The sequence below is a fragment of the Brachionichthys hirsutus genome, chromosome 6 (assembly GCF_040956055.1).
Source record: "Brachionichthys hirsutus isolate HB-005 chromosome 6, CSIRO-AGI_Bhir_v1, whole genome shotgun sequence".
NCBI classification, from domain to species: Eukaryota; Metazoa; Chordata; class Actinopteri; order Lophiiformes; family Brachionichthyidae; genus Brachionichthys; species Brachionichthys hirsutus.
This window is the reverse complement of record NC_090902.1, coordinates 3597775-3732726: the sequence shown is the minus strand read 5'-3', so window position 1 is coordinate 3732726 and position 134952 is coordinate 3597775. Positions and strand designations below refer to the sequence as shown.

The 134952-nt window shown below is 46.0% G+C and overlaps 10 protein-coding genes, 1 long non-coding RNA gene and 1 other non-coding gene across 12 annotated transcripts; 2 read left to right on the top strand and 10 right to left on the bottom strand.

Annotated features, from left to right (window-relative positions):
- Positions 1-50625: 50625 nt before the first annotated feature.
- On the bottom strand, positions 50626-71519 carry rab28 (RAB28, member RAS oncogene family). The gene is made up of 7 exons (XM_068740433.1): positions 71445-71519; positions 67775-67871; positions 65675-65763; positions 63959-64088; positions 54327-54430; positions 54153-54230; positions 50626-51827 (listed from the first exon to the last, which is right to left on the bottom strand). The coding sequence occupies exons 1-7, from the start codon at positions 71517-71519 to the stop codon at positions 51735-51737; spliced, it is 666 nt and encodes a 221-aa protein (XP_068596534.1). The 3' UTR covers positions 50626-51734.
- A 5727-nt stretch (positions 71520-77246) lies between these two features.
- nkx3-2 (NK3 homeobox 2) lies at positions 77247-78630 on the bottom strand. Its single transcript, XM_068740551.1, has 2 exons — positions 78261-78630; positions 77247-77671 (listed from the first exon to the last, which is right to left on the bottom strand). The coding sequence occupies exons 1-2, from the start codon at positions 78628-78630 to the stop codon at positions 77247-77249; spliced, it is 795 nt and encodes a 264-aa protein (XP_068596652.1).
- Positions 78631-83114: 4484 nt separating this feature from the next.
- LOC137895106 (uncharacterized) lies at positions 83115-84785 on the bottom strand. The gene is made up of 3 exons (XR_011105530.1): positions 84655-84785; positions 84356-84427; positions 83115-83891 (listed from the first exon to the last, which is right to left on the bottom strand). It is a non-coding gene; the product is annotated as an uncharacterized lncRNA (long non-coding RNA).
- A 97-nt stretch (positions 84786-84882) lies between these two features.
- On the bottom strand, positions 84883-92841 carry bod1l1 (biorientation of chromosomes in cell division 1-like 1). The gene is made up of 26 exons (XM_068740666.1): positions 92712-92841; positions 92294-92418; positions 92004-92194; positions 91405-91920; positions 90935-91084; positions 90691-90848; positions 90474-90570; positions 90107-90233; positions 89970-90030; positions 88160-89885; positions 87958-88069; positions 87776-87887; positions 87404-87640; positions 87134-87185; positions 86985-87034; positions 86819-86900; positions 86677-86723; positions 86532-86598; positions 86313-86359; positions 86054-86222; positions 85739-85818; positions 85507-85639; positions 85337-85389; positions 85187-85250; positions 84963-85022; positions 84883-84887 (listed from the first exon to the last, which is right to left on the bottom strand). The coding sequence occupies exons 1-26, from the start codon at positions 92826-92828 to the stop codon at positions 84883-84885; spliced, it is 4638 nt and encodes a 1545-aa protein (XP_068596767.1). The 5' UTR covers positions 92829-92841.
- A 1644-nt stretch (positions 92842-94485) lies between these two features.
- On the bottom strand, positions 94486-94567 carry trnal-aag (transfer RNA leucine (anticodon AAG)). Its single transcript has one exon. It is a non-coding gene; the product is annotated as a tRNA-Leu (tRNA).
- A 454-nt stretch (positions 94568-95021) lies between these two features.
- On the bottom strand, positions 95022-97756 carry aurkb (aurora kinase B). The gene is made up of 9 exons (XM_068740665.1): positions 97751-97756; positions 97306-97344; positions 97086-97167; positions 96961-97006; positions 96658-96846; positions 96126-96264; positions 95726-95874; positions 95411-95585; positions 95022-95195 (listed from the first exon to the last, which is right to left on the bottom strand). Exons 1-9 carry the CDS (start codon positions 97754-97756, stop codon positions 95022-95024), a joined length of 999 nt encoding a protein of 332 aa, XP_068596766.1.
- Positions 97757-100152: 2396 nt separating this feature from the next.
- LOC137895346 (F-box/LRR-repeat protein 12-like) lies at positions 100153-101753 on the bottom strand. The gene is made up of 3 exons (XM_068740831.1): positions 101650-101753; positions 101439-101514; positions 100153-101193 (listed from the first exon to the last, which is right to left on the bottom strand). The coding sequence occupies exons 1-3, from the start codon at positions 101748-101750 to the stop codon at positions 100153-100155; spliced, it is 1218 nt and encodes a 405-aa protein (XP_068596932.1). The 5' UTR covers positions 101751-101753.
- Positions 101754-102071: 318 nt separating this feature from the next.
- cops6 (COP9 signalosome subunit 6) lies at positions 102072-104800 on the top strand. The gene is made up of 10 exons (XM_068740421.1): positions 102072-102114; positions 102775-102900; positions 102978-103109; positions 103191-103279; positions 103440-103502; positions 103603-103650; positions 103773-103887; positions 104036-104128; positions 104274-104374; positions 104488-104800. The coding sequence occupies exons 1-10, from the start codon at positions 102072-102074 to the stop codon at positions 104626-104628; spliced, it is 951 nt and encodes a 316-aa protein (XP_068596522.1). The 3' UTR covers positions 104629-104800.
- Positions 104801-105298: 498 nt separating this feature from the next.
- and3 (actinodin3) lies at positions 105299-107127 on the bottom strand. Its single transcript, XM_068740663.1, has 5 exons — positions 107110-107127; positions 106621-106675; positions 106480-106524; positions 106244-106404; positions 105299-106155 (listed from the first exon to the last, which is right to left on the bottom strand). The coding sequence occupies exons 1-5, from the start codon at positions 107125-107127 to the stop codon at positions 105400-105402; spliced, it is 1035 nt and encodes a 344-aa protein (XP_068596764.1). The 3' UTR covers positions 105299-105399.
- A 530-nt stretch (positions 107128-107657) lies between these two features.
- mcm7 (minichromosome maintenance complex component 7) lies at positions 107658-113891 on the bottom strand. The gene is made up of 15 exons (XM_068740459.1): positions 113784-113891; positions 111917-111996; positions 111407-111571; positions 111198-111322; positions 110942-111122; positions 110720-110857; positions 110493-110642; positions 110297-110411; positions 110092-110223; positions 109935-110018; positions 109623-109834; positions 109276-109541; positions 109007-109175; positions 108385-108494; positions 107658-108146 (listed from the first exon to the last, which is right to left on the bottom strand). The coding sequence occupies exons 1-15, from the start codon at positions 113812-113814 to the stop codon at positions 107921-107923; spliced, it is 2184 nt and encodes a 727-aa protein (XP_068596560.1). The 5' UTR covers positions 113815-113891; the 3' UTR covers positions 107658-107920.
- A 795-nt stretch (positions 113892-114686) lies between these two features.
- LOC137895178 (cohesin subunit SA-1-like) lies at positions 114687-124804 on the bottom strand. The gene is made up of 31 exons (XM_068740662.1): positions 124776-124804; positions 124375-124468; positions 123987-124220; positions 123135-123231; positions 122900-122976; positions 122501-122705; positions 122224-122375; positions 121769-121966; positions 121342-121440; positions 120833-120912; positions 120430-120537; positions 120231-120327; positions 119874-119976; positions 119631-119734; positions 119357-119449; positions 119030-119122; positions 118707-118907; positions 118452-118519; positions 118291-118378; positions 118100-118180; positions 117904-117996; positions 117643-117808; positions 117304-117440; positions 116927-117028; positions 116666-116799; positions 116434-116556; positions 116129-116304; positions 115676-115847; positions 115474-115575; positions 115296-115377; positions 114687-114995 (listed from the first exon to the last, which is right to left on the bottom strand). Exons 1-31 carry the CDS (start codon positions 124802-124804, stop codon positions 114945-114947), a joined length of 3639 nt encoding a protein of 1212 aa, XP_068596763.1. The 3' UTR covers positions 114687-114944.
- A 1422-nt stretch (positions 124805-126226) lies between these two features.
- On the top strand, positions 126227-133519 carry gpc2 (glypican 2). The gene is made up of 11 exons (XM_068740661.1): positions 126227-126404; positions 127985-128143; positions 128851-128985; positions 129964-130139; positions 130271-130351; positions 130441-130606; positions 131062-131192; positions 131514-131660; positions 132231-132367; positions 133003-133175; positions 133242-133519. Exons 1-11 carry the CDS (start codon positions 126227-126229, stop codon positions 133517-133519), a joined length of 1761 nt encoding a protein of 586 aa, XP_068596762.1.
- The last annotated feature ends 1433 nt before the right edge of the window (positions 133520-134952 follow it).

The following is a 134952-nucleotide window of genomic DNA, read 5'->3' as shown; positions in this document are numbered from 1 at the left end:
CCTTACTATGCATGACATTCCTCTCTCCTCCCCTCCTCATGCAGTTTGGGATTAGTTGCAGGTGGTGTGGGCATGTGACACATTCCAGCAGACAATTAGAGGATCAAAGTTTTGAGTAGGCGGGTGACAAAGATCCCAGCAGATTAGGAATTTAAGAGCTGGGGGGGGGGGGGGGGGTTGACTGTGATTCTTAAAAAAAATAAAAAAAATAAAGAAACTGCTGCATGATTTTGAGTGGGAAGAGCAGAACACAAGCAGGATGTTACATTCCGGTTTCTTCTAGACAGGGACTTGAGACGCGGAGCTCTTTAGTGATACATTAAAATGATAAATATCCCATAGGAATGAATGTGAGTGTCATTGGTTGTGCATCTTTCCTGTTGCCCTGAAATAAAATAGCAACCAGTACAGGGTGTAAACCCTCCAATGTTATCACACACCTTACTTTAAAACTTCAAGGAGAGCAATAAATGCTGAATTTAACACCGACATTAATCACTGATAAATAAGATCTTCAACAATTCGCAGTTCCAACACTGGAATCCTTCAGTGCAAAGAACGTCAAGACGAAAACAATTGCAGAAACGCTGGCTCCAAGTATTCCTAGCTGGCAGCAGCCAAGTCTGTGCTGCTGTTTACAAGTTAAATCCGAAGTTGTCGTCCTTGGCAAGAAACGGCAATCCTCCTTATGATTCAGCAAACAGCCAAATCCCTTCAGAGCCCCGGCAAGTCGCTGCGCTGTCAAGATCCGGTGGTGACAACAAGACTAATTACCCCATAATGGGAATCATCCCTCTCTTTCAACTGAACACAGGAGTCCTGGATTGCTGAGAGCAAGCCGGGTGATTACAATGTGGCCTCAAAAGGACCGGTCATACATACAGATTAACCACAGCCTGATCAATCAGCACAGAACCGGTTCAGCCCGGTGTGAGTTTGCATGCAGTTCCATAAAAATGGCCCTGTGGGCAATTTGGTCTGGTCTGACTTAGTTTTCTTGGGGGGGGGGGGTCTGTGGAACAAACAGAGACATATGGTGATACATATTCAACGGGCTTTAAATTGTCTGCAACCTAAAAATGAAATGAAAATGTTTCCGGGAGCCTTTACAGCTTGACGTGTTCATTCGCAGCTGCAGCAGGTTGTAGTCGATCTGCCGTCCTATCCAAAAGAAACGCGGGTTTTGGTTCAGCTGCATTAAAATGTTGAATGACATGCAAAAAGGAAATCAGGTTGAATTAGTGTGGCTGTAATGCAATATGCTTAAGGGAAAAATACATATTTAACTTTGAGGTGTGCAGATTGGAAAATTTCCATAAAAATCTGTGAGTGTAATAAATTGATCTTCTATTCCTTACTTAACATGCAGATCAATAAATAACTAAAAAAAGTGACGGCCGAAAATGACTTTTTATTCTGTGTGAATTAATTCCAGCACCAAACAGAAATAACACCAAACAAGACGCCTGAATACATTTATACGTTTGAGGTAATTTCAGCTGCAGGAGCTGTTAAGATGTCAGAATATCGTTGAATTACTCAACATTTCATTCAGTGAAGTGACACTCTGCTCCACATCCTTCCTGCTCTGGCCTTCAAGCCTTGGAGCAAAATCTCCAAAATCAATTTCTCCCTTCAGTAGATTTCTCCTGCAGAGTTGTTTTCATCGCATTTTAAAGCGCTTCGTGTATTACCTGATGTCGGCTGACGGCCGGCGTGAGGTGTAAACTGACATTTGAGTGTAGATAGACAGCCTCTGTCCGCGCTCGCGAGGGCGGGAGACAAATGTGACGAGCGGTGAGGCGTAGCGGGAAGCTGGCCCGTGATTGATACAGGTGCCACTGCGAGAGGTCAGAGCCATGCCTCAACAAAAAAAGGGCCATCGATTCTCCTGCCCTTTAAACAAACACAGGGACGTCTCGGCACCGAGCCGCCGGTGTGCCGTCATAGCCTCCGACTTTTGCCAGCCCCTCTGAAATAACTCCATCGGTTTAATTGCTCAGCAGTGATTTGGTTTTTATTGTATTTTTGCGTCGTCGGCGTGTTCCACGCACCGATAAAGCGCAGATTTTTTTGTTAAATGCACTTCCTGTCCCTTTCTTAATAGAGCGCCGGTGCGACTTGCTGAGGCATCGTCGAACTCTATTCCCCTCTGAATGAGGCAGAAATTTAGAGGCACTCATTAGTAATGGGAGAATTTTAAGAAACCCAGCATGCAGAGCAGCGCCGCCTTGATAACACAATAACACCCGCTGCCCTGCTTGAGGCGATAGAAACCACAGTAGTCCGGAATGAAAGGGAAGAAAAGGCCCTCGTATCATTTTAGTCTCTTTGTGGTGCAGTAAATGTGAAATGAGGCCACTTATTTATCGTGTGGTGGGATCTCAAACAGCCCTTGTGTGGAGACGGCCATGTTTGCGAGGTGATTATAAACAAGGAGAAAGCTGAGAGCGTGTTGAGCGGCTGGTGGCCTCCATTAAAGGTCAGGCTCTCCAGTATGCACACGGCCGTGTTTTACATCCACCTGTCCCTGTGGTTCCGCCGCCGTATGCTGCCACCGGATAGCCTCTAAATACACACAATACAATCATTGCTTTCATGCTTGCTGTTGACAGCTAGCTCCAAACGTTGCGTATCGGCCTTTGTTACCGCCACCTTCCTGCCATTGAAAGTACAGCCGGTCGTCAACGACGGCGCTGCGTTCCTTACGGTTCTATCTCTAAACGATTATATCATGGAAAGAAACCCCCGTTGGTTGGTCAAAAACTGTGTTTGTATTTGAATACGTATATAGGCCACCTCGTAACAGCGATGTCTTATCGCTAAACAATTTTATCATGAAAAGAAACCCCCATTCTATATCTTTTAGTTCTGTGTTTTCCCCTCCCTGTGTTTCAGCTGCGATCTGACTGGAGCTGCACCTGAGCCTCGTTCTCCCTCATCAGACTCGGCTACATAACTCCTGCCTTCCTGCCGCCGCCTTCCCACAAGATGAGGCTCTTTTTTTTTTCTCCTTCTCATTCCCTGGTTGCTCCGGACTTCAGCCAGTCCACCATTTGAAATCGTTGCAGATTATTGAAAAGCAGTCTAATCCTAATGCTGGCAAAACTTTGACACGATAGTGCTCTAATCTCTAAATGGTGGTTTGATCTGAGAACATTTGATTGACGGCCATTTGTTTTATGGCCACCCTGTGAAGCCAACGCTAATTCCCTTTTATTTATTTTACTGGACTGTTGTTTTTTTTTAATTAACTAAAAAAATCTCACAAAACCTTTAAGAAAGTGCAAAATGTAACTTGAATGAAGTAATTGTGTGTTCCGTGATTTACTACATCTCCAGTAAACGCAATTGTACCTGCTGCTTAAGGAAGGAATTAACAGGGTTTGATTAATAGTGCAGGCTAGCTTATTAGTTCTTTTAATCATTTTAGCAGGCCCTCCAAAGGGAGGTTGTTGATGGTTTAATTGCAAGTTTACAGAATAATAAATCAGTTTAACCCCAATTAACATCCCGCTATTAGCATTCGCTCGTACACAAGTCCCACATTTGCATGCAAGTGGAAACACACACTCTCTTCACCCCCCCCCCCCCCACCAAAACAACTAAGCAGGCAGAAAGCAACTTTGCTCTCGACCGGCCGGAGTGTCTGTCGGCGGGAGAGGAAGCGAGGAAGAAAGCCGTCAGTGGGAGAGCCATTCATCGCTCCGACACAGAAGCACATGTTTCCAATCAGCTAGTTTCCAATAATATTATGTTTGAAGAATTCCTCGGTCTCATCATTAACTCTATTGAAAGGCTAACGTTTTAGTTGTGAGACTTGGGGGGGGGGGGGGGGGGGTAAAACCACAGGGAACTGGAGTCATGAAGAGTAATTCTGTACATTCTTGCTGAGTGTTTCAGGCAGGTGGAATGCTCTTGGCTTTCATGCTCAAAAACCTGCTCGTGTTTCCTTCGGGCTGATCAAATATTCTAGTTTGAGCATCGCCCCGCAAAGGGAAGCCTTTCAGGGCAGGTTTTCATCCTCCCCTCGCCTACACGTCTCACTTTATAGCGTCCCTCCGGCCGGATCGGAACTCCCACCGACACCTCAGCCAACCACAACTGCAAGTCCAAACCATAAAAACTTAAAGGTGTATTTGTATCCGGCCCGACCTGCTGTGAAGCGCGCCGTTATTCTATCTACGCCATGCATCTCGCTGAACGCTGTCTGGATGCTCGCTCTGCACTCGGGAGCCAGCTTGGCACCGGTGCCATTCCCACTCCCTCGTCTCACGTAACTCCAGCCAGTAATTTGCTTGTACATCTTTGGGTACAGCTCACCCAGCCATAAATCCTGGCGCTGGAACAGGAACTCTGCCCGACAGGAGTTCAGTTTTATTTATTTTATTCTGTTTTGTTTTTGGAGCTCTTGTAAACCGGAGGAAGTGAAGCTCTTTCAGAGGGAATCTGCACTTCCAATGCGCCGGTCTCTGAGGTTAATGATTACAGTAGAGACAGTAATTTGCTCTTTGTATCGGTGCTTATCTCCCCTCACAGCTGGTGTGTTTTGCCGAGTGGACGGCCATTAATCAAACCTTTCTCCTGCAGGAAGTTGGACTATCCATCACCTCTCTCACTCTCTTCCTTTCGCTCTCTTTCCGTCCCCCCCCCCCTGTGCTCCCTTCCTGTCCCACCGGGCATTAAACCTTTGCATTTTACATGCCCAACTGTAGTCGTGACTATCATTCCTGCATATTCATGCGAGTGAATAATGTGCACAAATTCACAATTTCATAGGAAGCGGGTTTGATTGGTTGAAACGGGCTGTTTGTCCGTCACTCCGGAACACTGGGTACGGGATGCAATGATTTTACACTGAAATGCCTCTTTTCAGATGACGCAGTTTGTCACTGAGCTGTTAAGCTTTGCTGCAGTCTGCTCACAGGCCGTGAAGCAAAGCGCGTTGCTGTTGATTGTAGTCTGTTTGATTTTGACTGGGAATAGTGGGGGGGGGAATTATTTTCTGTTTTCCAGTGAGGTCAAAGGATGGCGTCAGCTGCAGGTTCATGCAGATAATATTAATTGCTTTTTAGTTATTCACTAAAAGCAGACTTTCAGTAACGGCGGTTTCTTCTGGATCTAGATCCATAGTCTCTTGGTAAAGGCCAGCAGAAACAGAACTTCCTTTGTGGAGGTAATGAGAGCTATATAATTGAAAGTGTCCGAAAACAAAATGATTTTGTTGTGAAAATTTACCCCGATTTCAACTGGATCTGTTTCTTCCGCTATTAAAGATAAAACAAACCCGCTGACCTGCTCCGATGTGGAATCAACTCAGCTATAAGATGACGCTTGTTATAAATCTCTATCTCTAATATGAAATGCACATGTCGGCCGAAACACAAGTGTCCCCCAATCTTTACAAAAATAAATCTCGATAATATCCGCAAACCAGATCCGTTCCGGATGAGATTCGGTGGGAAGATAGAGATCCCCACCCGACACGATTGTGCCGAATTTCAGTCAATAAACAATATCAAGATACTGTGGAACACATTATCTTGATATTCCAGAATCCAGGATCTCTTCTGAATCATCACCAAAATGTTATCACCTTTTTCTGGTAACGTTCCAAATCTGTCTATAACCTTTTGAGTTATCTTGCTGACAGACAAATGCAGGCAAAAACAAAACCTCTTAGGCTCAGGTAATTATAAAACAGGAAATAATACATAATGGTGTGTCTCTTACGTAAGCATACTAAACATACGTGAATAAATAAGTCTAAAAAGACCCACCAGCACTGTTTTCTTCCTGCTGCTACTGTAGCTGATTTCTCGCTCCCTGTCTCTCTCTCGCACTCGCGCGCGCGCGCACACACACACACAACCCAAGAATCCTCATTACGTTTCCACCCAGCTACATCATAAATAATCCAATCTCTTCAAAACAATAAGAGAAGGAACTCGTTTTTTCAGGCTGCATTTAAAAAAAAGCCTTGTTAAAAAAGATGTTGGGGGGGGAATAAATCACAGCTCATTTCATGGATGTTGTATTGACAGGATTTCAGCTACAAAGATGGGAAGCTGAGGGAGCGCCATGCGGAGCTCTTTTAGAGTTTTGTTCCTGGACTCTTGCTCTTGCCTCAAACCAAGAAGCACCTATATTCCATTTTCCTGTGTGAGCAGAAGCACATGGGCTCACACTGAGTAAAACAATGATTCAAGGTTGTGGGTGATAAATGAGCATGTCTGCTCTGATAGCAGAAGGTCGTGTGCATCGGCCCCCAGTGTGCATCTGCCATCTCAAACACAGCAAGGGTGCACCGTTGGTATGCCGTGACACGCCGGCGCTTCTTTCCAGCTTCGGCGATCGCCTTGGGTCAAATTCATTGTTTTGTGCAGAAAGCTTGAGGCGCGCTGAGGATGAGCTCAGGATGCAGGCAATTTAGCTTAACTTGCCCAACAGATGCTGCATTATTATATTTTTGGGCTTATGGAATGAAAGCAACACTGAGTGTGTGGCTTAAGGAGGAAAACTTTCTGAAGTCACTTTGCAAGCTGCAAGGATCAAACAAATGTTTATGGTAATGAAAACCCCTAAATGGTGGTAAGCACATTTACAAATTATAAGATTTCGGGGTGCCGGTCACACTGTCTCACTTTTTAATCCTGGATTGTGAGCAGCGCTGTTGAAGAATAGGCTCCTTAAATTGTTTAATTTAAATTTCGCTTTCAGAATTAAGCAAAATTATTGATGTAAATGCAACAACCCCCGAGAAATTCCACCTTAAAGCATTGATTTTGCAGCAGCAACAAGATTCGACTCTGTGAAAGAAGCTGGCGTCCGCGGACGGAACCCGCTCGGAACAGTCCCAGGTCCTCGGTGGATTTGCTGCACCTCCAGTGCACCATGTAAATTAAGTAATCATTATCATTGAACATGCTACCGGCAAAACTAACATTCCCCGTCAGTCCCTTCAGCATGTGTGTCTGTCTCGTGTCTCAAAATAGACTAATTAGCTCACAGTCTCCAATTGTAGTTGACGTTGCCATGGTGACAGCATCTGATCCCCCCCTCACTTTGGCTCGGAGAGGGACAAGAAAGCCTGGCCACCGAACAAATGAGTCTTTCGAGAAAACCGCTGGTCATATTGTTGAAATGGCCTCATTCTGGGCTTCATCATTATCGAAATCATAATTTTCCTCTTAAGAGTGTTGAGAGTGTCTGCTAATCCACTCGGATTGATCTATCTTTATATTGTTGGATAGAGTTACGTTTAACATTTAAAAATCGATTCCACTTGTAATTTTCTCCTGTGAATTTCTAAGGTAACACTGAATTATTATTTTTTTTACAAATTTGCTATGTTTTCTTCTAAATAGTTGTAAAAGTATGAGAATAGACGGCTTTCATGCAATCATTTTGGCTTTTTACTTCTTTTTCTTTACACCCTCAAGGAAAAAATGGTTCCATTGTGACAGACTGGCAGAGAGAATGGCAGCTACACACTCCTGCAGAGATAATGAAAAAGAAAAAGGGGAATTATCACCTAAAGCATTGCAAAGTGTTTCACAGGAGACAACTTATTTGATATAAATAGCTTCCGTCTCTGAGGTTTTTCCTTCTCTCCTTTCTCTCTATTCTCCCGTCTTCATTTTCATGCACACTTAATCTCTCCCTCTCTTCTCTTGGGTGCAGCTCTCTGTTTGACAAGTGCTTTACCCCTTCCTGCTTTCCTTCCACAAACAGGTCAGAGGAAGATCAATAACGTGTGCGGATAGGCTCTTATCTCTGGCCGAGGGAGGCCTTATCAGGCGCGCTTAAATGGTGTTTTGTAAAAATTCCTTGAAACTCAATCCTCCTGGAGAGAGAAGACAAAAGAAAAATGGCCCTCTATCAAAAATATTGAGTGTGTCAATGCAAATAAGTTTCACTTATCTGTTCACTGCAATATCACAACAACTGAAGCTCAGAGGAGGGGGGGGGCACTATCTCTGACAAATATCCACAAAGTCTGTGTTAATACACAAGAGTGTGTCGTGCAGAGTGGAAAGCTGCTGATAAGAGCTGTAGTCCAGGTAGAACAGGGCGAAGTGAAAAATCACAAACGCTCCATCCATGAACGCGATCATTCAAGAGCACTTTAGCCCCTTGAGCGTTTAACCGCGGGAACCCATCGGGTTGGTTTCTTCAACGCCATGTGCAAAATGCTGTGTGGGGTTGCAAGCGTCTGCAGGCCGAGTGTCTAAAAATCAGTCCATAAAATGCCTATCGCCAAACGGGCTCAGCCAGTGCCAATGCCAGAAAATCACTTCCCTCATCATAACAATGGAAGCTAATGGAAACGGTGTGTTCGTCCTCCTCCTGGAGGATTCATAGTAGCACGCCGTAAATCGTCGTTTCATTTCAGACGGCATAAGCCCAGCAGCCGCGTGTCAATAAGCACTCGGAGACTGTCTTTCAGGCCGGTCTCTCGCTAGAATAACAGTTGGGAGAGCATTTGGAGGGTTTGTGCTGCTTCTAGAGAGCATATCTTTATTATCTAAGACACTCCGGTGTGCAGTGTGCTCTGCCACGTAGTATTATCTGCTCACACTAAAATGCACCGAGTCCCTCCTCAGCCTTTTGCAGCACAATGAGCGGGGATAAGTCCTCTACTGCAGGATCAGCAATGCTGTGTTATGATGTGGTCTTCAAGAAGCAACATTTATTTAGTCATATCTCGTATCTGTTTTGTATGCAGAACGAGGACTTATGTCTGCTTGCACAAGGCAAATGTTAATTGGTACTTTAACATCACTCCTGGCAGCAAATAGGTTTTTAAATTACTGCCCTGACGTTTAGCTGATGCAACATTACAGTGCAAATGTCAGGAAGGGGGTGTTGATGACACGCAACACATTTTAAGAGTCAGATTTAATCATGTAGTAAAAACCGCTCTCTGATTTCTCTGTTTTTTAATCATCTCCAACTATTCTCTGGCGCCAGCTGTTCATCATCTCAGATAATGTACTAAATATATAACAATTCTGAGACGCGTGTTCTCTGCGTAGGTTTGAATTTTATGAGTAGTTTCATGTATTTATATCTCTGGATCTATAAATACCTGAGAGTAATTTTATTACTTCTATTTTGTTTTTTTGCTGATTGTGTTGATCAAAGGAATCTGCAAACCAATAAATGTATTAATGTAAAGGTATTCACACATAATTAACACATGGTTATCCAGCCAGAAGGACTCACAGCTGAAGAATGTTTTTGCTCTGATGTGCCACCCTAAAATCACTGCAAGATCCGACAATTAAGTGATGCAGAAGCTGCAGTGATGGCATTTCAAGGCATTGGGGTGGAATTATTGCAGCCGCTGTAGTAGCGGTAGCAGCAATAGTCAAATTAATGCATGTACTCTAGTACTCTGGTAGTAATTGTACCAATGAGATGTAACCAAAACACAAAACAGTTTAACCATGGACCAACAGAGACACTCTACAAGACAGATGCTGAACAGACATCAGTCATGCATTACAGCAACATTTCCAGGTGTGAAGAAAGATTCTGATTAAATTATAATTATATCCAAAATTCCAAAATCATGGACATCTTTTCAATATTGTACTTTGACGTTCAGCTGGTCCTCTGCTGTTAGCTGATGTCTCCCTCTACTGTTGGATCAATGAAGTCGATCCAACATTGACTACAACATATCTCATAATTATCATAGTTATATTATTTTGTTTATGCTATGCAAAATATTGCAAATCATAAGTCATGTCAATGTGATTGCTTTATTCAAAATGATCAGTACTTTGGCTTCTCATCATATCAGTTAATATGACTCAGTATTGCTCATAGTTTTAGTGTATCAGAATTACTGTTTCCTGTTTACATGGCCTCTTTACGGATAAATAAAGACTTCTACAATCTCATCTAATTAATAAGCATTCAATGACGGCTGATTGATATTGGTAACTACATATATGGCTGAGACCATAAGCAGAAAACTAACTTATAAAGCAGGGAAAGCAGTTTCCATGACGACACTTTATACAGCACATGAATAAAATATTTAAGTTATGTTTCATGTCAGAACCAGAGCTAATCTGTGCACTTTGGCGCCCTCTTGCGGCTGCATTAAGTTGTGTCGGTACTTTAGTCTCAAAGCCGAGAACACAATCTCCCTGTGGGTCAATATAGACTGTATGGATCTATATGGAGCTATAATTTTAGGATCAATCCTTAATGGCGAGAGTTTTCTTTAAAAAAAAAAAAAAACGTCTTATATTGTGTAGCGTCTGTCTGTGAATCCAGAGAGCTGAATTTCAGGGTAACGTCCCGTTGAAGTGACTAACAACGGGATGTTGTTGTCGACGTGAACAGCAGGGTGGCCACACTAAAGTTCTTAATGGAATTACAGTATAAAACCCAATTATGGAGAAAGCCATTAAGGAAATACCAACTTGTGCAATTTTCTCAATTCCCCTTCCAAAGTAATAAAAGTTAAATTCCCTGCACATTTCTGCCCAGTTAATGCTCCTATTATTATTTCATTTTTGGAAACTAAGGCCTTCAAAGACAAGCAGACATTAAAATGCACATTAAAATACTTGAGAGCATTTGACTCATAAAAAATAATTGAATGAGCAATCATAAACGTATTTACTGAAGTTCTTTCTGTACAGCGTTCTATTTATTACAGCCTGAACTACAGCCGTTAAAAGGGACATGATATTTCCACGTGTTATGTTCCTCATGATTTAACTCCCAAATACATTATTTACCTTTTGGTCCTATTCTTCAGGACAGATCCATGAATTTCAGAATCCACAATATTGAGGGCATTTTGATGATGCTTTTTGGAATTTAGAAAAGAGTTTAATTCAATTAAAAGGACCTTTTCAGCAGTTGTGCTCGTGAGTTCCCTTTTAAATTACAATTATTTTTTAATACCAAAACTCTCATGTAAAATATAGGTTGTGTTTTTAGAAGGGGGGTTATGTGTTGGGCCCCTTTATTACACTGACTAAACTAAGTCAACCAGGTTCTGGTGGAAGTTTCATATTTGACAGATGAGAAAAACAAGTGGGCATCCCAACATGTCAAACTATTTCTTTATATAGATAAAATTACTAGAAAATGTCTTTGAATGTTTGATTAACTGCTGGGAAAAGCCCTTTGTCCTCCTGTTGTTGACGACCGGCTCCCTCATAGACATAGTAAGAGTGAGCTATGTGCCTCTGGAGAACATTCCTTTCATTCATTAACTGCTGTATGGTTCGTTTTCCATCCTGTCACTCATACTAAAGTCTCCAGTTACAGCCTCTATTGTCTGGAGCTGCTGGTATTTATCCATGATGCACAGCGACACACCTTCATTGTTAATCAATCATCATCTATTAAAACTCTCCGTACTCACGCAGTCATCCGCGCTGCTGTTAGGTGCGTCCTCAGTCTCAGCAGAGTCATCAGCCACCACCTCCACCGGGGGGGGGGGTTGTGGGGGTGGTGCCGCTCGGGGCAGCGATTAAGCTGTCCCTGAAGAGTCCAAGTCTTTGATAGACTAATCTACTGGAATAAACAGTCGCTGTTACTTCACTCGCCTGTCTCTCCAGATATTTACATCACGGAGAGATTTCTAGACTGGTAAACATCTCCAGTGATTGTGACAAGGGGGGGATCAAAAATATTCTGAGCAGAAAAGTCTGTTGCGTCAGAGAAGGCAGTTGTACGACACGTCGCTCATCGTAACTGCCTGAAGCTGTTGCCACGACGGCTTCAGAGAAGCAAGACTTGTCTGTGAGGATTTTGATATCTTTGACAACCGGATTAGGAGCTCTGATCTCCGTCTGTTAGGAAGGCACGGCTGTGTGTGGTATTCACTATCCAGCTCTTAAATTCGTGGATCAGGTGCGCTGACTCCCGTTTCCTGTGGTATGTTTTACCTTAGTAACCCCTTAACTTCTCTGCAGCGTTTATCCCCCAGCTGCTGCTCTCACGGTTCCAGGGTTACTTAAATACGACCTGCTCGGGATGCTAAACTAACTCGACTGTTCAGTTCACCTCCTCCTTCTCAAGGAATTCACAAAGGAATCTGAAATACTCGCGTGTTTGTATGTCTGACCATCAGGGGGGCGCTTTTACGACAGACTATTATCCAACATGAGTCGCCATGCGTGTCCACAGACTAGATTCATTTTCCAGAAGTGCTTTGTAGCTAGCGTTTAAGTTTTGCTGCACCATGTTATGCAGTTAAGAAATTATCTTCTAAGCAAACAAAACAATGTTTTTGACGTTACAGATTTATTTATGCATTAACTTCATGCACTCATGTGTTTATAATCATCTACGGTCCTTTTTTATTCAATTTTAATTAACTGAGCGCTAAATTTTGCCAGATAATCTGGATGTTAATAACATATACGATTAGAAACAGTAAAAAAAAAAGTAATACATCCAACTCAAACAATAACTCTCTGATGGTATTAAGGTGTTGCTCCTGCCTGGTTGATTGAACTCCAAGTTCATATGGGAGGAATGTGAATGTGATTTATGTGACTGGATGATTTCGCAACCAGCTGAATATCTTGTTTTTCAGTTCCAGCTGGCTTCAGTTGGACAGCTGCACTGAAATTGATAGTAAAATGCGGGTTACGATTGAATTACAGCTGAGGCCGGGCTCTGACCCAGACCGTCTGCATCATCCAACCAGCAAAGCGGCCACTTTAGAGGATTCATGACCTTATTTCCAGTTGTGAGCTTCAGAAAACAAAAACAGAAAAAGAAAACACTTTCCTGGCAAACACGAAAACTTTGCAAAGTACTCGAGTGGCTTTGAGGTGAACGTTTTCCATTGACACTGCTCGGGGTTTATGTAACTTCAGGAGATCACATGCACTCTCGGGCCACGCTCGCTTTTATCCGTATGCGCCAAGCAGTAACGGAGGCCAGTAAATCACAGCTTGGTCTTTGTCTGCGTGTGGACAGAGCCGTCCACTGAGCCCACAGCCGCCATAGCCGCCTACTTAAAGACCTTATTTATGCTCTACGCCTCGCTGGACACTTTTCCCAACACGGACCATTAATCGGAAGAAGAACTGGAAGGAGCTGGTGCATAGGGGTGCATTATATGTCACAACTCTTCATCATCACTGGAATATTTAAAGGAAAGTTCACAACCCTTTAAACGGAATCCTCTATTTAGTATTCCTTATTTCAGCCTTTAACACTTTTCTGAATGTTAAATTCTGTCGGATTATTTCTGTTCCAGTTACCTCGTTTGTAACTGGAAACACACTCAGTTCCAGTTAAAGTATGACAAAGCATTTGAACAAATAAGCAAAGAAAATTGCAGACAGTGGCCAGTTTGGGGATTTTATTTGTCACCCGTGTTCGCCTCTCTTTTCCCGCCAGGCTTTATTTATTTTCAGCCGAGTGTCTCTCTGAACCATCTTTTACAGCTTTCCCGGATTTTATGGCACCACAGGAAAATACGCCACGTCTCGCTTCATCATCAGGCAGCCATTGGAGAGGAGCCATTTCTTTTGTGTGGTCCTCACTGCAGGTCTAAAAAAAAAAAAAACCTCCATCATCGAGGCTGGAAAACAGTCATCTCTCTGGCCGTCACACTTGAGCGACACTCTCCTCATCACAATGCTCCAGCACATCACATGTCTGGCTTTGGTGTTGGAAGCACCGGACTTTTGGTGGGGGGGGTCTCTGGGGTCAGCTGCCGGGTCATTTGACACCTTCATCAAGAGGCTCCAATCAGGATGCCTTTCATTTGGCGGAATGAATGAAAACATGGGGACCCTCTGAAGTAGAGAAATGTCCTTGTGCCTGTTGGAGTTTGAGATTTATTGGCAAAACCATCTGCAGGTGTGTTTCAGTAGCCTTTATGCTACAGGTGGAGGCGCTCCAGTCTGCATACCTCGCATGCCAAGTACACATTTATAACATACATGTATTTGCTGCACCAAAGAGTCAACATTTATCACACCAGCTACGATACGAGGACGGCCTGAACCACCATGCCTGCACGTACACCCAGAACAAATGAGCCCATTTTTGGGGGGTGCTAATACGGGTCCCGTATCCAGAACGCATCCATCCACTTCCAGACATGCCTGTTTTTTCACATTTCCTGGTGGAATGTCTTAAGATAGGGTTCCCTGTGTCTTCATGATGAATATGATTTGCATCTGCCCATCATCACCCTGTTCCCGCACAGCTCAGTCCTACTTTGATATCTATCTTGTTTGTACGGGGGGGGGGCAAAAGGCATTTGAGGAAAGCAGTTTTCACACTCTTGCACTAATTGGAAACCATTACCATAATGAATACCAGCGCTCATCCTGTTTCTTATTTCCACCATCCATTAATCGGCTGATGACCTTCTTGGCGAGTCGCTATGTTCGGCAGTGGTGTAAGAAACACTCTGTGTAATCTTTTACTCTTCAGTTTAGCTCAGGACAAGAGAGCGATTTGGTCTGGTTCAGGAGAGGGAGAGAATTATTCCACATTTTATTTTACATTTATATTTGGCATTTAAACAACCCAAAGTTTGTTTACATCAACTCACACCGTACATATGGACTCCCACACGCCAACAGGAGTGTGTGTGTGTGTGTGTGTGTGTGGCTGACTGTGACTGTGCATTAATACGATTTGTGCAGCAAGCAGACTCGTGCTGTATACACAAACACTGCAAGCATCCACTCAAGTGTGTGTTTCCTTTAGTCCCTGTGGAAAACGGAGCTGTGTTCATGTGGTCGGTGTGTTTGGATGGATGATGTATGTCAGACGTTTTTTGCATTTTGCTGATGCGCACCAAGTTTCCTACTGTTCCCCATGATGGATGTTTACCTACCGGGCCTTAACATGAAAAGGTCTGGGTTGGAGTACGCTTTGAGAAAATTAGAGGAACCTCTACTTTAGAAATAAAATCTTTAATCTGTTTGTAGCGCCGTTCACACTTAAAGTCAAAACATGGGGGGTGAAGCCTCTGGTCCCCTGCCAGGCCTCGCTGTCTCCAGCTCTTGTCTTAGCAGTCGCTCTCTGTAACTTGGAGGCATTGTTCTGATGTGAAGAGGCAGTTGTTGCTCCTCGCTGGCCAGCCTGGCGTCCCCCTGCCTCTCCCATACATCCCAGAGCTTTTCCCGGAGGCTGTTTATGTGTTGAGTGCAGCACTCCGTGGAGCTTAGGGCCTAAATGGAGTGTGAGAGAGGGGCCTGGTCTTCTTCAGCTTGTGTTCAGCTGTACAAACATGCTACCACACCGTGGCTCTTGCTATGTCTTGCTGTGCCTGGATCCCTATTTCATCTTTATTTCTATCTGTCTGTTTGAGCATCTGCTCCACCCACGAAATGTCAAATGAAAGGTCTGTGTGCCCGATCTTGTCTGTGCCGTTCCAGACACGTCATGACCTTTAGATATCACCTCTAAGTGATATTTATATGCGTTTATGAAGAATTGTTATTTACAGCAGCACTCGGCTGGTTGCTTAGCTGTCTGTCCATCTGTCTCATAGCATGTGTCTGTCAGCGCCAAAGAGACATTATTGAACGTAGTGGAACATTTAGCAGCTAAAGAGCCCTATTTTCCCCTCAGGGGTTGATTAGCGACATTGATTCTGTTGTATCCTGTATGACATCACATGTTTCGGCCGGTACAACAGCCGGTTTGTCAAGAAACGGTTTTCATCTGTAGTCAAAAAGGAATACATTGTTGTTCATAATTAAAGGAAGAGCAAGCTTAAAGACCTTAAAGTGTTAATGTGGAACTGTGAATTACAAATCTGCATGTGTCCTCCGTGTCCCGCGCTCTCTCTCCTCCCCCGAGACGGCATAAACGGGCTGTGCCATGATTAACCGTGGCACCGTCATTTACCACGCGTCGCCAAAACCCTGCTGACACGCGGCATTCCCAGAAGTCTGTCCTCTGGAGTGAGTGGAAATCTCCAAGGTTGTGGCTCACCGGTCTCCAAAGTACAAGCACCTGAAAAAATAAGCCAGCCTCCAAAGTGGAGGCACCGCAGAGTTAAATATAGATATAAAATCCCTCCCTCTCAGCTGAGTCCAAGCAAATTAAATCAGTCTTTCTTAGGGGAGTTATCGCACAAAAGAGGTGGGGGGGGGGGATATGCAAGCTGTGGCATGTCGGCAACGTTTGAAACAAAACCCTGGACTGTACTTTTATGATATTACTCTGAAGAGCGGCAGCTTGAAACCTCGTGGTCGTGGAACAGAAGTGCAGACTTCTTTAAATCAGTCGGTGGGTAACAGATGGAGCCGCACGTGGACAGAGTTCTAACTTTGACCTTCTTTAGATAAAAAGCTTCTTTTTTGGTGCCTAAAACTGGATCTGTGTTCAAAAGATGCTGCTTCATCCTGAAAAAACTAACTATTGTTGTTAAATTACAAATTACAAGTTCCACATTTTGGGAAAATAAACTATTTTGGCTTTCTTGATGACAGCATCAATACTGTATTGATTTCTGCATTTTTATGTGTGATGATTAGTGATGAATCGGGTCTGACAGCTCCTGAGAATATCTGCATAAGAAACAAACATTTGTAAAGCTCCAACTTGGTTTTCGGGAATTTATACAATCAGTGCTAATTTGTCGTCTTTAAAGGTGCTGGAAGGTCCATATTTAGCGTTAACTTACAGGCTAACCGATGCTGGCTGCAGCTCATGCAATAAGAGATCAATATTCTAACTGAGCTCAAAGTTCAAGAATGTATTCGTATATTTAACAAAGTTTGTTCATTTAAATTCATTAGTGTAGAAACTATTGCACATGTTTCCTAAATCTTAGCGTTAGCAGCTAAACACTTGCCCAGTGAAATTAAAATGTTCATCACAGCACCTAAACCTTTCAACAAAATTAAAGAAAAACATGAAGCCTTAAGTATGTGTAAATGTGGTCAACAAAACTGCAGTAAAACACCTGTCGGCTGATTTTTATTTGCCCAATCTTTTCTCCATATGTCCTTCCAACCGCAGCCAAAGGTTTTTTTAAAAGTGCTTCTGTCATAATTGCAGGACCAGCCGAGTGACCGAAGCGCATAGATTCCCTTCGCTGACAGATTCACTGCTCCAAAATGATGCATCGCAAAGAAAAACATGTTTGAAGTTTCATCGGTCCTCCGCGGGTGCCTGCGTCATTTAGAGAAACCTCCATCCAGGCATGTGCTTCGCTTCCAGCGCAGCTCATCGTGGAGCGGTTCCACAGGTCTCGCTGCATATTTTCCATTTTCCATGACACGTCCTTCTCTCAAAGTTCATTACAACGTCATTGACATGTTTCTGCCCGGCTGCGAATGAAACGGTAGGAGCTTAGAGTAATGATTTGTGAAATGAAACTTGATTCAGCGTGTCACTGCTTTAACACTGTTATGAGGTCATAAACAAGATCCAGACTGTGACAGATTGGAATAGACACTAAATACATTTAGGGAAATTTTATAGAAGTTGTTTTTATTTCAAATGCAATTTATTGTTTCTGGCACTCATGGACTGAATAAAAACAAAATAAATAACATGTATAGCGTTGGCTGATGAGGGTTGTTTTCACTGTTTGACAGCCGCCATTGCTGATTAAACTTCTTCTGATGTGACAAAGTATATAGGGAGGGTTTCTGGTTTCACCTTTTCTGAAAACTTACATTTCAGCAATTAAATCATTGATTGTCTGATCAGTAAAGGTCTTTAATTAGGACCCTGGAATGAAGACACCAGACGCTTCTGTTGTATTTTAGCTCTGATCCACTAGAGACAGGAGTCAATAATATGGTTAAAAAGCTATTAGTGTGATGTTAACCTTAATTATGAAAATAGCAGATACATTTTAGCCAAACTAAATGGATGTATGACACATTTCTTCTATTAAAGAAATAAGCAGATTGCCACTGTGACGTACTTTCTGTTTAGAATTATTTTATTCCTAAGATGCAAACTGCAACAATTTTCTCAATTTGAAATGTCACTCTCCTCCCAGTCAGAAGGAGTTGATCATTTTAGCTGATCACCTAATCTCATTGTGTATCCACTATGCAATGACAATAAAGGCTTTCTATTCTATTCTATCCACTCTGCAGGGCATGAAGTCCACCAAAAGAGGGCATCCTGTCTTTGCTTATGCTCCTTCAGCTTTAACAGTGCTCTCCTTCACCTTCACCTTCTGCTTCCCTCCTTCACCACCCCGACAAGAGCCCCTCAGTGTGACAAGTTTACATCAACCATCTGCGGAACTCCCTACCGCCATAAAAATACGAATCACGAGGTCATAAAATGTGACTCTAACGACACCCAGAATCAGACAAATTGCAGGCCAAGTAATGCAGCAGCATTTTGCTGTAGTTAAACTGAACTGTGCATATTGATGTAGTTTTTATATATCTATAGCAAATTAGCGGCATATTAGCATAAACATGATGTTTAGTAAAATGATGAACTCCAGGGTATTTCCGCAAAGGCCCTCTAGGTGCTGCAGCATCAAATGTTTCATTTTAGAATAATTGAGTTTTTCCCTTTCGTGACTGACGGACATGGGATCACTGCCAGGACAGCTGAAAGTGGCTCAGAGATATCAGCCATGTAGCTGCTACCATTAGCCATCATTCTGGTTACAACAGATCAATGTGAAAAAGTATATGAAAATCTACTGTATTCAAAAAGTTGTGTGTAAATGTAAATCATACATTCTGTACCAATGCCGCAAATATAAAACCCATCTAATATGGAAATTCCCTAAAGACTAAAGGGGAGTTTATTAATTGCACCCACAGTTTATAGTTTGCTAACATTAGCCAAAATAAGCTAACGATTACACCATATGGACTCGCTGAATCAAATCGAGCAAGAGTGCCTTTCAGTCCAAATGAATTCCACTTTTCATTTTTTTAAGATCAAGCCATAAGACTCATTCACTTAATAATCTGCGAAACCAGTGATACTCGAGATACGACTAATATTTATTTACAGTGTATAGCATGACCTCAGCGGACGACCGCTTCCTCACTCCTCCTTGACCTTTCAAAGGAGAAAAGCTGCCGGAGAGCCGTTGACGGACAGCCACCGCGGAGCCAGAATTTATTTCAACAACAAGCTGACACATTATGGGAAATCAAACTCGCTGGGATGTTATCACTGTGATTCACTGCACACCACCCACTTTGTTCCCATGCACAGCAGGAGAGGCTCAGAGAGCGAAAGGAATAGAGGGATGGAGAAGCTGACGGATTGCGTGGAAGGCAGGGGGTGCTCGGTTTATCGGCGGGCCCCGAGCTCAGCGGGACGATGAACGGGCACTTGTCATCTGGAGTGCGAGGCAGCTGGGGTTATCCTCAGAGACACGGTGAGGTGAAGTGGGTGACCGTGTTTGAGGTCTGCCAAGCTGTTATTGCCCCTAATATTCAACAGATGTCTGGGAGCTCGGCCGCTAAGTCCTCGCACATGCCAGAACAGGGAAATCAAAGGAAAGCCCCAGCAGACGTCTGACCACGGCTTAGACACACGCACACACACACACACATGCTGTTAGAGCGTGCACACAATCGGGCAGCTCTGTCATTAACCATTTAGTGAAATGATAGAAGCATTTAAGATCATTCTTGATTTTTTTAAAGTAGGATCAGTAAGTAGTGGTACTCTTTAACAAAACTCTCATCTTTTTTTTTTTTGTGGAAAATTGATTTGATTCTGAAGCGAGGCTGCATGACCTGCATGTCAGTCATTACATTATTAGAATAATGCAAAAAACATTCACCTTAAATATGTTTACGATATCAGTGACGCTCTAAAATATTTAGCTGGTTATTGTCCCGTTCGAAAACACATCAGGCCCGCCCTCGATCCCGAGAGAAACCCTACGATTTTAAGCATGCAAATGAAAATCAAGTCAAATAAAAAGCAGTACTGTGTTTAAACACATAATCCATGCAGAGGCTGTCATTTGAGGGCAAAAATGAGAAAGTGGAGCGTTGCTTTGCTCCAAGTGGTCACAAGGGGGTTGAGCGTTTCGAGCCTCAGCTCACGCTGCTCGCTTACTTTGGAGCGCACTTCAGGGAAGGCAACATTAGATATAATGAAACATTCACCGGCCAGCCCTCTTTCCAGCGTCCTCTCGCCTTCTCTTTCTTAGAGCTTATCCTGAGTGAAACCTTGTCTGTCGGAGAAAACATGGCAACGTGGCAAGACATAGAAAGATAAGAAAAATGCTCCAGTCATTCGCTCCTCTGTCGATTTTTTGCGTCCACGTGGAGGAGTGCATGTCCTCGTGGTTTGAAAATGTATTTGTGACTAAGATGATAAACATTCAAAGATGGAAGAACTCTTGTTTCTCCCACGTAATAGCCAAACCGTCGCCGCACTGGTAGCATTTCAAGTTTCAATTTGCTTTCTGATCCCCAGGAAAGAGGAAAAAACTGTGCGATAAATAAACTGAAGAAACAGTCAAGCATTAATTATAACAAACACCGACAAGGATGAAGTGAGTTGAAGTTGATTAAAAATTCACTAGAAGTATTTCACTCTGTTTTGGTGCTGCTGAGTTGGATAGTACTTGCTTCAATATGTTTTTGGATGGAAAGGGGGAAGTATAGAGTTTCATGATGCTGAATTACTGCTGGTCACATGTGACGTTCTTATCCCTTTTTTTTCCCCTCTCCTAAATTAATGCAGTTCCGCCGTTTTCTCCTTGTGGTGCCGCCTGCATCCACTTGACCACAGTGCTGGCTGTCAAGGCGCTCCCGAGTATATAAATTCAGTTTCTCGCTGTAAGACACATTGATTCGTACCCAAATACTCAGTCAAAAAATGATAGATCTCACAAATCAAGCCCCGTGGCTTATAACGAGCATTTCTTGCCATCTGAAGAATATATTCATGATTTGGGGACCTTTTTATGAGGAAAGTGATGGCAGATTGACACCAGATGTGTCATAAATTCTCAGAGAGATGCCAAGCCAAACAGTCCAAAATAAATATACATCACCTCCAAATACACCAGTCGCTTCAAATGCAAATACTGCTCGTCTGTGGGAGGCTATTTCAAACTACCATCTTTGAATAAGAGTGACAAATGCACATTTGGCCCATAAATAACATGGTAATTAGTTATTTGATATTACTACATAGTGTGTGGCTTTAAATCTGCTTTAAAATAATCAATAGTCAATCATTTCACCTGTGTAATGTTTAGCTCCATCTTAGGTTCAACAGACAAATAAAATATATGACCATAACAATATATGTTAAAGTGCATGAGAATATTGAAGTGGAAACAGTTTAGTTAATAATTGAGTGCGTAGCAGGAACAATTTTCAAAATCCTTTTTGACTAAATATGAAGACATTTTGTCTATTAATCCCAAATTGAAATTTTAATTTAAGATAAGTTAATTAGTTAATGACTATCGGGTTAAATATGAATTGACAGTGAAAGAGCTACTTTCTAACAGTCAAGCAGTCTTGGTACGACCTTGTCATTCACTTTGAATAATCCCTCTGACTGGCCCGTGAACAGTTTCTATGTGCGGCGGCGGCAGAAATGACGTCTCTCTGCAGGAACGTGTCCCCCTGGTTAAAGCGCCAGACACTGGGTAGTGTAAGTGAGTGTGAACGTAAATAAGCCCCATTATACCAGCCATCTCCTCGCCTCCTGTAACACACGCGAGGTAAACACAGAGCTTCCTGCAAAAAATACTTCTGCAATTAGATCTGCCCCGGCAGCCCTAAATCTGACCGGCTCCGCGGCAAAGATATCCAATCGCACGGCACCAGCTGCTCTGCAGTGAAACGGTTGGCTGGAAAAGTGTGTCTGGGATATTTGCTCGTAAGTACCAACAGAGTCACGCTGAGGGCAGATGTGAGCTGGGTAAGCAACTCGCAAAGTGGTCTGTGTGAACTAATGAAATGTGACAAACCGTTTCCACACAAACACTAATGTGTCCCCATTGACGGCGTTATTGACACGCATGGCAGCTGCATCAGTCAGCAGGGCAGGAGGGATCTGATTGGATGTTGGTCCACGTGAAAAGAAAATCTAAATACCGGTACAATAAATTCATGCTTTTGCAAATTAGTTCTCACCGCTACGGCCCTGTCTAATTCAAATAGTTTTTATTAATTTTTAATGCCATATTTCAGGGTGTGATGTTGTCCGGGGTGTCAAAGGTTATTTTGAAGCCCACTAGCCACCTTAAAGACCTCCAAATGTCCAAATGTCGTATTCATGCTAGCACAATTACATCAGCTGTGTTTCCCTGGTAATCAAATTGATTGAACATTGATTTTACATTTGCGATTTAAGTATAGTTCAAGTATTAATTCATTCATATGGATAAGTTTTGATGAGGTTAACCCAGCTCGGAATTAATAATGCAAATGAGTGAAAGGGTGAAACTCTGCGTTATCTGGTGTGTCGACTTCTACTTTGGTACTGTACTTAAAATTCTAGTTATTTATGTTTTATTATTTCATTGTAATTAATAAAAATAAAAAATAAAAAGATTACCGGTACTTCTGTCACATTTGGACTAAATCCAACCAAGAGGCATTTAATCCATGACGGAGCCAAACAATCGAAGACGGTCCTGACAATCGATTTAACGGTATAAACGATTTAACGAAGACAGCGGTTCTGACAGGACCACCAAGAACCTCTGTTTATTGTTTGAGAAAGTGTTTGGCGGGACAGAAGTCGGGCGCCGCTCTTAAACATGTCATGAGCAACCGATTGAGTCGGAGCGGAGGAGTGAAAGTGTGTGTCTTTGTCTGTGATAGGAGGAGAATGACTTTTAGGGGTTTTCAGGGATGGGTGGCGTTACAGGCCAAGAGGGCACGTGAGAGCCATGGCCCAAGGATGGATCCCAGCCGACCCCCTCCGAGGTGTCAATGTTATGACATGTGTACCGCTCTACTGTTTTCTCTCACAACAAGAGTACTTCATCTTCCAGGGTGGCCGAGCCTCATAAAAAAAAACAACGTGATTTACATGCTGGGGATCCGACCGTCCACCTTCTCCTCTTCCTGTTGCACTTACGCTTTGCTTCCTGTGGGCCAGGCCAGATCGTCAAGGGTGATAAATAACCACAGAATAGAGTGGGGAAAAGTTCAATTCCCACTCCAATATGAAATTAAACGACAGGAATGTCTTTCTTTCTTTCCTTCTTTCTTTCTGCTGGGCGTCATAAACGTTTCAGTGTTACACGGAGGGTTAATGTAGGAGATAATGAGCCGTCCTAGAGAACAATCGGAATGTTTTATCGGTTCTGCTTTGCTATATCGACCGTGACTGTTCCTCATATGCGAGTCAAGATGACTGCTTTGTTACTATAATGATGTAAGACGCTAAAAAGCGGCTCGCTTGATGTGGAATCAGACGTATGGAAAACATGATGGCAGTTAATAAATGTCACATGCCGTCCTCAGACTGAAGATGACTGCGGTTACCGGCTGGGCTTCAGGATTGTCATGTCTGAGTCATCGGAATTTATTTAGATTTTATCCGACTCGTATGCTTTTAGATTTTCAAAATGTGCCCTACATTTGATGTGATTAAATGAATGTCTGCCGGGCACAGACGACAGGAATACGATGCATATACTCATAACCGAACAATAAGAGCTTCCATTAATCCCTTCGGGTGAAACTGACTTGGTTATGGTTGGGATGAAGAACATCTACATGGTTGAAAGAAACCAATGTTGACTGCAGAACCGCAGTCCCGGCGTGTCATAGTCACACGTCCGGTATATGCTCCCCACTCAGCCACCTCGTCCAGACTTCTTGTGGCAACATACTGACGTCACGCCGCTTCCATGTTTGCTAATGAGAGGGGAAATCACTATTTGCTAAGTTAGAAGCAGACCAGAACATGGAATTAATCCGAAAAGGACTTTGTGTCTGAAACTCCTGTTTCCAAACATGAGATTCAACTTTGAAATTCAGCCAAAAATGCCCATCAATTGTGGAAACTTTTGTCAAAGCCCATGTGAATCATAAAGTAGACATGGCGGTAAACGGTCGATGATGATGTCTTACTTAAGGTTTGAAAATAAGGATTTCAATAATTTACATTGAATATCAAACAAACATGTATCTCTTTAAGTCAGGCTGATACGACGGGATACGAGAAGCGTTGGATGCGAATGTTATCCAACATGCTCGACACAATTCCTTTGCTCGGCATCGTTCTGCCAAACAATGCCAAAAAATGTCTGCCTTTCTAGGCAACATAACGTGCAGAGGTTCGACACTGATCGTGCACATTGATGAACGTCCCTCCTTTCCGCTGAATTCATCCACCTCTCGTTGTCTTCGACACTCGGCGCATTATTCAAACATGGCCGCTGTCTGCACGAACACAGCTCGTGCTTCTCGGAGCCAGCTGGCGCCAGTGGAAGACACGCCCTCTCATCTTGTGGCACGCATAGGGAAGCCCTTATGCCATGTTGCCATTGCCAATACATTCGAACCGTGATGTTGTTCCCACACAAACATTTCATGTCATACGACGTGCGCAGCATCCAGAGCTGCCTCGCGGCGTATGAATGGAAGCGGACGCCTGTGTTCTGTCACTCTTAAAAGCCAGGCGGCTTAAAGTAAACGAGAAAAAGTCTCCTGACGCGCCCCGCCATGAAGGTTAATGTTCTCAACACCGTTTCATGTTTGTGGAGTATTTCTTTACCAGGCTGTCCGCTCCTTCTCTTTTTCCTCCCAGAAACACAAACCCACTCCGAAGCAGTTGACCTCCCCCACCCCGCCCCCACAAAGATAATTAAAGTGTAAATTTTAATAGCCATTTCCATGTCATTAATTAAAGCAAACATTGCTTCAAGTGCCCCACAACATCCACAAGTGTTTCTTAAATATGTGTAATATATGCAGTGAAGCGTGTTATAAATGAGGTTTTCTTTGCTAAGTGTCCCGGCCTGTTTGCGTATGTCAAAGCAAATGATTGACTGCGCAGAAAAAGAAAACATCTTAATGCTTGTGATGGTCAAGAGTCGAGGCATTTATTTCAATTTGCCAATAATAGAAAAAAAAAAAAGCCTTTAATGTAACTTATTTTGGTCACCGAATATTTTGTACAAATATGCAAATGCCGAAGTGCATAATTTGAATGTCGGAGAAATGGCTTTAATTATTTACATGAGTTCCACTGCAGCTCCACTAATCAATGTTATTCCCACAGAAGGAACAGAAAAATATGTAGGAATAAAACACACTATTTAAATTAAATTTTTGACATTACAGAGATAACTTAGGATATAAAAATGTAATATTCATCACGGCAGGTGCAGGTAACTTGATAAATCTGTATTCTGTACATAATAAATAAATACAAATCACTTTTAATTATCATTAAGTCAGATAGCTAAAGATCTACGAGGAAATTCTCATTTGAAATCAAATCTATTCCGTGGTTTGTAGAGAACTTGGCACGAGATACAAGCATATTTATACATCACAGCTGTCTGGTCCAGCTCACAGCTGGGTGCATTTCTGTCTATCAAAAGCTCCCTTTATCCCACTTATTCAAGTTGATTTTCACATCGACAGTGCGTACATTCAGCGATACGCATTGGAAGAAACCATTACTGTAAATGACCATCAGATCGTGTTTTCATTCGACTCAAAAGTGGCGCAGTGAGGTTCGCGTTTGTCTTGTCAAAATATATGATGGATCAAAATTTCAAAACATTAACTGCGCATGTCAATATGTACTGTAATACAAACCGTGAAGTGACTACATGTAGCTGCTGGACAACAGCCCACTTTGAGAAAGTGGTCAAGAAGGGAAGGAATATTTCCATGTTTTCATTTTTAGGTTCGACTTCGAATCCTTGCAAAGCGAGGTTGCCCTGTGGCGATAACGAGATAACTCTGGCCTCGGGATTTAGCACCTACGCCTCATGTGAAACGTAAACCGAACACGCATGCAAAGATAAAAATAATCTCATGTTGACAATAATATATATATTCCAAACAATCTAGGTGACAATAATCTTACAAAAGACTCAGCCCTCCTTACTAAATGCTATTAAATGGAAGAAAAGGGGTGACCTCATGTCTGTTGGCTTGTCAGAGTGGAGCGGTGTGGGACGCCATGGCGGAGAATCATGGCTTCCCTCCCTGTTTTGACAGCGAGAGTTATGCCTCGCAGGCCCCAGATTCACCACCGAGCTTGTAGAGAGCATTTAGGGCGCCGCGGGGGCCTCTTGACCTAAGAGGAAGCCAGCAGTATTAAAGGTGACAAATTGGTTTGTAACCGAACAAAGACATCTGCAGACACCCCCATGCTGGAGCATAACTGATTACACAAACGCTCGCTGGCAAAAGCGAGAAGCTGTCAGGAAATACTTCATTTCTTTTGCGACTTTCTTTTAAAACCAGTGCCAACCGTTGGAGCTCTGCCACTCCAGTTACAGGAAATGTAAGAGCAGTAGGTCTCCCTGCACCAGCCTGTGATGAATGGAGCACTATGTGGGGGGAAAAACCAGCATGCTCGTTTTAGAGATGCAAAAACTGACCAAAAGTCTTTTTATAAGGCAGTAATTGAGATTGGGGGGTGGGGGGGGTGGTCAGATTTTGGTCTTTTTTGGTGTGAGGCAGCGAGAAGGGCTTGATTATGTGATGGTTCACGGCGTGGGGAGGGAGCAAATGCATGCGGTAAGAAGGAGTGGAGGTGGCGTATGCTCTTCTTGTCCATTCCTTCAACTCCTCACCACCCAATCCAGATCCTGAGGCCGAGGCTCTTAAAGCACCCTTGGGATGAATGAGCATGTGCCTGCCTTCTTGTAATTATAATCCCCCCCCCCCCCCCCAACCCAGATACTTTTTTCTCTGTCATCCATCACGGAGGTTGTTTCCCGACTTCTTTGCGCTCTTGACTCCGCTCCGCTTTTCCCCAACAAGTCTGCCTTTATACAATATTTAGCACCCCGACTCCAGCTCAGCTCCTTTTAGTACAGTGGGCACATTGAATGTAAATGGACGACCGCGTTCGGATGTCTCCACACACCTTCGCGCCGACCAGCAGAACAAACTTGAAAATAATGTCAAATGTGCCCCTTGTATCCTCCTTCACCCGGCACCCTCTCTGTTTTTCTGCCGCCGCGGCGTGAGGATAAGAATGCGGCCTGTCATTTCATCCACTGATCACCTCGGTGGTCTTTGGCAAAGGCCGCTGTCGGGGAGTCCCCCCCCCCCCCCCCCTCCACACACCCACACACACACACCAGTGTGGTGCTGACCTCTTCCTCCATCCTCTCCACTCATGTGCTGGAAGCCAGCCTCGGCCGGTCCTCCCGACTGATGAAACATGAGCAGGCTTCTCACTTTGAACTCTGAGGTCAGACAGGAAGCGGTGCCTTGTGTTAAATACATTACTGTGAAAAAAAGGTGCTTTGTCATGATGCTGCTGGTGTAGAATCTGCTGATTCGGATGTTATTATATCAAACAATTTCTATTTTGTCAAGGTTTATTGATAATTTTTCACCATCAGTCTTTTTATTTTTTTGTAACATCACATTGGGAATGCAACTACATTTTACTCTGAGATGTGTTTATTCTAACTGCAGAATCCCAAAGCTCAAAGTGGTATCTTTAAGTGTTTGTTTGTTTGTATTTATTAAAAAAAGTGTTTGTTTGTTTGTATTTATAAAAAAAAGTGTTTGTTTGTTTTTTATTTAAGAAGCTGTTAAGAAGTTTAAGTATTTTTTTTTATACTTAAAAAACCAAATCTGTCCCATATTAAAAGTGAAATTTCCTTTAAAGAAACCAACGCACACCAAACTTATTCACTGCCAAACAGGAACTAAACTGCAAAAGCAGAATCTTAACTTGGACATCTGAGGAAACAGACACAATTCAAAGTCGCACATTTTACTTTCACCGCATTTGAAAACTCTGGAAAAACCTCACTATGCTTATTGTTCCTTTTCAGTTCATAACTCGGTTTTAAATTCAGCCTTGACTGGAATATTATTTTTTTGGCAGCCACGGCGAAGAAAATGTTGCAATCAGGGCACAATTTGTTTTAGATTAGTGTAATATGAAATTCATGAGGAAATGAAAAAATAACATGTTCGGTTCAGGGGACGGGGCTATCTCTGAGGGCCGAGGTGCGAATCCAAGTCCGCGTTTTTTGGACTCTCTCTTCAGAAACTTGACATCAGAGAAAAATGCTGATGTATTTTCAGACATTAGTTGGTGTAAAAAAGTAGCTTATTTCTTACTTAAAGGCAGCGTGGAGTTCGACTTATTCCAAATACCTTATCTGAGAATATCCTCCTGTGTGTGTGTGTGTGTGTGTGTGTGTGTGTGTGAGGGAGAGAGAGAGAGGAGGAAAGAGAGAGAGCGATGGAGAGTAGCCAAGGGTCTGGCAGGTCATAAAGGCGGCTTTGTAAAGGAAGTTAATGAGTGTTTTGTGAATGTATCTCGATCCTCTGCAGCTCTGCAGCACATCAGCTTTCAGCTTGTGTAACTGCACGTGTGTGTTTGTGTGTATAGTACGTGTGAGTATTTATAACTATTTATGTCTTCTTTTAAGCGCTGATTTATAATGTTGCACACTGTTTAAGTTTTGTGGTTTTGACGCCGTAGGTGCTTGTCGGTGGGTGGCGGGTTTTCGACGTGATTTTTTTTTTTTATATGCAAAAGGTGAAATACTATTGGAAAGTTTAACAACGTCGATTCAAGCAGAGTGCACACAGTGCCTTTCATGCTGCCCATCTCTTCTACTCCTGTGGTCAAGTACCTTGTAGTTATTAGAGCTTATTTGTTCAAGTGGTGAGGAAATATTAAATATCACAAGTTCTTCGCTGAGACTGGGCAGTGATTATCAACAGATGTCTGCCAGCTGGGCAATGTGTGTGTGTGTGTGTGTGTGTGTGTGTGTGTGTGTGTGTGTGTGTGTGTGTGTGTGTGTGTGTGTGTGTGTGTGTGTGTGTGTGTGTGTGTGTGTGTGTGTGTGTGTGTGTGTGTGTGTGTGTGTGTGTGTGTGTGTGTGTGTGTGGTAGCCTGTTGGACAGTGACTGAGGGCCGTGAAAACGGCGAGGTTGTGTCATCGTGAAGCCGATTGAAGGCTCCCACTACGCCTGCTCATAAGAAGATAGAAAAAAGGAATAATAAGTAGGGTGGAAAGTTTGGCGCCAAGAGTGGCAGCCGTCAGACGCCTAATGCGACCAGTAGTTGGCAGTGTGACGTTAACGGCGCTGGTTTTTTTCCACTGGCCATTATCTTAACCCTTCTTGAATGACTGATGCGAACGCTCTGCCAGGGCAACGTGGATTCTCCTCCTCCAAATAAGACAGACAAACATTTGTGGGCACATAAAGATCAACTTAAGTCCGACGTAAGAGGATGTGTGACATTCATTATAGAAGGAACCTTCGGCAGCGCAGCATTATCTTGTTCCTCCTCTGCATAAATGACAGGACAAAGGAAATTATGTGCATCATCAAAAAGCGTCGTCAAAACCTTCTAAATGCGTCTTTTTTTTACTTTCTTTTCTGACCAGTAGAAATGGCCTCATCTTAAAGGTTCTGAAAACAAATTAATCGAATCAAAATGAATCATTTCTCGTTTGTGAATGTTGAACCGAGCCCCCCCCCCCCCCCCCCCCCCCTCTGTTGCTCATATGACATTCATGCCACTGCTCTGTAAAGCACATGGAGGTGTTGGTGTGTCTTGTGTGGAAGGTCAAAGGTCAGCTGGGGCTCAGATGAATGAGCGTTGAATGACAGGAAGATCCCCCACACCTTCTCCACACGTTCCACCCAAAACACTGACCTCTGTTGTCCCCCGTGGGTGCTCACCCACCAAAGGCATTAGCCACTTAAAGGAAACTCGACACCAAAAGAAGCACACAGCGCCATGTGCCAAATTACATTAAGAGGTGACACCGGTCCAAACGTGTCGATCCGCCGGCTCTGGCTTCGTCCTCTTTTATCTCATTTAATGCTACTCCCGGCCAACTGTATTAGTAGCTTCAAAGATGGACACATTGGTGCCACGCGCTTTACCTTCAGCTCATCTCTGAGCTCCTCCACTCTGGCCTGCAGATGCAGCACAAAGCTCGCTGTGTTGAACTTATCCACCGAGAAGCCCGTCTTGCTTTCTTAGCTGGAGAACATAAGTGTTGACCCCAAGACAGAACCCTTTCTCCCCTACTGTGAGTGACAGCCATGCTTGAAATGTGGACACAGGACCTTGTTGCCCCCGATGGGAGGTAAGGGGCAGTTTCCCCCCCCCCCCCCACCACACACACAAAACACTGCAGTCTGGGTGGGCTCAATCACGGAGAGCATCTTCCACCGGTGGTACAGTACGTGCAAACATCTCAAATGCGAAGCAGCATATTATGTTACGGTGAAGGAGCCCACCGTTCAGCCTGCAGGTTTTTGGTTGTGGGGGGGGGGGGGGGTTGGATTTAACCTTTGCCAATTGAAGGTCTTGTTTCTTTGCCCTGCATATTAAGTCGGCTTTGCAAAACGAGAAGATGAAATACCCAGGAGTTAATTTTGGCCCGCTGAAGAAGCGCTCCAAAGACAACTCCGCCAAATCCATAACATTGTATGAAACTGAAACTGACTCCACAAATGTCTGCCTTTTTAAAACAAGTTCCCTCTCAGGCCGAAATCATTAGTAAAGTAATCCGTCAGGCCAACCGGGACTCGCTGACCCAAACCACAATGTCAGCCAACACAGACGCAGCTATTCACTGTTCAAAGCCGAAACAGAACCGATCAGCCGGCGGCCGGCGGAGGATGAACTCTGACAGTGGATGCAGTCGGTCTTAGCGCCGCCACGTTCGCTCAAGCATAAAAATGAAGCTTCACCGTGGAATGGCAACATCTCGCAAAAGACTTGATCCCTTCCTGCTGCTTCTCCTCTCGGCTTTTGGGCGGGTTGAGGAAATGGCGGTTACACTAAACCGGATTTTCTTTGGCCAGCGGAGGAGAGGCTCGCGACACACTGACAGCTTATTGTACCAGAAGCCAGTTGTTGTTGCAGAGTTTGGGGAAACGTCTTCATACTATAGTTTTTAGTGTGTGTGTGTGTGTGTGTGTGTGTGTGTGCGTCCCGATCCATGTTGGCTTTACCAAACTACCGTACGGGGACACCCTTTGGTTTCACGGAGCTTTCGTTGAAGCTATTGTCGGCTAAGATAACACAAAACTTATCATGTGTGAGTTTCGACGATGGAAATAAGTAGTTTTATAACCCGCCATCGACATCAAGCATCAAGTTGCATACTGTGTCTATTGATAGCGGGAGGAAAAACTGGACTCTGACTCGCGCCAAGTGTGAAGCCGTGTGGTGTACAAACAAATAAGTCCAAACAAGTCCAAATAAAGCAAAGTACTTTGGCTCCATTTATGCAACTGGGCCTCTTACAGTTGGCTTGGCCTCCTCTCTTTGACTCCCTTTGATGCGTCCGGCCCTGCGTTGCAGTCGGATCCCATCAGACATGCAGACGTAGCGTAGGTACGGCGCACCTGAGCGACTGCAGTCACCACAGAGAGCAAGTGGGGAGATGCTCCGGCAGGCGGGGGGAAGGTCCGCTCGCCTCCAAGCACTTCAAAACTGCAGAGAGGGTTTTCTTGTGATTCTATCATCGTGTTTACTTCATCCCCAAAGCACCCACGAGGATGGGAGCCCCCCCTCTTCTCTGGAGAGGGGGGGGGGCGACTTCATCATGCTGATTAGCGCCCCGAGATCAATAGAGGGCAAGTACTCCCTGGCCATCCATGTGATGTTGCTCTTTAAAATACGGCGACTCACTTTGTTCAAAGCGGGAGGCCGGCCTCCGCGTCCTCTGGGTCCGGCGAGCTCGACAGCCCGTCAGCCAGCCGGACTCTTAAAGAGGCATTTAAATGTGCGCCTGCAGCAATGCGCTCACTCAATGACCTCTTTATTTGTTAAAATAGATTATTTTAAATAAATTACAGAGCACTTTCACTGAATAAACAGAGCCTTTGGGGCTGCGGCCTGCGTTACATACTTACCGCAGCCGCGGAGATCCTAAATGACTAGTGAGCTGTGTAATCGCCTTTGATTTCACTGATAGGATTCTTGGGGTAAAAGAGATGAAGCCATTGAGGAATCTGTAAGGCAACACCGCTAAATGAAGGAAAGGGAAAGTCTCATGTGGGGAATATGAACATGTTTCTAACCCCCGCCAGGTCGGCTGAGGAGCCCATTAGAAGGTACAGAGGGGAGCTTGAGGGAGTCCTGTCATTTCGAGTCTGAGAGTTTTAACACTCCTTCAGTCTGGGTCGGTGCCATGCCAGAGACGCCACAACGGGGAGGAAAAGGCTCCGGCTTCTCCTCTCGGGTTAAACCTTTTGTTTGTTCGGACCTTACATCAGAGGTTGGAGCTGCTCGGGCGAAGGGAGGCTTCCCCGCCGCCGCGCCAACCACAGAAACACAGCGTGAAGAGAAAATTGTTTTGTGTAATTCAAGGACGCCCCCCCCTTCTCCGCTCACTAATTTGCTAATTTCCCCTCTGCATTGCTTATATATGATGTCTTTTTTTCTTTTTTTCTCAAATGCAAAAGGTTGGAAATGCACCCCCGGCTCTGCTCTGTGTCTGTTTGCGGCTAATTTACTGTGGCAGAGTCAAGTTTAGCCTGGATTACTGCTGCCCAGAAAGAAATCTAGAAATAATAAAGTGACAGGGAATATTCTGGCAGACCAAAGAAGAGAAACCAAGAAGAAATTAGGTTTGATTAACCTTCTGAGTGCTTGTTTCAATTCTCACAGGTCTATTTATTTTTGAACATGTGGTGGACATTCCTACAGCGGCACATTTCCCGGCATGTCTATTACATCTAATCTGTAAGTGGATCCGGGAAAAAAAAAGAAGAGCTGCATGCATGTGCACGTGCGTCATACGGGCAATTTTGAAAATGGACATATGAAATGGTAATATACTCCTCAGAGGAGCGCAGACAGCAAAGAGAGCAAAGGCAGCAAAGAAATCTGCAATATGTCTTAATCGATGCAGAACATTTCGTATTTTTTGTAGTTGTAATCGGTCAACAGGGCCCCCGCTACAGCCTGTCAATATAGATTCGTGCGCTGGATATTTGTCTACTAATAATTATTTAGGCGACAATAGAAAGTCCTCAAGTCCAAAATTACATATTTGCAAGAAGCTTATTTTCTGTTCAATCAACTAAGCCAGTGATTTTCATGTTTTGTTTTATTGTTGTTGTTGTTGTTGTTTTTATGGGGGGGGGGTTCTAATATGGTATGTACAGTCGTTAACAAAAGCAAAGACTAATTACTTTCCAACCGTCAGATTTTTCAGAAGGACAACATTTGTGCATGAACGATTAAAAAAAACACACACAATAATAATACACACAAAACACACACAATAATAATAATTACCTGCTTCCCAGAGATAGCTCCCAGTTTCTCCTTATAAATAAGGCCTTCATAAAATGTCGTTTTTGCATCCTGAGGTTAGGAAAGGCAGCGATGTCGGGAGCCGGGATGGACGATTTAATATTCCACAGCTCTAATATGACACGTTAAAAGTCGAGACGAGATTTTTCCCTTCTCATGGAACTCTCATAGGAAAATGTTTCACACATTACAATTGTGCTTTCGCCCAGTGAAACGGTAAAAAAAACAAAAAATAGCCTCTCACCAATGACAACATGTTTTGCGCTATAATCTACCCTGGAAGACTCTAACCAGACGTCTTGAGAGCGACAACAGACTACTGTGCATGTTCTTCTTCTTCTTTCCTCCGTCTTCTGCACGCTTTATCCAAATGCGTGGCTGTTACGCTTCTAAAGTCAGTGAAAACAATTTCCTCCTTGTATTTTCTGCTCTATTCACTGGCTACAAATTGATAATAACTGATTTATATGCAACTTAGCGCCTTAGATGTTATCTCACGACGCCATTAGGCGGTCAAGCGCCACTCTTGGAACCACTGAACTAAAGTCTGCTAATTATTCCATCTTAAATCCTGACTATTAAACGATATTTGTTATAATAATAACATATAATGAGACTTGTCCAACAAGAAGCCCTGATAAGTCTGACAAGTTCTCCTCTGCGCTTCCACAAGCCAAATATGTGATTACCTTGAATTTATGATGAGGAATAATTAGAGGGGAAAACTTAATTCTTAAGCCATTAACTGTTATGAATAGCAATTGCTGTGACTAGCAGTGGCTCTTTAAGGCCACTCTGAATGCGGTGCACAGGGCCAGCTCAGTTCTCCCTCTTTCTGGCAGCTATAATTGAACCTAATAGCGGCAGCACAGACATAGGGAACCTCTTTGACACCTAGACCAAATGTTCTAATGAAACGATCAAATAAGCCTCATCCAGCGCCGGCATATCAAAGCCGCCGGCAGCTGGTGCCATGTCGTAGTCTGACATTTAGGCTTTATAAGCACTGCCAGGCCTGTTTCCCTCCATGTCCTCTGGCCTTGTATTAACACTAATAATAGGGAAAGGTCTACAAGGAGAGGAGATGCAGTGATGAATGGAGGAGACTTTTGCCAGCTGCCGAGGAGGAGACATTGGCTGATTGCATCTGTAATGGAGCATGACAAGTCGCAGTGTGTGTGTGTGTGTGTGTGTGTGTGTGTGTGTGTGTGATGGAGAGAGAGAGATACGAAAGGGGAGAGTGGAAAATTGAAGGCCATTTGAATTCCAGCTATTTGTTTTTGACACAATTTCTATATGCAGTGTATCGTAGTTTTGTTTGTCGGAAAATTTGCCGACTGTTTGGAGAATCACGCAGAAAGTACACATTTAAGTTCTTCTCCGAGGCGTTGGATGTTATGCTGGAAGTTTTTGACATTTCTTCCAACAGTTTGAGAGGTGAGAGCGACGACTGTAGATGAGCAGGCCTCTCGATGTTAAACACTTTCTCGTGCAGCATTAAACTGGATATTCTGGATTTTAGTTCAAAACGCTCAATTTAATTCCTTTTAACTGGAATTACTGCAATTAAATAAAAGAAAAATTAGCTTATGAAACATCAACAATAAACAGCCTTTGGTTGCCGTCGTACATCAAGGGAATAAAAATGAAAATGCATTTTGCATTTCACAATATGTGAAATCTCAAAAGGGTTTTAAAAGATGGTGGCTGATAAATCCACTGATAGAAGAAACAAAGACGAATAAGGCCAAAGTGTTCCTTTTCATAGATTTCACTGAAATGGGGGGTTTAAAAAAAACTGACAAATTTTTTTCGCCAGCTCCTCTTCCAAAGTTTGACATCGACGCTCCGGCAGGAATGCTCAAACCTTTTCTTCTATCCCCAGTGGATGTCGGGATGTCGTCAGGCCGACCACTGCTTATTTTTCATGCATCTATTGGGACCGAACGCATGCAGACCGGTGGCCACTTCGTCCCCCTTGCACTTGTTTGGTTACGTTTGACTTTCTGCCAGATATGAACCAGACTGAACTCTGGCAGAGACTGGCTGAGAGGACGCTAACAGAGGGTGGCTCAAAAGCGTCTTACAGGGGACGACTGTGTAGTCTGCTGTGTCTCTGCCGGCCTGCCCCTATAATGTTACCTTTCTAGTGCTTTGTCACAGGAGAGAGGGCGAAGCATTCTGGTTAGTTTCTCCTCTGGGCTCCCTCAAACAGCCTCGCTGTTGTTTTAAGTGCCTTATTTTAACGGGCGAGAGTGTGTGTGTGTGTGTGGGGGTGCAGAATTTCTCCAGTTCGCCACACACTGTTTATTTTTGGGATATTTTATGACACCTACTTACGCCATTATCATCCCTTTTTAGTTAACTCCCCAAGTGTTGCCTCTGAAGGAGACCACGCCACGTTTATTCAGATCGACTAGGACAGATGAGCCCATTATAGCCTCCTAAATCATAAGGAAATTCAATTCAAATTGGGTTGTTGTTTTTTTTACACATTTGTGTTTGGAAACATTTCCCTGGCAGATTTTTCCACTCCTAAAAGAATCCACAGCTGCCCGTTGTCGACGCCGCATTTGAGCATCCCAGTTTCATTTAGCAGAATGTATTTCGACTTGATTGATTCAACATTGAGCGCCTTGAATAGATTACAGAGGAGGGCATGTACTAAGAATATTTCCACTGTCATGACATCAGGAGGACTGAAAGTGAAGTTTGGCTCTCGTGTCATTTAAAAAAGGCCGTTTATTCATAGACTATAAATGATAACTGGAAAAACAGCCTCATTTGTAGACACTGACTCCGCTGTGGTCTATGTGCATTTGTAAAATTGATCTGGGGGGGAACTTCATCCTCTGGGATTGTAGATGGTCTGATTTTCATATTTAGTGGAGGGGCATGTAACAAAGTGATGCATTTATTTACAAAAACATGCAGATTAAAGCTCACAAAAGAGAGGTGGGCCGATTGAAGCCGCACTGCTTTGCAACCGTATAAATACGACCTGGACTATATCATCCCACTTGATTTTTCAAACATAATAAAAATCTGCAGCGGTGATTAAAACCAGCGACACTCTTTCAAAGACAGCAATGATCTTTCTCAGACCACGACACAACTGAGCATGTAATGTTAACTTCCTCGTTATGCAGAATAGATGCTTTTAGATTGTTAAAACCCACTGATGTGTTGATCTATATAACTATATTTTGATGTAACGCTGCAAGCATGATCATAAAGTCTCCACCTTCGTGAATATAGGACTTACGGAAGGACGGCTGTGTTACATTGCAGTACTTTTATTAGTAAGCATGGAATTACTTTATGTTGCGTGGTTGATTTCTGTAACTTTATTTAATCAGGATATTCCACTGCTGCTGTTTCAGCGCTGTTCCCCCGAAAGGCTTTTAAATCGATCCATTAAATGGATTGAAAGAATTGTCCGTGTCTGTGTGAAACACTTTTTTATCCAAACATTAAAAGTCAAATGCAGCTGTTCACGCCAAAGCGTTCCAAAGTGTTTCCTGTAAACCCCTCATGTTGGGCTGCTGAAGGGAGAGTCGTATGGAGGGGCTACAAACGGCCCCCCTCTGTGCGTCTTTCATCGTCTCTTTATTGCTGCTGTGCATGGACTTGTGTTTTTGCAAAGACAGCCAGGATAGTTTCCCTGATTTATCAAAAGCCTCTGCACTATTAGGAGTTTCAACTAATTTTTTAGCAGGTAGGAATTCTTACACCCCCCGCCCCGGCCTCCACTGCTGACTTTTATCACCCGAGGCTATGGGCTTCTCATCTCGGGGGCAGTGGACAGGTAAAGCCGACTCAAAGGCGGGGAAATAACTCTAATTCTGTGTTTGACATTGACAGAAGTCCTCTCTTTTTCTGTTGCCTTTCTTTTTTCTCTTCGCCATCTGGCGCAGCTGCCTGGAGAGGACCGGGGCTTTGACCCCCGTTGTCAAGGACGCAGATGGGAATTAGGAAAAGTGGACTTGTTTCAAACAATTATAGAAATTACTTTAATATCTTAAAACAAAAAAGACAGAGAAATATATTTATTTGACATGTTGACTGTCAGCTTGAATTTCCACTCCTGTGTGTGTGTGTGTGTGTGTGTGTGTGTGTGTGTGTGTGTGTGTGTGTGTGTGTGGTGGATTGACAGACACACTCCAGTAGAGGACGGTGTCAGCCAGGTGTGTTTTGTGTTGCACTAATCTTTCTGGTTTTTAAAAATCCAGTAAGCACCTGTCCGAGGCCTGCATGGAGGCGAGTCGTGACCTTGCACCCCCAACCCTGAAATGGACACCGACTAATAGAGACTCATCTGTTAAATTGTAGCGGAATGTTACGCGGCGTTCCGAGCTCTTTAGTTTTCCCGTAAGCGTGCAAGGATTTCGGCAGACGCTCCAATGACAACTTAATTTCATCACCGAGGAGCAGCGGCGAGTGTTTTCGTTTGAGCCTCACCCTCAAAACGACGCCCTCATTAATGATAATTGGTGAAAAGGTGACACATGTCTGACTCGTGTTTATCTTACATTTTCGATAATTTGAGGCACACTTTTTTTTCACAAGGACGACTTCAAATTGGAACAACTTCCAGCACAATGTCTTTTTTCATGCACAAAATAACAGGTGCTGTGTTACGTTCGCACAAGGATTTTAATTTACTCAACGTATACCTTAAACTTGTGGCAAACGCAGCAATTCATATGAAGTATTTTGAGAGCTGGGAGTGGAGACGTGGCACAAACGGGCAAAGATGGTCATTGCTGGCTGCAGCAAATACAATATGGAGTTCCTGCTCTATACCAAATATACACATATACAAATATTAATATACTAGCAGTACTAACAGCCTAAATATATGTAAAAGCCATATGGAGTAAATCCGGAAACCAGATGCTGATTTAACGTTCATTACTGAAATGTAATTTTCTATTTTGAGATCTCTAATTCTTTTAATGTACCGGTACTTGTTTTAAGGAATAATTAGATTCCATGTTGCAAAAATATTCTAATTAAAGGAGATATATTTTGGAGAATTTACCAACTATCCATCCTAACAACAGTCACTATATTATATTTCCATATCTTGACCTGATCTCCAGAGAGATGCATGTGAAGGAGCACGCCTGCCGTAGAAATGAGGATATTAAGGGGGTGAATTCCGGCTTTAATTCTGGATTTGATGGTGGATCTATTTAACAGTGAAGGGGAGAGCTGTGTTTACAGAAGAGGGGCAGCAGAGGGAGTATAGCACTGTCTGCAGGGAATCGTGTGTGTGTGTGTGTGTGTGTGTGAGAGAGAGAGAGAGAGAGAGAGAACCCGTTCTCTTTTCCCAGCATCCTTTGGGGTCTTAATTCCAAAGTCAAAGCAGTAAGGGCCAAATCTGGGATTGAGCTTGTCTAATGTTTCCAAAATGGTGAAATGTGAAAGGCCCCATAATTGATCCGCCGGGCCCCGGAGGGCACGACTCCTGTCAGATCAGCCACAGAGAAGAACTGCCAGAGCCACGCACCGAAGGGAATAGCTGCTAATTAGCCCCGTTTAAACATTTCCTGGTTTGAAGAACTTAAAGAGCCGGGGCCACAATCGCAGGAACAATAGCTGCTCACTTAGTCACACACACACACACACACAAAAGCTTTGATTTTGGATCAGACAGTTGGGAACGTTTAGCAAAGCAGGACGCTGAAACTGATCCAGATGGCGTCCAGATCACCTGTAGAACTCTAATGCAAATGTTTGTGTGCTGAAAGATTTCAATCAAATGTAAATGAGCTGTGGCGACGAGATGATATGAAGCAAGCGCAACAGGACATGTAATATATGAATGTATTATTTAGCTCCACCACTTTGATTAATCGTCTCTGTCTGTAATCCTCGCTGCGTAGAAAGGCCTGATCACAATCTAAACAGCTATCCTGTCTAATTCTGGCAGTGAATATGTTCCTATATTTAAATATTACCTGTCAAATACGGCACCTCCCTTATTTAGTCCCTTAAAGCGAGCTTTATGAAAATTGTTTTATTAAAGTGGATAAAGACAAGTATTTGCACTTACACTCACCTTTGGGTGACCTACAGGTGCTCGGTGTCGTGCTGAAAGCCTGCCACAAACCCCACAGAAGTGTTTGCGTAAGTTAAATGACTCGGGTTGTAATTGCTGTTGTGGTTTTAATAACTGAACAAACGGCTTTGCTGTCGGTCAATTTGGGACGTTTCCAAAAATTGGAACTCTGTATTTTGATTTCAACTCGAAAACTTCTCTTTCATGACTTTTTCTTTCTCGTGATGAACCTCCTTCGTGGATCAGAACACGCTCGGGGTGTTGTGCTCACGGCGCGTTGGACTGAAGTGTGCGTTTTCATACTGCGCCCACGGGATAATAGACATCAATAATTAACATGCAGCTGAGCAGAGGGCCGAATGCCAACTACACACACCTCTCGCCTCCCGGGGGGGAGCACCCTCCTCACCCTCCTCACCCTCCTCCCGTTCACCAGGGATCATCATTAAAAGGCGTCTCTCTTCTCGTCCCTCGGCCTTAGGGAGACACACAGACCTAAAGCAAATAAGCCTTTTCATCAACTGCTAGCAGCTTCCATGCAGCCGCCGTCCCAGCAGCAGCAGGGCGCCGTGGGACCAGTGTGGTGCGGTTAGGGTCATCTACATACTAATTAAACTGCAGTCAGAGTGTTTGCTCAGACGATCGCATGTCAGTTCGGATCCAACGTCATATATGAGCCGATTTAACCTTCGAAATGTAAACCCATTGTGTGTGAAGGAACACCTGTGAGAGCGCCGCATGCAGCTGCAGTCGCAGCAATGTGACCTTTTGTTAAGGGTTGTTAAGAGAGTCATTTAGAGGAGAATTTATTTCAAGTGCAGAAACCTTCCTCCGCAGTTACAGCGCTGTGAGCCTTTAGAGAGTGTGTGTGTGTGTGTGTGTGTGTGTGTGTGTGTACGTTTTCCAATAAATGGCTGAAATGAAGTACAAGAAAGTGTTCAGATCAATTGATCTGCTTTTCAACCATGCAATTAACGGTCATGAGTAAAATGTAGTGAAATGAAGTACATTTTCCTTTGCACGTATATCCTTAAGTAATTGTACTTTAACCAACTGTAGTTTAAGTATTTGTCTGTAGTACTTCTGAGCGTATATCTGGTGGGTCTCCTCTGATCTTCATCCTGTTTGGATAATCTCGTACTGAAACCTGCTGCTTTGTGTCCCCACCTGGCCACAGGTTAGCAGGTCGCCAGGTTTAACAAGCCCTACACTGGCTTGCTGCGCCACTTAACACCTGACATACCCCCTCAGTCCTGACCTTTGACCCCTGACCCCAGAATGACAATCTAGGTGATGTCTCTTGGATACTTTCCTTTCTCCTCTGCGCAGCTCTTTTCTTCTCGGGCCGTCGCTGAGTGCTGCAGACTAAGACAAGGTGAAAGGTATCCAGGCGGGGGGGTGGTGGGGGGGGGGGGGGGGGGCACAGGTGTTCATGTCTCCACACCGCTCAAGTTCAAAAGCCATTGAGCCCTTAGCAACCAGGTAGGAGTCGATGTGTCCCCCACCCCCACCCCGAATCGACAGTGTCTTAGGTTTTATTGTCAGAGCACCGGGTCAAATCCAAATGTCTCGTATTCACGCCGTCCTCGTCTCCTGACACTGAAAATACACGTAAGTACGTATGACATCATTTGATATTACTCAGACGCACACATTTGTGAAGACACAAAACAGAAACACGGGACAGACAGGCTTGTCCTCATCTGACTAAATGAATCTGTCACATGTCCCAACAGTCCTGCAGCTTTACGGGTTCATAAATTGGAGCGGGTCCAAGCATTAACATTAGTGTCAGTAATTTAATGCGCAGGTGTGAATGGATTCTCAAACACGCCGGGGAGGCCCCCGGCGAGGCCTTCGCGGGTCCGCCTGGGGCCAGCGGCTGGTTTAAATAAATACGCTGCGGAGCAGACGTGTCGGCAGCTCGGGCCCGAAACGCTCGGCGCTGTTTGTGCTGTGGGTTTGCGAAGGCACCGCGGAGAAAGCAGTGCAGCGAGTTTCCTGGGAGAAGAAGAGTGGAAAAAATAAAAGACACCTCATGAAGAAATCAAGTGGCACCTGAAGACGGCCGTGCTGGAAGGGGAAGGGTGGCCTCCCGTCTCGTTGATACTGTCCTGATCACCAAACTGATCAATTATATTAAAGTTCAATGTCACGCTGGGAATTTAAGATGGAGCCATACACAGGATTTATATTTTATATTTTACTTACTATTATAATCAGCGCACTTCAATCAATGTTTGCTCTTTGGCTCGTTAGACGGCGTCCTCACAAACGCCTCAGTGTGTTCAGTGGAATTAAATTCATTAAAGCACAGAGCAGGGAAGAAAACTTTAAATGTTGGAACATTGGAAGATTGTAGAAAAATGCTGAAGAATTTGACTAACAAAATAATTTCCTCATTCTTCTTCTTAAGGTGCTTCAGTGTTTTGGCCGTGTTTCCATTTGATTGACAGCTGTGATATCTGGAGAAGAAGCTGAGCCCCCTCGTCCTTTTAAAGTGCCCATCACCGTGGAATCCTGTTCTGGAAGAGCTCAAATGATCACGATGAGAAGGGCACCTCAACCATTGTCATTCTGGGTTGATTGTGTTTCCCTTGTCGGTGGACTCTCAGAGTGGGGTTACAAAACCCTACCTTCCACTGAATAGCAGGGCAGGATGGGGAAGGGGGGGGGGGGGACAATAGCTGCGGATTGGGCGTTCCCTGCATCTGAGAGAGCAGCCTCTGGTCCTTCATCAAACATTAACGCTGCTGTCAGTCAGCAGCAGCAACGCAGCCAGACCTGCACAGGTAACCCTTTTCACAGCTGGTGGCTTGTTGGTGTTGGTGGATCGGTTGACACTGAGGTGTTCGGTGGTGTGACAAGATGCTGCTGCAACTGTAAATACACCACGTGACAAAAGGTTCTGTTCGCATCAACATATTTTTCCACTGCCATCATCTCTCATCCCCTCTAGCATCCCTAAACGAAGGGGTGGGAAATACATCTCCCCGGCGGGTCAGAAAGACTGTAAGTGGTTTACGTCCTGTCAAATGAACAATACGGGAGAAATCATCCCCTGCAGAGTCCATCATGGCGATAATGTTTCAGGCGCCATTCTCCCTCGATGCGCCTGAGACAGGTGACTTCTGCAAGCGATGGCTTTGCCGGAGGGGGAAGATGTTGAACAGGATTAGCTAGTTGAAATATATCAATTAGTACCACAGGGAGCACTCTTTGGATGCTAATAGTTTCTTCATTAACTATGAAAGTTGCTATAGGTCCATTTATGAATAAGTGATTGGGTCTCAAAATTTGACTCAATAATTGAAAAGATAATGGACCTCTCTTAATTGGCGGTGGGACATAAAGGATTCATGGAGGGGCTCTTAAGTGCAGCACATCAGGCTCCACTTATAATGATGGCAGATGGCTGTTTGTTGGGTTGGGTGTCAGATGTAAAGGCTTTGTCATCTTCACACTTCAACCTTGTTAGGAGACAGATCAAGTTTTCCTTCCAGAGCGCTACGCGGTTCCTCTTTTTCATACGCCAACTGCGAATGTGGTGAATTATTGAGAGACAGCAGACCGATGAAATGCAGCGTCCACGTTTTTGGAGTTTCTCTGAACTAAATCATCTTAATGAAGCACTTGATGGAAAAAGTCTCATGTTGCAGGCCATTTCTTTACAGCTCCATTTACTGTAGGCTGCAAAGGTTTCATGAGCTTCAGTTGTTGGAGTTCGTTTTATTATTTAGTGTTAAATAAATATACAGGAGAGAAGATAATAAAGAGATTTCTGGTGTTTAATTTAGAAATGTTAAATGTGCAAATCTTTTTTTCTTTTTTTTTCTCCGCAGTTTGTCAAAGCAAACAGAGTAGAGTCCTGTGATTGGTGGGCCATTCAGTCACATGACAGTAAGGACCAATCACAAGCGCCTCTGCTCAGTGTGTTTCAGCTGGCGGTGATGTAGCATGAAAGCTGAAATGCAAATGAACTAAATGAATTGTGAGCAAAGATATGATTTTAATAATAATTTCACACATAATGCTAACATTAGCTAATTAGAATGTATCACAATGTGTGACTGAGGCTAATGGGAATTCTAAAAGGATTGCAGATATTTTTAATCTGATGGTGATCCAGGATCAAAAGTCAGTGGTCAAAGTGGTTAATCCTGACGGGACCATGAATGAAAGCTCAACAATTCCCACCAAGAGACATTGAGACATTTTTATCTGGACCAAAGTGGCGTCCAGCTTGTTCCGTTTCTTGAACTGGACTGTTAACCTGGATAATGAGGTCATGGCTCATTTCAAAATATCATGTTTATCATATTTTGAGCACATTTCCTTGAAGGTTGGGTAATACAATGAGTGTTACTCCATTAAATTCATATTAATAAAGAGGTTAAATAAAATGAATGAGGGTGAAACTCTAGGAGAACTAATAATATTTTGTTATTAATGCTAATGATCGATTAAGCTACAGACACTGAAAAGCTTTCTCATCAATCACGCAGATTGGCAGTGCGTGTACACACTTCTTATGCCTTCCTGTGTTCAGTATGTTCTACATTTCCTGTCCTTGATGGTCTAATAAGTTAAATCCATTTAAGTTGGTTCATTAGCCGTGCATGAAGGAGGGAAACACCTGATCATTTACTTAATGAACTCCAAAAAACACACTGCACCGTGTTCAAGGGCAAGAAAATAAACCGAGACGTAACACAGTGGTTTTAAAAAATGCAGACCTTAAATGGAACAAACTAAATATCGGCATGTATGCCTTTGTTAATCTACCTGTAGGCTGCAGCTGCTTTCTGGGACTGTAAATCAACTGTTTCCTCCCTTTGACCCTCTACTGGAAAAATAATGGCTTCTGCGGCAAAAAATAAGCATGAAAGTAAAGCTCCAAAAGAAACCATTTGGATTGTATTAATGATGTTTCCATGTGTGCGTTGCAAGTGAGTGAAACAGAGCTGTTGAGGAGGATGACAATTTGTGCTGGTAGAGCAAAAATTGAAGGAATATTGCCACGGGCCCCCGGTGCGGGGCGAGCCGATCCTCCTCACGGTCGTCAGGAGAAGGGCTTGGTGTTAGTTTTATACTGCGCACCACATCGTGCATTTCTATCCATGTACATTGTGGGTGCAGTTCGGTAATGCAACGCTGATTGCATCTACAAGGCAGAGCCGTACTGCCGTAAATTGGGGGGGGGGGGGGGGGGGGGCAGCGTAGCTGCAAGTCAGGGGTAGCATGACAAACGTATATATGAATGCATGTAATTCTAATTGTGGTGCAACATAATATTGTCAGAGTGATGATCCCCCTGTTCCTTTCTGAGCGTCGAGGTTCGCATCGTGCAGCAGACTAAATGGGTTTCACAGCAGACGCCGCGCCCTTTGACAGCTTCAGCAGCTTCCCTTTGCCCAAACCTCTCTTTGTCGGAAACCCAAGAGCTCCGGCTACAAAGGGCTATGTAAAGCAGCTCGCCCTTCCCTCGCCGTTTAGTAATTAACCTGCCTCTCACCTCCCTGTCCGGGCGGCCCGGCCATCACCAGACACTTCTCACAACAGCCTGCACACGGGAACTTGACCCTCTCTTTCTTCTTTTGTGACACTTTTCTCTGCGGCGCTTCCAAATTACGGCGGCCCGGCCAAACCTCACGCACACGCAACGTCGTGGCGTTCTGTAATAGCTCGCCGTCCAGATTGAAAGGGTTTGACAGATGACTGTGAATTAGTAGCTACTTGTATGTGATTTCATATGTTAGGATACGAGAACGAGGGCATGTTCTTGATGTGTGGCTCAAGCGGTCGAAGTCAGTAAATCACAGGCTCCACGCTCAAGAAAACATTAAAGAATTATGAACTTTTAGTGGACTTTAAATGCAGGTCAAGAAATGGAAACAGACTAAACAGCCAATAAAAGCATGAGCCCATCTTTGGCACACGGCATGACAAAAGTACTTCTTAAATCAGATGTGAACACAACTGTGCTTTGTTCATAATGCGGCCTGTCTAGAAACTGCATCTCACATAAAGACGTCCAGCACCTTTATTTCCATCAATCATTTCCTCTTCTTGGCTGATGACCTTCACGCCCCCCCCCCCCCCCCCCCCCCGGGCTGGAGCGGCCTGGTCTTGATTAGCATTGCCGTGTTCTGTATGGTAGACCTGCACGGTTTTGTGAGATGCCGTGACGGATTTTCTGAAAAAACTCACACCATGCAGGTTTTCCACACTACCCACATTGTGTTGGACAGAAAAGGGAATTTTAATGTCACCTCTTATTATATCAACGCTTTCGTGCCTCTCAATATGAGGCAGCTACATTTTCCAACACACAATTATGCTACTGGCAAACCAATGAGAGAACATTATCTGTTCCCGCCGAGAACTGACCCAACCACTGTCTCAACACATTTCTTTCAAACATTTCAAGAAAAGTCCCTCGATTGAAACGTTGCGCCAGTCCCAGATATTCCTGTTGGCTGGACCGGCGGGGCGGGGCGGGGTGGTGATTGGTGTCACGCTCCTTCAGCCAGAGGGCCTGGACAAAATTCACCCCGCTGAGCTGCCCCCCTGTTGGGTTTCCTACAGACGCAGCTCTGAGGAGATGAAATCGATCCTGACGAGACTCCGCTGAGAAGACGGAAGGTCAATCGGCATTAAAAATGAATCTGTCCCGACAAAGTGCTGCGTCGGCCACTCATCTACATGACTTGGGTTGAGGTTGTAACATTAAACAGTCTCTACTCTTTACAAAATATTTCAGAAAAGACTCAACAGAAACTCAAATCCGAGATCCAAAGTGGACGTCGGGAGTCGTGATTCCTGGTCTCTTTGGTATGTGAACGCACCACAAGTAGCGCAGCGCCCTCTTTATCACTGCAGGGGCGTTTCCGGTCTGACTCCCTCCCCATGCTGGGATCGGACTACGATTACGTCCGACGCCGTAGTGTCCTTGCCCAAGAGAAGTGGAGAGAGATCTGACGTAGCACATGGGAATCCTCACAACTTCCCAATAAGTTTTTTTACCTTTTCTAATTTATTTCCCAATTTCTACCAACATGGCTCGTCGACACCGATCAAAAGGAGTGCGTGCAGTCCTTTCATGCAGGTTGTGAAACTTCAGTGTGTGTAGTCTGGCACATCTCAACCAATTACACTCCAAAACTAACTGCCAGAAGAAAAAAAATGAAAAACTTTTTTGTTCCGAAAAACATCTGCTTCAAATATTGAGCGTAAATCTCATTAACTTTAACTATTTCTGAATTTCATGTTCACTTGAGGTTAATGTAGCATTTCATTTATTGTTTCTCCCAGGGCTTCTAGGGTTCTTATCCCCTTGCACAACGCTAGAAATACAAAAGTGTCAAGTTGAGCCCGAGTTGTTTTCCTTTAGTCTTGAGAAATTGACATCGCGGAGCTTCGCTGATGACAAGCGGCCTCTGAGCGCATCATGAAACACTCCATTTCCAATGACACCTGGTGGAGCAATTCATTTTCCTCTGACTTTTGTTCTTAGGAAACGCACGGGAAAGAGAGCCCACATATTTTCAATCTGCTTTTCTTTCCGTCCGTGGAGAGAACACCTGAAGCAGTCGCTCATGCGTGTCAATAAACATGAGCCACCTTCAAACGCTATTGTTTCCTCACTGAGCTCTGACTCGTATTTGAGGCTCCACATTGAATGAATTTTCCAGTCAGATACAGAATGAAAGTTCCACTCTGTCACACATTTAATGGGACATAATTCGAGGTAGAATTATACAAAGAATTAGCGTGCCGCCGCAAATCCAGAAGGGATATGCCCTACGTAATTAGCAGTAATACTCGATGTGTTTTGGCCCTGGCCAGTTTTTCTCCACAGGGGTACCCGCTTAAACCCAGAGCCACAACTGTCCCGCCTCAAGACATGCCGCAGTGGAATGTGTATGGCTATATGTTCACACTCTTCGGTGTCTGAAAGCGCTGCAGAAGATCCTAAGTAGTCTTTTGAAAAGCCTCAAAGTGGATAAATGCTATTTTCAGTAAGTTGTAATGAATAGCACTTAAAAACTGAATGGCTCTGGTATCAGGTTTTGTATCCAAAGTTTTTATTCTTTTAAGGAACAATGAGGAAGAAATCAAGAAGCAAAAGAGACAGAGAGGCGGTGAAGTAATTGGCTTGGCTCTCCACTTCTAATTTCACCGTTTTTAAATGTCCTTTTATGCTTATTTGTCTTCCAGGAGTGACGCCCAACTTTGGTTCCACCCAGGAACCCTCTCTTTGTTTGGCACAGGATAAATGCAGGTGCTGAATCTCAGTTTTGTGACTTCTTTTAACAGAGCAGCCCCTTTATCAAACACATGAGCTTTAGAGACGTCTCAATTATCAGCTATGAAAAGGCCGAGTCCGTCCATCGTCTTGTCGTTCTGAGGAGCGAGACGGCCTCTGTTATTACGATACGCGTACGATGCTGTATATCAGCAACACAACACCTTTGATCTAAATGCAAACACTTTCATTGTGTTGCACGAGTGTTGGATGTGCAGCAGATTAAGAGAAAACACAACAGGAAATGGGAGGGTCTTATGTGATATATAGAATGTCCTGCACAAATTCATCACTGGAGCTGCAAATATTTAGCACCTTCAGGCTTGAAACGTATCTCTGGGCGGCGTCTAACGCTTACTAAGTGATGTGATCATTATTTTGGTTTATGTGTTGATTATTTATATGGAAAAATGAAAAAAATTCTGTCTTGACTACAGATCAAAAGTCAAATTTGCAGAACTGTAAATTCAAGCAGACCTTTTCAGATACAAACTCTAAAAGCAATGACAATTGAATAATCTAAGCCTAGATTTATATCAAAGTGTTCCTAGTGTAGTCGATCAATCGTAATCAATCTGGTGTTTAAATCTAGAAAGGCGCCTTTAAATAAAAATTATTATTATTACTATTATTAAGTTCAACACCGTCCAATTTTTGTGTTTTTTCACTCGATTTAATGAAGATCCTATTTCCTCTCCTTGCTCTTCCTTCCTCAGTATATACAGGATTATACAAGAGCCATTCAGTTTTAAGTACTATTTATTACAGCCCACTGAAAACAGCATTCACCCATGCTAAAGAGAGAGAGAGAGAGAGCGAGAGAGAGAGAGAGACTTCCAGTTTTCTGTCCCCATGCCGCTTATTCAGAATCTGTGCTTTTATTGGCAGGTCCTCTCACCAGACCAACGGACTATAAATATGACCCCTCTCAATGGCCACATCCTTACCCCGAAAATAAATCATGTGCCTTTCGGCTGGAGCAGACACACGGCACCCAACGGGACAGCCGAAGCGACGGAGGGAAAGATCCTCTGAAGCACCCTGGGAACGAAGCTCTTACTGGTTCACCTCGGGGCTTCAAATGGATGCCAGCTCAGGCCCAGTGTCTGCCTCGCCCACCACTCCTCTTGCTGTTGGCGAGCACAGAGAATACGAGCCAAAATGGGGACCGGCGGTACAGAATAAATCAGTCCTGCCGACTCCCCCAACGCTGAGTTCCTGGCAGTGTGCACAGGTGGAAAATGGAAGAGTGCGTGGGTAATCGCAGGGTTTTGGCCCCAGTTCTGCCCACGAACAAAAACAAAAAAAGCACCCACCACAACTATGGCCCTCTTACCAGCTTGTCCTGTGTGTGGCTTTCTGAGACTGTCATCGCAGAGTTTCGGCAATGAGAAACGCAGAAGGGGAGGAGGAGGAAAGAAAAGCACACGAAAAAAAAAGACTTGTACCCATCGAAATCAAGTAAACACTGACCGAAGACTCCGAGAAAAAGGTGAAGAAGTGTTTCTGTTTAACGCTTGACTAGAAAGTATTCTGAGAGGCGACACAGCGGTTCATGAAACGGAAAAAAGCACGTTACCGTTAGGCTGCTTGCACTGCATTGATGCAGAATAAACAAACAACCACAACCAACCAATGCATGCAAAATAATTCATATAAAGCCACTGAGGAAACGGCAAAGCAAATTCAATTTGACACAAATCGCCCCTGATTTTTGACAATCTGTCAAAAGCCTGCCCCTCCCCACACTTTCATCCTCTTCAGTATTCGGGGGGACGTCGCCGTTGAGAGCGTCTAAGCTGGAAACGGAGCCGCAGTTGTTTTCCTTGCAAAAAAAACACCTGTCTAAACAGCAGCAAAGCCAAGGGCAAGTCTCGCCTGTCAGCGTCGGTGACAGGTCTTAGCACAGACAATTCCTAAGACGTCCACTCAAGCGAGACAATGCACGTGTGCTGGAATGACCCCAGCTGGGCCGCCTCACTCGCCATTAACTTTCATTGTTGTTTGCAGCGGCCTCTGCAACAAACGGACGTTGACAATCGACGACCCAGAGAAGGTCAAATACGAGATCCCCGTAAAGATGAAGTCTTTGCTTCTTTTGATTCTGTCATTTTAAATGCACTTGAAAATCCTCTTAAACATACCAGAGGTTTCAGTGGCATTGAAAAGCCGAACCAAAACCAGAAGCCTCTTATAGTTGTGTGATAATAACAAGTGATGAATTAATAAACCATTTATGAAGCCGTTTATATCATCCGTCCGACGAGGATTTAGCTGTTTCAGCAAAGACTGACTGAACAAAGACCAGGTGGCGCACTAGCTGCTAGCGACTATGGAGCGGGAACTCCAGGGAGGTCAAGTTTCACTCCTGATGCTTAAATGTCAGCACATGGATCCTTAACCTGTAATGCCCTCATCAGCTACGGTGCAGCTCCATTCATCTGCCTCATGCGAGCGCCTCCGGGGCTTCTTCCAGTCAGTTTGCGTTCGCAGCGTAGAGCGAAGGATCGCAATGAAACCAAGACTCAAATGTTAAGAGGGAGCTAAACAAAGGCCGAGTAATGAGAAGGCCTGAGCTCGTTCGGGTTTTTTATTCCAGGAACAAAGGATGGACGGATAAACCAAATGAAAATGTGTTGAGTTTTACTGAAGTTTCATCATGAATAGGACGACGGTGTCTCTAACAAACGTTTTATGACATTTTATTTCTGTGAGGTTTCATGATAGCCTCTGAGGGAAGCAATGTCAGAGTTCCCATCTCAGGCCTGTGTATTGTTGCATGCAGACCTATACTGTTAGAAACACAAACTGAATTTCCAGGTCAATGAAAGAAGCTTTGGAGTGGAGCGGAGTTTGCTTTTATTGCACAAACACATATTTTACACACATGGAGGATACTGTGGTCGATGGAAATCACAAAACCCATCATCAAATGACATCGATAGAACTGGTTAACCATGCGATATCTCCTCTAATGATTCGTCAAACCTCTGTTCTAGAACGGACAGCTGAATAAGGCTCTGGAGAGACTTCTAGAATAGAGACTTCTACAAAGATGAACGATTCAGTTCATGCTCAGTTTGACACTCGGTTTACTCGGAGTTATAATCACCTGACAATCTTTATCAACACAACATCTGGATGCTCCTCAAAAAGGACAAGCCTAAAGCTCAAGCATTAAAAAGCACATGCGGCCTCTTTCTAGAGAATTTAAATACTATGTGATAGGTTGAAATGATTTGGGTACACTGAGGAATATAGATTATAAAATGTCAATTCCCACTTAAAACAGTCAATTTTACATTTCTACCAAAGCATAAGTGAATACAGTACAGAGTTCACGTTACAGCACTGCCTGTGCAAGCCTCTAATTGGCAAATTGAAATGCAAAAAAAATAAAAAGGACCACCGCAGCATTTGATCTCCTATTTCCCTTCTTACACTGAGAAGCAGTGCAGGATACAAGAGCTGCATGAGAAAGCATCTGGTTTTACTTTCTTCTTAATGTATCATTAACTTGTACACTTTGCAGTTTTAGGGATGCAGATTTGACAGGTATTATCTTTAGAAATATACACAAGCATATCAAACCAATGAAACCAATGTCCCTAATAGCAGCCTGTCTCATGCTAACACATTGTTTTATATTTACTTAGGGTGAATCATAGAAATAAAATCATAGCTGCATGTAAACTTGAAAAAAAAAAAAAAGAACTGAGGCTCTATTTCCTTTTGGTGAACCACCACAAGAAAATATCCATGTTAAATATCCAAACTCCAGGCCAAGGCCTCGAAACCACACGGTCTGTTCTTCATCTCACCCCCACAACTAACACGGGAATACAGACACACACTCTGAACACACTCATCCCGTCACCCCGAAACAATCCTGCAAGAGGAATACTGAGTAGTGTGACTTTAAGTGTGTGTGTGTGTGTGTGTTGGAGGAGGTCACTGCATCACACACATAGAGCTGCGAGGGGGGTTGACCGTCCTGGACATGCTGTCCTGGCTGTAGTTCACGATGTCTGCTTTCACCACAAGCTGAGAAGAGGAAGAGACAAATAAATAAAGGGTTAAAAAGATGCAAAAAATTAAATCAAAGTAAGACTCTGATTAGTCTCATAAAAGATAATTCCCTCCGTTCTGTGTTCAGGCAGACATAAACCGTCCTCTAATGAATGTCTCCTAATAAATACGCAAGTCATTTGTCCTGAAGGTTTGTTTGTGCTACGAGTTCATTTTCACGAACACTACAGAGGAATGTGATTACTATCTGCACACACACACACAGCATGACTACAGAAAGCACAGTCACAATGATAAAATCTACACTGGCTGTAACCATGGAGACGTACTTCCATCTATTGAACTGAACATATTTTGCTTCGCTGGTTGTCGTCTGGTCTAATTGGGCCTTCGTCCTGTGGGTAGTCCACCAGCTCAGCCTTCACGATCCTCTGAGCAGGTTCATCGTGTCGGCGCAGCGGAGAGACGGCAATAGAGGCAAAGGACAAGGAGTGTGAGGACAGTAAAAAAGAGAGGATGAGGAGGAGGTTGAGGAGTGAGAGAAATGAATGAGAAATGTGAGAAACAAAAAAAAAAAAAAGGGAAGCATGACATGATACAGCAAACACAGCCAAGATCTAGAATTACTGAGGCAAAGTTTGAAATGAAATGACAATATAAAAAATAATATAATAATAGCATGGGATTTTAAAAACAGTGAAATGCAGCCTGAAATAAGTTTGAATATAGATGGACGATGGAAATCCAGTTTTTCAGACGAGTTTGTTTCTGATCAATTCATTCTTCATCCGTCCATCCAGGGTTGGCTCACAATGCCAGAGGTTATTCCAGACATCGCTCTGTCCAGCAAACACCAGAGGAATTCCCAGGCCGAAGGACATATGTAACCCCCCCCCCCCCCCCAGGGATTTCTGCATCTACACGGGGGTCTCCCCCCTTGTTGGAAAGGCCTGGAAATCCTTCAAAGGGAAGCATCCTTCAAGCCTCTCGATAAAATGCCTGAACCATTTTACTGGCTTCATTTTGACACGAAGGAGCCGCAGGTCTGCTCTGAAGTCCTGCATTTTAGGAACGCGCCGTTGAACCCGGGCGGGAACGCAAGATCGAAACAGCCTACATTTGATCCTAATGGCGTGGAAGGCAGCGGGACTCTTAATCACCAAAGAACAGACCACATAGCTGGAGAGCGAGCCCTGGTCGGCCGTCTGATTAACGAGCTGTCGAAGCCTGGTGTCGGAGTCGTGCGATGATTCGTCGTCCTGCTATCTGATCCGGCAGACAGAGGGCTCTGACAGAGAAGGCTGCCAGGCAGATATAATACCGTCAGGGGTCGCGACCCTCGTGTTCGGCTCTCTAAATCAGACAGCTGATAACGAGGCTTCGGTGGCCTCCCGGCTAGACCCACAGCCATGACCGCTTCAAAGCCTCATCGCTAACATCCACGACACAAACGGCTTGTCGCGGCGCCGCATCGCCAACATTAGCACACAATAGTACGTCAAGGAATCCGGCAACATGGAAAACACACTAGAGCAAACCAAAAGGCATGTTTGAAGGTGTGTTTGTTGTTGCTCTTCAAACATTGTCTGAAATGCTTCAGCCTCTCGTCTGTATCAGAGGTTTACACGCTTAATACTGTTGAGCTATCTGTGAAAAGAAGAGTGAATTGGTCCCAGCCAATCACCCTGCTTGAGTAGCCTGGATTAAACCACTTTGCTTTACTGACAGAGTCAAGGGAGGAGAGGAAAGAAGAAAGCAGATGGGCAGCTCCTGATGGGACAGCGGCCGGCTCGTCCCTTCCCTTCCCTTCCCTTCCACGCTCTCCATTCTCAGAGTCCTGACCTCTCTGTGGCTTGGTTCATTAACCACTATCCAGCCAGCGTGGCTCCAAGCAGACATATCAGAGCCAGGATGGATGCCTTGGGGGGGGGGGGGGGGGTGACCTTGTAAATCCTACAGCTGCCACCACTGGGCACCTTCTTGATCTGGCTGGCAAGCCGAGACGCTGGTTTGGTCCAAAACGAAGGCAGATAAAACCAAATAAATCAGCCAGCCGGGACCTAACCCCCTCACCCTTACAACTGCCTACCTTTGACCTCTGACCCCACACGGTAATGTGGTCAAGACGGGTCTATTCACAGATGGGCGGTGTCAGTGAGAAGTAGACCGCCAGGAGGCAGACATAACAAGCTCCTGTTTACACACACCTCCCTCGAGTCCGGCCATTAACTCCATCCAATCAATTATGAATGTAAGAGCCCAATCGTGTATCAATAGGGGCCGGTCAGTGTACATGTTCTGTCCTATAAACAGAAACGCCACTGTACTGTTATGGCTCACCTGGGATTGCTCAATTTCTGCTCTGTTAAGCTTCACACCGAGAATCTCAGCAGCGACTCTCTGGAAACACAGGAACACCTGAGGAAAGGGAAAGATGGAGAATACGTAAGTCTTCCCAGAGACACTCTCGACTTCGCGTGTCGATCGCCGCTTCTTGAATTAGCTGCCACTGACCGAGTCCCCCGTCTTGGCCGATACGAACTGACTGATGACGCCGTTCTCCTGACAGAAGCGCTGGTGTTTGTCCGCCTTCACTGTCCTCAAGTGCTCCAAGTCGACTGTGGACGAAACACAGCGTGAGAACACGTCCGTGAGATACGGTGGTTACGCAGCGCTATCGCGGGGTTAACTGTCCCGTTATATGAACACAGAAGAAGACAGAACTGTTTACACCCGAGTAAAGATGGAAGGGAATCTGCCTCGTGAAGAAGAGCAGTGGACATAAATGCACATGAGAACAGAGCATAATTCATAACGGACATAACGTCGGACACACTGGGACCATCGCTTTAAATGACAGCATCTTCCTTTTGACCCTTGTGACGTGCATTTCCATCCCGGCCAGTGGTAGCAGCTGTTTTGCTTCGCTGCTTCCTCACTATGGGGTCACGGCAGGGTCGATGGGGAAGGTCAACCAGGGGTCTCGCTGCTGAAAGGAATAGCGCCGCTCTTTATTTCTGGCTTTGTGCAGAAACCCAGCCACACCCAGTATCTGGTGCGTACACGTCTATGGTAGCTGGAGGAGGTCGGGCTACTGTACGGTGTTGCATTTCTTTTGCACGCCCCCCCCCCTAAGAGTTTTACTCTTTGTGTGAGGTTTCATTGAAGTTGTCAAGAAATTACTCCGTTCTCATGCTCCTTAGTGTGTGTGTGTGTGTCCAAGAGAAACACACGAAGCCAGGAGAAGGGAAAATGAGAGACAGATACGTAGCAGGAAACTGTAGACACTAAACCTGTATAATTAATATCTCAGTAAGTCATATAGTCCAGAAATGTTAAAGGGCAACAGAAAGAAAAAACATTTGGAAAGAATCAATTTGAACTCAAACGAATATTATCGTCATACATGACATATAAACACAAACCTTTCTGGGCGAGGGCAGACACTTTTACAACTACTCAGTGTCCAGGGCCGACCGTCATGTGTGTGCCTGTGCATAAACATGGCTGTCTCATAGGCGTCAGTAGGTTATTAATTCCAGTCATTAATAGCAGGGGTACCCAGCATGCTACTAGAAGTAAACACCGCTAATCCTTTGGATCCTGCACACTTGGGAAAAGTCATCAATCATGTGTCACAGTCAGATTAGCCAACGCTAACATCGTGGCTCCGGAGCTGAGGAAGCCAATTTACTATTAGTTGAGGGGGGAGGGTGTTGTGGGTAAATTAAGGTGGGAAAGAAATGCCCTTAAAATGTTATTTTAAAAAACAGTCAAACAGGTTAAATTGTTGTGAATTATTTTGTGTCTGATTGGTTCAAGATGTCGGGCTGAAAGCGTACGATCCATTAGGTGTATTTGCTTCGAGTTTAATCAGTGCCTGCGGGAGTTTACAGGCACAAAAAGTCGATGTACGAACAGATGAAGATCGGAGAGCAGCAGAAGTTTCACTTTCAATGTAAAAACGAAAAGCAATTGAAATGTTATTTTAACAGTAATACAGTTTGAAAATGCAGCTAAATTCTGCAGTCAGTATTTCTTGGGGGGGGGGGGGGGGCAATCCCTTTGGTTTTGCTCAGAATCGATCACTTTAAGTTCACGCTGATCGAATGTGACGTGTGATGGGATCTGCTGCAGCAGCTGCAAGCTCAGAAGTTTATGGTGCGGTAAAGTCGATTGAAGTGAATTCGAGAAGTCAGGAGTGGCTTTTTCCACAAAATCCTTTCCTTCAAAAAACAGACATTGAAATAAGTACTCTATTGGTGTTGCTTTAAGGGCATTGCTATTCATACCGACATCGACAATGCCGAGCCTTAAAGCATCAGTTACAGTTTCAAGCTGCTTTTCATCTGCAGCCTTCAGGCAAGAATACAAGGACATTAAGTGTCACCCAATCGTCATAGAGTTGCACATTTCCATTTTCCTCTGAGCATTTGAAGGCAAAGGCCCTCAGAAATACTTATCAATGACATCTGGACTTCAGGATCATATTGATTATTCATACCAGCATCATATGACAAAGCTCAGAACAAATATCCTTGAGGATGATTATACTTTTGTGAATGAAAACACTGTCATTGCATTAATATTCTTGGTGCATTTAATGATCTTTTAACAAATACTTCACATTTTTGTATACACAAAATAATACTATAGGTGGGCTGACATTCTTAAAAGAATTTTGCAGCATGTGGCATCTGTCTGTGTAAACCGAATACAAGGCTAATCCCACAGTTTTAGTGTTTTACTCCATTTTTCTCCCTAATGTACCCATTTCTACTTATCAGGTCAAAACAATCTTCCTCCGATGATCTGGTTTCCCTCTGTTTCTGTCAAACTGTACATCAGTTTAACAACCGCTAGGAAGTGACTGCAAACACGAAATAAACTGTTTAGGCCTCCAAGTGCACAGAGATAGTGAAGGGGGGTCATCACTCGTCCAGAGCGATGGCCCTCCCTCCCTCTGGTCACCACCGGTGTTTATTTAAAAGGTCTGCTTGTCATTACGGCAAATTACAAAAGTTAGAGATTAATATCTGGTGGACAAATTAGGCTTTTACGGTAAATGACAGGTTTGTTATTGTGGTGACCTACAGCACACAACCAACTGAGAAGAACTTGGAGAGAATCCTCTTTCTGTCAGACCTGATTATCCTGAAAACTGATAGGCTGGAAGAACTTTGTTTTATCAGTTAGGAAGTGGCATTTTGACTGGAACATGGGTTTAATCTAATAACATTACTGTATGTTGTCCCTCAAAAAAACAGCAGTTCGTCAAGTGTTGTTGACTCAATAACTGGATGTTTGTAATGTAAATAATTACATTATTGAGATATTAAGGAATTAAGACAAATCTACACACGTTCATTTTTGTAAAACTCTGTTCAAATCAGGCTAGCACTGATTCCAAAATGACAACAAACCAATGTGTTGTCGTCTGCATAATTTCTGTACGATTGATTAACACGTTTGCATTTGGTACCTAAGCCTTACTTCACCTGGCTTGACCAACAGTTTAAGATGGATAATAGAAGCTAACCTGAGCTGGATGTCGGTTTGTAACAGACACAGAGTCAGTTTGCTGACTTTGTGACTCATCTAGACGTCGTTTTATGAGGTAAAGACTCGTACCCATTTCAGAACTTTTGTTAATCCACTGCTACTGTGGCCTTGAATAACAATTACTAAATACTAGGTAATGTTAGCAAGTATTAGCAAACGTTTGCCACCCTAACCCAGCAGTTTTTGTGTACGAATGTATTTTCATTTCCAGATTTGTGCTAGAATCCCCCAATTTAAGAGTTAAAACTCATGCCAGAAAGTGAAATTGTCAAATTCCCTTGAATATTCAAACATTGAGATATTATTGTTATGCTTCTTGACGACGCATATCTGAACAAAAGTGGGAACTGAAGTTCAACAAGTACATGTTGCCAATACACAACAGTAAGCTAACATTGCCTAAGCCAGCCCCGAGCCCAACATCGCGCTGCGTAATCCTCCGCGGGCTTTTAAAAACTGTGCTGTGATAACAGAGACACCTACTCACTATTCTACTCACCATCCCACCACGTCGGCTGCCGGGGGTTGGAACAGTTTACCCAGCGAGCAACAGCCAGAGAATAACACATTGACATAACACGGCTAATTGCCGGCAGCCGCGTTTTAAACTAAACTGCAGTTGTTGCAGTGGGAATGGAAGGGCTGAGGGTGGAATATGTGAGCGGTGTGTGTGTGTGTGTGAGGTAGTAATTGGGGGGGGGGGGGGGGGAGTGTGTGTTGTCAGAGAATTGGGGCTCTGAGGGGTCATATCACATTAAGTGAAAGTTACAGGGTTGAGCCTAATCAACCCCGGGGGAGAACCTATCACTTCCAACATTACCTCACACCGTGCTTTTAAGACCTTGTTAAGAGGGTCTGCCTCGGTTTCTCCTCGGCGATGCCCACGAGCCAATTCAGAGCGCACGGCGAAGGCGAGGATTATCAGATCACATCCAACTCGTAATGAATAGACCTACAACTGTCACAGCGAATGAAGGCATCCCATATCTTTATTGAATAGGGATTTGTGAGTCTCTACGGGTCGCTATTTCAAAGGTAATGGTTACATATCAGCACATCGATCATGAATGTAGGATCCTATTTATTATAGCATCTTGAAATGTTACCAACATTTAAATTGAGCAATGTGATACGACTGGCTGCTTTCATAACCATTGTCAATTCTCTGGCTCAGAAAAGGACTCTGGACTCTGTTTACTCTGGAACGTTCTGTTCCTGTTAGGTTAGGAATTACCAAAATAAAGTTATTATTTATGCTTGACAGTTTTGAAAATAGTTTTGAATGGAGTTTTAAATTCTGTTTTAATAACCCCAACAATGTGTTTTTCTTTAAAACAACCGAGGTTTGCTACCAGCTCTACTTGCCCCTGAGCTCAGACACATTTCTTCACTTTTATCTTCTGGTTCAACACAAGATGATGAAACCATACAATGTTCGCCAGTGACCTTGTCATGGTCAGCTAAGGTGAATTGCTGGTGACATTTTATAATCTGTTACATTTTGTGGAGGAAAAGCTTCAAATGAAATCGTTTGTATGACAGCTGATTGTATTGGACATTGATTTAACTTAACACGGTGCCGAGTAACAGAAAATGACGGGTGGAATTTACAACCCATGTGAAGCATTTAAATGACTGGGTCCACAGAGCTCATTAAAATGAAGCATTTAGAAACTAGAATCAGATGACACACATATTGAATTTGTCTGTACAAAAATATGGACTATTTAGTTTCAATTTACTATTTAGGAAATCATTTTTTAGCCATTTCTACGCTGCCGTTGATGGTGTTGGGCATTATATCTCTGCATGTAAGAGAATTCTAGAGGTGGGATAATCCTCCGGATATTTCCCCGCTTGAAGGTACGTTATTATATCGGTGCTTTTTGTGAGCACAGACAGCGCTGTTAGTAACCCGGTGTTGTGGAGGTGAGTGGGGCCCGTGCAGGAGTCCTCTGGGGGATCCTGACATAGACAGAGTGCTCTTTGTGCTCCGGTGACCCTGCCCCGGTGGCTTGAAGCGGCCCGGGACCGTCGGGGGACTCTCTTTCCACTAGGTCAGAAGTGTTCTGTCGACAGCTCATTGATCACAGCTCATCTTGACATTTGATCGTTCTACATGAAACGACGTGCATACACGCATACATGACTGCGCACACACACACGCATTCACACTTTAAAACGCAATCTCCACACCGATTAGTAAAAAAAAAATATTGTGCCTAACCTAAAAAGGACATGAAAAGCTGAGTTCCACTTCCAGACCGTCTCTCCTCCAGTAAAACCTGGGGCTGGGGGATTTGCAGACGGCGTTAACGGGCACTGAGGACTTGTGAAACGTGAACGAAAGACCCAGTTCTGAGCTGACCGCACAAGATGCTGTCCAGGGCTTCACTAGCTATGTCCTCCAAGCCCTTCTGTCGCTGTTAAACTAAGTGGTATTTTATGGCCTGGCAATAATATGTGAGCCGGCGGGGCAACTGTGAGGTACAATAGTTATATGAAGCGCAGGGGAGCGTTCGTACTACGCTGTAAGTCTGTAGATAATTATAGAGGCTTCCTGAGAGAAATAATGCATTGAACTGGTTCCCATAGTCAGCTTTAAACCACATTAGTCAACTTGTTTTCTGCTCGCAACCGCCTAAGCAAACATCGGCGGGATTAAAAAGCCGAGGCAACAGACGGTAAGAAGACTTTCACGTAATATTTCAGGCGGTAAAAAAGTAGATCCTTCACAAAAGGAAAGAGCAAAAAATCTGTTTATACGTCACATATATTCACAGCACACGCCTGTGGATCCAGATAGGTCGGTTATTTACCCAACTCTGTGTAAGCACGGCCCTTTCCAGGAATTCCTCCATATCAATGTTGTGGAGCAGCGACGAAATAAAGTACAGCCTGAGCGTGATGAGGGTTCCAGGCTGCACTCGGGTCAGGTGGCTAAGCTGTGCTGTGCAACTCAAATGGCCCATGACTTGCCACACAAGAAGGTATGCGAAGACTGATCATCTACTGCATGTGGAACAATATTTGCTTTATGGATGGCTAAAATGAATGAGCACTTTCCATGTTTCGACAGGCATGAGAGTCAAGAGAGATGAGAGCAGAGACCAGAGCTGGGTCAAATCTTTGTTACGATTAAACGTTGGCAGTATTTACACCGCTCTGTGTGTGCGTGTGTGTGTGTGTGTGTGGAGTTGCCACCTATCAGCTACCTGAGTTTAAGCAAGCCCGAGAGTGTTTCTAAATCACACGTCTCTGCAGCTGCGACTTTACACGTTACATATTAAATGCATCAGCTGGAGCGTAACACAGCTGTAACACTTCATTCTTTCCTCTCTCGAATTGTTGTAACTTGAATCTTTATTTCCCATCATTTCCAGACTTACAGTAAGACGGCTGGCCACCGTCGGCGTGCTCGCCGACACAATTTGATATGCACATCTGTTCTGACCCTTTACCTTCAATGAAATGTAAAGAGAAACAAGAAACACTGGATTAGTTGTAAAGATTCCAGATCTTTGCCCGACCGTACGCCCTCTCTTTCTATGTCTGTACTGCACGTATAATGTTTTACAGTGTCAAACCTGCGGTCGCTTTACCCACACTGCAAAACAGACACTGCTGACGTGTTCATCCTTTCTATACAGGGAGGGGCGAGGGTGCTGGGGTAAGAGTACTGGGCTTTTGTCCCACCACATGTCTATTGTGGCTAAACCTTTCCCTTGGGGGCAATTAGGACCTTTTAGTTTGTTGTAAGAGGACCTAAGTACGAGTGGGTTGAGCCAGGAAAAACATTTTTGAGCTAAACCAAAAACAGAAGCACATTGAGCTCCTCTACACTCCTGCACTTCTGAGCATCTCTCTATTAAGAAATGTGCCGGCCTGCACTGAACAGACAGGAACTGTGGCAGCTTTGCAGGGGCAGGAAGGTGAGGGTGGGTGGGTTGGAGGGGGAAGGCATCAATTCTACCTGAGGTCTTGCCAAACAACTCTGGACCAACAATGTTGGTGGCACGGACATCCTTCATGAGAGAAACGAGTTCGGGGAGATCCGTGTTTGTCTTTAACTTTAAGGTAGGTGGGTGTAAAACTGGAGAGGGAGGGGTGCAACGGGTAACGGCGCGCAGCAACATGTGCTGCAGCGTGCAAAAAGCAAACGCGTTGATGTTGTTTAACACAATAGAGGTGCGGAGCCAATGAAAAGACATTAATACAGGAAAAAGCAGAGGTACGCGTCTACATGCAAGCCATAAGAATAAAGAGTATGTTGAGAATATTAAGAGTCAGTGTTTGTGTTTAACAGATGGTGCAGGATAGGCAGTACTTTAGTGTTCAAACTGTCCTCGCGCAGGGACCTTATCTCCCCACAGAGGGGAACGTTTCCCATGCTAGGCCAGGGTGAATCGGCAGTGAACAGTGTTAGAACCTCCAAGCAAAAAGTCATGAGTGATGAGGAGGGGTTAAGAGAACTGAACCCATTTAAGTCACCCAAATAAGGGCTGTACGAGCCCATGATGGATGTTCTGGAGTTCCTGAGGGAGAGCGCGCCAGCAGTGGGATGGGTGATGGGCGGGGAGCGAGCAGAGGTCCTGCGATCCCCACTTAATAAAAACAAATTGCTTTGATAAACGACGCAAGCTTAATGTCTACGAAGAAATGCGCGTTCTAATTTTGCACAGTAACAAAAGCCGTTTCAAACCGGCGATGGTTGTGTTGGACGATGACGGGCGTACGTTACAATGTGCAACGCGTGCACTAGGACTGCTGCTAGCAATGACATCAGACAGCTCTGATTGAAAAGCCACGCGGTCACAAACGGGCAAAAAATACAGCTGTTATGAGGCAAAGAAGTTCTTTTTACACGCGCAGTCAATTCAAAAACTAAACAAATACCGGGAAGTGGTGGAGGAGATGACTGTGAAACAAGCCAATATTTCTCTTAAGAGCTTCCCTGTGTACCAAACGATGCTACACTGGACTGCATTGTAATAAACAGTTAGCATATATTTAGACAGCTTAGCATTCCTCCATTGCACGTGTTACTTTCTGAATCTTTGTGTGCATGTAGTTACATAAATAATTGCGCGCCTTTAATAAAACATTTCATTGGTTTCCTCTCTGAATTGTCACAAGTGGTGCCGTAATTCAAAACAAGGCTCTGGGTAACAAGTGGAGGGTATGGAAGCGCAGTTTACGTGCACTGAACAAGCACACTTAGCGGCAGCCGGCTATGCTAAAGCTCAGAGAAAGGAAAGGTTGTTCCCTTCATGCAGTGACACCAGGGTAAGGAGAGGAGGGGGCCGCGTCACTAATGAACCAGTCTGGTCCGCGGGCTCAGTTACCTGCGCCGGTACAGAAGACGGTGTTCAAATTAAAACATGGGATATGGGATCATTCAGGGGGTTGAAGCTCAGTGTATACAGCAGCAAATGCAGGCTTAATCAGTTAAACTGGGACACACTTGATTGCAGCCTCCATAAATATGCAGCCCTCCTTGGTCCAGCATCATGAGAATAATTTCAAATAAGTCGAATCCACGGGAAGGTTCGGGGATTCAGAAAGGCTAAAGCTAATTGATTGCTCCTTTTGGGACAAACTGTGTGGGATCATTAAAAACACACACAGGGGTCGTTGCCGGCAATCGAGCCATTAGGGGGGGGGGGGGGCAACTGTGAGTGTCGGGGTGAGGCGCCTGACAGCAGGATGAACACTGCTTAAATATTACAGTACACACACTCACCCACCCACACAACCAAACCCTAGCCTAAATAGAGAGGCGCCCGCCGTTAAAGCCGGAGCATTAGGAGATGCAACGGATGCAAAGACATGAGAGTCTGCCCCAGACAGGCGAATTAAACTGTGACCTGTGGTCCCTGCGAGTAACATTAGCGAGAGTTTCCTGTGTGTCGGCACCACTCTGTTGACCGTTCATCATCGCCCAAGAAGGACAGTCACCGTTATACACAAAGGCCCTGATGCCCCACTTTACAATAACACAACGGCAGCCATGTCGAGGTGATGTTTAAAAACAGTCATCATTATTACCCTTTATTTTGGAGACGGGTGGATGGGCGCGGGCTGATAGCAGGAGAGCCGTCTGGTTAGCATCGACGTTCTCTCCTTAGCCAGCCACTCAGGACAGGAGCGCAGGCTCAGATACGAGGGGGGGGGGGGCAGACGGATGCTGACTGGGAGGGAGGGGGGGGTACAGATAAGCAGCGCCCTAGGTCTGTTTGCCCAGGGATCTTAAATCACCGTCAGTCACTCCCTAGAGTTCACAAACATCAGCATTCCCATCGCTCGAAAACCTCGGCCTCTTATCGACGGGCTTATCACGCCGATCAGTTATATGGTGCCCTAACAAACAGGGCTGCTACCATCAAACATTCACTCCCCCGCTGCACAAACACAGATGCACGACATGACAAATGCATCGCGAATGGACAACTCCAGCCAGCAACGGTTCATTTCATACGCCGCTAATCGCTAGAAACAGAAATAAAACTGGGTACACTACACAACAGAGATTAGTCACGACTCTTCCGTGGGTTGTGTGTGTTTGTTTCTTGTGCGTCTCTCACTTTTGTTCCCAATCAGAGAGACGACGGGCCGGATATCGGCTTCCTCGCTGGCCTTCTTCACCATGCCGAACCAATCCTCCAGGTTCTCAAAGCTCTGGTGGTTGGTGATGTCGTAAACCAGGAGAACCCCCTGGGAAAAGGAAAAGAACAACACACTCCTCAGATTGTATACGGTGCAAAGAATGATTTAATATTCACACAGTAGGTGGCACTGCTCCTCTTCTTAGCGTCCGGGGGGGCACGCACCACAGAAACACTCGTGTGGCAACACCAGAATCGCACTCTAGTCTAAGGCAAAGGTTTGGTATCAACACAAACAGAGTGGGCACAGACACAAGAGCTGTCATCACAATTCAAGACAAACAATCTCGACTATCTTCTACGGCCGTTTCTCACTTTCACTGAAAAGTAACATAGGCCAAGATAAAATGTCCTGCTTTCTTGCTGCCTGGTGCAACACAACCTTGAGTTTTCTCTTGCTTTTCGTGCCCCCCCCCCCCCGACACGTACTGTCACAACACACGGGCTCAGCGACGACAGCTCGGGCCTCTGACAATCACTGGGAGTCTCTCCAAGCAGCCATGATTGATTACAGGACGCCGAGCAATGAACAATAGGTGTGGAAGTGTAGTACGGCGCGAACAAGAAACTCGTGGAGCAGACAGTCGTAATGTGGACATTTTGTTTGTGAAGGAGGGAGAGGGTAAAGGATTTGGTGACGTGGATAACGTAAACCAGTACGGCCACAGTACCGGTAAATACCAAAAACAGACGCGTCACTTCCACTATTTTTAAAACAGAGTCCATCGATTCATCAAATGGACAATGACCTGTAGCTGAGTTTGCTTCCGTGTGCAAAGATGAAACGTGTGTTTATACACAGCTGGTATATGGTGACAAGGTTCCTGCATATGCTGAAATATTAGACCTTGAATGAGACAAGCCTGGGTCTTCTGCAGCTGGAGTACCTACAGAGGACAAACGAGTACAAACCGACACAAATCATTGTGTCTGAGAAGAAGCCGTTACATTAAAGAGCAAAATGTTACGATTTCCTTCGGACAAGCATGAAAGGAAAGGAAATTGCCTATTTTCTCTGAACTCCTTCACGTAAGATGAGTGCTGTGGAAGATCTGAGATGACTTCATGCGTAAATAAACCCAGATATTAGAGAACGTGGTTTTTGTATGCTGTGTTAGTAACATTTATTCAGTCCGACACAAAATAACAAAGTGTATCAACTCTAAAAGAAAAATTAGTAACTGATTTTTAGAACTGCTATGCTCTCTGAGAAGGAAGTAGGTTTTTTTTTTTTTATTATACTGTGTTTTGTATGATTTGGCTTTGGGGGGAGGGAGTGGCAGGCCTCAGATGAAGCTGCAGAGACTGCAATAATAAGCATGAAGAAAGACGATGAAGAATTAAAGACTGATTCTTCCTCTGCTTCCACCTACAGCAGTTGCTTCGTATGTTTGAACACTGGCTGTTCTTTTGGGGATACTGCAGTCAAGACAAGTGTGTATAAACATATAATCATTATATACATTGCATATAAGAATACAGAAATTATTAACAACACAAATACAGTGGTGTGAAGACAGAAGCAGACACTGTGCCTAAAGACTGTAGCCCAAATCAATTGTGCAGAAACGATTGTTCGGCAAAATAAAGTACGGATTTAAGGGTGTCTTTGTATTTGTGTGTGTGTCACCTTACATGAGCTCCATATACGTATTTATCCAGCATTTTTCCTCCTAGCGTTTGACCGCCGATGTCCCATACCTGCAGGGTCACATTCAAATTGCCTACAGTGGAGAAAAGACAGATAAACGCCTCCTATGTCAAAAAAGACCAACATTTAAATAAACAAAATGTGTACAAATCAGCTCTGCAAAAGGAAAGAAGATGTTTCCAAGCTTTCTTTCTTTTGTTTGCTGATTAATCGGGTTAGAAAAACTCTTTTTTTTTTCTTCGTTATTTTTCTTCAAATTGGTAAAGCTGATCTGAATCAGTTGTACCTGTCACCTGCATTTTTGGGGGGAGCCACTTGTATAATAAAAGTCAACAATGTTGATGTACATAATGGAAAGCATAAATTAGTGGCGATTCTTTCTAAAAGAAAACACTTTTTTTGGCAGGTCACTCGCATCTCACATCCAAGAACTTCCAGCCAAGAGATCGCGGTGGAAGAAAAAAAAAAGTGTTTGCTGTCTAATTTAAACACGTTCAACAGCGTGCCAGTAAAAAAAAAAGTCTTCTTATTAGGCTGAGAAGAGCTGTTTGCATTGTGCCACATCCTGCCAAGTCAGGAAAGTGAGGATAATTATGTGCTGTTAGGTAAAATAGCAATAATTAAACATAAAATAAAAGAAAAAGTAGACCCTTGTCATGCCTCTGGAAAGTGACGGAAAGAGTGAATGAGCAGGGGCGAGAGAGCGAGAGAGAGAGATGGTCAGAAAAACCGAATCCAAATGAATATTTTCTTCCTCTGGAAAATGAAACGCGTGGTTGAGAAAAAAAAGTTAAAAAAAAATGTCAGAAGAGAAGGAGGACCAGACCGTGTCGGTGCGACGAGGGCCCTGCACTGGGCTGGAGCCGCGATGGGGAGCAGAGCATGCACTGTGGGCACGGCTGGACGACTCACCCCCTTCATGAGTCGCCTTTTGAAAGCGAGGGGAGGAAACGCTGAGGTTCACAGTCACTACATCTAGACTATACAGTGTCAATGTAAAGCTACGTTGGGGAGTGCAATGAATAACGGCTCTTTGGTGTTGTAAAGAGCCATCTCCACCCGTCCACCACGCTTGGACGCTAGCTTTATTTATGTTTCAAGCCCGATGGACAAACCGAAAAAGCGAGTTCAAGGTCAGAAAAAAAAAAAAGGCCCTTACAGCCCCATAGAGACCTGGAGCGCCACACCAACCTCCTCAGGTAGGGTGGGGGTCCTCGTGAAGTTTAGGGACCACCCAGCTTCTCTTCACCAGCTCATCAACACCCAATTCCCCAGAAAATGGGTCCGTTTAACAAGTCCGGCTTTGGAATGAGAGTCGCCGCCACCCTCGTGGTGCGGCCGCACGGTCGCTAACGTTTAAACAAAGGCTAGTTCTAACTGGAGAAATGACAGGAGAGAAGTCAAACGATTAACAGCGTTCGTAGGAGTAGACCCCAGCCTGTGCTCAACGTCGGCCGTTTTCATCCCGACTCCGCCACAACATTTTTGGGAGTTTAGACCTCCTAAGCCTCATAAGCTGAAACTGACATAAAATCAAAACAAGAATCTTTCAGTCAACTCACAAATCAGCATAACTTTTACTTTTAGCACTTAATTTCCCCTCGCTTAATGTTGTTTTATTAGTAATGAAAGAATGGAGGCACTTTGCAGACTTCTTCAGCTTTACGACTTGGCAGAGTTTTGGAAATGTCATTTAAAAATGTTGAAAATCCCCAATTCACATGGTAGGAAGTAAAAATGCAGCGCTGTCGGCTAAATATATCATTAGCCAATCTTTTATTTTACACATCTAATGGGGATACAGTGTGTCGCTTTATTTCTGTGGGTTTAGCATAAGTAAATAAGGACGCAAATGTTTTATGTGGTGGAGGACAAAGATCAGTTGAACGCAGTGATATGTATATACAACGTTAATGTATTTACGCTGTACTGCTGACCAGAATTATGAGCAAGGCTCGTACTGTACACAGTACTGTAAACAATTAAGACAGCAATGTCTCTTATTGATTTAAGTCTGCAGTCGGCAGAGACCGCCGAGTGTCAGAACAAACAAGCCTTCCCGAAAGATTAGGAAGGTGTCTCACCTGGAAGGCTTATTCTTTTCAGAAAGAAATCCAGCCCGATGGTTTGTTTGTACTGCTTCCCAAAGGCCTCCTGCGAAAACCTGGTGGCGAGTGACGTCTGAAGCAGTGGGACAAAAGAGAGAGAGGCAAAGAATGAGTGCAAGGGCTCGTCTGCAGCGATCGACGGGAATGGAAATATGTTATTTCAACCGGGCGAGAGTTCGAAATGATTTGCTTTCTCAGGATGATGTTGAAATGCTTGACTCTTTTGTGCTTCATAAAAATATTCACAAAATACAATCGTAGTGTGACTAATTCAGGGCAATAAGCAAGACATTGTCAAACTTCTTTTAGAGAAAATTCTGTATATTAAATCACTTGAAATATTTCTTCTTCCATTATTTCTTTTTTTTTTTTTAAAGAGGAATAAATTCTCATGTCGAAACACATTTTTGGGATTCCCTTTCCGCGCGCTCTGAAGGACGCTAATTTAATCATTACAAATCCGTTTTGAGCACCTTCAAATACGTGGTGATTGACTGGAGCGTACACTGACGTAATTGTCTGTCTCCTCCACCGTCTCGGTGCCGAGTCTCGGTCCTGACAGCAAGAATCGACCAGAATTACAAAAACAGGTGTCGGACGGCGTATGTGTCACGTCTCCAGACTGCAGACCTAATAATTGCCACAAATTATAAAACCTCCATCACTGTCACCCTTGTGTTTGAGGAAGGGAAAGAAATAGCATGTTAGGGGCTCTCCTGAAATCCATGGGAATTCATACCACGGGCTTGAAATGCCAAGTTTAATTCATTTTGATGGATGATGATAGGGAAAAAATGAAGTCCTGAGCGTCTATTAGCTATCTTTAGAGCGGCGTGCTTACATAAACACAACAGAGAAGTGAAGCTATGGGATTCTCTGAGTGTTCGTGTGGCAGCAGATGCATTTTTATACGGTTCTGGACAATCACTGCGGGTTTGAAGGATTTAAGACGACATTTATGCTTTAAATTAATTTATCTATGTGGGACTATGTGTTTATCTCCACTCTGTTTATGCTCCAAAAAGTTTGCTTTCGCCAAATTATATTTCAAATGAGGTGGTTTCCTTCAAATTGTGCTGAAATGAAGATGCAGAATTAATAGGGAAACACTTGTCATGGTTTACATAAATATTCTTCACGTAAAGAAGTGCCTATTAGCGTTCTTCAAGTGTAATGGAACTTGTTACTTAAATATTTTTCTTTAAAACCTATTGCATGCGTACTGCCGGCCTATATTATTGGCGCTTCGCATTAATATTTGATTTCCTTTGTGGTTTTATTCGCCTCATTTCATTTTAAGGTCACCGACTTTTTGCAGCCTGCAACGCAGGTCAGACTCAAGAATGACTGAAAAATTACGAGAGGTGACTGACGCAACAAGGAGAAAATCGGCCGTTTAAAAAGCCCAAACAATCTCTGACAACACAGGAATAATAAGTTCAGACAGCAAAAATGTATTCCACATGCTCGCATTGGCCTAGTCAGCCATTTGTCTTGGCATTCCAGCAGCTTGGCTCTGCTCCCTTTACGGAGCCTTTTCTTTTTCCAACATACAACTAAAACTAAGCAGCAAATGTAAAAGCTGGCGTAATCCTGACACTCCAACAGAGAACAGCACCGGGTCGCCGATGATTCCAGTGCCGGGAAATGGGGGGGGGGGGGGGGAGTTACACTGAAACAGGACACTGAAGAGAAGAGGGGGGGGGGGAATATAGCAAGCTGACTTAAGTCCATGTGATGCAACTCGTATGAGAGACGCAGCATCACATTAAGAGCTGCCTCCTCTTCAAATGAGATGTATACGCAAGCAGACTAATGAAGAGTGTGGCTGTAAATGACATCGCTCAAATGCACGATCTGCTGACGTGCAGGAACTGCACCGCTCAGAAACACCGAGTTGCTTATAGCTCAGGTTGAAAAATAGACCTGTGTTAGTCGGCCACATAAAGAGCCTGGCTGAATGTGAGACCCCCATATTTAAAAAACATCTCGCTCAGGTGGACAAGCGTTCCCACATCTCCATATATTTCTGAATGGACACCCGACCACAAGAAAAATATCACCCGAAAATGCTGTCCAAGAAAAACTGATCCGATTGCAATTTGCTGAGCAAATTGACATTAATAAGGGCGGAAACAGCATTCAAGATGTCAGTCAGTGGGTCCCTGCTCCAAATGGGGGGGCAAGGCTCTTTTTTTTCTGCCCCAAAACAGACAAGCAGGTAAGTCATTCAGACAGTGACGAGCTGACACCTGGCAGCCATGTGAGGGGGGGTTATTAATGTAGCGTATCTACAGGGAACTGAGTTGTGTGTGTTCTCTGCACCTCCTCCTCCACCCCCAAAAGAAAATGTCGACTTTCCAGAATGAGAACATTCATTTTCTCATTGGTCGCACCATTACTGCTACATTCATTTTCTATCTCCCAGTGGAAGGAGACATTAGTTACAAGAGGGAATGTGTAGCCGAAAAGCACTTGACATCTCTGCCTTACATTTTACACTATTTCAATTTAGGAGCTGGGATGCAGCAGCGAGAAGAAGAAAAACACAGCTGTATTGTCATGACAACCTATAAGAAAAAACACCCCATTCAAAAATAAGACCTTTTAAGACCAGATACCAATTTTATTTGAACAAGCTGCTCTACGGATACTTTACGTGTGATATGTAAGGTCGTGTGTAAAACAAGGTCACTAGATATTCAAGACAAAGAAGAAAACATTTTGACTTTCTGCTTCTTCTTTCTACCACTGCTTGATTTTCCATCCTCATGTTTATCTTCTCATTACCAGACAGTCATTATAAAGTGGGATTGACACAGAGTTACTTTAACTTTACTTTATATTCAATTAACATTATCATCAAAGTCCATAGATTTCAAATTTCTCAGCATTTTTCACTTTCTGGTTCTGACATCCTCATCCTAAACCCGGGATCAGTGTGGATGGGCAACCTCTGGAAAAAGTTATTATGCAATATATATAAATGCAACTTATTGCCCTAACTTTTAAATTGGTACATAATAAATAATTGATGAAGCAGCAATTAAGAAATTACGAGTCCATTTCAACAATGATCTGAAGAGTAGTTTAGCTATTTTTGGTAATCTGTTCATTGATTCAGTGTTTTTGTATTTGAAAATACAAAACTTTGTACTTTACTATTTCAATAGTTCATATTGGTATGTCTCCATCACACTTGAAAGTGTTTTACAAATAGCGAGCATGCATGAATTATCCTTGTTTCAGTCCATGTTTAAAATGAAATGTTCAGAGCTCTCCTGAAAAACACATCCATTGCTCGTAAAATGAAATATGAGAAGATTTAACTCTAAAAGCAAACGACGAAAACGAGCTCTACTTCAAGTTAGTAGGACCCCCCCTTAAACGTGTACTAAAGAAAACCAAGCAAAAATAATAATACACTGATGCGTATAAATCGAGAGATTCCCCATGTTATGGGCATGTACGTGAAACGTATGACGTATGACGTATTAAATCGTCGCCATTCGTCTCACAGAGTGTTTGTTGTTAGCTAACTATTGTAGCTGTATTAGCGTCGGTCGCCATGGACACAGTGAAGACAGCGCAGCGTCAGGATGCGAACAACGGGATAAATGCATGCGCGTTTCTGCGATGGTCTCACCTTACCACAAGCACCGTCTCCAATTACTACTATTTTAAGCTGCCTGTCCTGGCTGTCCTCCTCCGAGTCCGACATAACGCTAAATTATGCCCCGACCGTGTCTGTGGAAAACCGAAGCACCGGGAAATAGTCACGGTTTGCTGAGTCTGGTTTATCAGGCTAATTACAAATGGATTAAACAGCAGTGGACGAGTGGGTAAGCAGACGCCATTTTGATTTCACTAACGCTGCTGCTCCGCTCGGCATGATCCATTCACTCGCGGATTTTTCGACACAAGCGGTTTTTGTTTTAAACGGTAGTAAAATTCGCCGGAAAACAAGTCAGAACAGGCGACTCGGCATCTCACTTGGCAAATATTTCTCTATCGCCTCAAAACCGATTGCCATCGCAGGAAAAGTTCAACCCGGAAACCCGATAAAAAGCATTTTGGTATCGTCCGTGTGTGACGTCTATGACGCGTTATCGTTACTATGGCTACACAGGTCAAAGTAGGGTACTTGCGCTGCACGCTCTGAACCAGGAGTGTTGCTAGACCAATTTTAAACCGCTTGTAGTTGTCAGTGTGATTGTTTCGATATTAGATAGATGCATATTAACAGCAACGTTTTTTGTTTGAGATTGTTGTTTGTTTGTTTGTTTGTTTGTGGCTAAATCCACAATATGTAAGCAACTTGAAATGATTGAAATGACATTCAAGAAAAAAAACTGTGATTTTGGTAACGAGGATCTGGACACGGATTGGCTTTGTGAAGCAACATCCTATGTTCTATTTTTTTTAACTTTACAACTTTGACAGCTTTACTTACTTTGCAAAATCAAAATGTATGGTATTATAAAATAATTAACAAGCAACTGGGCGAAAGCTTTACCATGACCTCAGGTTATAGCTGTAATTTCTTTGTCATGTCAAGGATAGGAAATGACACAAATTAGACCATGGATAGTTAGTTTGTCCCCCACATCTGACATGGATTTTCCTTTAAAATATGTTATTCCATTTTATAAAACTCCACGATTAAAAACAAAATACCCATACAGCTCTGTTCTATTTGTGACTTATGACTGGAGTGATAGAGAGAATAAATGATAATGCAGGTTTGCCCTCCTTTAGGGGGTCCATGGAACCCCTTTGCAAACCACTACTTTACACAAAGACTAAAATGCATGCATCAGTAGCCATAATTAAACACCCTATATATGCTGCACTAGTTAGATCTGGTGCGACCATCTGAGGGTATTAATTTAACTGTATGTTTAATCTTGACTGCTTCTTGAGTAAAATATCTTTACTTGTGATATCTGTTTTATTTTACTTTGTAAATTATTAGAATCGTTTAACTCTGTTTTACCTCCTTCTTCCTTTCTCTCACACACACATTCTCTTCTGCATGATGTTCAGTATCATCTGGATTTATCTTTTATATGAGTAGTAATACATTTATTCCTCAAACACATATATGCTGATTTAATACAACAATAACATATTAGCAGAATAGATTTTTTAAAACCATTTGAATGCATCTGTATGCTGTTAGCATTCCAAGATATGGTTGATTTGCACCATGCTTATCCAGAAGCACAAATGTCATTCCCCACAAATAAAATACGACATTATTGGCAAATCTATCTCCATTATTGGGCAAAGATACAAAACAGAGCACTTTAAAACCTCCCACTTTAAATTATTCAAAGTTAGTTCAAGTTTCAATTCTTGATACAATCCAATTATCCTGCTTGGAGAAATTATACTCGAAGACTAAGGATTCATTCAAGGTCAAATCTGTTCACGACATCTGCGTTTTGTCTTATGAATGATGCATTTAACAGATTTCAACTTCATTCGTCTCATTATGAATGCCTTTGTTATTAAAGTTTGCAGCCCAGAAGAAAAGTTAAAAACATCCAGTGCTCTGAAAATAATATCTTAAAATATACATCAAGAACAAGAGTTTGCAATTATTAAAAGAATTGTTAAAATAATAATTTGATTATTTAAATTCTGTGTCAGTGACCTTGAACTATAGATTCTTATCTAATCTGTGAGAATTGGGACTAAAAAGGAATTTTAAATTGTGATTTTACTGTAAAAAAATTGTAAAACTGCAGAAAAATAAACCTTTTCTCAACAGTCTGAGCTGTTTGTTCTATAGTTTAATTGAGATGAGTCATTTTAAACGGTTGGATAGCCTTTATTTGTGCAGCAAAATAAAGTTTCCTGCCTGCGTATAGACCTATATGGTGTAAATACTTTCTTTTTAAGTCCCATCCCAGTTTTGCTTCATCCTGTTATGTTTTCCCTAATATTTCTCAAGAATGTGAGCAACAACTCAGAGGTTGAATTAGTCCTCGTCTTTCACTGCAGGAGAAGGATGCCGCTGTAACATGAGGGAGGGACAGGAATTTGCACCTGGGCCACTTTGAAGCAGGTGGCAGCGACTGTCAGGAAGGCAGATCCCAGATGAGGGTGTGATTGACAGCTTCCCAACAGAGGGAAATGTCCTATAATTGTTTTTAAGCAGAAGTGATCAAGGTCAAGCTGGCAGCTGAAATAATATCCGTCAATAAGCGTCTTTTCATTTCGCCGTTTTGGTCTACGGGGCTCCACGCACGGATGCAGATTGCGTGCGATCCACGGGATAAACAGGAAGCAGAAATGGATTAGCTCTTCAATTAAATCACTGACTGCAGCTTCACCTATTCCACAAAAACGCACCGAGAAAATGCTCGATTGATTTGGACGATTAAATGTGTTTATTGTAAAGTGATCAATAAAACACAGTCATTGAATTCAGATATGTCAGATTTTTCTCTTTTTCAGTTTACGCAGCCTTCATCCTTTAAATATTTAAATATTTCATTTCTGCAAATAGGCCTGGAGGCCACGGGTACATGCTAAGAACTATTCAGCATGATTTGTGGTGCAGAATAAACCAAAACAAAGCTTATAACGCCTGTTATAACGAATACGAATACTTTAGTTTATATTGCTTTATTTGTTTTCACATTTTATATACTTAATTTTTTTCCATTCATCCAGTTGATGAAACCTATATCTGAAATTAAATAATTTCAAATTTTGCGCAACAAATATTTATATTCGATTTATTGATTTGTTGTGCGCAAGGCCCTCTGTTACAGGACCTGACCGACACGAACACCCTCGTTTTTAAGTCTCAAATGTAACTATTAAATCTCGTTATGACGAGAGTTTGTCAACAGAAATCGATTGAGAAATGTGTAAACAATCAAAAACCGCGTGGCTAAATTGATGTTTTTCAAAGTAATATTACGGTTAACCGGGAGCTGCTTTGACATTTTCTAACAAAGGATGATTTTTCTCTGTGGTCGCTCCACAACAAAAAGGTTCATATAACCCGTGTGGTTAAAAGAAATGCCCCCGGTGCTCAGCAGCAGCTCGTCCGCTCCTACATTGGTTGACTCGGTGGGCGAAAACATTTTACATTAAATCAAAATTTTCTATCAACAACAACTGGAGATATTTTCTGCAAATCCGAGTAATTGTTCCAAACGCAAAGAGAAAAGTCGTGAATTCAATCCATCTGAAAGAACAAAATGGGCTTAGAATTCAACCACAAACACAAACAACGAGCACGGAGAGGGCTGCGAAGATGAACAGAATTTATTTTGCGAAAAAATAATAATAAGTAATTGCAGGAAACAATTCCCTAACTCCACTGGTCCAGCGCAGAGAAGACGGTGGTTTAAAAAAAAAAAACACCCGGAAAAACAAATGTTTTCCTGCGAGTCAACTTGATTTATGTGCGTAACGTGCGATTCAGATTTAGGAGCGGAAATAAGATTTTTTTTTTTCTTGGGTATAGGTCGACTTCCTTCCAAAATTAGGATTTATTTTTCTTTGGGGGGGGGGGGGGGAACTCAACGGGCAGTTAAAGCTAAACTGATTTTGGAGGGGGGGGGGGGGGGGGTGAACACACAAAAAACAGGGAAGCTTGAATTGAAATAGGCTTTATGCGCACTAATGTGGGTGTTTTCATGTCAACATGACGGGATGAGAGAGAAAAACAGCCGCGATATGTCCCTCTATCAGAGATCTCCATATGCAGGTAAAGGAAAGGAATTATGTGGGACGGGTCCACTCCTTAGTATCCCTCCATGGCCTTTAAGAACCGGAGCAGCCAATGGGGAGCATAGCGATGGAGACGTCCTCGAGTGGCGCGTAAAGCTGCATCAAGGAGATCAGATTTATTTAAACCCATGCAGGCGCCATTCGTGAGTAAAGGGTGGGGTTAAAGAAGGTTGTGGGCTCCTGTGCGTAAAAGCGCGCGGTCAAATTCAAAAAGTTCCAAGAAAATGCTTCCTTTACGCTACAAGGGAATATAAGGCCGGATATGGATGGCTGGTGCGCGTATAGACGCGGCAGCGCCCTGCTGAGCCAAGTTAACGTCCAGGGGCACATGAAACTACTCCAGTAAAACTTTCATTCCAGTATTAGGCCTCCAATCAGGAAGAAGCGTTGTGCCGTTTGAGAGCGCAGTGCGTGTTCTTGTACCAAAGTGGCATGAGCCTCCTTAACCCCGGAACGCTCCTCTCGTCGTGCCGACGCGCAGCCCTAAAGGTAGCTGTCACTTTACCGTGTCCGGGAATCACGGAGCGATTCATCATTGTCTGACAGGTGTTTTTGGGAAGGTGTCATGGTGGCCCCATGATGACGCCCAAGGGTGTGAAGGGGGGGGAACCTTTTTCAACGTTTTACGCATACAGGAAAAGCGACAAAGATGCTGATGAGAAAATGAAAGTTTGTCTGAACGCTTTGATTACTTATTGCGTGTTTGCCGGTTCGTGATTTATAGGATTTATTATGTCCGTTCCCTAAAAGCTGTCTTTTCAGACTCAGATATGGGTCAATTTATTTATTTATTTAAACTTTCAGAAGCCTCTCCGATTAAAGAGCGAAAATATAAAACGGTCATTTATTGTAAAACGAACTGCTTAATTATATCACACTAAAATAAGATTATTATTATTGGCCCTAAAACTTGAGTAATTCGCTGCATTTTCATAAAAATAGAAATAAATATCTTCCCAAATATGACCTTCAAAAATAAAATTGTCTCCAAATGATGAAATCTTTTAATGTTTTCCGATCTAAACAGTCATTTACACAAATATCACTTGTACGTTTGAACTGGTTGGTCTCTTTACGCCTGCCTCCTATAGAATAAAGCGCTTCTTCTCAGTTTCACAAGCACACATACCCAGACTGCAAAGTTTTCTTACATCGAAATAACGTCACGTATATATGCTCAAAAGTGCTCACGTCTTACCTTTATACAAACACAGCAAGAAAAAAAATAATACAACCTGGAACAGAGACATTTGTGTGAAAAGTTTCCGATCGCTGCAGAGGTAGGAAGGCGCATGTAATATATAAACCATCATATAAGGTGACACTTTCAGTCCGAGGTCCTCGAGGGGCTCCAGGGTAAGGATAATACTTTTTTTTTACTTTTACTTTTTACGCGGCTCCCCATCATAGTTCTGACAAATATAATTGTATCGTCTAAATTGTGAGAATCATCCTCAACGGGGTTCCTCGACAGAATTTTTTTTTTTTTTTACGTGACACAAGGACGCGTTTAAAGTACTTGAGGATGTGGAGGAGAAAAAAAAAAAGGTTTGCGACCCTCAGGGCCTCCCCATGGACAATTCATTCTGATGCCGAGTTGTTTACGGCCCCCTCGGGTCCCCTCCCCGTTAGTTCGTTTTTTTTCCTGGGAGAATAATAGAACAAAAAAAGAATAAATACGGTCACCGGGTTATCACTGGTTCCCCGCGCAAGCAGAGAGCGTCCACGCAGGGAGGCAGTACGCGTACGGGTAATAGTAGGACGGCTGCAGGGAGAGCAGCGGGGGCCGGAGCAGCTCTCCCGGGCTGTACTGTCTCTGGTCGTCGCGCACCAGAACCTTCACCGCCACCTTCTTGGCCGCCGGGGTCGACGCCATCAGGTCGGCGGCCATCTGGCGGCGCTTGGTCTTGTAGCGGCGGTTCTGGAACCAGATCTTGACCTGGGTCTCTGTGAGTTTCAGGGAGGCCGCCAGGTCCGCCCGCTCCGGTCCGGACAGGTACCGCTGGTGGTTGAAGCGGCGCTCCAGCTCGAAGACCTGCGCGTGAGAGAAGGCCGCCCTGGAGCGCTTCTTGCGCTGTTTCGGCTGGTCCTGGTTCTTCTCGTCCAGGGCGCTGGAGTCTAAGAGAGGAGGGGGGGGGGGGGGACGAAGTTAAAAACGTGTAAATCACTTCCTGTATTTTGCTAAAGCGCGACAGTTCGGCGCAGATGTGAATGAAAAAAACATGAAATTTGAATAATTGCGCACACTTTTACGCAACCGATGATCAGAAGTGGCTCGGCGTGCGTTTATCTCAGGTTTATGGATGTGATGCGGCGCCTCATTGCGCCCGGGCCCGAACACGCAGCTGTAACGGTGAGCCTTTAGGTCCCGTAAATCTATTCCGGTTTGACACCGGCTTCTTTTAATCTTCACATTTTATTCAACGTTAAACCGGATCTTTCCAGAGACACCGGGGACTCTTCGTAACAGATCCGGACGTTTGTATATGATCGAGGTTATCCGTTAAAAGTTGTGCGTAAAAGTCTGCAGTGATTTCGCAACACAGGGCTGATCCTGTAATAACGCAGTAATAACCCTCTTAATGAGCATTATTACAGTGTCCGTTTTAAAGCCATAAACCGCACCGCACCGTATTTCTCCGTTATAATAAAAGGCGCACTATTTTTTTTTGCTTTGTGCGCGGATTATTTTTATTTTTTTACTTACCCGTGGCGTTGTTAGGTTCGCTGTCACTCTTTGCGTTTTCCGCGGACTCGTGGTCCGTCTCTTGCAAACTTTCCTCCGGTTCATCCGACGCGGCGTCTCCATCTTTCTCGGCTTTGCGCGCTGCCGCGGCTTTGCCGTCGTTGTCGTCGCTGAGTCCCGAGTCCGAGTCGTAGCTTTTCTGGTCCGGCGGCTCACAAGACTCGCCATCATCTCCCCGAGACGCGCCGTTCATCTCGCCAAATATTTTCCAGCACGCCGTTTTGGAGAAGCGCATGTCCAGATCCGTTACCGGTAAGTGTCGGCTCTCGTCCTTTCTGTTCAGGATGGCCTGGATGGAGAAAGGCATCAGGGAGTTGCCACGCACGGCCATCTTCAGAAACCCGCGGCGCTTCGCGTTGCGTAAACGAGCCCGATGGAGGAGGAAGTATCAGTTCATCCACAGGTCAGGCTACTCCCCTCCGCGGAGCGCTGCGCGCCGCGTAACTTTCCCCGCAGGTCCCGGTCGCATCCCCGTGCGCTGGAATCTCTCTGCTGCGTGCGCGCGCGCGATGCTTCTCCTCCGCATGGCTCAGCCGTCAGCGCGGGCTCGCTCCACTCTCTGGCCCTTTTTCACGCAATGTTTTTTTAACGTCCACCTCACCTGTGACTGACGGGCACTCCTCGTCGGCTACTATTGGTCCAGAGAGGAGGAAAGCCGCTTCGCGATTGGCCACTGTAAATGACGTCATGCCGCCTTCAGCTGCGTAAAGTCCAACCATCGCGGCGTTTATCAGCGGAATAAACTGACATCCACGTTGCAGCAACACAAGTTTTTATTTAAAAAAATAATGAAACTGAAAGAGGGCAGCGCGTTTGTCTATGCCTGGGCAATTAAACAACAGTAATCGATCGTTTTGATTGGCGATTGGGGGATCAAGATTCGTACATTTCATGTGGCTGTAAATATCTAAAATCATGAATGCGTGAAAAACAGACAATAACAAGAGCCGAGTGTTCGTGTGACGTCAGACGAGAGCAGATTTAAGGATTAAAGCGGATCCAAACTTAAACGGAAACATTAATTTACGATTTTTTCGTGTATTACTTGAAGGCAGCACCGAGACAATACATCTGTCGGAGACGTGATCTTTATCAAGTGTTAACCCCTTCAGCGCCCAAACGCATCTTTTCTGGGCCTCGGTGTCGTCTGTCCTCGGTGACACCGGAAGGATGGATATCGATCCGTTTCATAAACCGTTCAAACGTGTCCATTTGATTACGTCTTTGGAAGCCACGGCTCGCCACGGACCAGGTAGGCCTCGGCTCTAAATGTTTTATTAATGGAGAAACGTCGCCGTCACCGCCGGTAAACCCGGTAAACCCGGTAAACCCGCGTCTCCTGAACATTTCTGAAACGTGTGAAGCCAAATTAATGAGAAACGTTCTCGCCTCAAGAAAGAATTAACTCTCGTGTTTTTTGATGCGTAAAAAGGAAAAGTTGTTTTTATCCCGATGTAGATTCTCTGTTTGTGTCTCCAGACGCGTTGGAAACGTTGTGGACGAGCGTTATTACGCACAACCTTTCGTTAAGACGACCTGTTGAAGTTTATAAGGGGACAAACGTTTGTCCCTTCATGTCCGGATCGTGACCTTTCCTTCTTTTTTTCCCGTCGCCGGTCAAGGCAGCAGATCACGCACCTTCTCCAGCTGTGTTCAATTAGGCCTAATCAATAAAAAAGAAACTGCTTATAATATTTCGGAAACTAAACAAAAGACAAGCCGAGAACGTAATTACCTGTAATAAAGCATCTATTATTCATTGATCATTCTGATAATGTCTGATTGTTTATCATGTTGGCTGTTGGAAGTTAATATCTTCATCTGATTCTGCACAATAATCAATACTATTTATTGATGACGGATAATGGCACATTTCTGTGGTGCCGGACTGATCAGGTTTAATAATAACAAAAATCATCTGACATATCTAATTTATTAAATACGTATCAAATGAAATTGACCAGGAGGTTATTATAACATCAATAAAATAAAGTGTCCTGATCAATAAAGCTCTGCATCTTTAAAAAACGTACATTGTTTGACAAAATGTGACAATAAATCGTGAACTGAACGCGCCATAAAAAATAAAACTCCACCTGATCATATATCAATAATCATTTTACTGCAGACCTGCTCGCACTTTTTTTGTTGTTGTTGTTGTTGTTTTTATTAAAACGCACAGAGACGACTTTGAGCTTCCTGCTGAAAGGAGCGGAACTGATTTTTAATTCTCGAACCACCTTTATTGATTTTCGTCCTTTTGGTTTTGGAGCGCGCAGAGATGGATCATTCATTCATTTCAACATAAACTAAAGTTATGCGTTTTATTTTCTTTTGATTTCAGAATATAATTGATTTCTTGTTCTATGAACACCGAGTTTAAATATATATAAGAAAGCAGATTACCGTAAATATGTGTTAAATATTACCCCGTGAAATAGAAACGTCCCGTTAATGGACTATACATTTCTCTCTTCCCTGTTTGACCGACATTTGCACGACGCATAGAAACATGGCGTGTTTAAATAATGACTATAATAATGAATATAGTCACATTTGGTGCAGCGGACACCTCGCGCAAACCCTTTGCGCGCTTGCGTTCTACCATCTAGTGGCCGCTGGACAGAGCTCGTAATGTGTCTTTGGGATCTCCTCAGAAAACCTTCTGCCGGTGGTTCAAACAACACTGAGATTATTTAAGATGCTCATTTTAAGCACAAACTGATGCGTAAACTCTCCGATTGGTTTTTTATACACGCTGCGTCCTGCTGCGTGAAAATGAAACAATTAGGCATTTGGGGCTCGATGTGACCTTGAGGATGGAAGCAATGAAAACACAACTGGAAGAGGCGAAACGCGCAAACCGCCGACGCCATCCGGATGTTCTCACGCAGCGTCCCCTTGTTCTGAAGGAAACTCCTCTCGAGGCCGACGCACGAGCACAGCGGACATTTCTGGTTTGTCTTTTTCGGTGTCCTCCTGGCACTTCAATCAAAACGCGCGGTTTTCTATTGTACCGAACAATAACGTTCACACACACACACAAGACTCCACCGTGCGTGTGTGCGTGTGTCTGTGTGTGTGTGTGTGTGGGGGGGTAAATAAAGGTGTCTGCCAATTCTCCAACAAAGTGAGTCAGTGTGCGCCTATCAACGTGACGTGGAGCAGAGCTCCGCGGGCTGCGCTGTGTTTTGGTAACCACACTGCGAGGTGGAGCAATAAGCAGTAAGTAGCTGTAAGTGGGAGGAAATGTAAACAGCAGCACGGACGCTGCAGGGGCCTTTAGGATAGACGCGCTTTGGGGATGGCTCTGATGATCAATTTATATTGTATTGATTAATTTGGATTGTGTTGGGGAAATGCATCCAGTTAGAAAAAGAAATGCGTTTCTAAATAAAGTATAAAGTATAAATAAAGAGCTTCTTATTTATTTCTTGAATGGGTGACGTTAAAACGCGTCTTTGTATTCAGGAGCATTTCAGAGACATAAACCTTAAGATAAAGTGTAAAAATAAACATAAAAGCATAATATCACACAATAAAAATACTCTTTAAACTGCAGGTGAATTGATTTGTATATGGTCTGTAGGAAAGAGGGTATTTAAATCGGGTTGAGATTGGGATCAGTTTGAAATCGAACTCGCTGTGTCTGGTTCGCAGTCGGTGGACGGGAGAGCGCCCTCTGCTGGTGAATATCCTAACTGCAGTGAATATACTCAGACAGAGACGAGCAGAGGAGCTCCTGTGTCTGGTGGAAGCTATTCAAAGCAGCTCAGCAGACACACGAGCAGGTGTGTGTGTGTGTGTGTGTGCGTGTGTGCAGATAGCACAGAGGTGATTTATAGTTTTGTTTTTGGCTCTACTTGCACTCTGGCAGCTCAAGCACATCATGAAAGGCTTCCGTAGCTGCCTGCTCAGGTCTCTCTCTCTCTCTCTCTCTTTCTTCTCACGCCTAAATAAAGGCGCCCTCCAAACGGGCGGACCCCTGCCGGTGGTTTCACGTCACATCACAGGAGAGCTTCAAGGATCATTTAGACATTCTTCAATTATTATGGGCCTTTTCTTTCCAGCAGGTGAAGTGGGTGTCAGAAGCTGCGGCTGCATCGCGTGTCTCCTGAAGACAAGTTGTCACAGACTTTCAGACTCTAGGCTACCCCCCCTCCCAGCTGCCTGTCTCCGGCTATTTCTCCGACTCTTGTTTGAAACTCTTCTGACGTTAAACACCTGTTGACTTTTATGTCTTGTGAGAGGAGTGGCTGCATGAGGGGGCCATTATGTGCAGCGCCAAATCCCCAGTAGAGGAAAGACCACTGCCCACGGGTGCAGGGGGGGGGGGGGGGGGTTAAAGCCTCCTGACGCGTTCATGATGGTGGAATATTCAATTGTGATTTTTTCAGTTTTATCCCCCGTTAGCAGGAATGTCCTCTCCTTTCCTCCGCTCCCACGTGATTGGTTAACGTCCTCGGGCTGCACATCCATTTAGGAAACACGGGAGATAAGGTTTGAGACATGATACGGGTCGATCAATACAGATAAATACAGATCAATACAGATCCACGCATTCTGCATGGCGCTGCTCCAAGCATCATTGAGATGAAACAGGTTTTGCTCAGAGACTTTTTATTTTTTTTTGAAAGATTATCATTTAGGTAGATTGTGGTTCTGAAACTTTTATTTGCCTCTGAGCTGAATCATGAAAATAATTTTCATATTTTAGTTGAATATTTTTCCACATCGTAGAACAAATAAGGAAAACATCTATGAAATGAAAAACAAATGTCACAAAGAAATTCTGACAAAAGTTTAGAAGGAGGCAAATATTTAATCTTTTACAGAAATGAAACACTTTCAGCTTAAAGGTATTAAAATATGTTATACTGGTTGGAGGAATACAAACTAAACTTACACGAGATCCATGTATATGAGAAACGTTCAAGGAGTACGTGTTCATGTACTAATACTGCCGTTACTTCAATCTGAATCTGAATCACGTGAAGTATCGAAACAAAAACGTTTAAAAAGTGGTCAACTCATCCGGTCATTCATGGAATGAAAGTTCAACAATGAACACGAGACTTTTTAAAGCCATTTCTATGTACAGGATTTACATTTAAACGCGTAACAGTTTCTGTGGAGATGAAACAAACCTCATCAGGAAGTGAGAAAGACTCTGAACTAATGTCACCTTCATCTCAAAGCGCGACTCGGCTGCATACGAGGCCTCTGATTGGCCCGAAATTGTCTGGTTATTACCCAACAAACTCAGGAATGAGGAAATCTAATCAAAACCACGTGGGAAGAGCGAAGCAGACTAGATGTAGGGGGGGGGGGGGGGGGGGGATTCCTACACAAATCCTCAGGCTTACGCTGAGCTATCAGAGCAGAGCCCGTTACACCGTGCAGCGACGCCCACAGCCGCCGGAGCAGAAACGGCGTTTTGTGCCAACAGGCCGTAAGGAGAGGGTTTAGCGTTTGGCTCTCTTCGCCGGGGGCTCCTCCGGTTTCTGTCCTCCACGAGTTCGCCCCGCGGGAGGGCTGGGCTCCCGTTTACGGCCTCCCTTTGCCGCCGCTCCAGGCTGGCCCCTCGTCCCGCTGCAGGAGGGGAAACAAGGAGCGCGAGTCAGCTCATTTTGCTAAAGTGTCGTGTGTTTAGGTTGGAAAAGAATATTTAGGTGGAAAAAAGCAGTTCAGAAAATACAAGGAGGGGAGAATTAAAAGAAAAAAAAAGATTGATGTGTTGAAGTAAAATGAGTGTGTTCCATTAAAAGTATCTAATCTATTTAAGGACTCACAGAAACCCTGGATTTGTAACGAAGTCTGACGACATTTTGAGAAGATGCACCAAAAGCAGCAACATTGATCTGCACCTCCTCAATGATGCTACGTGTTGGATATAAACCGCTTTAGTCTCGCTAAATGAATTCGTATTTTCAGATTCTGGAGCCAACAGCTCAAAAACAAGGTGAAATTCAGGGAAAACGTTTGATGAAATGTTCTCTTTCACGGCGCGGCGTCCCAGCCGTCGGTTCAGGTGGGACTAAATAAGGCAAACTCACCGCGCGCCAGCGGCGGCCTCCTCTTTGCCGCTCTGTCGACTTGCCCGGGTGGATGGTTTGCTTGGCTTGTTTCTGAGGAGCAAGTGAAAACGCATATGAAACAACGCTTGTTGCTTTAGTGTCAAATATTTCCCTGCTTTGACTAACGGCCGGTGGACGGCGTCGACGCCCGCTGGGCCGTCGGAGTGCAAACATTCAGCACTAAATCAATCATGGCGGGTCGGATGGCAGATGAGCTTCCTGCAGGCCTCACGAAGATTTAAACTGATCGAGGTCATTTAAAAACGACTCCGAGCTACCGTTCGGCCTCCAGACGAGACGCGAGGCGTGTGGTCGCTCTGGTCGCGGCGCCGTCCTCCCCTTCCTCTTCATTCTCGTCACTTTCTTTTTCCTCAGCGGGGCCCTCCGTGGCGGCGGCGGCGGCGGCGGCAGCAGCAGCCGCCGCCGCCAACGCTGCCTTCGAAGGCCGACCCCGCCGACCGGGTTTCTTCAGAGGCGTATCTTGGACGCCTTGAGGACGCGCCGCCTCACCCTGGAGACAGCACAGATGTTCAAGTCCGTACGTTTCCTTAAATACAAAGTATGAGTTTGACATTTTCCTGCCCACGTACGTCGTCCGGTTTCTTCTCGCTGCAGATCTCCTCCACTTTTTTACCCTCCGTCGTTTCTACCGAAAGGGAACAAGCAGGAGAAAGATAACTGTACAACGCGGAGACGATCGGCTCCTCCTCACGCTGGAATCTGGTCTCTACAGCCTCACCGGACCACAAAGGGCGCTTCCTAAAATACCCGATTGTATATTCATACAAGGAAAAGTGTGTCCTTTAATACCAGCGTTTTCACCAGGTTGTCGCACGCTGCTCTCTTCCTGCCGACTGCTTTCCTCCTCTTCGCCCTGCAGAATTAGAAGCTACAAACACATTTAATTTTTTTTTTTAAGTGAACACTTAAGGGTGGAGAGAAAGTTTGAATAAATCTCACCTCCTGAGGTTCTTCGGTTTCCTCGGACCTCTTCCTCTTCCCCGCTGGTTCACCTGCACGACAGGAAAGTGGGATTCATGAAAAAGCCACAAGCTAGCAGCTGACGTTCGGCTCGCTTGTCCTTATGGGTTCGAGGACAAGTCGAGGACGGAAGATCAAAGCAAACGCACGCGTGTCATCGGTCTCTTTGGATGTGGAGGTTCCTGCCGTTTCAGCGTCTTCTGAAACGGGCGTCGGACTCGCTCCACTTCCTGTTCTCTTCGGTGCGCCGTCTTCATCGGCTCTCTGCAGATCGAACGCAAACTAAGACAAACACAATAAAGGATCAGGCCGAGTGAACCCGGAACACGTTTCGATGGCATCGGACTTTCATTCGTACGTTTTTCCCGTTTGCTAACCGACCTCATCGCTTTCGGCCGGTTTCCTTGAGGAGCTTTCGTCGACGTTCTCCTCGTCTTTAGCTCCGTCCGCCTTCTGATCGTCTGAAGTTCAAAGAGGAGAAGCGCCACAGAAAACTGAGCCGAGACTCATAAACAGCTTCAAGAATCCCCAAGTCTGCATCATGAAGCTCAAACGGAGGAATAGATCCTCTCATGGTCGTAGAATATCTGAGGCAAACGCAGACGCGAACATTCTTGTGAGGTTTCCCCGACAATTTTCGACCTGTAACATTTTATTGATAACTCAATATTGGCACATTTTACGTGACAATCTGACCAGCAGTCGCTTCTTCTTCTTCAGCCGCTGGACGTCTTTCCTCGCAGCTCGAGGTCTCCTCCATTTTCTCGGGTGTTTGAGGTCGGCCCTTCCCTTCTTGCTCGCTGGGTTTGGGTGACTGATCGCTGCGTGACCCTTCGACCTCCACATCTTTATCCTGATCGGTTTCCTGAGGAATGAAAGGAAGCTGCAGAGCGAATCGGCCGTCGGTCGTGCAGAAGCCCGCTGTGGTTCAAGGGCTTTAAAAGCTTGTCTTTACCTCGGGCACTGGTTGATCTCTTTCAGCCTCGATGTTTCCTTCTTCACCTGATCGGTTACAGAAACAGAATTGAAGACAAATGTGACTCTATATGTGACATATAGCCTCTGAATCCTGCATACAAATGCATCCGTACTAAAGGAAGTTGTGTTTTCCCATTTTCTAAATCACTCAAGGTCATAAATGTAGAATCTTTTTTTAGAATTTCAGTGACGTTACCAGATTCTTTCACCGTTGAGGCTTTGGGGCTGGACGGCCGTCGTTTTCGACTTCCCGTCTTCTCAGCCTACATTAAAACAGCGAGACTTGCGTCACCAGCGCCTACGGGTTGGATCCGAACGGGAAACAAACGGTCAGGCGCTACCTTTTCGGACAGGTCGGACCCGTTCTCCTCCTCCTGGCCGTCCGCGCCTGAAACAGACGAGCGCACGGCAATGACAGACGAACGCCGACGACGGAGGAGTAACGAAAGACACAAGCGTCAGTTTCAGATCAAACAAACTCACTGGTTCGCTTGATCAGCTCGGATCGACTCTCGGGCTCAGACTCCCCGACCTCCTCCGTCCTCTCGGGGACGTTTTCTTCCGCCTGAATGTCATTTATATAAACACACATAACAATGAGGATTGCAACAAGGCGAGACACGACCCGCGGCGCCACGCGGACACTTACGGTTTGTGCATCGTCCTTTTGTTCCTCCGCCGTCTCAACCTCGGCCTCACCTGGAGGTGAAAACAAGAGCGAGAAAATGCAACCAATTGAGCTCAATTCAAAAGTCCACTGGAAACAAGAACCAAATTACATTCAGAGTAGAGACTCACCGACGTCAACCTCCAATTCTGCTCGGTTGCCCTCGGCAACAGCTTCCTTTATCTGATGTTCAAATGAAATGACCTTGAACTTTAGTCTCGGGGGAAACTCTCTGATGATGAAATCGTTAAAAGGTCTAAATCGTGACTGTTCCTCACCTCGAGGCTCGCCGTTGCATCGGCGACGCCCGTCTGCGTTTGCTCTAAAGTAACCAATGAGAGGCAGAGATGACCAAACAGCCAAAGATCTTCTATTTGACGAACCCGATTTAAAGCACTCGCCTTGATCGGTGGAGATTTCTGAGTTTTGTTCAGCGGCTTCAGAAACAGCTGCGCGTCCCTCTGCTCGTCCCTCTGCGTGTCCCTCTGCTCGTCCCTCTGCTCGTCCCTCTGCTCGTCCCTCCGCACGTCCCTCTGCTCGTCCCTCTGCTCGTCCCTCTGCTCGTCCCTCTGCGCGTCCCTCTGCGCGTCCCTCTGCGCGTCCCTCTGCGCGTCCCTCTGCGGCTCCTCCGACGTCTCCTGGTTCAGTAAAGCAAGGAAAACGACTCAAAGCTACCCGAGACGTGTGCGTCCCCGATGCGCGTATCAAAACCACAGGACAAAAAGAACCAAAGATTTGGAATTCAAGCCGAAATTAGCAACGAGAAGCTTCACCTTCCTCACCAGCCGCGTCTTCACTCGGCTCCGTTTCCAGATCGCCGTCTCCGTGTTTGGCTTCGTCTTCGCTTGAAGGAGTCGGCCGTTCATCTGAGGTGGACGCTTCCTCCTGTGGAGAAGACAGAGGAAGGACTTCTTTCCCCTGTGGCGTTAACAGTTTAGAACATGCTACTTTTCACCCAAACGCGTAAAGGAAGTGATGAAACGGAGCCAGAGAGCGATTCTCCAGCCGTCTATTCTTTACCTGCTCGGCTATTTCAGCTCCCACCACGTCCAGTTCTTTCTCCGACGCTACAAAACAGATAAAATGTACGTTTAGACGAACATTTCAACGTGATCAAAGAGCCAATAACACGACTCGGCATCGCTGCTTTCATTTACCTCCTGCGTCCGGCTCCTCCACGTCGATCTGCTGAGATCGCAGCAGTGACAGCCGCGTGGCAGCGGACTCCGTTTCAGCGGCCGTTGGCTTGTCTTCGGGAGGAAGATGCTGCTCCGGAGCTGCCGCCGAGGCTTCCATCAGGTGGGAGACGACCCGATTCGCCGCCGCGTCGGGATCCATGGAGAGCAGAGTCAGAGCAGCTTCCTTCATCTTTATGTCGGCGTCTTGCAGGGTCTCGGCTGCAGCGTCCTCCTGGCGGCGCTCCGGAGGAAGCCTCGCCTCCGCCGACGCGCAGACGTCCACGAGGGTCAGCAGCGCCTCGGCCTCGACCGGCACCGCCGGGATTCGGCCGAGGTGCGACTCCGTCTCGCCCTCGGGAGGCTCGGGGGTGACATCGCTCAAAGCGTCGCAGGCGTCGTCCGAGAAGGAGGCGGCGACGGCGGCGGCGGGTTCAGGGTCTGCGCTGGCCTCCGGGAGAAGAGAGCGCTTCCTCAGCTGCTCGTCCGCTTCAGGGTCCAGAGGGGCCCCGGAAGACTCGGAGGATTTATCCGACCTTTCAACTTGGACTTCTTTGGAGAGTCTCTTTTCTTCCTGCGAGTCCTCTCTCTTTCCTAAGACTCTCTCTTTCCTTTCCAGTTTTCTCTTTGCACTCCTGACGTCTGCTTTGTCGTGGGGGGGCTCCTCGGACCGCCGCTGCTCCTTTTTCTTCTCCTTGCTCGTCTCAGGTTTGCCGCTGGGGGAGCCTCCCGTGCTCCTCGCCTCTGAACTCTGAACCTTTTGCTCAGTCTTTAATAGCAACGCAGTCTTTGTTTCCTCTCTGGATTTTGACTTTGCTTTTTCGCCGACTCGTCCTTTTTCAGTCGACTTGGCCCTTTTTGAATCCTTGTCAGTCTCAGAGTTGGACTTGTTGGACTTCTGTCCCTCTTGATCAGCTCGAGCCTTTTCCTTCTCACTGTCTTTACTGTCCGTTTTAGATTTAGATTTGTCTCCTGGCCTGTCCTCAGTGTGGCTTCTTGACCTTTTCAGGGTTTCCTTGGAGTGTTTTTCTTTCTTTTTGCCGCCTTCGGACCCGGGCTCCATTTCAGATCGATCCTCGGGGGGGCCGGCAGCGTCGGGGCGCAGCTGCTTGAACTCAGCCTTACATGCCGTTTTCTCACCTTTGTTCTTTTCTTTCTCCCTACATTTGTCCTTCTCCGCTTTTACCGCCTCCGTAAATGGAGCTTTTGCCTTCTTGACAGCAGCATCTTTAAGCCCTTCATCTTCCGGGCCCTCTGACACAGGCGGCTTTCCCTCTCTCGTGATCCCTGCCATCTTCTTCTCACCTTTCGTCTTCTGCTTCTTCTCGCCTTTGTCTTCGGAGGACACTTTAGAGGCGGCTCCTTCCGTCTGCTGCGGTTCATCTGCCGGCTGTTCCATTTTCTTCTCGTGTTTTTGTTTGAGCTTGGGACGTTCATCTGAAACGCTTCGCTCTTTACGGTGAACTTCTTTCCGAAACAGCCTGTCGAATTTCCCGAACGAACGCTGCTTGAGAGCCTCTTGGGATCCGTGCTCCAGGTCCAGAATAAACGAATGCGTCCTGTCCTTGTCGGGCATCTTTTTGGCTTCACTGGGATCTTCCGAGACGCCGCCGCTTGTCCTCCGATGCATCTCCTCGGTCGACGTAGATTCGGACGCACTTCTTATTAGTTTTGGCAGCGGCGTCTTAGAGAGTGTGGACTTCACTTCCTGAAGGACAACTCTAGTTACGACTCACGACTCAAAGAGGACAAACCTTTACCTTGTGATGAAACCTGTCATCGCTTCCCGTACCACTTTCTTGAATATTTCCACATCTCCTTTCTTTTTTTCCTTTGAAGAATCCCCCTCTTTCCTGAGGTGAGAGGTTCATAAACACAGTTAGAAAGTCTACAATGAAGACACACGCAGGTTCCAGGTTTTCTTTGTACCTCGAGTCTAGCTTCCTCTTCCTGTTGAGAGCCATTTTTTTCTCCAGGACCTTCCTTTCTTTGCGGGCTTCTTTGGCTTTGGGGCCCTCCTGTCCAGCAGCGTCTCCTCCCTTCTGCTTTCTAGCATCTGGAAAACACGATGTCTTAAACTGTGATAATTGCAAATGGACAAATGGGGAGAAAGTTCTTTAAACTCGTGCAGCAGCAGGATATTATTACACATTTAAAACTGAAGTATATTTATAGTGTACTCGTTTAGTGCGTCATGAGTTTTGTCCACAGTCCGTAGAAGGCAGCGTGCGTGAGAAACGCTGAAGGCAAACTCAAGCCCACCTAGTGGACACGCAGAGGACAGCGACACCGGTACCTTGTTCTTCAGCCTGCACCGCTTTCTGTTTGCGCTTCTCCTCCATTCGTTCTCTGTTCTGTTGTCTCTTGAGCAGCCTGTCCTCCTTGTCTTTGGCCTGTGAGGACACGGTTCAGGACAGGGAGAGGTGAGACGAACGAAACCAGCGAAGGAACAACTGAAGCAACAGAAGCTCTGCTCCTCCTACGCCTTCGACGCGAACGTCGAAACAACTCACGGCAGACCGGCGGCGCTCCTCCACCGTGATTTCATCATCCGAGTCGCTATAGTAACGAGAGTAGAGGAAGGGCTTGTGAACGTAGGCCTTGCGGCGAGGTTTGCGATCTTCCTCTCCGGCGTCTCCGCTGCTTTGTTTCGTTTCAATTTTCTGATCCGCTGGGAAAAAAAAAAAGTTATTTTAAAATCAAATCAAACGAAACAGAGACCAAATTGTTTGAAAGACAGGGATAAAATAAAGAAACCATCCGATTGCAGCTCGCCCTCTTCAGACGACTCAGACGGCGGCTCCTCGGCCTCGCTTTGCTCCTCGAAGGACGACAGGTCGCTGGTGTGGACAGAGCTCACCGTGATGTCGCTCAGGCCCTCCAGGTCCGAGTCCTCCAGGAAGTATTCTGCAGACAAAAGACATCGCCGTCAGCGTTCGCCCTAAAACAAAAATCATTTTAAATTAAGCAAGTCGGACGGGTGTTAAGTTAGAAAATGAGACAGTGGATCAAATCCTCCACAAAAACAATATAAAAGACCTTCAATCAAAGAAGTGCAAGAGTCCATTTCCTTTGAAGCTCGATCAAGACAATCTTTTCTTCTCACATTTCGCGAAACATTTCTCAACGATCCGATATCTACGATAAAGAATTCCCGATGAATTCTTTGCCACATGGAGTGTGCGACATGGAAACGCCCGCGGAGGGCTCGGCTCGCGGCGGCTCACCTTCCTTTATCCGCTCTCTGACTTTCTGCTCGACCTGACTCGTAGATTTCAGCACATCATCGTCCGGCTTCTCCTCTGCTGGTTTTCCAGTCGTTTTGCTGGAAACCTTTTCTTTCTCCTCCTCCGTCACCTCCTGACTCGACTCGTCCTCTTCAACTTTCACCTCCTCCATTGTCCCCTCTTTTCCCAAGTCCACTTGTTCCTGGTCGTCCTCCGTTTTCACCTCCGACCGGAGCTCTTCTCCCTCTTCCAGCATCTTTCCGCCTCGGTGGTCGTCTCCTTCTTCTCCTCCTTCTTCTTCTTCTCCTTCTTCTTCTTCTTCTTCTTCTTCTTCGAGACTCATGTCTTGCACGCCCTCCTCTGCCGGCTGCAGGGGGTCGTCTGGGCTTTGTCCTCTACGCCCCTTATCTGTGCCGGAGGTGGCCCTGACGCTGGCCTCCTGGTTCAGAGTCGTTATGGTATCCAAGATGGACATGGCGTCGCTGGTTGAAGCTGCAGCTGGAGTCGACGTGGAGGCTGTAAAAAAATGTAGACGTTTAATTCATCGGTGTGAGGCAGCCATGTTGTTCTCGTGATGAGGGAAGGACACGCCGGGGCACCTTGCTCAGGAACGCCGCCGTCTTGTTTGGCCTCCGCTGACGGCGGCGCCCCTGGAGGCTCCTCGGAGCAACTGCCGGGCGACAGAAACTCACGGACCAACTTCTCAACCTGGGGCCTGAAGATGTGGTTGATCTTTGGATCCACCACCTGGGCCACAATCCTATCCACTCCCTGCTCCAGCATCCCGGACCTAACGGGAACGGGTTGATTCGACTCAGCATTCCTCGTGCTTACACATTACACACACACACACCCCCCTTGTGGTGAAAACAGGAACTGTCTCACTCACTGAAGAACGAGTTGTCTGATGTTGTTCCTCAGCTGGTTCTTGTTCAAATGAGGGCTCCACGTGTGATTAGAGAGATGATTGGAGACAAAGTTATCCACTCTTTGTTTCAGGTTCAAATAAGCCGGCTGCAGGAGAAAAGGACGAAAAGGCATCAGCAATGAGGCCATTCAAGGCGAATCATCATTCCTGTGTATAAATAAATAAAACAAGTCGTTAACAGGACAGAATAAAACATGTATTCCTACATTTCATGAAATCAATCGCTACTTTGACACGTTATTAGATACGAGCACGTCTTCCAGTAGCATGTAGCTTTGGCTAGCCTGATATAATGAAGCTGCTTTACATTCTCACACGTAAACGCAATATTAGCATTTGGGTTTTTATACACCGGAAGCGCTCAGGTGTGGTTTCCTACCTTCGTGTCGACGTCCGCCAGGCAGTCTCTCCTGAACTGGTCGAACAGACCCTGAGATTTTAAATGGCTAACGATCATGGAGACCAGCTGGGGATCTCCGGGCGGTAAAGCAGCCATGCGTGAACGCTGCTTAATCAATAGTATCGATCAGAATCCGTAAAGGTAACAGCACTCTCAGGTAATATCACACCGGGCCGCCTCGGGTCTCTGGCAAAAGGGCTTGAACTTCAAAGCAGGTTTGACCCGGAAGAACAATTCCTTTAGTCTAATAACCCGGAAATGATTTGAACATGTAATGTCCCTACCAAAATAAAGGCTTAGAACTCTCGTGTGAATTTAACATATTTTGCGGCGTTTAACCAAACAGGACTGAGGTTCTCCTCGGGAGTGACCAGAAAGGAGACAATAAGAGGGATTCTTGACAAATACCTGTCTGGCGATAGTATGGCAACTAAGGTGATCAAAAAAGTCAATCAGAGAACAAGATTTTTGGGCAGAATGTCTGCTTTTGTCAACAAAAGTGCTCTCCGGACGCTTGCTCAAGCCCTCGTTCAGCCCCTCTTTGACTATGCTAGCACGTCCTGGTATTCAAACATCAAAATGTCCCTGAAAACCAGGCTCCAAACCTCCCAAAATAAACTGATTCGGCTACTCCTCAATCTGGGGCCCATGACCCACCTTCTTCCTGGACATTTTGCTAGCCTAAAATGGCTCAGGGTAGAAGATAGGGTTAAACAACTCAAAATGGGATTGGCATTTAAAATAGTCAATGCAGCTCTGCCCTCAGTCCCCTCAATCCCTGCATACCTGACGGAACACCTCCACAGATTTAGTGACACCCACAGCCACAACACTAGAGGGAGCTCAAACAACAACCTGATTACCCCCTCCTATAGGACTAACATGGGTAAATCATCTTTCTACAATACGGCCACCCAAGGGTGGAACGGATTGACTCCCGCCCTCAAAACATGCACCTCTTTGGCCTCCTTCAAAAAGGCCCTAAAAATACACCTTTCAGGGGGACAGAAACGGAGATAGCCATCACGACTCTCTCCGGGTCAAACCCCCCCTCCTTTTTTTTTGTCCACCTATGTTGCACGTATTAATTGCTTTAGTAATTTATTGTAATTTATGTAAGTTATTTATTGTCATCTCGCATCAGTGGTGTAATTTATTTTAGATTAATTGTTAGTTTGCACTGGCGGTGTAATAACATTTTATTTTTGTCTTTCTAATGTTACGTTGCATCAATTGCGTAATTTAATATTGGATTTATTTTTATTTGTATTGTTTTTTGTGGATGATTTATGTACGAAGGACTTTCAACGGAAACAAGCCCGCAAGGGCTTTTTTGAAATGCTCCTCTTAGACAGGATGTTTGACGTTATTTGTACTGTAATACATGCTACTGTTTGACTGTACTTGTACTGTAATACATGCTACTGTTTGACTGTACTTGTACTGTAATACATGCTACTGTGTGACTGTACTTGTACTGTAATACATGCTACTGTGTGACTGTACTTGTACTCTAACATTCTATCTAATAAATATATTCATCATCATCATCAGGGACAGTCAGAGAGATTTCGCTCCGCTCGGTGCACAGTCGCCGGTACTGTTCAGATTCAGAATACTTTGACTGGAGCTGCTACCGAGAACACTCACAGTATTCTAAAGTAATACGTATATAGGTTCTGACGTTGTATTTTTTAACAGATGATCAAAACTAAAATCTTGTGTTCCCGCTGTAAACTACTGCAAAACACCTTGGCAGCGGTGGGATTCGAACCCACGCCTCCGAAGAGACTGGAGCCTTAATCCAGCGCCTTAGACCGCTCGGCCACGCTACCGTGCGGAGACCCACTACACGAGTGCATATAACATCTGACAACTTCCACATCATAGACTATCCCTATATTCACCGGTCAATTAGAAAAACGAATTAAATGTTATTAAAACTTCCACAAATAAATGTAGAATATTTATTAGAACTTTAAAGTACAGACTGAGGGAAACAAAACATGCTTTGCCCCTCAACCATCAAACACCTCATCTTTGACGTCAGAATAGCTGTTGGCAGTGCAACAGAAATAAGGGGGGGGGGGGGGGTCAACGCAATCATACAAAATCATACAAAATAAAAGTGTAACGATTTTAAAGTTACAGAAAAAAAGATTACATTAAAAAAGTGACAAGACACATGGGGAAATACACACAGCAAAAGAGAGCGTCCTCGGCCGAGTCTGTTCAGAGGGACAGTTCATACACTCCTCACTGAGATGCATGCAGGCGGGATGGGAGCGCTCAGCAATTCTTGGCTGGGCAGACGGGTGGCAAGACTCGACGCGAGTTCCCACGCACCCAAGGGTGGTCAATGACGCTCTGCAGGGGGAGGCGGTCGTTGGGGTTGTGTCGGAGCAGCTTAGAGATCAGGTCCCGTGCCCCATCGGAGATCCCTTTGGGGAACTTCAAATCCACCTGCAGAAACAGCAAAATAGCATTCACCATCACATCTGCAGGGTGTCGTGTTTATCTTCACAAACTGATATCCTTTTATTTTAATCCAGTGATAATCAGTGATAATCCATTATGTGTGCACGACAGTTCAAAAGCAGGTTTTGTTTTCTCTGCATTGCGTGATCGACGTTCACAGAAGCCAATGTACTCATAAAGGTTGGATGTTGGACGCTAACCTTCATAATTCTCTTGTAGGTCTCTGTGTGGCTGGCAGTTTCAAACGGTGGGTTTCCCACCAGACATTCATAACAGAGGACACCGATGCACCACAGGTCCACCTTCTCACTATGTGTGTGGCCCTCAATCATCTCCGGGGGGAGGTAGTCCAGTGTCCCACACATTGTGCGACGTCTGGACAGTGAAGATGATGCAAATGGGAGCGGAGAAAGTGTGCATTAAGCAACAAGCAGATTCACGACGCAACGTGAAACAGAGGCACGGAGCGGCCGTCGTTGACATTTGAATACCTTAACAGCACAGAGATTCCTCACCTCAGAGAAGGGGCATGAACGGACCAACCGAAATCAGCGATTTTTAGCTCTCCTCGATAGCCGAGTAGCAGGTTCTCTGGTTTGATGTCACGATGGATCACTTTCTTCTCATGGCAATACATCAGCGCATCGGATATCTCCTCCATGTACTAGAAGGGCGACGCGATTGGCGTTGGATCATAACAATAATGCAAAATCAAGTTTAAACTATTTCAGCTTTTAGATGTAGATCTCGCTCGGAGTTCAGACTGCCTGTCAAAGACGAGATACAGCGAGTCTTTGCAAAATACTCTCCAACAATCTACAAACAAGGTTCATAGGAAAAAGGATTTATTGTTTCTAAAAGCTACGTCAGCGCAAATTGAACGTTCTCCCGCTTAAAGGCAGCGATAAATCTTACCGTTGCGCTACGCTGATCATCGAATCTCCCACATCTCTGTAGCTCCTTGTACATTTCCCCACGTGGAGCATACTCCAGCACTAAGAACACCCTCTTTCGGTCTTGGAAATAATTGTAGAAGCGCAGGATGTTGGGATGCCTGACAAAAAAAAAAAAAAAAAAAAAAAAGACAGATGGCCATTAATGAAATGTCTTCATACAAACGAAAGACATTTGATGCCAATGTGTTCAAAGCATAATAATAAAATGTATTATTTGAGCAACTGGGTTGAGTAAACAGAAGCTGAATTAATGTGGACTAATGCGTAATAAAGGCTCAGCAAGACACAAATGCACTTCTGTTTTCATTTTGCTCTCGGCATATCAAACCTATAAATGATTGTATTCGTCAGCAGATGGTTGAAAAATGGCCTGCAAATAAATGAAACTAAAGAGTTGCCCAGAGGGAGATCGTACCCAGAAAGAGCACTGGATAATTCAAGGTTTGTTTGAGGACGAACCGAACGGATCGTTATTGTTCCAGGATACCCACTTGAGATGTGCCTGAATCTCAATCTCCCTCCTGAGCTGATGCTCCACGCCCTCCTTTTCCATCTGAGATTTGAACAACACCTTCAACGCCACCACGGATTCCAGCTTCTTGACCCGAGCAAGGTAGACGTTACCAAATTTGCCCTTCCCCAGCGGTCGACCGATGTCAAAGTCTGAAATGGAGATTTTCCTGTGGAGGAATGGTTATAGAGACATTTACATATTCTCACGTTAACCATCCACATATAAAAGCACGGCAAAAAAAAACTTTCATCCACAAATCAAAGCTCCAGAATATACATACTTTGAGGCTGAATTGTAGGACGAGCCAACACACTCCCTTCCAGGGCCTAAAAATGATCACATAATCAATACAGACACATTTCCACGGCTGCGTACCTGCTGCTCGTGATAGGACAGTAATCTGACCCGTTATGGTGCTTCCGCCCATCTCTGCGCTGGGCTTCACCTGAACACGCCGCGGTCCTGCCATCATGCTGGGAGCTGGGAGCTAGCATTAACAACCAAACACAGGAATAAGAATGCATTAAAAAAAGAGAGACAGTCTTACAGTTCACGCATCACCATGACAACCACTTTTGGTGTTCTGATTAGAGATGCCGTTTGTAAATGTTGCCTTAAAGCTTACCGTTCGCTGAAGAGCTCTTGGTTCATGATTCTCCTTATTCTGCAAAGAGATAACACAGAGATAACACGATTCGAGCTTCTAATCGCGTTGCCTTTCAAATGCAGAAGATAAAAGATCTTTAAATTTAAACCAGGCAATCCTGGAAAGATGTGCTCAGATGAAGAATGACGTGATCAGATAACACACACATATTAATATAACCGTTGGGCACCGCGGGTTGTGATTAAAATGTATAAAACGTACTGCGTTTGTAAACTATAACGCGCGAATGCTCGTTCTTTGTATTCACGGAGGAGAACGAGAAGCTATGCTAAAACTAGCTCAACACGGATACGAACTACCGTTAGCTAGCAGGGGCTAACCCGTCGCTTCAGACTCACTCGCATGTTCGGTTAGCTGCACCGATACTCGTCTGTCACAATCTAACATTAAAAACAAGACTTACTTGCATCGCGGAAAGGAACTAATCGATGAACCTTATAGCGAACTTAGTCCCAGGTTCGATATTTTCAAGCGCCTTAGCCGCCAACGTTTTCAAAAAGCTACCTCGCACGAATGCAATTGGTCATTACGGGGACGCAGGGAAGACTCGGATTGGTCAGAATTGTCCCAGGAGGCAGCGTGTGATTGGTAGACGCACACGCCCCAGGCTATTGTACCCGCCCACTTCCTGATGCTGTGAGAGAGCACTTGAAAGCCACGTTTAAGCGAACAAAGCTGGACTCGTTTTATTGCATCTATTAGGCCATTTCATTATTACAAGTTATTCTCATGTACAATCAAGGGATTTAAAAATGTCCCACTATTTACACCAGTCGAGTGAGTAGTGACTAGTGACGAAAGAAAATGCATGATTCTATAAATAAACACAAAACGACAAATGACACTTGTTTTTTTTTTTTCTTGAAGTGTATTTATTAAAAAAAACAATTTATAGCCTTGAAATTTTAACGGATGGTTTAAATACGACAATTCACATCGACAAAGCTCTTGCATACTTATTTCATGTCTATTTTATTTTGAAAAAACGAAGACATTCATCAAAATTTCTAAACCATACAAAAATTAAGCAACTTTCACTTGATTTAAAATTTGTTATGCTGTTGTGTAACAACAAAACCCAAGAACTGCATCTACCGGATATACTATTTCTGAATGTATACAAATATGAAATGGAGCGAAGGAACAGGAAACAGGTGCCTCAGAGGATGACACCCTCTTATGACTCCAAAGTCTTGCAGAAACAGGTGCATGTTTTGTTTCATATTTTGAGACTACATTTTACAGACATTTTATTTTTGGATGACTCGAGGTGGGTTGTTTTCATGTGAACATCCTGCTTTAAAACCAAAGGGCGGCGGTGCAGGGTTGGTCGATATGAACGCATCTAACCGCAGATTTCTCCAAACCATGTAGAATAGCCACCTTTCTGACTTAAGAACATCTGGTTCTCTGAAGCCATGCCTCAAATCAAAGAGCAAGTAACTTACCTTAACTGGTACAGTTTTAATTTTAAAATGTTTCTCATTTTAATATTTTTGTAAAAAAAACAAAAGTAAATATCACAATATATAACTGTTAAAATGACTTTCTATTCACATCTGAAGGAAACTTGCGTCTTTGTCTAGACCAGAAGAGGTCAGTTGTACAGTAGTGACGTTCCATTCTCCTTCTGAAATTGGAAGAATCCAAAAATATTCAGGAGGGAAAAAATCTGTTACTTAAATCTGAAAAAGCAGGCAAGGAGAATTATCTAATTAGAGCCAAACACTTAAACATTGGATTTTGAACCTTTTCCTGAAAGCCTGACTAACTGAAAACTGTGGGGACTTTTTCTGCGATACTTTAAACATTTCTATGAACTCATTGTGTTTACAAGGAACACAATAAAACAAGTAAAATGACCCTTGAATGCTTGTCACCTTTTTTCTCAGTTAATTTATTTCTAAAGGTGCTACTGACATGAAATTTTCGCCAGATGTTGGTAACAACCCACACAAACCACCATAGCTGTCCATTAATTAAGTTACATGTTTAAAAAAAATAGATTGACAGGGAAAACGTATTGGGACACATGAAGGAAAGGAGGAGCTCTCTCAAGACCTGCTTATTGCTGCAAAACATAATGATAGCATTGATCCAGAAGGATTTCTAAACTTCTGAATCTTCTGGTGAGCGCTGTTGGGGCCATAATCTGCAAGTGGAAACATCATTTCACCATAAACCGGCGATGACTATGTGCTCCTCGAGGCGTTGTTAAAGAGCCAAGGACCTGGAATGAGCAGTCACCAAATAAAAGAAAATAAAGCTGCTAGAATGGTCCAGCCAATCACCTGACAGGAATCCAGAGAAAATCTGAGAGAAGAACTAAAGCTCAGCGTCCACAGACGAGGCCCACAGCAGCTTCAAGATTTGAAGAATATTTCTGTGGACGAATGAGCCGAAAACCACACCTGAGCAATGCCTGTAACTAGTTTCTCCACACAGGAGGCGTCTTGAAGCTGTTTATTACCAGCAAAGGTTTTAATACGAAGCATAAAATACATTTAAGTTAGTAGGTTCAATACCTTTTTCCTCCTGTGTCATTCCATTTGATTACGCATCACTTAATTTACGGGCTCTAAGGCTTGATTTAATTTCTTTGCGTTTGTGGGATGCATAATTTGTTACCGACATCCGGTGAATATTTTATGTCTCAACCAGCAGCTTAAGAAAAATGTTGCGTACTTATTTTACCCACTGTATGCGATATCCTTAAACCTCTATGTGGGTTCATTAGCATCATAGCACTATATCCGTACGCGAAAGACATGTTTCTAGTTCAGTTACGTGTTCAGGAGACCTCATTCAGTCTGCGCTGACCTGAACAGAGCAGTTGGTGAAAACTAGCGTGCAGGAAGGCAGCAGCTCGGCCAGCGAGCGGCGCAAGCTTGGAATGGGGTCATTTGCGTCAAAGGTCTTGTTGTCATCGCTGCTGTTTTCGCCACCTTCGTCTTCCACATCGTCCCGCTCTTCTCCGCCAGCGTCTTCCTCGTCCGCCGCGGGCTGAGACTGTCGAGGCTGGAAGACCACGTCTGAAAACGTCATCCGCCGGAGCCCCCGCAGCATCCTGCAGCTCCGCATTATCTGCATCTCCCGGAGCGTGCAAGCCCACAGGCACAGACACTTGAGATCCTTCAGGCGGCTGGCGCAGAGCAAGCCCGGACCGACCTCCTTCCCGCCCAGACTCAGCTCCTCCAGGCCGAGCCACCCCGCCCCCAGGCCGAGGGAGGCCATTTGTAACTGGTAACCTTGCCGTCCGGTGATTCCTATCTCAAAGAACTTGAGCCTGGAGAGACCCTCCACGCCACAGATCCCATCCTTGGCAGCGCAGCTCCTCAGGCCGTTAGCCGTCACGCGAAAGGTGTCGCGCAGCTCCAAGCGAGCGAGCCGTTCCCACGACGTCAGACTCTGCAGGTGTTGGTCCGTGAAAGAGGGCACGTTGTTGAGGACCAGCCTCTCGATCCCAACCCCCGACTGAGAGGCAGACCGTTTCCTCTTGAGTTCCCGTCGCTGCTTTTGAGCACCAACACTAGACGTCGCCTCCGCTTGGGCGGGAGCGGCCGACGCGGGAGTCTGGTGGAAGAATTCTCGCGGTAGCTCACAGCCACACAGCTCCAGCACCTGCAACGTCGGGGGCAGGAGCTGGCAACTGGCCAGGCCTCTCAGGTCAGCGTGCAGGAGGTAAAGCTTACTCAAGCGAGGGCACTTGGTGGACAACGACTTGAGCCAGGATTCGGAGAGGAACGTGCCCCCTCGGGCAGAAAGCAGCAGCCCCCGCAGGCGGAGGCACCTCAGTCCACAGCCCAGGTACTGACGAAGCAAGAGCCAAAGTATGCGAGACGACACCTACCAGAGGAAGGACAGGATATGACACGTATGCGAAGGACGGGGGGGCTTACGTTCACTGACAATTCAGGAGCGAAAGAAATAGTTCCATGTGTTTATCAGTAACTTACAGTGTGTGTATACACGATAATACTTAGTTGTACGGTTCTTTTACGGTACCTTAAATACAGGACACGTCGTATAAAAAGAACACTTTGAAGGAGATGGGTAAAGCCCCCCCCCCCCCCCCCCCGGGACAGTCTTACCCCCTTCCATGCAGTCAGGTCGACCGTTCTCCACAGTCTTTGGTCCTTAACGAGACGTTTCCATCTCTTACACACTCTAGAACGCCGCCATGAAACACAACGAGCAAATGAATCACGTGACAGGGTTCAGGCTCAAGGCGAGACGCTCCTGACTTTCGGTTCAACAACAATAAATGGTGGATCGCTGTTAGCGAAGTTGCGTTTGCCTTACCTCCCGGCTCTGACGAGCTCACGCACACTCAAATGCGACAGCACATCGATTAAAATGTTTTCGGGAAAGTAGTCCAGATTACACACTTTAAATTCATCCATTTTGTAAACAGAAGTCCTGCAACATTGAACACGGACTGATTTCCGTGCGCACAAATGGTTGTGTTCACGTCAGTGATCCCCCGGAAACGACGACCCAGCGAACTAAAGGACCTAGCGGTTACAGCCGATTACAGCAAAGGTGCTATTTAAAGCTTCGGCTCGCATTCGAATCCGTTTAGCTTTCTGTTTAAACACTTAATAAATCTGTCTCCGACGGTAGAAGCGACGGCGCCGCTCCCAAAGCGCCCCCCGTTACCGATATTGCCACCTATCGTCCGCTCAGCGAATATTCCAGTGCGCCTGCGCGGTTTACCGGACAAGATGGCGACCAGCAATGGCGGAGGAATGGAAGTGGATGGGGCAGGCGAGTACATTTCCAGTTTCCTCGTTGATTCCTGCGCGATAATAACAGGAACCTGCGTGCAGACGGTTCCTGCGTGCCGTGAACTCCTATCACGGGTGGCCGTGGGTGACGCCCGTGGGGTGTTAAAGGGGTGTTAAAGGGGTGTTAAAGGGGGTATTAAAGGGGGTGGACGGACGAGCATCTGGTGGAGAAGCTGTCAACGAATTCATCCATTTGGCCGGTTGTGGGTTTGTCATCGTGTTGCGCTTTTACCGGAGTTGGAATTCGGGCTCTCTGGGAATAATATCGATTACCGGTACCGACAAGCCAACGTCCGTCGTCCAGAGATGAACCGGTGACGATCAGCTCCATCTATGAAGAACTTTATTTGTCCTATATATATGTTATTACACAGTGAAATAATTAGTATATTGATTAATCGTTTCACGAACATCATTTCCCAGCAACACGTAGTTTGACAACAGAGATAGGGATTAAAGGAATATTATTTTTTTATAATCAGACCCGACTCGGCTGAATTTTTCAGCATAGTGTTGATATTGGAGAGCTAAAATGTTTTTTATCAGCAATGGGCCAGGCAACGCGTCGCTGGATACGAGTTTATCATTTATTGACTTGAATCAATCTGATTATTTTCATATCCTTTCACTGTGACTGCAGCCAGCCCCGGCGTCATGGCCTCGGGGGTCACCGGGAGCGTCTCCGTCGCCTTGCACCCTCTGGTGATCCTCAACATATCCGACCATTGGATACGCATCCGCTCGCAGGAGGGGCGGCCGATGCAGGGTGCGTACGTCGTGGCGTGCACCGCGGCCGCTCGCCGGTCGCTCTGTAACGCCGCCCGCCGTTTTACGTCTGTTCAGTTGTCGGCGCTTTGATCGGGAAGCAGGAGGGCAGAAACATCGAGGTGATGAACTCCTTCGAGTTGTTGTCGCACACCGTAGACGACCGCGTGCATATCGACAAGGAGTACTACTACACCAAGGAGGAGCAATGTGAGCGGCCGCCGCGTTGGGTCGTCATGAACCGAGTCCTCGCTGCTACGTTTCTCTTTTACATTTCCTTTCATCTCTCAGTCAAGCAGGTCTTCAAAGACATGGAGTTCTTGGGCTGGTACACCACGGGGGGCCCGCCTGACCAGTCCGATATCCACATCCACAAACAGGTAGACAAAGGTTCAAGTGATCGGACTCCGATCCAGCCTCAGCATAAATAAAGATATTATTATTAACTATTAATTATTATTAAGCAACGACGAGTAAGACCGAGCCGTGTTGGGCTGCAGTCGCCCCCCCGGAAACGCTTCCGTTGTCTCGTCCCGGCAGGTGTGTGAGATTATTGAGAGCCCCCTCTTCCTCAAGCTCAACCCGATGACCAAACACACCGACGTGAGTTCCTCGGCTCTTCCTTCGTCAGAACGCGGGAACACCGAAGCGGCGTCTTTTAGAATCCCGCCGCTTCAAACGGCGTGTCCTGTTTCTCCCGCAGCTTCCCGTTAGCGTTTATGAATCGGTGATCGACATCATCAGCGGCGAGGTAATCCTTCCCTTCTGTGCTACGACATACGACCCGTCCCGCAGGAGTCAGCTAGGTTGCCGCGGAGACTCGTGTAATCCCGTGTGTGTGTGTGTGTGTGTGCGTGTACTTTGAACCGGTAGGCCACCATGCTGTTCGCCGAGCTGACGTACACTCTGGCCACGGAGGAAGCGGAGAGAATCGGCGTCGATCACGTTGCTCGAATGACGGCCACCGGTACCGGAGAGAACTCCACAGGTAAACGGCCGTGCTGTGATTTTACTGCAGCGAAACAAAGTCAAGGTTGAAAGAGGAGAGGCGGTTCGGCAGATGTGAAAACCCTCCCGAGTTCTCCCGTTCTCTCGCCCGCCTGCGGCGTAACCGGCGCGGCGCTCTGTCGTTCCAGTCGCTGAACACCTCATAGCGCAGCACAGCGCCATCAAGATGCTCCACAGTCGGGTGAAGATCATTCTAGAGTACGTCAGAGCCGTGGAATCAGGTGAGGGGAGTTTCAATGAGGCGGTGGGGGCGGGCCCCTCCGCGGCGCCGCCGTGATGACGATGCCTCGGGGGCGACGCATCAGCATTTTTTTGCAGTGTTTTGACGCTTTGCTCCTTTTCCCCGTCGGTCGTCTCGGGCTCCAGGAGAGGTTCCGTTTAACCACGAGATCCTCCGAGAAGCAAACGCCCTTTGCCACAGACTGCCTGTCCTCAGCACCATCAAATTCAAAACAGACTTCTACGATGTAAGGTTTGAGCAGACGTTGTGCTAAACTCTAAATAGTTTCACTGAATCTCACGGGGACGTTTTCTTCAAATGAGAGCTTTTAATGAACAAACTTTTCGTTTCCCCTCGCAGCAATGCAATGACGTGGGCCTCATGGCCTACTTAGGCACCATCACCAAGACCTGCAATAGTATGAACCAGTTCATCAATAAGTTCAACGTGCTGTACGACAGGCAGGGCATCGGCCGGAGGATGAGAGGGCTCTTCTTTTGAGCCGGTCAGAAAACGAGCACTGATGTTTGTTTTGTTCCCTTTTCTAGTTTACTTTTTGGGGTTCTAATTTGATCAGCTAAAACAAAACTTTAAATAAAGCTGTTGCTTTCCAAACCAGTTCACCATTTCCAACCACTAGTGTATCTAAAAGCACTTAATTACACTACTCTGGGGGGGGGGGGGGGGTGGAAAGAAGTGACTCCACTGTACATGAACATCATTATTTTACCCTGTTGTATTGTTAAATGTTTCTGTATGTAATAAATGACCTGATTTTTTTTTTCATGGGATTTTGACACTTCTTCCGACACACACACACACACGCGCACACCGTGCGTTTTGAAAGCACACCGCGTGCAGCTGCACCTTTATTGTCAGGAGTGTTTGCAGTTAAGTCATCTTTTGAAGTCACGTTAGACGGGGGTTAGACTGACTAACAGGAGAAGGGGGCGGTGTGGCAGAGGCCTGTGTGTGTGTGTGTGGGGCGGGGGGGGTCCAAAAGGAGTCAGCATTTTAGCGGGTATTAAATGAACGGTGGAGCCAGACGTAATTACACCCGCCCCCCCCCCCCAGGCCGGACGTGTGAGCCTGGAAGGAACCCCTTCTGAAGCCGAGACACGACTCGTCGTTAACCGATGACGAAACGTCACTTTATTATCTCATCGTCTCCACAAAGCCGAAAACATGACTCATCAGTTTCATAATGTTTAAACAAGTCCCTCGTAAGACGTTTAAACCCTTCACCTCTACTGCAGCACGTCCCGGAGCGTTTTAGGGACCGTCGTCTGCGGGTTCGTCGGCGGAGGCGGCGGGCTGGGGGTACTGGAAGCGCAAGGGGTCGTAGAGGTCATCCCGGGGGTCGTAGGCCTTCTGGTGGTAGAAGTAAGGATATGCATAGTGGGGCACCTTCTTCTCCAGGGGACCGAGAGGAACCGGCTCCTCTTGCTCTTCCTCCTCGACAGGAGGAGGCGGTGGCGGGGGGGCGGCCGCCTTCACATTCCCCGGCCTGGGCTGGTCGATCAGGCAGTCGGGGTCCCAGTAGGGGTCGCAGTCGTACTCCATGGCCTTGAAGCTGCGGCTGGGCGCCGGAGGGGATTTCTTGACGAACAGCGGTGGAGGCGGCGCAGACCTTTTGGGTGGAGGGGGCAGCCTGATCGGCTCTGGGGTGGCTTTCTGGGGCGCGCAGTGGGGGTGGTACCGTGGGTCGCAGAGCACCGGCACGGCGCCGCTGGGCAGATAGACGATGTGGGGCTTGCAGAGCGGGTCCTTCTTGTTGCACAAGTAGAGAACATCCGCCTGGGAGATGGCAGGAGGCCGCGGGAGCATCGCCGGGGGCTCCGTGGGCCTCGGGGCCCCCTTCATCGGCGGAGGAGGAGGAGCCGCTTTACACTTCTTGTCCGTGGCCGGGTCACACATGATCATTGGTACTCCCAGTTTGCTCTGGAAATAAGAAGCATTGGGGCCATAAGTGTGTTCCAGGTACCTCATCTGCTGGTAGAGCATCCGCAGCTTGTCGATCTCATACAGCTGAGAGGCAGGAACACAAATTCAGAAAGACCACGGGGGGGGGGGGGGGGGTCTATTTTAATAAATACCACCGGAGACGTCTTCTTACCCCCTCAGTGTGTCCGATGCTGCTGTAGTAGCGATAGTAAGACTGGAAGTCCGGGTTCCCTCGGAACCACCTCGGGTCCGCGTTACGCTTCGGCCTGGAGTGGGTCAGGAAGCCGTTCGCCTTCTCCGGGTCGGTACGAATCCCACCAACGGGAACCATCTCTGTCAGAAGGAGGGATGAAGCTCAAAGTGTTTGAAGACCTAAAACGATGCAAGTCGTCTCAGATCGGCCGTTACCTTCCTGCTCCAAGGTGCTCAGCAGAGATTTGGCTTCCAACAGGCCTGGGAGACGAGATGGATCACGTTACCGGCGTCGACCCGCTACGTTTTTGGCACATTTTTGTCCCCGTTGTTGCAGAATGAGGACTCAGAACTCACCTGGGATCAGACAGCAGAGAGCCCCGATCATCCAGGGGGGGGAAACCATCTTGAGCTGCAACCCACGGAGAGGTTTCACAGCAAAAACAAACGCGTATAAAACGGATTAGCAAAGACTCAAAGCCCGAAAATAACTTCCACATTTGTATGCAAAACAAAGGCAAACATTTTTAATTTAAATCTTTCACTTTTACTGTACTGTATACGGTAAAAAAAACCTCGTACCAACCACATTAAACTATTTCAATCGAATCAGAGCCTCACAAGGATAAATACTTCAGCCCGTTTCCCTTCTTTGGTTCTAATTAATGTAGATAATTGATAATATGAAACAGCCAATCAGCTCCAGATGAAACTGAATTAAACGCAGCTTTGATTCAAGTCGAGCAGGAACCGGGACTCACCTGCTGAAGCTCGGGACGTGCTCTTCACTGCGCGCACCGGACCGCGTGGCTTAAATACCCAGCCCCCCCAGCCCCCCCCTCGCACCCAATAGGACGCCACCATGTCAGACCCAAATATCACCCCCCTACTAATGTTTAATATGAGGCCTTCGGCGCCAATTACGCATAAAGGCCTCTGCGCGTTCAGCAGCAGAGCCGTAAAACGGAGCAGACTTCAAACGGGGGGGCGCCCGTTAAGTCTGGGCGGAAAGAATCACCTGCTGGGACGAGAGCAACGTGGAGGAAAATGCTGCCGACGATCACAATACGTCAGCCAAAAAAAATAAAACCTGCACGGAGTCCGAAGCTCCAGAAGGCGCTGACGCCTCACCGGCTGGTTATCGAGTCGGGGCTCCGAGACACGACGTGGGAAACGATCAATGTAGAGGACGATCAGCTGTTCACTGTTAATTTGATGTTTGACCCCGAGGATGGATCAGAAACCTGACAGGATTTCATATTAAAGCCGCCAGCTCCAAGGAAACTTCTGAATCCAGATCCTGGTTCCTTCCAATCTGGTTTGACGTCTGTCCTGTTCCAGCCGGAAACCAGGCGTTCAGCGGCGACTGAAGCACGAAGCACAAACCTGGAGTTGAACCATTAATTTATTAGAACTGCTCGTCACAGCGAGGCTCAGATTTAACGCTGAACCGCCCGATTCTGCATGAGAAGGTTTCAAAGACAGAACCGAGAACGATCCAGATGTTACATATTTACAACCGGCGTCACCGGAGAGCGGGAGCAGACGCCCCAAGGAGGAAAGAAAGAATGTTTAAAAACGTGTCCATGCTCTGCTTCTGAAGGGTCTACAGAAAGCCCCGCCCCTTAGGTGAGGAGGAGGAGGAGTTCCGGGTCCTTCAGACGAAGGTGATGCGGCTGCGGGCCTGGTTGATTTGCCAGACGTTGAGCTCTTCATACTCCTCCAAGGCCTCCTTGAACTGGGCGGGGGTGAAGCCTCGCGTGACGCACCGCTGCTCCGCCTCAGCCATGCGGACGACCCCCCCAGCCCCGCCGCGTCCCGGCCCCCCCTCCGTGGCCAGCTCCCTCACGAGGGAGAAGATTACATCGGATGGGCGCTGAGTCCTGGAAGGGAAAACACATTCAGGGCCTGACCGAAATGTTTCAGACACACCCCCCCCCCCCCCAACGCCAACATGCTGCCGTGTGAACAGCGCCATTAAAAATGGACGTGCGTTTACAACTTCCTCCAGGGAGCAGACGAGAAACTAATGAAGGGGATTCAGAGTTGGACGTCCGGCTACATCATTAGAACAGAGTGTGTGTGTGTGTGTGGGGGGGGGGGGGGGGCTCAGACACCAACCTGGCGCTGCTGGATTTGTCAGCTTGCAGCGAGTCCTTGGACATCTCCATGAGCCTCATCGCCTCGTTGACGTCCTCCTTCTCCACGGCGTCCACCATGTGGAGGCGGGCCTGCATGGGAGGGGCCACAAACAGGCTTGAGACGGAGCCCGGCGGCGGTCGGACGGAGGCTCATCCGTCCGGAGGGCGAAGGCTGCGCTGCGCCGGCACTGTCAGACCGAGACAAGTGCAATGCCCTGTGGGACGGCCGGCAGTTGCCCAAGTCTCCGCCTCTCAACGCCGGCGAGTCCGCTGCAGGTCGCACCGACATCCGGCGGCGCCGCCGACGGATCCGACCACGGTCAGCTTTGCATGGGTTTGCACAGCTGCTCCGAACACACAGGCCGACTGCCCACCCCGCAAAGCTGGCCGGGACCAGCGCCAACCAGGAACAGAATAAAGCGGCCGCCGCCGCCGAGTCACGGCTGGAGAGCGTCGTCCTCGCGTAGGAAGGAAGTGCTGACACTGCAGTAGTCCGAGTCATCGCTACCTGCACTGTAAGCACTTTATCTCACACGGGACGGCTGACGGAGGCCCGCCCTGGAACCGGCGCCTCTCGGGAGCTCCCAGACGTTCATGCTCACCAGCGCCGTGGACAGGCGGAGGATGGAGAGGAGGGTCCGGGCAGAGGTGAAGGTCGTGTCTTTGCCCACGCGGGCCTCCTTCCTCATTTCCACGTAAGCGGCGGTGATGTAGTCGGCGAGCGACTCTGGAATGGCCGGCTGGCGCTTCTTGCAGAGCGTGATGTAGCGCCTGATGAGAGAGAGAGAGAGAGAGAGAGAGTCGTTATGAACTTTATTTAAAAACACGACCCATGTAGAAGTAAGGGACACGCCCCCCCCGCCCCCATTACCTCATCAGCTTCATGTCGATGGGCGTGAAGTGCATCGGCGGCTGGCGGCAGTGCTGGTGGACGTAGGTGATGTGGCGAGCCAGGCGCAGGTCGGCGTCGGCGTCCGGCTTGTCCTGGATCAGCCAGAGCAGGTCGAAGCGCGAGAGCAGCGCCGCCGGCAGCTGGACGTTCTGCTCGATGCTCTTCCGCGGGTTGTAGCGGCCGTAGGCGGGGTTTGCCGCCGCGAGAATGGAGCAGCGAGCGTTGAGGGAGGTCATGATGCCGGCCTGGATCGACGGAGCACAGCGGTCGTCACGGTTACACGTCCCCATCATTTAGCTTACTCGCGCCGTGGCGACTCGCCGCACCTTCGCGATGGAGATGGTCTGCTGCTCCATCACCTCGTGGATGGACGTACGGTCGGCGTCGGCCATCTTGTCAAACTCATCGATGCAGCAGACACCCTGGTCTGCGAGGACCAAGGCTCCGCCTTCAAGGGTCATTTCGCCGGTGAGGGGGTCGCGCATCACGGCGGCGGTCAGACCGACCCCGGAGGAGCCGCGACCGGTGGTGTACTGACCTGGCGAGCAGAGAGGCGGAGCTTAGGGGACATCAATAATAATAACACCCTTAAGGATGTTAAAGAAATGAAACATGGAAGGAGGCGGGGCGGCGCTCACTCCGGGGGGCCAGCCGGTCGATGTAGCACAGCAGCTGGGACTTGGCCACGCCGGGGTCGCCCATCAGGCAGATGTTGATGTTGCCTTGAGGGGGAGGAGCCGAGTCAGAAATGGTTTAAGGTGAATCAACGCCCCCCCCCAGACGTTCGGGGCTCACCTCTGATCTTCATGCCCTTCGGCGCCTGCTCGACGCCGCCGACCAGCAGCAGGAGCAGCGCCTTCTTCACGTCTTCATGCCCGTAGATCTCCGGCGCTATGGAGCCCGCCAGCTTCTCGTAGAAGCCTTCCTCTGTAAAGACACGGCGGCTTTTATTAAAAAAGGAGACGGCACGACGCGACGCCAACGTCCAGCGATCCGCCACCTGTGATGCCGCGCAGCTCCTCGGGCGTCAGCTCCTCGCCGCCGAGCGCGTCGTCCTCCGTCTTGTTCATCAGCGTGACGCTGTGAGCGTCCAGGTACGTTTCAGACAGGAGACCCTGAAGACGAACGAGTCGGGGTGAGACTCGACGCCGTTCAGGGCGTCGGCCCCACGCACGCACACACACACACACACACACCTGGATGGCCTGTTTAAAGCCCGTGCGCAGGAGAGGCAGGAAGACGCCGGTGATGGCGACGTGGTCTCCCGGCTGGGCGAGCCGCGTGTTTTCTCCACGGGCGTAGACAGACATGCTCCTCGGAATGTTCCCGACCGGCACCTGGTCGCTCTGCGACAGCACCAAAGGGTCGGGGGGTTAGGATCCGACCATCTCGACCCCCCCCCGGTGGATGAACACCCACTCACATGCTCCTGAATACGCAGCTCCTGGAACTTGACGAACTTGGAGCCCCTGGTCTGCAGGTAGAGCCGCCCCCCGGACTTGTTGGTGACGCAGTCTTGGCTGGGACACATGATGAGGGGCATGAAGGAGGGAGACTGGATCTGACACACGGAGACGGAGGCGGAGACTCGGTGAGGGACGCCGGCCCCCGTTTCATCGAACCCCCCAAACGACCGAACTCTCACCGGCTGATAGGTCTCCGCGCCGCACTGATCGCACGTGTACGTGGCGACGGCGATCATGGGCTTCACTTCGGTGGCGCGAGTCACGATTCCACGGACCGTCACCAGATTCCCGATGGCGTCGGCCCGCACGTCCCGAACCACTTTGGGTTTGCTGGTGCCGGGCGGTTTGAAGTAGAGTTCACTGCGGGCGGGGGAAACGAGCGTAAACAGCAACGCCAACGGGGCGCCCCGACGCGCCGAATCCGTCCGAACCTACAATCTCCTCATGAGTTCAGGCGGGTACTGGTTGCGGGGGTCTCTGGCGTCCGCGGGGTCGCGGCCCCTCTGCTCCATCATCAGCCTGTGCTCGATGTACACGTCCAAAGCGTCCTTGGCCACGACCTGAACACAAACGCAGTCCCCCCCCCCCTTTGAAGTTACTGCGTTCGGTGAAGCCGACGCTCGGACGAGCCGGTCCAAACGTACGTCTCTCTCTCTGTACTCCGGAAGAAGCTCGTGGACGGCGTCCGAGAACAAAGCCGTGTAGCGCTTGGCGTTCTCGCAGATGCTCTCCACCAGCTCGGGGTCTTCTTCAGCCACGTCGTCCAGGTCCACGGAGAGAGACACCTGCTCTCTGTGCGCCAGCGCCACCTGCAGAGAGCGTTTTAGCGGCGCGGCGGCAGGTCAATACCGAGCCGGGCCGTCACTTCTTCAAAGCAGGAACTAACGAAAAGGCCGTTACGCCTGAGGGACATTTTAAATTTAACAATCAGCTCTGAAGCAACAACCTTTCAGTGGTTATTGATAAATCAGGTGGCTTTGATCTATTTGCACACAGCTTTTATAAAATAAAATAAAAAACAAGCTATATATTTATAATTTCAAAAAGTTGGTTAAATGTCTATTAAGATGTCGAACAATTAAGTCCTTATTTTAGTGCAACACCAAAACGCCTGTAAACTAAAAAGCCGCATCGCAGCAGTTTCCTATACTTACAAGTTGTGCTCCGTATTTGAACACCTTCTTCCCATCGTCATCCTCAGAGTAGAACTCCTGCAGGAAGCGTTTGCATTTGTCTGGAACAGACAAAAACACGGTCAGCGCTAGGGGGGGGGGGGGGGGGGCTAAAACACACACACACACACACACACAGAAGCGTATCGGGTTTAATCTGTCAAATAGCGTCTAACATTTTTGCTTTGATCAGATAGAGGTAGTTTCCAAGTGTAGAAGGCGGGGAGGTTGTTGTCCTGCGACCCCCCCATCCTATAATCGAGATGAGTCACTATTGTAAACGGCAGACAAAGATAAATAAAAAATAGAGAATAGTCTGCTAGTGGGGAACTACATGAACCGACTGGCGTACCAGAACTATTTAAGGTTCTAGCGTTACGCAGCACCGGAGTAAGAAGGTAAACACAACCCCCCCCAGTCGTTTACTCCAGGGTCCATTTCCCCCCCCCAGAGGAAATCTCTCACTTCTCTCAAGATCCATTAGAACAGAGAACATTTATTCCCCATCACAATTAACCAAACGATGAATGAGAAACAGCCTCCTTACTTTGACGCCGTAGCGGGAGAAGCGCGGCTGCGGTTTATCATTCCTCTGTTCGAGGATGTTATTGTAAACAAAGCAGCACATGGCTTTTTGTGCCTCGTCACTCGGTACCCCTCCGCGCGACTCATCCGCTCTTCAAAATAGTCCCGGGTTGTTGTTCTCAAAACATGACCAGCCATCTTCTAACGTTAGCATCAAAAAGGTAGCTCCTGCTAGCGTGAACTCCCACGCGTTTTAGCCACCGCTACAAACCACTGTTAAGTTTATAAATAATAAAAAAAAAGAAAATGTCGCCGGCTGCAGGTTTTTGATGATAGATTCATCAAAAACAAGCATAACCCCGGTATTGATTGATTGAGATAACGGTAAACGCTTCGTTTGAAGTGTGTTTGGCTACTGGGGCGCTTCCATTGTTGTGCGGAAACTGGTTTGACTGGCGTCGCTCACGGCGTGGATTCAACCCGCGCGTAAAGACGAATAAACAACAACAACAGCAGACTGGTGGCCGACATTGTTCAGCGAAATCGCGCTAATAATCATTTTAATAATAGCCATCCACGGACAGCTCGTTAGCCAACTAGCGAGCATGCTAACACGTAGGTTTGGCTAGTTAGCGGCAGTGGGTGACTAGCTAGGTTTGGCTAGTTAGCGGCAGTGGGTGACTAGCTAGGTTTTGGCTAGTTAGCAGCAGTGGGTGACTAGCTAGGTTTTGGCTAGTTAGCGGCAGTGGGTGACTAGCTAGGTTTTGGCTAGTTAGCGGCTAGCCTGCCTGCAGCAAACTGGGAAACAACGTGAACCCGTGAATGTTAATTCGTAAACGTTTCCCTCGAATACCATTTTTAATAATGTAACGGGGCTATTGCGTTACTTTCACATCCATGATGGTTAAAATGAAATAAAAAAAAAAACCGAACATCGTTCTACGAATTCAGTAAATGCGAGATGGGTTGAACCGCTAACTACGCAAGGTTTAAAAAGTCACGTCGATGTTTCACGCTGCGTTCGGCCCTCATCGATTTATTGTAATCAATATAAAGTTATTGTTTGACATGTGCTCCTTTGTCCAAGCGGCTTCATCCGGGTCACTCCGTAATCACCAGCAGCGCAGTTGCAAACGCGTTGCCTTGACTTTAATGACGCGGAGTGACCGAAGCTACTTAATTAAATACGCCACATACTAAACGAATCAGGATCACTTATTAGTTTATCTGATTTCTAAAGTTAGGAGACATTATTACTGTTTCTGCTGGGCATTCATTCTAACAACCTGTTGCTCCCACGCTGCTGTGAAAGTTAACTCATTACCTTTCTCCGCCGCGTAATCCTTCCGTGCCATGGCTGCAGACGCGGAACCTTCAGCTGCGCTAACTTAAATCCGAAACTGGATTTCACAAAAAAAACGTTTTATCTCACTCCCGATTTAAACGCTTCACTATTACCGGAGTTCAGCCCTCGGTTCTCTCCGGTCGCGGAGAAAGGAGTTGGCGCGAATCTGGCTGACGTGTACAACAGCCAATCATTTCAACGCATTCGGCCCGTAGAGGCGGGCTCTCGCGGTGGCGGGAAAACTGCTGGCAAAAGTGTGTCACGTGATTCAACAAGCTTCCGCCCTCTTCGTCGCGAATGGCGCGAAAGGAGATGATTGGACTTTGTCCAGCTGCGTGACCTCAGCGTGAACTGACGCAGTGGGCTGCGCTCCAGACGCTCCAGACGCGTTGTTCTTGTTTTGCGCATGTGAAACTAGAATTGACTGTATAGATATGCATCATATTAATAATGCATCACTATTGATTGCTCACTTTATCTTATTTTATTTTATGATTGTCTGGTGAAGCCAGAATAGAACTGCTCCAGACTGTTTTATGGCAGAAAACATCCTTATTTTAACATATCACAACGCACAGGCTAATTTTCACGCCTTGTTTTTTTTAAAGTGATACTTGGAGACCATTGCAACTGAAAAAAAAATCCATACATTTGCCTTGCATGTAACGTAATTATTTATTTAAGTGCTTTTTCTGTCCATATTCATTTACTAATGTCTTATATGTGTATTCTTTGCATTCAGCCTCCAGTTGTACGATATTTAGGAACTGTTCTTGTGCATCGATTAAACACACACTGTCCACAGCAACATTCTTCAACTACACATCTTTTACTGAACACAAATTCACGGTCAACAAAAGGACCGATATGATGAATGTGGAACACAGACAGAAAGAGAACTTCAGTCAATCATCAAGGAACATTAATTATGTTTTATGTTCAAAGCAAACACTACGGGCGGTGAACGGCAACAACTATTGTGCCTAAAGTATTCATCCCCTTCCAACGGCATTAATGAAAAACACATCTGATGGTTTGAACTCATTTAGAGAAACAGACGATTTAACGTCTCATCAACTCAGATGTGCTGAAACGAATCCGAACGAAACGCCGTCGGGACGGCCCCCGTTATCCGCGTCCTCAGTCAAACAGCTCGTCAAGGACGTTGGATGATAAGTGACGTGTTGACGGCTGAAATAGAATGAGAAGAAGAGATCGTCAAGAAGAGGAAACAAGTACAGTCTGTACCAAACACGCAAAAAGAGGAACTGTTTTGTCTTCACACCTGTCACAGCAGACAGATTTATTTCAGTAGATTCAGTGGAAGTCACCGCCGCAATGTTATAACACATGACTTAGTAGATTTAGTAATAAAGCTCCACGTCATATGAATGTCAACGTTATAAGAGTAATTTCAGTACACAAGATGTGTAGAACATATTTAATAGAAAAATGGGACCGGGAGTAACGCGTCGAGGTATCTTCTTTTACCAGGGTGTAAGAGTCACTCCCGGAATCCTCACTCTCAGGGTCTTCTCTGCCATCTTCTTCATCGTCTTCGATCAGAGACAGTCTGAAGGGGGGAAACCAGCTCATCGTAATCAAAAGTTAGCATTCTATAAAACACCGAACTAAATAGATTGTATTGTCCGTGTCAGATCAGTCTCACAGGGTGAATTTTGAGTTCACGTCTCGATAACTCAAACTGGGGTTGCTCTTGATGAAGAGGGGCTGGCGGTGTGAGGTGGGCTTCACTTTCCTAATCGGTAACCTGCAGAACAGGACGACAAGAAAAGCACAGATGGCAGTAATTAAGTTGCGATTAAGTCATCTTCGAGGCCATTGAAATGTGAGAAGAAAAGTCAGCCGACCCTGAGAACTCATCCTCGGACTCTGGCTCTGGCTCAGCTAAGTCACTGCTAGCGCTACTAGCCGCAGCGGGTTTCCCGGTGATCAGCTGCAGGGCCGGTTGCCTCTGGATGGTGGAGGTGAGGGCCGGGGTGGGCAGGCCGCTCTGGAGGCTGCTGCTGTCCAACCAGGATCCTCCGGCTGTGCTGGACGCTGAACATGGACAACGGGAAGATATCAACTTGGGCACTTTAATTTTGTGTCCGTTTCCAGTTTAGAAGGAGGCCGTGGTCGCATTCTAACTAATAACACCAGAAAGATGAATCAATAGTAGAAATCATCATATGCTGCAGCCCTATTTAAGTGTATGAAAGTTAGGGAGCCAGTCAGTCCAACTGTTCTTTCCCCGTTTGGCTTATGTGGCACCTTCTTGGCAACGAGGTTGATGTATCTGCACACAAAGGCGTTCGTCTCACCCTGAGGTGCCAGCTTCCTCACTTTAGCTACAGGGGTCTCATGTGAAGAGACGGCACGGCTTCCCTTGTCCAGCTTTCTGGGTTTCGCTAATCGGTCCTCCAAGGAGCGCTGATACATTCTGACAGACGGCCAGGAGAGGGCAGCGGTGGGACACTTTGAATTCAGGAACTCCGTGCTGGGAGAGGTGGAGGAGAACCAATCGGTTAAAGATTCTGTATCACAGCTTTCAAAAAAAAACCCGACCCGGCCCCAGATCAGTGGAAGAAGAAGAAGATGGATCAGTTTGTGGATCCTAGTTCCTCACAGCTGGACGCGATCTGGCGGCAGCAGCTTGAAACTGAAGTCGCTCAGGATCTCCAGGAAAGCTACGTTCGGGCTCCGCCCCTCTCCTTCCTGTGGATCTCGAAATGCAAATCCTATACCGTCCCTAAGTAGCAACAAAGAAATCCGCCTTCAACACAATGTCAAGTATTTAAATCTAAACGGGGGCTGGCGTGTGTGCGTGCTGGATCACGGGACACGCGCGTGCGACTTGCATGTGCAGAGCGACCAGCGGTCTGCGGACATGATGAAGATCGACGCCGAAGTTCATGGCGAGCCTTTTGGCCAAGTCGTTGATTTCATAGAGATTCTGCCTGGAGCGGTCCTCAGCCGGAATCTCAGAGAACATCTGCGCACACACACGCACACATGCACACACACACACACACACACACACACGCACACGCGCACACGACACTCATGTAGCCGCATGCTATGAAGATCTGGTCTGGCTGGATTTTGACTTGGAAGCAAACCTGCTGGAGAGTCAGACAAACAGTCTTGGCGCTCTGAACCGGACTGATGAGCTTGCTCTTGCTCAAAGTCTCTTTAATGATGTCGCCAAAGTCTTTAAAGTACTGGGGGGGGGGGGGGGAGAGAAATAATGTTAGTGTCTACTAATTAATGGCAATGTAGAAAGATGTGAAAATAATCCAATCCCTTCCAGTCACCTGAATGTTCTCTGCATTCCTGAACTAATTTATTTCACAAACAGTTTATAGACTAAACTAACTCTTTATATATATATTTTTTTTACCAATTTCTAATCTCTAAATTGTGCGGCTGATTGTTTACAGTCAACGTGTAAACTCTCAATTTCATTCCGTTATTCTGGGCTCGTCGCCATGCCGACCTTGCTGTAGTGCTTGAAGACGTCGGTGGCAGCGGAGAGGTCCAGCACGCCGAAGATGACCAGCTTGCAGTAGCCGGCCAGTTGGTTTCGCTTCCTTTGGAGGAGGAGGATCGTCTTCATGTCCTCTTCACCCCCGGCTGAAAGACACAGACGGGTGGGAACGAGACAGCAGAGGCAGAGGGACATCTTTACGTTGTTGGTGAACGAGGAATGAAACGGACTGATCCAGAACTCTGTGTGGAAGCATGAACGACGATCGGGTCCTCTGGGAGAACTTCGGATAAGACCTCTGTGATCATCACTCCGGATGTTAAAATGTAAACATTAACGTAAAGGCACCGTTGAGATCCGCGTCCGTGTCGGAGAAGATGTAATCCACGAGGAATCCAGCCATCTCGGAGCGCAGGGAGTCCGAGGGCGGGAGGACCAACGTTTGCAGGACGCTTTGAGGGGACCCTGAAATCCTACTGTACAGAAGCAGCAAGTCGCAAAGCAGCTCGAACGCCTGCGGACGGACGGAAGGACAAGGACGTTCACGTTGGAAGAGGCTCATAATGTGAGCTTAGCCGTTTAGCCTCGATGCTATCGCTAAGGCCTCACCTGATCTCTGATGTCGGCCTGATCCAGAGACAGGCAGTTCTGACAGACTCTGCAGAACAAACGCACCTGCCTCTTCAGACGATTCAGTTCCGCCTGAGAGCAGACGGCGATGGAGGGACGAAGAGCAGAGGCAGGCATGAGAGGCCGAGAAGGTCAAAGTGTTTCTAACTGTCCCCGCTGGGCGGCAGACGAGCACCTCGGCCGGCGGCGAGTTCACTGCGTTCACTTTAGCCCACATCAGGTGGAAAGCTGCGAACCTCAGCGCCGACACCATCAGCTGGAATCATGCAAAGCGTCACGTTTGAGTCAGCTTCTCTGGCGATTTCTAAACGCGGAACAGATCCGGAGCCAAACGGGCAGATTGAGAGAAGAAGTAGCGTCACGAACCTCCTCGTCGAGCTCTCGGGACTCCAGTCTGCTCTTCAGAAGCTCAACGCAGGAGTCAAACAGCTTCAGGCCAGTTGGGTCCCGTACACTGAACGCACACACACACACACGCATAAACATCGCCCCCTACAGACACGCTTATTGTAATAACACACATTTACCTGCCCAAGGCTGCAATCCTTTTCAGGGCGATGGCTGCGTTGTAAACGTCGTTGTCATCCGCCGTTCCCTGGATCACACAAACACACGTTCCTCACAGCGTATATATTCATCAGGTGCACGACCGCGGCAGCAACGACGCACCGTCTGTGAACCTTGATGAGTTATACCGTTCAGTTTTTTTGTCAGAACCGCGTTGGAGAAGCATCGATAAAAACCTCCCGATGGCTTCGGAGGCCGTCGCTTTTTTCACCCACCTGCAGCAGGTCACTCAGGTACGTACTGAAGCACTCCGTCAGGCCGTCCAGCAGCTGGCTGAACGCCAAGTGAGCGCGGGAGGAGAAGGTGTAGCAGCCGGAGCAAAGCGTGCCGACCAAGTCGGCGCACGCCTCCAACACAGCCGCCTCTGCGTGCTTCGACACGATGCCGCAGACCTGAGACAGCAGCAGGTCGAGAGACTGAAGGACAGAGAGCAGGTCGATATTCAAGACAGAGAACGGTTGCCGTTATATATATATTGATTATAAGGCGAAGCTAATATGTAGAGCTAAGCTAACGTCTTTATCCGTCCCACTCGTACCTTTTCCAGCCTGGCTGTGCTGGCGTACATCTCCAGGTCAAAGTAGGAGGGAGCTTTCAGGAGGCGGCTCACCTTCCCTGCGTCCGCCGAGTACTGGGGAGACAAACAAACAGGCTCAGCATGAATTTAGAAACAAATCCTCAAAGTGTCCTGCAATAAATGAACCTTTTAAGATAAGGTATTCCCCTACGAGCCCCACAAGGGGAAATTCAGAGATTCCATCGCACGGCCCAGAAGAGACCGGGGCCTTAATCGAGCACCTTAGACCACGCGACCATAAAACCTTTATGCCCGATTTATTAAAATGGCATACACAAGCCAAGCTACCTTTGCCAGCAGCTGTGGCAGCAGAGGGATGAAGTGTGTGGTGATACGTCTCCTGTCTTGTTCCTGGAGCTTCTTCTCCTTCATATTCAGGATCTAACAAAAACGACAAAAACGCCTCACTGGCGACACCGCCTGACGGCTTCGAGTCCAGCGGAGAAGAGAAGATTTACACCGCTGCGACTTTTCCTGCAATATTCCGGAATCATTTTTTTCCTCGCCATAAACCGCTTGGTCTGAACTGGACTTGAAACAAACGACACGTCTCCATCGGCACCTTCTTCCCCCGAGTTCTCCCGGCAGGTGGCAGCCCCTGCGCCGCCTGTATGATGGTGCACATCATCAGCTCGACCAGAACGCCCTCTTCCTCGTAATTCAGACCTGAACACACAGATGGAGCAACGGATGAAGAGGAGTGCCCTTCGAGACACGTGAAGCAACACGAACATTGAGTCCGTGGCATTAAATTGACACGGGCGTGGCTCCATTTGCTGTTTTACAGTCTCGCCTGCTTCCTCACCGTCGTCCTGCAGCAGCAGCGCCGTCATGGTCTCCCAGTCTCTCAGCTCAGACCCAGCGACGCCCCACAAACTATCGACCAGGTACGCGCCGTGATCGTGGACCTGGCGAGAGAGTGAGCCGATTATTTCAGATTCAGGTGGTGGAATCTAACCTAGGACTTTCTTGCTGTGAGGCGACAGCACTGCCTCTGCGCCACCCTAGTATGGTTCCGGGTTTGTTTGTTTTTTGCGTTTAATCCAGGCATTAATTTCGTTCCAGATCGATGGTGGCCGGTAATTGTACAGTATTTATGTAGATTTGTGTGTCCTCAGCATAGAAATTCAAATCCAGTCGGAGTGGACCGTTGAGACAGTACCTCACTCTGAATGTAGAAGGAGATGAGGATATGAAAGAAGGCTGCATTGTCTCTCAAGCCGTCCTCCTGGTTGCAATTGGCGATCATACATTTCAGCCTGAAACACAAACGAATTTCACATGATAAAAGCACAAACCAAAAAAACAAGAATGATTTAAGATCGGACGCCAGCGACAAGCGGAGGACGGATGAAACCAACTTGTTGTAGAGGAAGCCGCCGGCGGCAGCCGCCAGGCCCCGGTGCGAGGCGTAAACCAGGGGGTACATAATTCCACACTCGTCTTCACTCAGGCCTTCCTCTGTCCTCCTGCACGGCAAAACAATTACAGGACAAGAAGTGTCTTTAATAATATGTCGATAGAACTGATCAGAAGTTCATGTGGGAGACGGAAGACACCCGCATGAAGCTTTCTGGAAATAAACCCAAAGGAGAACTCAACACAAAGTAAGTGGACGCCATGAATTCTAATGCTCCAAGCTACTTTCAAAGACGAGGTGAAGACACCTCTAATTGTATAAAACTGCCTCCATTTGGTGTGTTTTAAGTTTATTAAAATGTTATTTTTTGTCCTGTTCATTCCAGAGACAGAGAAGCTCCTCACTGTTGGATTAGCAGCAGCAGATTGACCGTTTCCACCGCTACGTCCGGCTCCTTGTCCAACACCATGCTGAGCATCCGCTCCTAAAAACACAGACATGCAAATAAACGCACACAAATACGCTGAAACGTACCCGTAGACACGCAGCCATGACGATAAATCAGGCTCTACGCCTTCAAATGAAAATGATTTATCTGCTGCAGCACATGTGGCTTAGGAGGGCTTTTTTTTTTTATGTTTGGAATGAGCTTATTAAACACCAGTAATTGGCAGCAATTAACACACAGGCCTAGACAAAGGAAGAGGACACGACATGCGTGAAAAAAAAAAGAGAAAAGGCAAAGACGTAAGGGGAGGGTGCGCGAAATCCTGGACAAGGAGACAGACGGGCAACAAAATAGAAATAACACAAAAGATTAAAGAGGGATGTGAGACAGGCGGACAGGACGGAACAAAAAGGGAGAGGAGAGACGTTAAACGAGGTGCGAGTCCGACCCGGAGGGACGCCTCACTTTAAATCTGCCGGTGAAAAGCTCAAGGCGACCAATGAATTCCTGCTCCTCGTACAGACTCTGCAGGGCGCACACACACTGCAGACGCACCGGGCGTTGCTGAGGAAAAGCAAACACACAAAGAGCAACACAGTCTGTAGCCTTCAGACGGCTGTTCTTTGTGTCTGAGTGTGTGTGTACGTGTGTACGTGTGTACGTGTGTACGTGTGTACGTGTGCACGTGGATCGTATCAGACAGCTGCGTCTGGCGCTCGAGGCTGCAAGACGCTACCGAGCGCCAACCGGAGATAGAAAAGAAATAGAACTGCTCCGATTCAGGAATCGGACTCTCAACCGGCTCCCGTCCTCGTGGCGACTGCAGACAGACAGACAGCCGCTACCTCTGCTGTGTGTGTGTGTGTGTGTGTGTGTGTGTGCGTGTGTCCACCTTGTCATGCAGCATCCATCCGAGATATTTAAGGCAGCTGTCATTGAGGAAGTCTTCAGGATCCGTCTTCAGCCACACGCCCAATTCCACGATGCAGATCGCCCGGATTTCGGGCAGCAGGTCGCGGTACCGGTGCACAAACACGCCGCGGAACGTGCCGTTCATCATGGACGACAACTCCGCTCGGTTCTCCCGCAGCTGCAGAACACACGGGGGAAAACACGCATGACCGAGGCCGAGAACAAACCGGGATCGGGTTAATTTTGTATCTCCTAATGTTTGGTGAAGATAATAATAAGTTGAACCGGCCCGTTTGTCAACCTTCACCGTGTTCTCGCTTCCGTTTCGCTAACCACACCTTCTGTAAGACTCACGGCCATCCCATCACCGCTTTAACGCCCCCGACCCGCACGCCGTAGCGAAGCCGCGCGTGTGTGCGTGAGCTCGTGCGTCACCTCGCCGACGGCGGCCTGCAGCCCCTCCAGCCTGTCGGGGGCTCGGTCCTGCAAACTCTTGCTGTTCTCCATGTCGAGCTGCCGTTTGGTCGTTTGCTGTTGGACCAACACCGAAACGGTCGCGTCCACCATCCCAGTCATCAACTTCATAGCTAGCAGGGAAATGAAGAAACAAAGCGTGCAGGTTCATTCCCGTATCACAGGCCTCCCTCCAGAGCGCGGCGGGGGCAACGAGCGAGCGAGAGCGTGCGGTGGGAGCGCATTCGTTCGCGCTTACCGAACAGAGTGCTGGTGTGTCTGAAGGCTCTGACCTGAGAGTCAGACATGCCGGTGAGCAGCGCCAGCAGCGACGGGAAGAGGTACTCGTCGTAGATGAGGCTGTTGCGGCAGGAGTTCACCAGAACGCGAGTGAACTCACACAGGCCCGCTTTGACGCGCTTCAGCTGGGGGCCCGGGGTGCACAGAGGGTAAGGGGCCTTATCCTGAAGAGCCAAAGGGAGCCCGGGCAACAGGAGACCTTTGTTACGTCATGCTACGCGGCGTTAGCTGCGGCAGAGCCGCGCGGTTATCGCTGCGGGTGACAGTTCCATCCTTCGCTTCCAACGACTGAGAACACAGTATCCTTTTGTTTTTGTTTTTATTAAGCAAATCTCGACCACTTCTCTCTTCCTCTCACCTCGTCGAAGTCTCGAGTCAACAAGCTTATGATCTCGGCATTATTCATGGTGTCGAACATGTCTCTGGTGACGACTCCTGGACAAAAGAAGGACGGAGACGAATGTGAAAACACCGCCTGATAGATCCTCGGCATAAAAATACATCCGGTTCTTCTATTTCACCCAAACACAATGAGGTACATTTTGCGACCCCCCCCCCCCCCAAATCAGGTGGACTCCCTCTTGACCTCTGACCTTTGCATCCGCAGGAAACAACGATGAAGTTGATGAGAACCAGCAGCCCCGCCTCCCGGCTCTGCTTGTAGACGTCCAGCCACTCGTCCACCACAGCCTGAAGTTTGTCGGGGACAGAGGAGCCACAAATATCAACTGAACAACATCACAGGTTGAAGCTTGACCCTTTTCACCCTCCATTAAAACACGCGAGTTTGTGTGCATCAACTTTCTCCCCTCGCTTATTTGTGCAAATCTTAAATTCCAGCTTTGCTCGCCATCTTTTTTCAGCACTAATAATCTTTGGCAGCCATAAAGATTTAGTACTTTGGCTCAAAACGTAGCAGACGCAGCCTGAAAGGGAATTCCGTCTCGGACCGAAAACATTCACCGAGCAGAATGAAATGCCAACGAGACGCCGTTCGGCGGCTTTGAGAACGAGCTTCACGGAACGCGGGCCTTTACCCAGAACCACCGTCTGCACTGAGCCGCCGGCTCGCCGCTTAAACTAGCGACGGCGTCTCCATTGCTGCTCAACGCACCTTTTGTCTCTTCATTGTTACGCGGTCCCTCCCTTTCCGGTCTTTAGTCCCAGAAGAGACTGGGCACGGCTGGGATGGATGCTGAGCTGTCAATCATTCACTCCTCTACCCAGTAAAAACTGGTTCTCAGCCTCGCACATCAAAGGCAACCCTCGCGGGTCACATCAGTCAGCGACTGACAGCCGATGATTATACGTTTCATCGTCTCTCCTGAGGCCTTGCTTTTCTTCTCATTATACGAGCACACCCCTCAGTTGAAATGTTTGTCTGTACACCCCCAGCGCCCGCCCCCCCCCCCCCCCCAGTGCACCTCGGGTTAGGGTTTGCTTACCACCATGGCACTCTTTCCAGAGCAGACGGCATCGTAGATGTCCTTTGAACTAATGCCCTGGTTCCTCTTATTCTCTATTGCTGCAGGTCTGGGAGTGGCTTGTCTCCGTGTCCCCGGGGAACGCTGCTGCTGCTCCTCCTCCTCATCCTCCTCCCGCAGGGAGGAGTCCAGAGGGGACGGGGTGGGGCTGGACATCACCCCCGGTGCGGCTTCAAGTCTGGCTATTTTAGGTGGCTTGAAATGAAAGATTAGATCAAACGTCTGCCACAGATCTTATTTTGGGAGAAAAAATATATAATCGAAATGAAAATGCTCTAATATGAGACCGAGCGGTCCAGGAAGGAGGAATAGAGGCCTCCTTCATTTGATCCCTTTCATGTTCAGTTACCTGAAGACCAGGCATTGGTTTTTGTTTCCGTTTAGTGGCTTTGATTGTGATCTCACAGTCACTGCTGGAATCGTCATCCATCTCTTCCTCGTAACTAAGGGAAATATGAAAAGGAAGTCACGACAAATCTCAACATCAAGCGCACAAAAAATTAACACGTTTGGGCAAGCGTCATGAATGTGATGATCTCAACAACATCATTGTTTTTCTGTCTATTCTATTGGCGCTTACGTCTTCGGGCCTTTTCTCCAGTGTTGATGGAACACTGGAAATTGTTTCCACGTTATTCCTCAACTTTATTTTAGTGGCCATAGATGCATAGATGTTGCAAATAAGTTCTTTTAAATTGTGTTTTATTTAGCTTTTAGATTGGGGGATTAATAACACTGTGCTAGTATTACCTGTCCAAGCCAGAGCATCCATCTGCCATTTTCAGTCAGAGGAACCAGGAATCCTAAAATGGTTCTGAACTCCGGGCGTTTTCTGAAACGTGTTCAGGAAAGACAAGAAGAGCTAAACCAGCACGAAATGTAGCTAGCTAGCAACTCGGAAAATAATAATAATTAAAATGGTGACTTAAATAGCAACAGTCATCATCACACCTTAATTAAAACGAACGAGTTATTTTTCGACAGCAACAAAAATATTTGGCCAGATAAATGTGACAAATGGTACAAACTCCACCATTACGAATGTGCGTGACGTCGTTAGGACTGAGATTAGCAAGAATAAATCAAACCGATCATTAGCAAAGTACGTAAACCAGCACCCGTAGAAATGTGTAAAATAATTACTCATTAGTTTGACGCGTTCTCGATACTTATCGATCTTATCGTGACTTTTCCCTCTTCGTAACACTCGAAGACTCAGAACGCCAAAAAATATGTAAAGTAATTATGGATGCCGATTGGCTAGCCCCCCCCCCCCCAGTCGGAGATTATTGGTTTTTCCCAAAAGTTTCCTTGAAGCCCATTGGTCAGCACGAACACCTAATCACTGGGGCGTTTGGCGAGAGAACCACAGTGACGACAGGCCGACAGAAATACTTTGTGGATTCTAACTGTGTACCTGCGCCTAAAATGCAAATGTAAAAATGTTTGACAGTTCATGGCTAATAATTCTAGACAGCGGGAGGGCCTGCACAGGTTTCCGGGGGAATGGGCAGCTGCTCCCCGCTGCGCCACCGCAGACTCCTCCTCACCTGTCCCTCCAGGTTGCACCTCCGCCTGGCCATTAAAAAAAAAAAATTTTAAGTAAAAACCATCTCGGGTGAAGGCATACAACTTCTGGGCAGATCCTTCAAAATAAAATACTTATGCCATTACTTAAGCATTTCTTTGATTTTCTTCGATTTGATTTGCAGAATAATATTTACGGTTCAGTTCACATCAGCTCTTTATTGTGTGTCAGTTTCTCGTCTTAAATCTCACTTTTCTCCGACATGTATGTGCCTTGTTGTGAAAATGTATATTTCGTAAACGCGCTTTTGATTTTATTTCGAAAGCAGCCCACATTTCCGTGTTCTCCTGCTAACTCTCGCGATCTTTACGCAGATGAGAGTTGAAGAACGGGAGCGCCCCGTTCATTCACACTCCCTTTACGTCACCGAGCGGCTCTCCCATTCGGATTAAACGAACCGGACAGTCAATAGAAACACGTTTCGGTGAAAGAAAACACCGGCACGGATGAATGACGACTTTGGATTTTGTCACACTTTACTTTTGCCGTCCATCTAAAACGGGACATTCATTCATTCATTCATTCATTCATTAAAAAAAAAGGTGCTTCAAGTCTAATCTGGTTTTTAGAGAAACCAGCGCCCGGTCCCATTTCCCGAGTCCCGGCTGTGAAGATGGAAAGGCGGCCGCCTTTGCTCGGGTTCCCGCTGCTGGTGATGATCTGCGCGCTCTGCGCCCTGTCAGAGCCCCGCAGCCCCGCGGCGGCAGCGGGGAGGAGCTGCGCCGACACCCGGCAGGTGTACTCTGAGAAAGGGTACAGCACAAGCACCGCGCCGCTGACTCAAATCTCCGGTAAGACTCTACATATACGACAGTTTATGGGACTGAAGCAGAACAATTATTCCGAAATAATCAGGTAGGCTTATCCAATTCCATTTTATATTTATTAAAAGGCTGGTAGGCGCGTCTGCTTTGTCTCAGGGAAGAAAAACATACTGCATGAAGACCTTTACCACAGACACAGCCTATATAGTCATTACGACGTAATAATAAGGTGTAACAAACAGCAGAAAAGGGGTTTAAATAACACAAGTCCGGTTTCAGTGATGTCTGAAAGTGCAAGGTGGCTCAAAACTCACGAATGAGCGCCTGGGATTCAAAGGCTGAATATCATGCCCCCCCCCCCCCCCCCCCCCCCCCGCAGAGAAATAATCGTGCAGGGTGGTTAACATCAAATTACACGCGCCTCCTCCCCTCAGCGCTATTTAAAAAGGATGATTAAGAGAATGAGCAAATCGCCAACCCCAGAGCAACAAAGAACCTCGCCCCTAATTAGTCTGTGCCGGGCCCGCTGTGAAATCCCTCCGTGCGCTGTTTATAATCTCATTTTCTGCGTGATGTGGATTATAGTTTTGGATTATGTAAAGTTTTAATACGAGTGCGACTGGAGGAGGAGGATGAGTGTGGTTTAGGTGTCTGACAAAGTAAAGGAGAAAATGCATTTAAGTGCATGAAAGTCTCTCTTTCGGGGTGTTTCAGCATTGAGCGCATGTGTTTGTGTGTCTGTGTGTGTGTGTGTGTGTGTGTGTGTGTGTCTTTCACTGTGAAATATATCAAATGCACGACTGCAAGATGTTTGTGAAATTTCAGATCCTGCATATTAGCATTTATTTTGTGGTAATTCAGCTCAGAGAACCCCTGAGATAGCCACAATATTGATTGATTGTGTGTGTGTGTGTGTGTGTGTGTGCGTGTGTGTGTGTGTTGCACTCCCCTGCCTGAGTCTTGGCTCACCGTCCCGTGGGCCAGGGGAGCAGATGGCCGGTAGAGCGAAGGAGGAAGAGAGGCAGTTTAGATATGGAAATGGAGGGATGAAAGAGGGCTACTAGTGAGACGCACACAGAGAACAAAAGAGGCAGAGCGGAGAATAAACCAGGGCAGAGTTGGGAATGGAACTTTCAGCTGTATCAGCAGCATTTAAATGCTGGATGTGAAATCACACAGAGAATTTGGGCTGCTGTGTGTTTGTCTCCCCTGGTTGTCGTTTGCATATCATTAGCTCTGATATCAAAGACGTGACCTGAGCTCACAAAGACAGACTGATTGAAGCTGAATAATTCATGCAAGGGAAATGAGAATTTTCTATCACATATCACACTATCTTTGATAAGGTTTTTCCACAATGAACCGACTGAAGAGTAGAGGAATTGTATTTCTCTCTAAAATGTCTACTTTCATCCGATAATAGACATCCTGACATGATTTAGAATTGATTTTTGTTGAATTTTTATTAACATGGTGATTTGTAGCTTGTGTGTGTTTAAAAAAAAAAAAGCAGCACACAGTTAGAACAAAAACAAGCAGTATTACAGCAATCCATATTTTTTCCTAACCTTTCTGTCTCCGGCCTGGTCTTACCTGCGGTCCTCCAGGTGAGCACCTGCGGCTCTGCCCTCAGGACTACACCTGCTGCTCCAGCCAGATGGAGGAGACGCTGGCCCTCCAGAGCGAGAGGGACTTCCGCAAAGCTGTGGAGGAGAACAGCCAGTTCCTTCTGACTACGTTTACCCAGCGACACCGCAGGTTCGACGGTGAGGCTTGCGATCCTGTTAAGTTATTGATCAGGAGCTAAAAGCTAAAAGCATAGCGATGATAAAGATGGCAGATGATCCGGACATGTTTCTAGTTGTTTCTCAAATTGATTACGGCTCCTTTCATGGATTTGGGAGTCTCATAAGAGAATTCGGGACCCTACGTTGATATATCTAGAATTTAATCCTTTGCATGGGTTAAAGTCAAGACATGTTGCATTTCCTGGATATCGGATGATGTCAACGTGATGGAGTAACAGCCGCACCTGGAACTGAAAATGACCATCAAACTGTCCTGCATGTGAAGAATTGGTGGCGATAGACTACCTAGATGCCCTCAGTGACTGTATTTAAGAGAATTGAGCCCACGCTGAATGCATGGCTGAAGTGGCTCTCGTCTTCTCCCTGCTGCAGATCACTATCACCTTTTCTTCACTCCTCATTTATGTAATATATATTATGACTCATGAAAACACACGGAAGGAGTGGGAGACCGCGTATGAGTCTCAGTGTCCTAAAAGGAGTTCACGTTGTCAGACGCATTTGTTAGATCTGATGTAACTGAGCTGTTCTTGGAGGTGGTGGTGGTGGGGGGGGGGGGGGGGGGGGAGCTCCTACGTATGCACAAACCTGGCTGAGATATGCAAAGAAAAGGAGGCGGCTGGTAGATTAATGTGAGATCCTTTCTTCTTCCCCTCTCTTTGCAGAGTTCTTCAGAGCGCTTATAGACCTGTCAGAGAAGTCCATGAACCAGATGTTCACCAAGACCTACGGCAGGCTGTTCACCCAGAATTCCTACGTCTTCCAGGAGTTATTTGTGGAGCTGCGCAAATATTATTCTGGTTATTCAAATATTGATATTTTCCTTTTTTCCCCCCCCTAATGGGTATATTTTTCCTTAGCATCTGTAAAGAACAATGAAAGCATCGCTACTCTGGGCTTTGAGAATAATCCAGAACACGTTCATTCAGTTAGTCAGAGGAGCAGCTTCACTTTGTCGCTTTATGCGGGGAACAATCTCCATTATAAGGAATTAATAAATGCAGCGTTTAAAAACCTGCTTGGCTGCGACGTTGTTAAAGATGGTGACGGAGCTGTGATGGATTTTTGTGAGGTGTAGTTTTATCAGTGCAGATCCTTGTTGCTGTAAATCCACAGCAGAAAAAGTCAGCATCAGTTTTTTTAGGTGAATCTACACGAAAAAAAAAGAAAAGTTGAATAAAAAAGAGAAAACTGGAATCCCACGAATAGTTTCTATTTCTGCACCGTGGCGTTCCATTTTGGCATGACGCTCGCTGGCGGGTCTGTCTGCAGGCGTCGCTGCTTAGTCAAGCTGTCTTTGTGTGCCAGACTGCATGTATGGCTAACTTGGCTGGTTTGGGAGAGTTGCATATTCAGAAGGTTGACTCATGTACTGGCAGGCACCCACTGTGAACGGAAGGAAATACAAGGAACGCAAATAGAGCACACAATATGTGTTGGGTTGGCTTAGATTAATGGCACTCGTACGCACAAGTTAGAGTTCACCCCAAAATGATTCGCTCGTCGAGTGGTGTCGGATCTTTTAGGACTCGTGGTACGACTACAAAATGTGGTTAGACTTTTTCCAACACTATAAATAAGCAATAGAAAACACAAATCCTGCATTAACACACAGTCGCTGCTTAACTCACTGTGTTTGCTGTGCTTCCAAGCATCGGCTGACATGCCAGGGACTCGATGACCCTCGATACGTCCTGATTTCTCCCCGCAGTCGGGCTCAAAGAGCAGCAGCGCCTCCTCGCACAGCTGAGCGCTGACGGTTGCTCTTCTGTCCACAGGGGGCAGCGTAAGCCTGTCGGACGTTCTCGCAGACTTCTGGTCCAGACTGGTGGAGCGGGTCTTCTCCCTGGTTAACCCTCAGTACCAGTTTAGCGAGGACTACCTGGAGTGTGTCAGCAAACACACCGAACAGCTGCAGCCATTTGGGGATGTGCCGCGTAAATTGCGTGTGCAAGTACGTTGTCTCTGGAGGTCACGCGTTAACGTGCACAGATCCAGTGATATCTATGCAGCATAACAGTATCTGAGGTTCTGCAGGGTGGGTTTGATTGAACTTTTGGGTTCTCCACTCGTTTTGACCTTCAGGTTTCGAGGGCTTTCATTGCTGCCAGAGCGTTGGCTCAGGGTTTGGCTACCGGTCGGGATATAGTTAACAAAGCAACAAAGGTGAGTTGTGTTCCCACAAACTGTACAGCGATGGAGCACTTTCCTCGCCAAAGGTCAAGTGAAGTCAACCGGCCGTGTTGCTCTTTTAGCAGAGTGCTGACTCGGAGTGTGTGCGGGGGCTCATGCGTCAGCTGTACTGCCCTCTGTGTCGGGGCATCGCCTCGGCCCGGCCCTGCCGCTCTCTGTGCCTCAACGTGATGAAGGGCTGCTTAGCCAATCAGGCGGACCTGGACACCGAGTGGAACAACTTCATTGGTGAGTGAAGGAGCGATGCGTCGGTGCGTGATACAGAAAGAAATGCATAGCCTACCTTGAGCTATTGAGAGTGGGCTCCTTTTATTGCCCTCATTTCCCTTTCCCCCTAATGAATTCCTCCTCCATTAATCATTCATGCTTTTCTGCTCCTTCACAATTGATCTGTCTTCCCGTGTTTCCATTCCCCTTTCATCAAACCCATGTATTCCTCTCTTTTTTTCTTTCCCTCTCACCTTTCATCATCAACCCAGTATATTCTTCATCTGAACCCATTTTACCCACAAGCATCTTTTCTTCCCAGCCGTGGTTCTCCGACGCTTGCAAGTCCCGGTTTAGCTGGTTGACCGCTGAGAGATGTTCATCGGGGGGTTTCTAGAGGTCACCGCTTGATAGCAGACCATAAAAAACTCGAGTGAATGTAGTTATAGCAACCTGCCATCTCTTTCCTCCATCAGATGCTCTGTACCAGGTGTCAGAGAAGCTGGAGGGGCCTTTTAACGTGGAGCTTGCAGCCGATTCCATCTCGGTAAAAGTGTCAGAGGCCATCATGCACATGCAGGAGAACAGCGTCAGCATCTCCACCAAGGCAAGGAGGAAGTAGAAGTAGATTCTGGGGGGGGAATAAAATGACCATTAATACGTTTTTTATTATTTATACCAGATAAGAGACTAGCTGTTTTCCTATCATCTTGATTATTGTTGCTTCTTAATGAAGGGAACAGGAAGTTCTTTCCTATTTTCTACACATAATAACTAAACTGGAGATGAGAATAAACCTGCACGGACATTGAGAAATGAAATTCCTCCATAGATACAGACTCAAAAACTCGATGGAATATAGAAATGTAATTTCTACATAGCTGTTCACACTGGGACGTTTATTGTTGTTGTTGTTGATGATGTTTAGGTTTTCCAAGGTTGTGGAAGTCCCAGGCCGGTTCCAAGCCGGTCCAAACGGTCACCAAAGGACTCGGGGGGCAACAGGAGACCCTTCCGTACCTACAGCCCCGAGGAGAAACCCACAACAGCCGCAGGAACCAACCTGGACCGTCTGGTGAGGAGGCGAGACGCCAAGTGTGACCCGGCTATTCTTTAATATACTGTAGGTCCATTAAAACAAAGTAAATCTACATGGATGCATTTTTAGGTGATTGACCTTCCATGAAAATAATTTGACCCAACGTTCCTATAAAATATTGTTCAGTACTATAGATACTGAATAATAGGAAACGAAGTCAGACACTGATTCAGACTGAGCAGGAAGGAAAGCGAGGACAAACACCAGGGAAGTAAAACCAATCTTGTCACAAGCAGCTAATAATAAAGAGAGCAGCAATCGCAGCCCACGCAGGACTCCTGTGACCACACAAGATAGAGGCGCTGTAAAATAAATCAGAACCCCGAGTGAAGGAGAGAGAGAGAGAGAGAGAAATGGCATGGAAGAGATTCACATCCATCTATAAAACATGACACGCGGCTCCAGGCCTGACCCAGAAACCGCCTGACTTTGCCCAACATTGGCGCCGGAGCTCCAATATGCTTCCTCCAGCCAGCCGTAGCAAACAGGGACGCTTCAAAACCAGGTCTGAGTCAGAGCTCATCTCTTCCACGCCTCCGTGTGCAGGTCGCCGAGCTGCGGGAGCGACTGAGGCCCATGCGTGGCTTCTGGGTGTCCCTCCCACACACCATCTGCAGCGATGAGAAGATCGCCGCAGACGTCACTAATGAGGACCGCTGCTGGAACGGGCAGACCAGGGGGAGGTAAGCCAGATGAGCGCGGAGGAAGGGAGGAGCGGCGAGGCAGAGGTGGAAGGGATGCAACAGATGGAGCTGGCCTTATTGAATTCACCCACAGGCTCCCGGGGTCAACTCGCTTTTACGCGGCCCAGCAGAGGCATCTGCTCTTAGATGGGCCCGTGTGTGTCTGTGAGGGAGGACAGACACGTCTGCATCATGCAACTTGAATCTTAGAAGTGCAGCCAGACGAGGTGAAGGTGAATCTGAGCAGCCCGTTGTCAGTCGGGATGTGTTCCAAGCCCCTCGGCGAAAGATAAGCGGCCATAAAGAATGAATGCATGAACTTGTTTGTATTCTAAAACAATTGATGTGAATGCATTTAGGACATTCTGATGTGCAGCTTTAAGAGAATATGTACTCCACAGCACTACTTGGAGGTGAATTCTAACCCCAGCATGCTAACATGCTAAGAGTAATAAAGATAGCATGCTGCTGGTAAGATGTTAGAATCATGTTTGGCACCTCTAAGTAGCCTCCTGAGACCGAGGGGAATATTTATAGGATGGGTGAACCGGTTTGACTGCAGTTTATCCAGGAAAGCTCCGGACAGATCGGGTCTTGAGCTGCTTTGGAAGGATCCGTTTGTGCCCCCCCCCCAGGTACCTCCCGGATGTGACGGGCGACGGCTTGGTGAACCAGATCAACAACCCCGAGGTGGAAGTGGACATCGCCAGGCCTGATGTTCGGACCAGGCAGCTCATCATGGAGCTGAGAGTCGTGACCAACAAACTGAGACACGCTCAGAGTGGACAGGACATGGACTTCATGGACAGTGAGTGTCGTGTTGATGATGATGATGATGAAACACTTTTTCCATCCATCCATTCTTTTCTTCCAGGTGAGGAGGGCAGTGGCTCAGGGGGTGGAGACCAAGGCGAAAGGTACAATGATGATTGGCCAGGCTATGGGCCTTACTCTCCCCCCTCGAACAAACCCCCTCGCAACCCTTCTGCCCACCCGGAAAAGCCACCCCGGGTCAGGGAAAGAAACGGGTCCAAGTGGAACCGGAACAATGGAAAGGGTCGGGTCCGATCCGCAACCAGCCAGCTCAGCTTCTCCCTTCTCGCTTTGTTGTCTTTGCCCTTTATAGTCACTGCTGCCCCCTTGTGGAGATAGCCGGTGATAACAGCCTGGAGGTTTTCTGTCACACCTTAAAGCACACAATGAGGGAAAAATAAATATAGTCATTCCATTTGGTTGCACCAGCAGAAAATAGATGAGACAGGTGAGTTAAGCAATAATCACAAACCTGTTCACAGCACAAAAAGTCAAAGTGAATATTTTTCCGACTGCCCATGATGATGGTAACAATCGTTAGCAATGCTGTTTAGTGCCACTTATGAGATGTTTTGTTGAATGATGCGCAGGGCTGGAACATAGCTGTCCTGGGGGGTGGGGGGGTTGAAAGACAAGCCGCCACAGTCAACAGGTGAATTGGCAGCATTCGGTTCGTGAGATGGAGACAAGATGTGTTTGCTGCCTTTCTCTACTTATGGGGTTGAGATTTAAATTACTCACCCAACTCTAATTAATGTACGTAATTTAGTTCTGAGATAAAAAAAAAAAAAAAAAGTCAAGAGCTTGACTGTGAAACCAAAAAAAAGAGGAACTAAAAAAAGTGTGGTTGCTGTAATATATTGATGTATTTATTTGTATTATAGTTAATTGTTATAGTTTTTATGTCAAGGTTTGAGTATTTAAATATTTTCAAAAATCGATTTTTTTTTTTTTGTTCAAAAAAGAAGAAAAAAAAAATCTGGTTGCATTGAAATAACTTCATCTGAAAACTGTCGCAACAAAACGCGTTCGCTCCGATACGACGTCGAGCAACACAACCGGATATCGTTTCTGCATGGAGATTGTGAAGGAGTGTGTGTGCGTGTGTGTGTGTGTGTGTGTGTTTGTGTGTGTGGTTTTATATTTACAGCAGTTTTTATGTCACATTTTTGTAAATATTTTCCCTAAAAGCAACAAAAGGTGATGCGGTGGGTTGAATGTTGAGATGAGCTTCATTTTCATATTCTGAATGTGTTTGGGGGGAGAAAATAAAATCAAATAATATTGGAAAAAAGGAAAAACAAGTCATTAGCAAGGCGGCAGGAAGCTAAAATGATCAGTCCTTCAATTGTGGGAAGTTTAGCTTCTTAATTAGCTAGCCTAGCTTAGCACAAAGAACTGAAATAGAGGAAAACTGGTAACCGGACACTTGGCTACGATTCCACAACACAGTGAAAGATTACTAATACGATCCCAAAAAGAGATGCGCACTGGGAATATAACACTGACTGTGTAGATGCTGCGGGAGGACGCTGCTCTGGTGATTGATTGTAAAATCATTTGATTTGAACAGAAGTACGTTTTTAGACTACTGCACCCGTTCAATGAAACATAATAGCAAGAGAAGATTAGCAATTACTGCCCAAATAATTTCCTTCCTATTGCTTGTAATCCACTTTGACAAAGATGTCCTTCTCTAAATTGTTGGACTTTCATCAAAGTTCATTCTGGACTGAAAGTCAAACGGTGGACACACACACACACACACAGAC

Bases quoted from the DNA above. Each gene is read 5' to 3' on its own strand.
- and3 (XM_068740663.1), bottom strand. The intron at 106,405-106,479 runs GTAACGGCCGAT...TCCTTCTGACAG, and splicing joins GAGCACCTTGGAGCAGGAAG to AGATGGTTCCCGTTGGTGGG. The intron at 106,156-106,243 runs GTAAGAAGACGT...CCTGCCTCTCAG, and splicing joins GCATCGGACACACTGAGGGG to CTGTATGAGATCGACAAGCT.
- LOC137895178 (XM_068740662.1), bottom strand. From the start codon at position 124,804: ATGGCAGATGGATGCTCTGGCTTGGACAG. The intron at 118,181-118,290 runs GTTCGTGACGCT...GCATGATTCCAG, and splicing joins CCCGAGAGCTCGACGAGGAG to CTGATGGTGTCGGCGCTGAG. The intron at 117,441-117,642 runs GTGCCTTTACGT...TGTGTCTTTCAG, and splicing joins CACGGACGCGGATCTCAACG to CCGGGGGTGAAGAGGACATG.
- rab28 (XM_068740433.1), bottom strand. From the start codon at position 71,519: ATGTCGGACTCGGAGGAGGACAGCCAGGACAGGCAGCTTAAAATAGTA. The intron at 65,764-67,774 runs GTGAGACACCTT...TCTCCACTGTAG, and splicing joins GAAAAGAATAAGCCTTCCAG to GCAATTTGAATGTGACCCTG. The intron at 64,089-65,674 runs GTAAGGTGACAC...TCCTTTTCCCAG, and splicing joins AATACGTATATGGAGCTCAT to GGGGTTCTCCTGGTTTACGA.
- cops6 (XM_068740421.1), top strand. From the start codon at position 102,072: ATGGCGACCAGCAATGGCGGAGGAATGGAAGTGGATGGGGCAG. The intron at 103,280-103,439 runs GTAGACAAAGGT...TCGTCCCGGCAG, and splicing joins ATATCCACATCCACAAACAG to GTGTGTGAGATTATTGAGAG. The intron at 103,888-104,035 runs GTAAACGGCCGT...CTGTCGTTCCAG, and splicing joins TACCGGAGAGAACTCCACAG to TCGCTGAACACCTCATAGCG.
- aurkb (XM_068740665.1), bottom strand. The intron at 96,847-96,960 runs GTATGTATATTC...ATTCCTCCACAG, and splicing joins TCCTACAATTCAGCCTCAAA to GAAAATCTCCATTTCAGACT. The intron at 95,875-96,125 runs GTAAGATTTATC...TCGCCCTTCTAG, and splicing joins ATGATCAGCGTAGCGCAACG to TACATGGAGGAGATATCCGA.
- nkx3-2 (XM_068740551.1), bottom strand. From the start codon at position 78,630: ATGGCCGTGCGTGGCAACTCCCTGATGCCTTTCTCCATCCAGGCCATC. The intron at 77,672-78,260 runs GTAAGTAAAAAA...CTCCTCTCTTAG, and splicing joins CGAACCTAACAACGCCACGG to ACTCCAGCGCCCTGGACGAG.
- LOC137895346 (XM_068740831.1), bottom strand. From the start codon at position 101,750: ATGGATGAATTTAAAGTGTGTAATCTGGACTACTTTCCCGAAAACATT. The intron at 101,515-101,649 runs GTAAGGCAAACG...GCGGCGTTCTAG, and splicing joins GAGCTCGTCAGAGCCGGGAG to AGTGTGTAAGAGATGGAAAC. The intron at 101,194-101,438 runs GTAAGACTGTCC...TTCCTCTGGTAG, and splicing joins ACCTGACTGCATGGAAGGGG to GTGTCGTCTCGCATACTTTG.
- gpc2 (XM_068740661.1), top strand. From the start codon at position 126,227: ATGGAAAGGCGGCCGCCTTTGCTCGGGTTCCCGCTGCTGGTGATGATC. The intron at 131,193-131,513 runs GCAAGGAGGAAG...GATGATGTTTAG, and splicing joins GCGTCAGCATCTCCACCAAG to GTTTTCCAAGGTTGTGGAAG. The intron at 133,176-133,241 runs GTGAGTGTCGTG...CTTTTCTTCCAG, and splicing joins GGACATGGACTTCATGGACA to GTGAGGAGGGCAGTGGCTCA.
- mcm7 (XM_068740459.1), bottom strand. From the start codon at position 113,814: ATGGCACGGAAGGATTACGCGGCGGAGAAAG. The intron at 110,858-110,941 runs GTGAGAGTTCGG...TCCGTGTGTCAG, and splicing joins GCGCGGAGACCTATCAGCCG to ATCCAGTCTCCCTCCTTCAT. The intron at 110,643-110,719 runs GTGAGTGGGTGT...GTGCTGTCGCAG, and splicing joins AGCTGCGTATTCAGGAGCAT to AGCGACCAGGTGCCGGTCGG.
- bod1l1 (XM_068740666.1), bottom strand. From the start codon at position 92,828: ATGGCTGCTTTACCGCCCGGAGATCCCCAGCTGGTCTCCATGATCGTT. The intron at 90,849-90,934 runs GTTTCTTTATTT...TTTTTTTCCCAG, and splicing joins GGGCGAGCTGCAATCGGATG to CGGATCAGAAAATTGAAACG. The intron at 85,023-85,186 runs GTATTAAAGGAC...CCCTTTCGGTAG, and splicing joins ACAACCTGGTGAAAACGCTG to AAACGACGGAGGGTAAAAAA.